The sequence below is a fragment of the Kogia breviceps genome, chromosome 3, assembly GCF_026419965.1.
Source record: "Kogia breviceps isolate mKogBre1 chromosome 3, mKogBre1 haplotype 1, whole genome shotgun sequence".
In the NCBI taxonomy this organism is placed as follows: domain Eukaryota; kingdom Metazoa; phylum Chordata; class Mammalia; order Artiodactyla; family Physeteridae; genus Kogia; species Kogia breviceps.
The window spans coordinates 8,495,598-8,603,234 of record NC_081312.1 but is presented as its reverse complement, the minus strand read 5'-3'; the positions used below and the strand labels follow the sequence as shown (position 1 = coordinate 8,603,234).

At 39.6% G+C, this 107,637-nt stretch overlaps 2 protein-coding genes and 1 non-coding gene across 5 annotated transcripts; 2 read left to right on the top strand and 1 right to left on the bottom strand.

Annotated features, from left to right (window-relative positions):
* Positions 1–12,327: 12,327 nt before the first annotated feature.
* ATG2B (autophagy related 2B) lies at positions 12,328–85,294 on the bottom strand. Of its 3 annotated transcripts, none has more exons than XM_059056089.2 (42): positions 84,658–85,294; positions 78,047–78,209; positions 74,274–74,426; positions 72,977–73,079; positions 71,525–71,687; positions 70,578–70,757; positions 68,347–68,443; positions 67,260–67,445; positions 66,120–66,274; positions 65,925–66,030; positions 64,945–65,206; positions 63,495–63,645; positions 62,416–62,508; positions 62,090–62,278; positions 59,818–60,091; positions 58,278–58,380; positions 55,106–55,301; positions 54,679–54,821; positions 50,111–50,268; positions 49,321–49,493; positions 43,739–43,889; positions 42,550–42,749; positions 42,299–42,379; positions 41,018–41,124; positions 40,762–40,854; positions 39,827–39,897; positions 39,348–39,424; positions 38,898–39,101; positions 37,183–37,324; positions 34,787–34,989; positions 33,827–34,053; positions 32,292–32,400; positions 31,151–31,345; positions 30,234–30,335; positions 24,705–24,783; positions 23,381–23,588; positions 20,865–20,934; positions 20,491–20,573; positions 19,381–19,502; positions 18,984–19,138; positions 18,129–18,278; positions 12,328–13,083 (listed from the first exon to the last, which is right to left on the bottom strand). In XM_059056089.2, the coding sequence occupies exons 1-42, from the start codon at positions 84,817–84,819 to the stop codon at positions 12,853–12,855; spliced, it is 6,270 nt and encodes a 2,089-aa protein (XP_058912072.1). In that variant the 5' UTR covers positions 84,820–85,294; the 3' UTR covers positions 12,328–12,852. The 3 variants fall into 3 exon arrangements, with proteins under 3 accessions (XP_058912072.1, XP_058912073.1, XP_066883912.1); XM_059056090.2 differs by having other exon boundaries at positions 38,898–39,068; XM_067027811.1 differs by having other exon boundaries at positions 38,898–39,068; positions 66,120–66,271; positions 84,658–85,292.
* Positions 85,295–85,383: 89 nt separating this feature from the next.
* Positions 85,384–105,894, top strand: GSKIP (GSK3B interacting protein). The gene is made up of 3 exons (XM_059056097.2): positions 85,384–85,470; positions 101,387–101,645; positions 104,195–105,894. Exons 2-3 carry the CDS (start codon positions 101,388–101,390, stop codon positions 104,354–104,356), a joined length of 420 nt encoding a protein of 139 aa, XP_058912080.1. The 5' UTR covers positions 85,384–85,470; position 101,387; the 3' UTR covers positions 104,357–105,894.
* Positions 86,344–86,470, top strand: LOC131754182 (small nucleolar RNA SNORA27). The gene has a single exon (XR_009335215.1). It is a non-coding gene; the product is annotated as a small nucleolar RNA SNORA27 (small nucleolar RNA).
* Positions 105,895–107,637: the final 1,743 nt, after the last annotated feature.

Here is a 107,637-nt window from a genome sequence, read left to right as displayed (position 1 = left end):
CTTGGTGCTAAGGACCTTTGGGCCCAGATAGCTCTTTGTTGTGAGGGCTGGCCTGGGCATTGTAGGATGTTTAGCGGCATCTCAGGACTCTACCCGCTAGATGCCAGGAGCATCTGCCCTCCCCCAGTGTGACAACCAAAATGTCTCCAGATACGACCAAATGTCCTCTGGGAGCAAATCATCCCCCATCCCCAGCTGAGAACCACATTTTGGCTGATCTGATCCAGTTACTCAACAAAGACCTCTAGGAAAGGCTAGTGATCTGGGGGGACTTCTTGGAGGGGGTAGAATTTCAGCCCTTGAAGAATTGAACTGAGCAAAGGGAAGGGGAGAAGCCATGGCACTAGGAAAGTGTGAGCAAAGGGAGGCTTGGAGGCTGGCACGCTTTGAGATGGGGGGTGGGGAGCAGGGACTGCACAGACACCAGCTGGAATGATTAAATGGCCAAACACAGAGAATCACTCGGCATCGCACATGCAATAAATGTTCGCTAATAGCATCACAGCTGAAGCTCTCCTCCAGTCCAAACAGTGACATCCCTTTAGAGCAACTAGCCAGCATTGATTCTGGCATCATTCCCAGTGTGTAACAATAAATACCCCTCACCTACGCCCTGTGGCTTCTCCCAATGTTATTTCCCCCACATCATACTATAGCCAACCGTGTGATGGGGGTGGAGGGGCGAGTAAGACCGGGAAAGAGGGAGCAAAGGGAAGAATGTGATTCAGTCATTATGAGCAAAATATCACATTTTAAGGAAAGACAGGGTCCGGCAGACCTGGCTGAGACGGAGGCCACTGAGATGAGCATGGAGGTGCATGGGTCATCCTGTCTTTATTTAAAATGTCACTCTTTTTGTTCATCATGGGTGTTTGGCGTTCATTTTGAGTTTTGAAAAACTTTGCATTGAATTATTATCTTGATTACTGCCGTGCTCCTGTACTCACACCCCCTTCCTTAAACTTTGTGCTCAAGGCGAGGGCCTCAGCTGCCACACCCTAGCCCCGGCAGGATTCAGGGCTGGGGCTGCATTCCCAGTAGAGGAATGAATTCGCAGAGAAGCTTAAATAGGCTTCTGTTTCAGACTCACCTTTACAGACCTCCTGCTGGGAAAACACAACAAAAATCTTTATCTGAATATAAAGCACATTTCTATCGTCTCAGGCCCCAAATATTCCCTTATCAACCTGTTGTGAAAACTGCACCAGGGCAACTTTCACAAGCCTTGGGGATTGAGAGAGGGGCTGGCTGTGCTTTACCCCTCAACCCAGTATTTACAGGGAGAAATTAATTGTGAAATCAAATGACATTTTTATTTTAAATTTAAGCCATTTCCTCGACCAGGAGGACGCTGCCACAGACTAGCCTTGTGAAAGGGTAGGGATAGTTAGGATTTTTCCAAAACCTTCCCACTGTGTGCGGGGGTCAGAATTTGCGCAGGCTCAGAGGGGCTGCAGAGGCTTTGTAGGGGGCAAAGGCTAGAAACCAAGTTCCACTCAGGAGGGGAGCGGGCGCGCCCTGCTGGCCTCGAAGGAGGAGTGCTCTTTCCCCAGAAATGTTTCTGCACAAATTTTCAAAGCAAGTCCTTGAATGGGTTACAACAGATCGGTTACAAAGCTTAACAAACGTGAAAAGGCAGCAATTTCTCTTGAGCCCTGTTGGTGGGTATGTCAGTAGGTACAACTTCTATAAGAGGGTAATTGGCAAGAGCCACTCAAATTTTAAATGGGTTGTCACATATCATTGATTCAGTATTTCCCCTGGTAGAGATCCATCCAACAGATAAACTGAGACAGGCTGATCTTGGGTGACCTCGGCCAGCAGCAGCTTGAAGCAGGGTTTCAGTTCCCAGCCAGTGCTTGAGGTCAGGTCGCGGCAGTGAGAGCACCGAATCGTAGCCACTAGACCAGTGGTCAGTGACAAGGCCCCGGCCCTACGGCTTTGCAGAAAAAGAATTCCCACAAAGAAGGAAAGTAGTGAAACAAGTACATTACTTATTAGGGAAAAAAAGTACAGTACATGTGGATAGAAACACAGGCAGTCTCAAAGAGAGAGTCATGCCCTCATAGCAGTTTGAATCACCTTTATGGGGCATTTCTACTGGATTTCCTTTCCAATCATTTTGATTTGCCTGGTTCAAAAAGTCTGTATTTGGTGTATCTCAGGATCTTCCCACATGTGCATGTGCATCTCTTAGCCAAGATGGATTCTACCAAAGAGGACTATGGGTAGATTTAGCCACTTAGCAGCACTTCCCTTTTGACCTCCAAGGAGCCTTTCTGTGCATGCGTAGGTGGGGAGGTCTCCTGACTTTGAGAATGAGGAGGATGTGGTCTCTTACCTTCTATCTGCGCGGGGCCAGCCTCCTCTCTCAATTGTCCCGTTATTCTTGTCTCGAGTGTCGGTCCACAGGACCAAACTCAAACTGTTTGCCCCGGGGGCCCATCTATCTCCTGCCTCGAGGCTGGAACCTGGGACCCTTTGCTGCATATGCTGCAATGCTTGCACCAGGACAAACACCTCCTCAAGCTACATAATACAAAGAATCTATAAGAGACTAAAAAATAACTGCGGGTATGCACAGTTGGGGCTAATTCTGGACAAAAGATACAAAAAGAGCAAAAAACACAACTGCCAGTTCTGAGGAGCTGGGAGCAAATGCAGGGTACTTCCCCTGCACTCAACACCACCAAAGCGGTGGGCAACCCACCTAAGCCACCCTCTAGCCTGACCCTTGGACACACCCCTACCCTCACCCCTACCCTCACCCCATATAAGGAATCAGCTGGCCACCCTCAGGGAGCGAACAAGGGGACCTGTTACTAGTTCTCAATCCCCCCTGTGACCACAGGGGCCCCAATAAGTCTTTTGTCCAAATTTCTTGTCTGGCCTCTAGTCAATTTCTGTTGACTGGGGAAGGCCAAGAACCCTGATTGGTATCAAAACCACTGAGAAACTGAGGTGCAGCTAAGTTCAGTGACTTGCTCAAGGTCAATCCTTGGGGTAGAGAGTCGGCTGAAACCCTAGCTCAGCAAATAAGACATAAAGACTAAGAAGATGGCTTTCAAAATGAAATCTGGTATGAAGGATTAAGGAGGGTTTTGAAGAAAATAATATTTTAAAGAAAATGGGTCTGGGATGAGGGGAAGTAAGTAAAACTTCAGTTTAAACTGAAATGGAGAAGAAAGGGAGGTATTTATTTGGCCTTAGAAGTGCTTCTTGTAAATGAAAAGAGGATTTCTAACTATAGAGCTATGACTTTGATATTGATTTTTAAATAGCGTATTTGGGGGGGTGGGATTGTGCTTAACTTTTACTAAGTGTTAAGTGTTTTTTGAGTTGTAGCCTTGAGGTCTCCATCACTCTAAAATAAATGGGCCTGGGCTTCCCTGGTGGCGCAGTGGTTGAGAATCCGCCTGCCAATGCAGGGGACATGGGTTTGAGCCATGGTCCGGGAAGATCCCACGTGCCGCGGAGCGGCTGGGCCCGTGAGCCATGGCCGCTAGGCCTGCGCATCCGGAGCCTGTGCTCCGCAACGGGAGAGGCCACAACAGTGAGAGGCCCGCGTACCGCAAAAAAATAAATAAATAAATACATTTTAAAAATTTAAAAAAAATAAAAATAAATGGGCCACATCTGGGCTGACAAATGCTCACATTAGGTTTTGGAAGCAACGGTAGTACTTGGCAACAAGCAGTCGTGTTTTCCTTTACACCTCAGTGAAATCTAAATTTAAAAGAATGTTCTACCCTCTTCTGAAAGCCTTAGAAATTCTTACTGTAAGGCTGTGCTAATGCTCATTTTTCTCAGCAAACCCAAAACCCAAAAGACTTTGCCTCCAGCACCCTCCTTGACTTGTATTTCCAGATGCCACCCAAGATGTCCCCTTCAACTCAAATTTCCCTGAAACCAGTCCATCCTGCACATCAGGCTAAAAAGGGAAGCGGCTCCCCCAGTTTTCCCAAGGCTGCACCAGATCTGTGTTTAACGCCAGGGAAGCAGATGTCTGGATGGCAGTGAAAGAGGAGACCAGGTGGTGTCTTCAAAAACCAGGAATTCCATGCCACTCTCTCACTTCGTCACAGCTTACCCTTCCCCCTCCCCATGGACATATATACACTACCAAATGTGAAACAGATAGCTAGCAGGAAGCAGCCACATGGCACAGGGAGGTCAGCTCGGTGCTTTGTGACCACCTAGAGGGGTGGGATAGGGAGGGTGGGAGGGAGGGAGACGCAAGAGGGAGGAGATATAGGGATGTATGTTTATGTATAGCTGATTCACTTTGTTATACAGCAGAAACTAACACACCATTGTAAAGCAATTATACTCCAATAAAGATGTTAAAAAAACAAACAAACAACAACAACAAACCAGGAGTTCCAATTCTAAAACTGCTCTGAGCAGCTTCTGCTCCTTTCTTCGGGTAAAATGCCATTCAATTCCTCAGAAGCAAAACAAATTGATTTCCATTTGTAAGGAACACATGGCTGGAATGATTAGCTGTGTCTGAGCAGTTTTATATTAGAGTTTGATGTATTCCCACCGGGTTCTGAGCTCCCCCAAATCGAGGACCAAATCTTTCATCTCTGGCCCAGGGCATTGCTCATAGTAGGCATTCGGGAAACAGTAACAATATCTAACACTTAGATGGTACTTACTCTGTGTCAGACACTGTTCTGATTAACTCACATAATCCTCATAACAACCCTATTATTAGCTCCATTTTATAGAGGAGGAAACTGAAGCACAGAAGGGTTAAGCAACTTCCCCAAGGCCACACAGCTAACAAGTAATGCAGCCTGGGTTCACACCCAGGCAGTCTGACTCAAAAATATATTTTCTTAGCCACTATACCAGCGGTTCCTCAACTTGTCTGCAATTAGTCACCTAGGGAGCTTCAAAAGTACACCTTCAAAAAGTACATTTAATACATTATATTGTGATTTAATTGGTCTCGGGTGCGGTATGGGTTTTGGAATTTTTAAAAGCTCCTTAGCTGATTCCTCTACATGGACTCATTTTGAGAACCACTACATTATACTGTCCTGCCTCATTACTCAGCAATGTTTGCTGAATTTGATGTGTTTGCTACAGGAGGAACTGCTTTCAGGAATGTAAACAAACAAGGAGGAAGTGTAACTGATTAATTCCAACAGAGTCTGTGCTAAGAGCATGGGTCTGGAGTCAAGACATTCTTGGATTAACATCTCTGCACATAGCAGTGTGTGAGTGGAAAATGTTGCCTGCCACATTACTAAACAAAGGATGTTGCAGCCATCAAGCCGCTCCAGCTGCCCTGATGGTGAGTCCTGAGGGAACTCAGGATGGAGACAAATGACCTGGCTGCCAGCCCTCAGCCATGGCAGCTGCCCCCAGTGGTGCACCCTGAGGGGAATCAGGGTGGGAAAGCACGGGATACTGGCCCCAGATAGCTAAGGTGCACATCAAAGGAATGGTTTCAAGGAGCCCAGGCTCTTGCATCTTCCCATACACAGAAAAGTGCTGAAGTCCTTAACTTGAGATACCTGATTTTCTTTAATTAACAGTAATCTTTTGAAGTCCGACTACCTGGTCTTCGTTGCAAAAACTCCTATGTATCCTGGCTCCTCCCTTACCTCTTCAGAGCAGTCCCTCAGAGCTAACTGAGAGGCTGTCTTCTGGGCTTGAAGTCCTCAGAAAGACTGCCAAATAAAACATAATTCTCACCTTTGAGGTTGTGCTTTTTTTTTTTCCCAGTCGACAAGAGTCTGGCTATGTGCCCACCAGCCCCCATTTCCTTCCTGCCTAGGCACACAGCAAGACTACATTACCCAGTTTCCCTTGAAGCTAAGTGTGATCACATGACAGGATTCTGACCAATAGAATGTGGGCAAAAGTCTCCAGCACTAGGCTGTCCTCTCTTTCCTGTGAGGCAGATTCTGAATGGGGAGGCAGAGCCACAAGATGGAAGGGGCCTGGGATCTTCCAGCACCACTTAGGGGAGAGCTGCCAGATATTCAGGAGCACTGACCGAACTTGATGTAAATGAGAAATAATTTTTTTGTGAAGCTGCTGGGATTCGGGAGTTTATCTGTCATCAGTGAGTAGTGTTCCTTAACTAGTACATTGTGTGGCTTTGGGTAGGTCACTTATCCTAAGCCTCCGTGTTGTCATCTGCAGAATGAAGACAATAGTACAAATACAAATCATGTCTGAGTGCTGGACAGCTTTCATTTGCCCCTCCAGAGCCACTCTCCACCCCTCTCCCCTGCTCTCTGCCAGGGAGGCTGAGCCTGAGACACTGCTGTAAGTTAGGCTCAACCTATGGGAGGCTCCAGCAGGAGATGGGAAAGCAGGAGCCCGAGGGTGGGGATTTAGTGGTCTGGGCCCCTCTGGCTACTTGGCTCCACCTAAGGCCACAGCTGCTATCAGGCAGCCCTCTCCTTCAGCTACAGGTTCTGTGAATCACTCTCTCCTTTTGTCCCCTCAGGCCTGTGATGAGGCTTAGCACTGCTTCAGTCTTCTGATAGACGGGATGGGGGAGGAGGAGCAGCCTCATGTTCCTGTGTCCAAGGACAGCAGGAAAAAGTCAGACACCACCATTGACTTACAGAGCTGAGGCCCGGGGTAGGTCAGCTCCTGAGGTGCCAGCGGATCTCCCTTGCCCCTGCTCACCTATGCTAAATTAAATCCCTTCCTTATACCTCCTTCAGTCGCCCCAGTGGCCATCTGCTTCCTGCCAGGACCCTGGCTGATACGGAATGTGAATGCCATGATGTTGAGGTTTGAACAAAGTAGTAATCACACAGTAAATACTTAACAAATGTTGAATTTAAAACGAGAGAAATGCCACAAAGTTTGCTGAGAAGAGTGTGTGCTATAATGAATAATGAGGTAATAAAGAGGTAAGGGTGGCTGGGCCTGTCTGAGAAGGGTAATCTTTAAGCTAAGGAGGAACCAGGCAGAATATTCCAGAAAGGAATGTGGGGAAGCTCTTAGGCACTGTGCTCGCTCCATGCCACATATGATTTTCACCAGGGGAGCTTTTGGCCCAGTGGTTTACACCACGGGGCTTTTGCCACCCAGGGGACACTTGCCACCCAGGGGACATTTGCCACCCAGGGGACATTTGGCCATGTCTGAAGACATTTTTGGTTTGCACGAGTGGGGATGGGGTGCTACTTGCATGTATTGGGTCCCTTGAAGCTGCTGCTAAACATCCTACAATGCACAGGACAGCCCCACAGCAAAATCTTATCCAGCCCCAAGGGCAAGATTTCTAAAGTGGAGAGAATCTAATTTAGCCCTACTCTCAGACTTAAGGACTGTGGCTGGAGCCCAGCCAGGAGAGGGGAGAGGGGTAGAGATGCAAGATAAGCAAGTTTGTCTGACTAAAGTATTCTAAGAGCCTATAATCTCCATTTTCTAGCAAAATTCCTTTCTTGGTTTCCTAATTAGTGAAGAGTTTTCACTAATTTAGACAACTGTACAAGTTCCTCTTAAATAAAGTCCTAGAATAAGCATGGGCTTTGGGAGTCAAACCATGTGACCTTAAGCAACTTCCTTGACCTCTCTGAACCTCAGTCTCCTCCTCTGGAAAAGAGGGACTATTATAAGCACCCCTCAGAGGGGCTACTGAGGTTATGTAAAGGACCTGGCTCACAGCAAGCACCTCACAAAGGTTCCCTTCCCTCCCTCCCAAGAGTCATGTGTGAAGTGTGTCGTGACTTACGATTTTTCCATGATTGCTCAAAGTGGATGCTCACATAATGACATCTGTCACATCAAAACTTCTTTTACAGTACTGTCTTTAAGAATAAATATTTCTTTTAAATATTCCTTTTATAAACAATAATATGCCTCCAAAAAGAACAGGTTTTTCAAGTATTTATCTAGGTCCCTAAGACCAAAACTATAAGATGTATTTGCTGCACGTCTACATTGTGGAGATAACTAATGCAGTGATTAATATCCCAAAAGGGGGAAGGAGGGGCAAATGCTAACATTATATGCCCTATATATCTCAGAAATCAGCAGCAGGTAGCTACTAGATTTGCTCTTAGAAGTACTTATCAGTACAGGACCACAGGAACACCATTTCACAACAACAGGATCTGACACAGGCCTACCCTCTGCCTCAAAAAGTATTTTATACAGGCTTTTTATATACAGGGGACATTTCTTGGTGAAAAGACAATAGTGTTTAAAGCAAACTCCAAAGAGTAAATATTTTAATTTTCTTCAAGAATATTCTTAAATTCATAATACTTTAGTCACACTAACAAGTTAACATTTCCACAAAAATACTCATATAGCATCAGTATTCTTAAAGTATTCATATCCATAATTACCTCAATTAGGAAACTTAGCAATGACAGTCAACATATACAACATATGCTTTTGACTTCTGGTGAGATCAATTCAATGTCTAAAATAAATCAGGATGGATTAACATAAGAGCTGAATTGGCGTCCCTACCAAATTTTGCAATGAAAAAGTAAACAGTCCTGTGTGACTGGCAAGTTACACAAACAATGTAAGACAAATCCAACTAGAAATTGGAAGCTGCCATTTCATATATACAAAATGCATGTGAAACAGCAAAGTAAACATGTTTCTTAAAGGAGGGGCTGCTAATTTCAACACCCCCAGAGCATTAGAGACGTCACTGAGTCAGCCAACATCACATCTACAATCTCTTGAAATACATCAGATAGCCATCTGGTGCTTTTTATGAAGCGACATGCTTGAAACCAAGGGGTCACCACTGGTTACAGGAAGCAAAAATGTCGAACACCTCTGTTTTTAAAAATCACTGACATTTCAAAATATGAATTGTTGAAACTCAAGTTTCTCATCCCCAAAGAAGCCTATCAAGGTGTGTTAGAATGCCTCCTCTATCTCTGATTTGCAGACACTACAATGAAAGGAAAATACTTCTGATTAAAACTAGCTGACTTGCAACTGTGCACGTAAAGTCCCCACAGGGAGCAGTGCCTAGCATGATCCTGAAACTTTTGAGATAAAAATAAATTGGCACTAAAGCACTCAGTTATTCTCAATGAAAAGACTGACTATACCTTCTGGGACACAGAAATAAGATTTCTTGGTAACGGAAAAAAATTTTTCTTTCCTTCATGATCTGTATACGACCCCAATAACCTTCTTTTTGAACCTAAGACTCACAAATTTATATTAATATTTGAGTTACTCAATTTCGTACCCATGGGTATGTCCAGTTGATGCATTTGCAGATGCAAAGTATCACTTTGCGTCTGCACAGGCCCTTACTTTCACGATGCTTAAAGAACTTTATAGACATTTTCTCTCGTGTCTTAAGCAGGTCAAGAGGATATGAAGGGAAACAGGGAACAGACTGCTCACCACGGGCCACTAGCCCTGCCACACTGCCACAAGGCGGAGGGTTCATTTACACCCCACTCAGGTGTGAGAAAACTGAGGCAGGGCAAAGGTAAATGATTTCTCTTCAGCTGAGTCATGCAGCTTTTTACATATACAAGATCTACATTAATGGTAAGATAATTAATTGTTAATCCTAAAACTACTTAGTGCAAGTGTGGATTCCTCGTTTAAAACTGCTTAACTCGCCTCTGCCCTCTGTCTCTTGTCTCTGGTGAGAGCACACACGGTGCACAGAACCTGAATCAACAGTACCCGTGGGTGGCGAGCAGCCCCCAAGGAGCAGACATAGTTGTTTGGACGGTTTGGGAACTGAACAAAGGCACCAAACCTACAAAACACAGTTTTTAAAGGAGACGGAAGTGACGCATAGCAGGACGCAGGAAATACTGGTTTTTAGTCATTTCCCCATTTCAGGCACGTTGCTATTTGGGAAGATTTCTTTCTTTTTTTTTTTTTTTTTCTTAAAGTGATTTCTGCATTAAAAAAATATTGATGTTCAATATATGTGCTTTAAGTGGGAATCCAAATTGGACCCAAGCTTTACTAAAATGAAAGTCTTCGCTATGATGTCTAGAAAAAAAACACTGCATCCTATCTGTTCTAAAAGGCAAATGCTGAGCGGACATTCTACTTGTAAATAAAAGCAATCTGTGGACAGACAGGAAGGGAAACGGGGGGATCCTAATCAAGAGGAGATGTCACCATGGCCTCTGCTGCCTTTATGACGTAAAGTGGTCTTAACACGTTCCTGCAACACTGCGAGGTTCTGAAACTCACAAACGCATCCTGATCAAGCTCGCTGACCTGGACCCCTCGGGGAGAAACGTACGTGGACTCAATGCAGCAATACGTGGACATGCGCAGTTTACTCCATTCAGAAGTCAGCCTCGAAGGCACCATGGCCGTTCAGAGACACGTTACTCTGAAGAGATCAGAGATCTGAAGGAGCCGTGGCTACCGTGGCTGTGATGTGGCCGGTGCTCTCGTTCGACACCACCACCCGTCCCAGGTGTCAGAGGCCTGGGGCGCTCAACGGAGTGCCACGTCCCACGCCGTCATTCACATGCACACACACGCGCGCTCTACTCATCCGAAAACCTCCGTTGGGCTTTGTCATAGGAAACCCCTTCGTTTAGAGAGAGGGACACAGAGGCACAAAGAAACTCCATGTCTTGGCAAAGGCATCCGCTTGGTAAGTCACAGATCCCGCAACACGAGCATCCTGCGAACACTCTTTGCTGTGCCATGGTGACGTAAAAGTTCGAAAAGACACTGCTGAAAAAATTAAGGATATTTGACAATGCCTAAGTATTCAAATATAGAAAGGACCTCTGTGTAAACATCTCAAGTAAAGAGCATCTTGGTTAAACTGACAGTGACTAGACCCTTGACACTGAATCTTTCTGAGACACAAGGTTTCTGTTCCCAAACACGGATTCTATTAAAAGCAGGTGCAGGAGGGCAGAACAGAGAGCCATGGAAATTATACTATAAAGACATATGTTTAAATGGGACTTATAAACCCAATTCGTCAAAAAAAACAGGTCCATCTGCAACTCAGAGTACAAAGATTTCTCCCTACACTAATTATTTAAGTTCAATTAGATATAGTATGGAAAATATATTTAATAAAGAGATTTTCTATTTTGAAATTTGACCAGGTGTTTTCTAGTTTGATTAATCATCACAGATGTCACACACAGCATGTTCCCTTATAAGGGAAAATACTGGTGTTAATGCGAGGGTGCCTGGAAAGCACCCCGGAAGCAGGCTGAAGCTTCATATAATGAACAGCCATGGCTAGTGTTTACTCAGGACTACATTCTAGGTGGACTCCAACTAACTGGGGCCGAGTAACGAACGGTCCTGTGATGCTTAAACAGGTGGTTTTCTGAGCGCTATCCTTTTAAGTTTCTCAGCAGTAAATAAAAAACAAAATTAAATTAAATACTATTTAACATAATTTTATAAATTTTAAATGTTCAGATTTTTGGTTTACATTTGCTTTCTTGTTTAGAAAGTTTAGAGAATGAAATTGATTCAACCTCATTTTCCAAACCTCAAAGTGAAAGCAGTTCTGAAATCCAAATTCACCTCGATGACATCCCCCCACTCTAGAAAATGAGAATGTACGTCATGCAACTTTAAACGGTGGATGAATACAAAGTCCTATATTTTCTTTCTGCTAGATTAATCTAAAGTTAGAGGCTGAGTTCTTGAGAACAATTTCCCTCTCACTCCTAGGCAACGATTTACTTGATATTAACCAAAATCAATTTTGAGAAAGTGTTCCCAAGGATCTTGGAATAAATTCTAGTATTGCATCTATGAATATGCTCTAAGAGAAGCAAAATATTCATGGAAGCATAAAACAATTTTACCTTTAAATAAAAATACTTTATTCATTCCTGACAGATTATCAAAAGGTACATTGTTAACCAAGTAAAAATGGTACTTTGAAATAGCTGACTAGGGCATATTTGGAGGATTTTTGGTTAATTTCCAAAGAGTAAAAACAACTTTCAATCTCCCTTTCCACAACATTCCTAATAACCTTGCACTATACCTGCTTAAAATTGAATATATAAACAATTAGATGGGCCCCAATCATTATAGAATGCACATTTTCATTTACACTTAGAATGAATGAAAGTTACTACATTTGAGTTACCTTCCTTTGCCAAAAACCTTCAGACTTACCCCTCTTTATATTTTGTGTAGCTCTATAAATTACACGTAGAATATAGCACATGACTTGTTTTAATCTAAGCACACACACACACACACACACACACAATAAAGTGCAACACAACAGAACAAGTCTGCGACATTCACGTTCTCAAACTCCCACAGGAGGCTCTTCTGAGCAAATGGAAATGATGTTGTTCTCGAGCGCGGGAACACTAAAACCAACAGACTAGGTTATTTTTTTCCCCACAGGTATTTATACTGACAATCCTATTTGTTTTACTTTCCCTGTGGCTTCTGTCTCTCATTTTCAATGAAAGTTTCGAAGCTGTGATTCTCTTCAAAGCTGGAGAAAGATCAACTCCGTAGAGCAACATAAATAGTGCTTTCAAAGTGCTCACGTGTTTCTGAGCACTCGGTACTGTAGAAGGAGGTTTCCAATGACAGCTGTGTAACAAGGAAAAGTGCAGTCATTTTAATGAAAGCAAACATTCCACTAACTGGGCAGCAAATGCTTTATGGACTTTTGACACCAGCCACCAAACATTTCTATTCTACAGGCAAGTACCAAACTAGCCCTCAAGTGTCAACAGGTTTTGGTTGCATATTGTTTTGATACTAAATTATTTCACTAAGAAATGGTTTTGTTCCTGAGATGAGCACAATACAATTAAGTGAGCTCCCTCTAAAGCTGCCAGTGGGATACTCTGCTCCTTATTTCCACCCCCATCATCTTCATACAGAACCGCGGCTGAGACGTCAGTCTTCTCCGCGGCGCCATTTCTGAGACTCGTCTTGCCGAACGTCCGGGCTAATTTGGTTTCTCATGCCGCCTAAGACATTCGACGTTGCTTCCGTGGCAACGATCAGAGGCTTCACCACGGCTGGAGGGATCTGGCGCAGGACTTCGCCCACGGCGCCAGTCACCCCTCTGCTCTCGTGTTCCCGGGCTGCCGTTTCGTAAATGGTCTGAGCCGTGTCTGTAATTCCCTGAAGGGGGGGAGGGGAGAGAAGGGGAGTAAATCACTGGTCCGAAAACTCTCTAAATTATCTCGTAATACACACTTTAGTAGAGTTAATCAACAGCGGGTTCGTAACTAGACAAAAAACAAAACAAAACAGAACCTGTACTTTTGAGATAAGCCAGGATAATTATTTTTATGACAATTCTAATTATAAGGGAAAGTAAGATGCAATTATCATGATTTAGCATTTTGTTGTGACAGTTGTGTAAACTACGATTGTAAACTACAATTTCACATGGGGAAGCTTACAGAAATAGTTAATAATCCAAGAGCAGTTTTTCTGGCACTAGTGATCATTCTAGTTAAATCAAACTTAGCAAACAAAGCTTCCTGAATAAATATAATCACTAAATGAATATGGTGATAGCTCCTGTGATTCAACTGTAACAAAAAAAACCTAATTTGACTAAGCTCCAGAAAATAATTTAATTTGTTTTAAATTACTGGCTATGTACTTGAAGAGATAACTGTGGAACATTCAATTAAGATAAAAGGCTAAATAGAACATTTTACTGGATTAAAGAGAGAAAATTCTGAGAACATAAAGCAGGAACATGTTTAATAATTAGAAACAAAGCTTCTGTAGCATTCTTCATCTTTCTTATAACTGTGTAACATTAAAATAATCACGATTGCTGAGCTTGAGAGCTGAATACGTAAATGAGTAGGTCAAGCCAGAGTGGTAAAATGTCACACGTGACTTTCAAATCTCTACCGTTTGTCTAACTCAAAATCCCGTGGGGGCCACGAGGCAATATTCCACTGTGACCATTTCAGTGACGGACACGAGAGGAACTTGGGGCTCTCTGGGGAAATCAAGGAGCTCTGTCCTAGTCCAAAGTCCAGCCCTCCCCTTGACAACCTGATAGGAGTGTCATTTTTACACAGCACAGCAGGCAAAACCCATGGAATACCGTGGCGGGGAGGGGGTTAGAGTAGAACTAAAAAAAAAAAAAAAAGTGCCATTTTTCAAACTATCTACAGAATAACAGCCAGTAAGTAAAACCGTCACTACAACGAAGAAGATGCTTACAATTGATACGTTTGCCCATATCCTGCTCCTGCCTGTGCCCAGCTCTCCCCTCCCTAACCCACAAACAACAGGCGTTAGTGTGTCATAACCACAAGCACGTGTGTCATGACACCACCAAGCAAGTTCAAACCTCAGCTCCACCCTTCAGCTGTGCGACCTTACACAAGCGCTTTAAGCGGGGAATGAACACGATGTAGCGATTGTTAGAGTTCAATGAAATAACGCGCCTAAAGAGCCTGGTACAACTCAGCAGGCACCGAGTGCTCACTGAACAGCTCCTATAGGTAAACTGCTACTTCCCTCACCACTGCTCCCCGACCACCACGAGACCCCTGGCCACGCAGAGCGCGGCTCGGCAAACCGCCCCTGCCAAGGGCCACGTGGTAAGTATTTGCGGGCCACACAGTCTCTGTCATATACTCTTCTTCTTCCTCCTTGTTTTATTCTTTCCACAATCCTTTAAGGCTGTAAAAATCATTCTTACTAGAAGGTCCATATAAAAACAGGCATGGGCCAGATCTGACCTGAGACCTATCATTTGCCAACCGCTTGATCTTGTGAAACACATGGGATGTTTCCTCTTGATCTTTGTGTTACCAACATATAACAGGAAAAGAGATAGTGTTTTTTAAATATAAATTTATTTATTTTATTTATTTATTTTTGGCTGTGTTGGGTCTTTGCTGCTGTGCGCGGGCTTTCTCTAGTTGCCGCGAGTGGGGGCTACTCTTTGTTGCGGTGCGCGGGCTTCTCACTGCAGTGGCTTCTCTTGTTGTGGAGCATGGGCTCTAGGTACGTGGGCTTCAGTAGTTGTGGCTCGCTGGCTCAGTAGTTGTTGCTCGTGGGCTCAGTTGCTGCGCGGCATGTGGGATCTTCCCGGACCGGGGCTTGAACCCGCGCCCCCTGCACTGGCAGGAAGATTCTTAACCACTGCACCACCAGGAGGCCCAAGAGACGGTATTTATCACCACTTAGGAACATCTATTTTTAAAGTTTTCTAATACAGAATCCAGACTCCGTCTAATCAAGCACACCTACCACACCAAATCATGCTCACCTTCCTTCATCCCTTCTTCACACAGATGGTTTTAGAGAACGAAACATTAGACCCAAATACCTGGGTTCCGATCCAGGCTCCACTACCATCTCGCCACAGTACAGTGGGGAAGCCATTCTTGCTGACCCCGTTTCCTCATCTCTAAGTCAGGAAAACCACCTATCTTTTAAGGGTTACTATACTCTTGGCACAGAGTAAGCACACAAATACTTTTATTTAAATGAGCATAGATTAAATTAGGGAAGCATTTTGTGAACTGCAAAGTGCTACATACCCAAGTGCTCTTACATCCTGCTGCAGACCGCCCCTGCTACGCCTCGAAGCCCAGGATCATTTTTACAAACCTGATTTCTAACATGTCTGCTGATTTCTGGCCCAGTCCTGACATCTGTAGGAACAGGTCTGACTGGCAATTAACTCTTTTTTTTTTTTTTTTTTGCGGTACGCGGGCCTCTCCCTGTTGTGGCCTCTCCCGCTGCGGAGCACAGGCTCCGGACGCGCAGGCGCAGCGGCCATGGCTCACGGGCTTAGTTGCTCCGCGGCACGTGGGATCCTCCCGGACCGGGGCACGAACCCGCGTCCCCTGCATCGGCAGGCGGATTCTCAACCACTGCGCCACCAGGGAAGCCCCGCAATTAACTCTTTATTCTCCCGACTAAATCTCTTTTTAAGAGAGGTGACCGTGGTCTTGCCTTCATTTATCCACTAACACATTTCTCGGGAGCCTCACTTCAGTCTTCTTCCCACCACGTGGGACCACATGGGTTTCCTTTGTCACGTAAGACTGTCCTAAGGCACTTCTGCCTGTCAGAGTGTGACAGGGAAAAATACCATTAACGAAATCTTAACACACAAATCATAAGTAAAATGACCTCAAACTTCGTGTCCTATGTCAAAAAAAAAAAAAAGATTAAGACAAGGAATGCTAAAAAAAGGAAAAAAACTAATACTAAACTTTCTTTGGGTTATTTGTATGGAAATATAATTGTTTCAGACATTACATGAAATTCCTAAAAATCTTATATGTTCTGGTATAATGTTATAAGTCATAATTCTAGTTATTATTTTAAAATGTATACCTCAGAAATAACTAAATTTCCTTGTCAATTGCATTATTATGAACTTTCATCAAATCTTTAACTGCGGTCATTTTTTTTTTTTTTTTAACATCTTTATTGGAGTATAATTGTTTTACAATAGTGTGTTAGTTTTTCCTTTACAACAAACTGAATCAGTTATACATATACATATGTTCCCATATCTCTTCCCTCTTGCTAACTGCGGTCATTTTTAAGTCTTTTGTCATTTACATACAGTTCTGGGTGTACTCTGATGCTTTTGCAAAAATGTTCCTATAAAAGGGTTTCATCTTCAAAGAATTCATGGAAAAGATTCTGACAAGTACAGGTTTCTGGTAACTGACTATACTGCTGAACTGAATGAATAAGTATTCTCAGAACTCTAATGGAAAACTGATGAATTCACAAAAGTGCTAACAAAAGATCAAGATGAAAAACAAATTAATTACATGGGACTGAGTAAACTGATGAGGATGATTATAATTTTTGTGACTTTCTGTTTGAATAAGAAAAAAAAAAGACAAGGAATGCGCCTGTCAACACCCATTAAGAACCAGGATTCAGGGGCTTCTCTGGTGGCGCAGTGGTTGAGAGTCTGCCTGCCGATGCAGGGGATACAGGTTCGTGCCCCGGTCCCGGAAGATCCCACATGCCGTGGAGTGGCTAGGCCCGTGAGCCATGGCTGCTGAGCCTGTGCATCCAGAGCCTGTGCTCCGCAACGGGAGAGACCACAACAGTGAGAGGCCCGCGTATGGCAAAAAAAAAAGAACCAGGATTCACTGGTGCAACTAAATTACAATTTGTTAATGCTTAGTAAGTGTCAACATTCAAATAGTTACAAATCACCAATTCCACCCTTAACAACTTCTTGCACATACAAAGAGGCATTTATATGAGCATTCCAATAGCTGTATTTCAGGGAAAAAAAATGGAACCTGGGACTTCCCTGGTGGTGCAGTGGTTAAGAATCCGCCTGCCAATGCAGGGGACATGGGTTTGATCCCTGGTCCAGGAAGATTCCACATGTAATGGAGCAACTAAGCCTGTGTGCCACAACTACTGAGCCCACATGCCTTAACTACTGAAGCCCGCATACCTAGAACCCATGCTCTGCAACAAGTGAAGCCACTGCAGTGAGAAGCCCGCACACCACAACGAAGAGTGGCCCCCACTTGCCACAACTAGAGAAAGCCTGCGCACAGCAACGATGACCCAACGCAGCCAAGAATAAATAAATTAATTTTTTAAAAAAGGAAACTGTCCACCAATAGGAAGATAAATAAATTATGCTATATTCATACAGTGAAATACTATAAAAGTTTAAATTAGATCTACATATATCAACATGGATATATCTTGAAAGACAAAAGTTACAGAATGGTACAGATGATACCATTTATATTTGCTTATGAATACATACTTATATGAAACTATAAAAAATATGTACCATCTTCAGGATAGTGAAGGCATGGGAATGGGGTCAGCATTTGTGATTAACCTGAAATATTTTTTTAAACAAATCTGCGGAAAATACAGCAAACTATAAACATATGTTAACTCCACTGGTGAGTCCATGGCGTGTTTCTACTACTCCTTGTTTGCTTCTGTATGTAAAGAGATCAGTCTTCCCACTAGATCACTACTCTTCTCGTGAGCCTGCAGGTCAGGACACAGCCTCCTCTCTTACCTCACGCAGATATCTGCACTCACCAGTGACAGAACAGTCCCAAATCCACCCCAGGGGTTTCTTTGGAACAAAGCCCAAGCGCCAGTGCTCTTCAGATGAACGTCAGGAAAGCACACAAACTGCTTCTGGCCTGTCCCCTCGGGTGCCCACTCACCTCCTTCACGACACTGTAGGCCTTGGCCACACCTTCCCTCAGGTCCACTGGCTGGTGGGCTAAGCGGTGATGAGGGAACCTTCTGATCTTCTTGGGCTCGATAGAAAGGGTACCAGGAGACACCATGTCATAAGCAGTCTCTGCTGCCGCCTGGATCATTTTACCAGAGAGTGAAAAGTGAATCAGAAAACAAAAAAGTAAATGAGAAGAAAGTCTGGAGGGTTAAGCTCCAACAGTGCACTTCCTACGGGGAGAAAGGAAGAGCAGAGCAGGCTCACACACCCTCAGACCGGCTCCTCTGCAGCATCTGAATTCTTTACAACGAGAATGTACCACTTCGATAACAAGAATGTTCAAGTGTACATTAATAGCTCATATCCGGATTGAGCTGAATTTTTCAGCCCCTCCTCTGCCTTCTGAGAACGCTCTCCGTGTTACCAAGGTTAGACAAGTATGCGTGGTCTGTGAACAGCTGGATAAGGCCAAATGGAGCTTAATACTTAATATAACAAACCTTAATACGACTACTATTAGATCTCTAATGCCTTCTTTACATTCAGCTATGATCTTTTCACATAAATGTGGTGAAATAAATCCTTCGCTAACTCAATAGTTATAATTTACCTGAAAGAGGCAAACAAATTTAACACTGTAGTCCACTGCTTTATTATTTAACTACTTATTTAACACTGGACAGCTAATCAAAAAAAAAAAGTTAATGATATGAAATCATTACAGATAAAATATTCTCAATATTTTATATACTTTCACAGTACAGTCTGAGAACAAAACAACCCAACTGCTTACAACAGCTCTTCCTCTTCGTATAGATCAAGCTGGTCTTTGAAAAGATACCTGTATGGTTTGAACCATTCTGTTCGTGAGTTCTAGAGCAGCCATCGCTGTCGACGTGCCAAAGGAGGCAGCGCCTCTCTGAAACCCTCTGACGATGCGGCCGCCCTTCCGGTACTGCTCAACTGGCAACCAGACCAAGTCCTTCAGGCCTTGCACTAGAACGGCAGCCAACACACAGAAATCAAGGGGCGTGCCGGAGCTTAGATCTCTGCTATCATTCCAACCCTCGGGTTTTTAACTCCTAAAATGGGAGGCAAAATTTTGTACGACTAACATGTAGGTTTTTCTAGAAAGATGATCCTCATGTAGATTCTCAAAGGCATCCATAACCCCCAAAGAGTTAAGAATCACTGATCAGGCAAAATAAATTATCTTCTAATTAAAAAAGAACACTCACCTAATTGCACTAGTGAATGCATAGGCCCAACGCCTCCCAGAATTCCTGGCAGCTGGTTCTTCTTAATGTCAGTAAGCCATTCAGTGATTGCATATGAGAATAATTTGTCAACACCTAGCAAACTAGAGCAAATGACTGTAAGTATATAGGAAGGAAAATGAAATTTGTAGGTTTAGACAAGTTTGGGGATTTTTTTTTTTTTTAATTAAGACAAAAAAAAGAGGGCTTCCCTGGTGGCACAGTGCTTAAGAATCCGCCTGCCAATGCAGGGGACATGGGTTCGAGCCCTGGTCCGGGAAGATCCCACATGCCACGGAGCAACGAAGCCCGTGTGCCACAACTACTGAGCCTGCGCTCTAGGGCCCGCCGAGTCACAACTACTGAGCCCACACGCCTAGAGCCCGTGCTCCACAGCAAGAGAAGCCACTGCAACGAGAAGCCTGCACACAGCAACAAGAGTAGCCCCCGCGCACCGCAGCTAAAGAAAGCCTGTGGTGCAGCAACAAAGACCCAACGCAGCCAAAAATAAATAAATAGTTAAATAAATAAGTTTATTTTTAAAAAAGACAAAAAAAATGTACAAATTATAAGGACAAAATTTTATAGATTTTCAATTTAAGTATATATATACATCTATGTATACACATATATTTAACCCAACTGTAATGCTAATAATTTCTACACAAGGCTTAGGTAGTATATATAAGTGTGCTTTTCCACTGTTCTTATTTCTTCAACATCTAAAGCTTTGGCATAGGGTTAACTCAGTGTCTATAAATTGCCAGACAGTTCTTAGCTACTAAGAACCATTACCTTGTGAACTTCCAGTCTTTTCACAGAATAGGCTAATTTATAACTTTGGTAAATTATTTTAAAAAATCCTAACTATAGCTGTTTTTTGAAAAATACTATTCTCTTCAAACTACTTCTATTCTCTCAGAATAAAAATTAGTCCCTAGCCAGTAAAAATACTCTAAAAATGAGCTCTCTGCAAACAACAGTGTAAAATAATTAAATTATGTATGCTCGCTAAGAAAACTCAATTTTTAGTTTGTTGTAAACCAACTTTAGTAACTACGTCTTAAAGTCTTATGTAATAAATCAACTTACCCATGCCGATAGAAAAGCCTCTTCAGCTTTAGTTCAGAGCAGTTTAACTGGGCCAGACCAATCAAAATCCCAGCTAATGTACCCTTTAAAATTAAAAAAAAAAAAAAAAATCACTATTAAAGGTAAAACACCTAAAATACTCACAGCAAAAAAGTACATGTATTTTATATGACCCAATTTATATCAAATTTTACTCATGGATTCTTAAGTAAAAAGTATACTTAATTTACTTTAAAAACAGAATTAAATTTTAAAATCTTGCACTGCATTTCACATATACAAACTGTAACGGAAAAAAGTTTTTTAAAAATTGAGTCCACTAGAAAAACAAATGAGATAATTTTGTAGAGTATATTTGTGCAAAGTTTCCAGACCTGATCCATTGATACGTGTTTGCCGTGATAATCAAGTCGAATAGGAACTTCTGATGTGAATCTAAATTCTCTGAAGATAAAGAAAGGAGGGGAGTTATTTATATTCAGAATTACTAAGAGCTGAAATTAGACATAAATGAATTTGTTCAATTAGAGAATAGAAACAAAACCACAAAATAAATAATGTGAATATATTAAGGCCTAAATAAAAGAGAATGTCTTTTAGCTCTACCTTTTCTTAAGGCAATGGAACAACTGAACAGATGTTAATCATCTTATAAATCTTATTTATTTCATTATATATTAAATTTCTCACAAAAACCTTTTCCTAGTTTACTAAACAATGTTTATCTTAAGAACATTGATTCTGGCACATATTCAATTCATAGAGAATGAACTAATAAAAACAACTTTCAAGATTAAAACAAATAACATAATCATTACCAAAAAAGGGCTAAGGTGTTCATTTTAGCTCTGTGATGAAGCAGAAAGATCCAGAAGACCTAGACATGAACCCTAGTTTTATCAGTTACACGGGATGCAGTCGAGGCAAGTAATTTAAACTCTCTGAGCCTAAATGTCTTCATAAGTAAATTTTTAAATGCCATCTACGTTGGTGAATTTTAGTGGACAGTCATGAAATTAAGGCTTGCAAATAGGATACTGACAGACAAATATTGGGAATTCTGAATGAGATTATGATTATACATTGATGGTACACATCAAACAAAAGCAGTTGGCTTCCAAAAGCTGGACTGTAAATTGGAAGCTGAAACACATTTTTACTACAGAATTAATGTCGGTGGTTATATACTAAGTCATCCCACAAAAGTCCATTTAACCTACAGTAAAATGGAAATGCCGTGTTTGTATCAATCACTCCAAGAAGTCTGGGTTCCCAGGTCATCCCTCATCTTCCCAACACTCATCTGCACTGGGTTCTCCGGGCGACGGCCCCTCGACACCTGCCTCCCCCATTCTCACTCTTTCCTCCACGGCATGTACGTAATAGGCCAAATCATATATTCTTATTATCTATAAGCTCAATTAAATATGGATTTTTCTCTACTTTGTTCACCTAGAACAAAATCTGACATACATATAATAAATGTTCAATAAATATCTGTGGGATGAATAAATGTTTGCAGGAGAGGGGACTATTATGGCATTACTTGGAAAACGCACGGGATTTGGGATTCAGAAGACCTCTGTTCTAGTCCTGGCTTGGCCACTAACTAACCGTGTGGCCTTGAGCAAGTCACCTCTCCTCTCTGTGCATTAACTTCCTCATCTGTAAAAGTGAGCAATTGGAACTATATCACCAGGTACCACCCCAGGGTCCTAGATCACTAGGAGCTTTTGAGAGTAGAAACAGAAATCCACAAATCTATTTTTAGTCATAGTCTGACTAAAAAGTGTCAGATTTCTGTGCTTTCAGGCCAGAATTATAACAATTCAATTTCTTTTATACTGGTTATCCAGTGTTCACAAAAACCAAATTGGCAGCTTTTATGAAATGAGAATTCAAATTATTCCTTAAGATGCACAACGTTTTCATTAGAAAAAAATTTTTAAATAAAAAAGAAATGTAGGAAAATAATAAAAGAGATTCTTCTTTTATGGTAGAAAAGTTTAGAACCACCAGAGATCCTCTCTCCCAGGATCTTTCCAATTCTCACATTCTATTTTCTAACTATTTTCATCAATATACAAGATATTTAAAACATGAAAATACTTTAAAACAGTTATACTGCCTACTTTGGGCCATATTCTAAACTCAGAACTTAGAAAGACAGAACTTGGGGACCACTGATGTCAACAAGAGAGGACTACAGAAAACCAGGGAAAGAAACTAACTGTCCCTCACAACACAGGTGGTTTCGATCTTCCACCTCTCCCCTTCCAATAGAGCCAAGGCTCCATCCCTACCATCAAGGGCTGGGAAAGCAAGCAGATGGGAAGAATGAATGGATCTCCAAACAAGGATAAACTCCAATGTACATACAGCCAGCCAGTTGTCGGCTATAGTCAACAGGGACACGGGTTTCCTGATGATTCCAACTCAGCCAGTTAGCGGCAGGTCAGGAAGGACACAACAGTGATAGAGAAGGGCAGAGAAAGTAGACAGAAAATCCCCGTAAGGGAAAAGGGAGGAATGCTGAAGGTGAGGTGTTTGAGGGAAAAGGACAGCATCACGTTCAAGGACACACAAACAGGCCATAATAAGTGACTGGAAAGCGAGGGACAGGTGGAGGAAAAAAGAAGGAAGAATCTAAGGGGAAGAGAAAATTCCTGCTACAGAATCAATAGGAGGATGAATCGTGAGCCAGGGTTACTATGTGTAAATGGGAGGTGCAAGTAGGTGGGGCCCACATATAAATAAATACACCAGTTGATGATTTGCCAGTGCACAGAAATGCTGATGCGACCTCATGATTTCTGGTACACAAACACATTAAAGAACAACCTTCATACTCTAAAATAACTTCATTTGTTATCAAAATTAAATGATTTACCTAAAAAACACAGGCTGATCACTAAACGACGCTTCTTCAGCAGAGAAGTCCTTCTCTTCTTCCCCATTGACCACTTGCACTGAATTGGCACTGCCATTTGGGGAAGGCTGTTTTGGCCCAGGGAAGGAAATAACTAGATTTGGCTCCTTTGAGGTGCTTAAATGCCTTGGCAAACTGCAGGTGACATCAGCTCCAGGAGACTTTTTAACTGAAAGTCCACATTTGAAAAATTAGGTATATACTTCTTTAAAGCAACAATTTAAATCAATCTACACTTAACTTGTTTTGCTACATTTAATAAATACAACTACCGCTAGAGAAATCTTTCACCATTTAAATAATTACAGTAGTCCCTCCTTATCTTCAGTTTCACTTTCCAAGATCAACTGTGGTCCAAAAATACGAAATGGAAAATTCCAGAAATAAACAATTCCTAAGTTTTAAACTGCACACCATTCTGAGTAGCATGGTGAACTCTTGCATCATCATACTCTAACCCACTGGTATGTGAACCATCCCTTTGTCCAGCATATCCCACCAGTGAGTCACTGAGCGGCCGTCTCAGTTATCAGGTCGACTGTTGTTGGGGTATTGCAGTGCTTGTGTTAAGCAACCTTTATTTTATTAATAACGGCCCCAAAGTACAAGAACAGCGATGCTGGCAATTCGGATACACCAAAGAGAAGCCGCAGCATGCTTCCTCTAAGTGAAAAGGTGAAAGCTCTTGACTTAATAAGGAAGAAAAAAACCGTATGCTCAGGCTGCCAAGATCTACAGTAAGAACAAATCTGTAAAATTGTGATGAAGGAAAAAGAAATTCACGCTCATTTTGCTGTCGCACCTCAAAGGTTATGGCCACAGTGCATGACAAGTGCTTAGTTAAGATGGAAAAGGCATTAACTTTGTACAAGATATTTTGAGAGAAAGATCATGCTCACCTAACTTTTATTACAGTATATTGTTATAATTATTTTATTTTATTACTAGTTACTGTTGTTAATCTCTTAGTGTGCCTAATTTATACATTAAATTTTATCATAGGCATGTACGTATAGAAAGAAAAAAATTAGTATATTTAGGGTTTGGTACTATGTGCAGTTTCAGGCCGCCACTAGGGGTCTTGGAAGGTACTTCTGGAGGACAAGGGGGGACTCCTGTACTTTTACATAAACTACATTTGTACAACTTAACAAAAATGAGCACAGAACACATTTATATAGATGAGGATAAAGATTTGTAAGTACATTCTCAAAGAGGCCTCATAACAATCAAAATCAATCCAAGTACTTGTTATAGACTTTTTCAACCTCTACATATTTAATACCTTCTGGATCTGGAGCCATGAGAAGCTCTACTTCTGTAGAAACACTTGTGAAGAAATCCTTCAGGAAGAACAAGGCATCCTAAAATTGAGAGATGTAATTATAACTAAAAGGGTTCTAAAACTATGAAACGAAGTATCCTGAAGTCTTATATTTCACTCATTGTTCATACACAGCTATAACTTATTCAGCCCCTACTCTGTACCAAGCATTGTTCCTACTCTCAATCTCTCCCTCTCTCTCCCTCTCTCTCTCTCTCTCTCTCTCTCTCTCTCACACACACACACACACACACACACACACACACACACACACACACACACACACTTCCTTGTTAATTCTCACAACTGAGAAAATTAAATTATAGATACAGAAATTAAGACAGATAAGTTAGAAATTAAACTGCTATTTCTAAATCAAAGTACATTTTGGTTTTCTTAGAAATATAGTAGTCTCATTCTTAATTTGGCATTAGTTCTCACTCTGAATTGGTAGCGGTGATCTTACTAAACAATAACAGCAGCCAGCCAGTACTGGATACTCAGATGTGCCCTAAAAGATCTTAATGTCTTATTTCTGCTGTTACCACTGTGTTATATTGCCTTAAACATTTTCTTCATTAGACATGATATTCAAAATAAAAATTGAAAATAAATAAAATCACCCAATCGGTGTGGTCTTTTCTGAAATTCTAGGGTTTGGACCGTTCTTGGTGCTGTGTGTGCAAAGCCACATTTGCCCGTGATTAGCAGCTTCGTTTAGCCTTACTGAGACTGACAAATCCATTCTGGAGAATATGAAAATTAAATACCTGAGCCTGTCCTTTCTTACTCTTCCCTCCCATTTTAAAAAACTTAAATTAATATAAAACATTACTATTGTACCAAATCGCAATGTGAAAGTGAAATACAGGGTCACAGTAAGTGGCAGCACACCAAGTGCCTGACTGGCAAGTCCAAAGGATCCGCTCTACTACTGATCACACGTGTCCCAAGTATAAATGATGGAAGTTAGAAAGGTATTTTTCCAGACAACATGGCATATGGGAGACTGAGGGCTAGAACTGAAGAACCAACAGGTGGTTTCAACAGTATTAGAAATATTCTGGTTCTGCATTTGGGAAGTAAGTTCATGAATTGTTCATTATATTACTATGCTTTACACATATGTATTTAAGTATATAGTTATATATTATTTACACTACATACATTTATTATAAATCACTATATATGTGTATATTTACATATATCAAATATTACATGTTGACAGTTAATAGTATACAAAATGTTATCCTTTGGCCACCAGATGGCGATATTTTAATACCATGAATGTTTTGCCTCCAAAAAAAAAAACAAAGAAAATTCCAGGTATAAATGTGCTCTTATTTAAAAAAAAAAAAAAAAAAAAAAGGGAAGACTGAAGAGACAGTGGTTTTTACACATTTTTACTACAAACAACAGACAAAGGGATACTAATCATCAGCTTTTCTAAATGTTCTCCAAATGTTTGATTTTGGTATTTACGCTGAACTCTTTACAACTCAATAAGACAAACAACCTAACTCTAAAACTAGAAAGATGGGCTTCCCTGGTGGCGCAGTGGTTGAGAGTCCGCCTGCCGATGCAGAGGACGCGGGTTCGTGCCCCGGTCCGGGAGGATCCCACGTGCCGCGGAGCGGCTGGGCCCGTGAGCCGTGGCCGCTGAGCCTGCGCGTCCGGAGCCTGTGCTCCGCAACGGGAGAGACCCGCGTACGGCCAAAAAAAAAAAAAAAAAAAATGTTAAAACTAGAAAGACACAGGGATCTCTCTGGTGGTGCAGTGGTTAAGAATCTGCCTGCCAATGCAGGGGACATGAGTTGATCCCTGGTGTCCGGGAAGATCCCACGTGCCGCGGAGCAACTAAACCCGTGCACCACAACTACTGAGCCTGAGCTCTAGAGCCCACGAGCCACAAATGCTGAAGCCCACGTGCCTAGAGCCCGTGCTCCGCTGCAAGATAAGCCACCACAATGAGAAGCCCGCGCAGGGCAACAAAGAGTAGCCCCCACTCGCCGCAACTAGAGAGCTCACACGCAGCAACGAAGACCCCAAAGAGCCAAAGATAAATAAATAAATAATAAAATTTTTAAAAATCACTTAAAAAAAAAAAAAACTAGAAAGACACAGACACTTCAAAACAGAAGATACACAAATGTCAAATTAGAGCATGAAAAGATGCTCAGCAGCATTAGTCATCAGGGAAATGCAAATTAAAACCGAAATGAACACCAAGTAAGATAGCTGAAATTAAAAAGACAACACCAAGTTTGGTCAGAGCGTGAAGCAGCTGCTGCTCTCATCTGTTACGGATGGGAACCTACAATGGTACCACCACTGTGCAGAACTATTCGGGAGCTTCTCATGATGGTAAACACACATCCACTCTATGACCCAGACATTCGGTTTGTAATTACCAAAGAAAACTGAAAACTTATGTCCATAAAAGACTTGTGCACAAATTTCACAGCAGCTTTATTCATTAAGAGCCAAAACAAGAAATATTTGTCAAGCTCAAACTGTATACCTAAAATCTCTGCATTTTATTATATGCAAATACACTTCAATAAAATCAATTTTTAAACTTTAAAAAATATCGTTTATTATTTATGTTAAACTTTCACTATACAATAGTTATTTCTAGCTTTAAGGTCCTATGGTAAAGGATATTAACAGTGCGATATGACTTAAGGTGTGGAAAGAAATGCTTTCAATGTCATGCTCAGGTGACGCTGAAAAAAGTCACAAACACGCCAACTGGTACTGCTACATGTTCATCATTTCCAACCTCAGCCAAACACCCGCCCCACCCAACGGCCTCACATTGCATCTCACAACCTGAATTAGGCTCTCAACGCCTTTACAAAAATTCATAATTTTACATTCCTTAAGAACCAGCTTGACTGTCACCTCGTCCAGAAAGCCTTTACTGCTCACCCCTCATCTTCCAAACTCCCAGCCCAGCTTAGGAGCCTCTTCTGGTGGGACACATCTTAATGCTTATCTTCATCACAGGGCATTAAAGTCATTTGTCTTTTTGTCTCCCCACTAAACAGAGATCTCTGAGGACGGGATGTTTCTTCCTCTTTGTATTCCCAGCATCCTACTTCGGACCTGGGACAACGCTGGCATTCAGCAAATGATTTGGAATTAACCTATCTTCCCTACACAGATTTCCAGGCGGTTCAGTGAACACCAGACCAGGAAATCTGGCCCCTTCAGATTTCACATCTCAAATCGCCTAGTTACACCACCTCCATCATCTACTTAGCTCCCTACATGGCAATCACTCCATCCGCCTAGTGTCCTGCCTGCCCTACGGGTACGCTGCGCCCCACAAGCAACTGCACCGGGCTTCAACAGCAATGCAGCTTCTTAGAAACAAGAGAAAACAACACACTGCTTTCATACTTACTGTCTATGATCCAGTGAAGATAAAGTCAGAGATATGCTTGGTAAGAAAAATATTACTCAAAGCATTCTCATGCATCAACTGATATGTTTTCAAAAGAAAAACTAAAGAGCACAAATATTTGGCTTTCTATTCAGATGACCATTTGGTATGGTATGTCAATCTTAGAAGATGCAAACTAGAAAGGACTCTTTTGTATCATAATATTCCTAGTTAAGGCATATATATTTGTAGCATGGCTTTGTTTCCCTCGATCCCGTATCTTGGGGAATTATTTCCCATTCCTCCTCAGTTTAGTCATAACATTTATTTCCCTGATTGTTTTTGCTAAGATTAATATTTCTCCATTGAAAATCATAATGCTTTATAGTTCTGAAGAAGAAATTAAGCTCAGTATTAAAAAGGTCTATTAAAGAAAACTGGGCTTGATAAGTCTGGCAAAGTCATGCCATGAAGATAAATCTCACTCAAATTCTTGTTCACACTGGTGATTTTCACAGATCAAAGTTCCCATAAATACGTCATCATATTCCTACTAAGCCAATATGGATAAATTAAAATATGGGTTTCAGGGCTTCCCTGGTGGCGCAGTGGTTGAGAGTCCGCCTGCCGATGCAGGGGACGCGGGTTCATGCCCCGGTCCGGGAAGATCCCACGTGCTGCGGAGCGACTGGGCCCGTGAGCCGTGGCCGCTGAGCCTGCGCGTCCGGAGCCTGTGCTCCGCAACGGGAGAGGCCGCAGCAGTGAGAGGCCCGCGTACCGGGGGGGGGGGGCGGAATATATATATATATATATATATATATGGGTTTCAAAAGATATTCATCTCATAATGAGAAAACATAAATCTAAAATACTCACTGGCAAGACTGACCCAGCTCAGAAGCTACAAATATTAACATAAAGTTGTGCTAAACTTCTGTACTTCACAATACATGTTCTCTGAGATATTCCTATATTTTGTCTACAATATAAATATTACTTTCGATTATCCCTGATACATCTATTACTTATTTAAATAATGAATCGACATTATTCAATCAATGTTATTTAATCAAACAAATAATACCACCCCACATATACTCTACTTCCAAACCTGAGCTCACACCAATATATAAGGTATAAGGGGAGGGTTTTGTGTTATTTCAAAAGCAGATTATTATAAAAACTCCATTTATTTTCTGTAGTTGTTATATGCTTCAGTTAATAATAATAACAAGCTAATAACACTTCTGATCGTTAACAGTGTGTGCCAGGCACCAAGATAAATGTTTTACATACACCAGTCTCCTTTAATCCTCATTTTAAAAACAATGATGCTACATGTATTATTACTTTTTCCATTTTATCAGTGAAGAAACTGAGGCTTGGGGAAATTAAGTTACCTACCAAAAGCCACACAGTTAGTAAAAGAGAACTGAGATTTAAGCCCAGGTCTGACTCTAAACCCACACTCTTCACTACACTGCACTACTACCAAGTATCACATCTTCATACACCGAACAAAGCTTGTAAAACACCAACTATGCCTTAAACAGCTCTCTGGGAAGGCAAAACCCAGGATCATTTGATGGGGGACTTGCTAGAATATAGAAAGGTGGAGTTCTTTACCTCTTTCTATAAATCTCTGCTTTGTTTGTGACCTGTTCAAGCGCCAATTTACTAATTTGTCACTGTGCCCAGGGCAGAGAGACTCTCTTCCAGACGCTGTGACTACAATCCCCTATATCTTGCAATAGTGTATATCGAGGAGTCCTTTCATCCTCTGAAAACACCTGTATATCTGCATTAGGAGTACGTATGTAAAGATCAGAGAACATGTGAAGCAGGTATCAAGAGCTATGTCATGTAGACAGTGAGGAGGAAACCGGAGGACAAAAATCTAACAACGTTGATTCACTAACAATTCAGATTCCAAACAGCTAATGAATTTGCCCTATTCTTTACCAGCAGAAGTCTGTTTTAATTATGCAACTTCCATAAAAGTTAAATCACAATAAACATAATTCCACTAAATTAAATCTCTCATTCTGAACGTGGGAGGCGTATTGAAACGTAATTCCATGCATTATGCTTGTAATACAAACCTGGTCGATGTTGAGGCGAAGTGGCATCAGTGACACTCTGAGGCAGCATTCCTGCGGTGACCTGCCAGACTCCGGGCGCACGTGTAATGCTTTCACCGTCAGCTACAAGGTGAGACACACACACACGTTTTCTCCCTAGTGATAATATGACCTTGTTTTCATTTAAAAAAAGAAAAGCAAAAAAGAGGGGGAAAAATCCTATATCTAGTCCCTATATCAGAACAAAAAGTGGAACTGTTTACCCTCTTTCCTTAGGATCCTGAATCTAACTTTTTGGGGTCACACACTCTTTCAAGAATCTGAGGAAAGACATGAATTCTCTTTAGAGGAAAAAACGCAAATGATACTGTTGTACTCGCAGTCTCAAAGGAGTCAGCTAAGCCCCAGAAGCGAACCCACAGACCCATACTCCAAAGGCAGCTTCTGTGACATTTTCTTCTGGAAGTCCTGAGCTCATCATTTCTATTCTCATAAAATTTAAAAGTTAGAAATGTGGAATACTGCCAACGGTTTCGTTTAAATATTTTGTGTTAAGTGTTTTGTTTTTTTGGCCACGTTGCGTGGCTTGTGGGATCTTAGCTCCCCAACCAGGGATCGAACCAGGGCCCTCGGCAGTGAGAGCACGGAGCCCTAACCACTGGACCGCCAGGGAATTCCTTGTGTAAGTGTTTTGCGTAGATCACTATGGACTTCTGGTTTTCCTCAGGTTATTGATATACTGGCAATTATAGAAACAACATGCAAAATAATTTTTAAAACATAAAATTTAAGCAGTGTATTTAAAAGGGATTTTCGTATAAAAATGAGAAAAAAAAATCCCATAATTTTCCCTAATCTAAAATAAATCTGCAGTTAGATATAATAAAAATACTTTTCTGAAACGAATACAACAAAATATATGAAGTTTTAAATCTTACCATGTTGGAATGAGCTTTTCGAGGCATTTCTTTACTGCAATACAGGTACAAAAACTTATTCATTTGTGACGTTGCCAGACGATCTCGAATTTCAAGATCCTGCACAATGAACACCTGCCGGGAGACCGGGTGTTCCAAGAGGCTAGAATCGCATTCTGGTTTGCATGGGGGGTAGACCTCATGCTGAAACTTCACCTTTACAGAAGAGAAAGAACACAGAACAATCTCTACATTTTTTTTAAATCAGATCTTCTCTTTAAAATGTAAAACATCACTCATTTTCTTTGAATGCTCAGCTTTCGATTCCACTTTCAGAGAACAGCATAACATTCCTACGTTTGTTCACGTATTTATTTATTAATCCATGTGTACAGGACCATACAAGGAAAAGCCTGACTGACATTTCTTATCTGACCTTGCTAAAATCCCTATCCTTTTCAAGCAAAACACTCAATAGGCGTAAGTCATAAAATTATTATCTTGCATACCTATGAAACTGCTTGGAGGCAAGGTTCAAGTTCCAAAAGGGCGCAAATGTACAATTCGGTATACGGAGCTGTCTTCACTACACTATTTCTATGCTAAGCTCCCTAATGTTCGACCCTTGGCACCATCCCAGACAAGCTGACAGAATTAACTGCATCAGTGGCACTGGCAGCCTGGCCTACTGGTCTCTAGACGCTCACAAAGGACCTGAGACCTGTGTGTTATCCAGTGGCAGGCCTTCCAGAGACATACTCCAGCGCAGTGGTTCCCCAAGCACGGTCCTGGGTAAAGTGGTATCACAGTCACCTGGGAACTCATTAAAAATGCAAATTCATAGGCCCTACCTCAGACCTACTGAATTAAAAACCCTGGGGCCCAGCAACCTGTGTTTTAACAAGCCCTCAAGGGGATTCTGATGCTTGTTCAACTCTGAGAGACACTGCTCTAGGTGTAGCCTAGGAAAACAAAAACAAAAACCCTAAATTTTCTCAGAATATTTGAGAAAAAAAAAAGGGGCAAGAGCTTTTATACAAGACCCCTGCACTTTTCCACTTACACCCCAAGACCACACGGGGGAGGGGACAAGGAGTAACCAAAGAACGCCCACTAATGCTCCTACTTCGGTGGATTTTTCCTTTCAAAAATGTCACATTACCTTGCTTAACTGTATTTCCATTAAAAAGTCATGGTTTCTTCCTTTTCCCCCACATACCACATTACGTCCATGTCTTGCAGGCGTGTGAGAAGGAGAGCTGTGGGGACTACTATAAATGAAAAATAAAACCTTTTGTTAAAAGAAAGGCAATGAATGACACCAGAAAAAGTAACAGGATGAAAAAAGAAAATAGGATTACAGAGCTAGCAAAACACTGCCACAAACTGTACTGCTATAAATCAAAACCGCACCTTTTATCCCTTGGAGACATTGAGAACATATATGTTATTACTGCCGTTACAGCAATCACTTACTTGCTAAATATTTAAAACTATAGAAAACGCTAACTATGATGTTGGTGTGCATATCACAAGATAGACTTAGAGATGAGACCTCCCTGTAGGTTCCTTATTATTTCAGAAACCCCTGAGAGGAGAGGACAAATCCTAGAAATTCCAATTAACATGGAAAAGAATTATAGTGAAGTTGTAAGTTTTTTTTTTTTTTCTTTTTCCTTTTTTTGTGGTACGTGGGCCTCTCGCTGTTGTGGCCTCTCCCGTTGCGGAGCGCAGGCTCCGGACGCGCAGGCTCAGCGGCCACGGCTCACGGGCCCAGCCGCTCCGCGGCACGTGGGATCCTCCCGGACCGGGGCACGAACCCGCATCCCCTGCATCGGCAGGCGGACTCTCAACCACTGCGCCAGCAGGGAAGCCCCGTAAAATTGGTTTTTTAAAAAGCACTTTTAAATAGAAAAAGTCATTACAATGCTGTGGCAAAGGTTCCCAGCCCGTGACGCCTTTCCTGACCTTCCCCACTCCACTGAGAGCGTCTGCCCTAGTCTCTGCCTCATCTTTCCACCCAGTTCCCTTCTAGAACCATGGAACAACACACTCACTAACGGCAGCATTAACGGCAGTACTTCAGCAGCATCCACTCTGTGCTGGGCACCCCGCTGGGTGCTAGAGAATCGGGGGCACGCATGGTCCCCACCTCCTGACGCACACACTTCGCTTCGTTGCCCTCATTGGCTCACGTACCTCTCTCTCCCTTCTGAACTTAGGACAGGGTCTGGGGAGTATTCATTTTAATGAATGTGCCTCTAACACAGGCTCTGGCACATGGTAGGTACCCGAAAAATTTTGCTGAATGGAAATGGCTTAAGTCATCGTATTTTAGGAAAAAAATACAAAGAATGCAAACAAGTTTTCAAATGCAAAAATTTAACATTAAAAGAGTAACATTTAAATTACAGTTTTTCATATTACTTATTAATAATTCTTAAAAGGATAAATTCTATGTATTTTTAGTGAAAAGAATATATTGGCCTGGTGGTCCAGTGGTTAAGAATCTGCCTTCCAATGCAGGGGATGTGGGTTCGATCCCTGGTTGGGGAACTAAGATCCCACATGCTGTGGGGCAACCAAGCCCTCGTGCCACAACTACTGAGCCCACGTGCCACAACTAGAGAAGCCTGTGCGCCGCAACAAAGAGAGTATATTGGTCTGCCAAATAAACTTATGTAGAAATTAACTTACATATAACTTTTAGCTGGAGAAGCAGGAGGGGCTGTTCCAAAATCTTTTCCTCCAAAAAGATGCCAAACAAGGGAGACTTCTTTAACCAGGTACCGAATTACAGGAATAGGAAAGTGTAACGGGGCTTTGCTCGTATCTGTCTTCTTAACAGGCAGACTAAAATAATTATCTCTTATCACAATCGCATCATCAACCATTATTTTTACAACTGGTTCTTCTTCCTTCTCCTAAGACAAAGGAAGAGGTAACACATACTCTCTTATTTAAGTAGAAATCACTGATTATGGTGCGCATCTCAAGGGGCTTTCTTGCTTCTGCATTCTTTCTAATAATTTCAATATATGAAGTGGAATAATAAATACTGACGATAGTCATCACATAAGATACTCTGCTTTATTAACAATAAAATGAACTCTCTCTTCTATGTGAATCACTCCGTAAGAAATTTTTAAAGTCTACGATTTGGCTTTTACTATTTGTTTGACAAGAAAAAGATACAGATTCAACGCTTTACCATTTTGTTTAGTGAACTGTGGATTCATTAAATCCAGACCATGCTTTCTCAATGTGAGCATGACTCTAAAAAGGAAATTATATACATTAAACAAGCATCAGCCTTCTCACAAATCACATCTTATCCTTCCCAATTCTTGTGTTAACAAGTCTGTGCAGAACTGCTCTCTGCCGTCTGATTTCACAGCCCTGAGGAGGCATCTTACTACACACTTCCTCTGTAGTTCAATAAACAATGCGGGAGACTTTGCAAGTAGAGTCTGAGAGATGTTCATAAAAAGAGCAAAGTATAACAAACACTTACAAAGTCTCAAGAGTAAATTACAAAAGGAAGTCATTCTGAATTGTAAAGAGTTAACAAAACCTAAAGAATCTTTTCAGGTGCCCTTTGGTCAATTCAATTTATAACACTATTTTAAGACATTAATCATATCATCAATTTATTACCTGAATGGTTGCTCTTGGTGCAAAAAGAATGCAAAAGTCGTCATTTTCTGTGGGCACGCCTGTCACCGCATCACTCATCAAGTGGTGTGTGAATGAGGCGCAAGTGGGCCCAGGCTCCTGGGACACGTTTCCACTCTCATCAGGAAACAGGAAGAGGTCTGAACAACATGGCCCCTGAATTTGAGATTTTTCATCCAAAACACCTAGGTGAAAAGTTTACGACATTCAATTTTGGCATATTTTAAACATCAACAACAATAACATTTATTAAGCATTTTTGGACTTCCCTCGTGGTGCATTGGTAAATATCCGCCTGCCAATGTAGGGGACACAGGTTCAATCCGTGGTCCGGGAAGATCCCACATGCCATGGAGCAACTAAGCCCGTGCACCACAACTACTGAGTCCCTGCACTGCAACTACTGAAGCCCGTGCGCACTAGGGCCCATGTGCCGCAACTACTGAGCCTGCATGCTGCAACCAAGGAAGCCTGTCCACCTAGAGCTCGTGCTCTGCGATAAGAGAAGCCACCGCGATGAGAAGCCCGCGCACGGCAGCGAAGAGTAGCCTCCGCTCGCCACAACCAGAGAAAGCCTGCGCGCAGCAACGAAGACCCAACGCAGACAAAAATTTTTAAAAAAACAGTATCTCGCTTATTTCTTACAATAACCTTCTGACTACTAATAAAAAGACAAGTAAGTATGAAGTTTTCTAAGAAACAGTAAATGATGGACTCATAAAGTTACGGACAGTCTCCTCTTAGTTATTTAGTGTCAGAGAAGTTCAGGAATTCAACAGCAGCTAGTTAGTGTGGACTGGAGTTCCATTTTAGCCAGAATTTCATATTGACAATTATGTGCTGTAGTTGGAGTTCTGGAAGAAAATCCTTGGACAATATAGCAAGGGGAGGGGAAATAGTTACATCCAGCAGCGTCTCACCTAAAACTATAGGAAATCTCTGCTCGGGGAAGGGGTGGGGGAAACGGTTGCCAAGCATGTCTTAGGCCAGGGAATGATCCCAAGCGATAAAAAGACTCCTTGGGGGCACTGGATACCCAAATGGGACACCAGTTCTCAGGTAGCTCTCACAATATGAAGTTCACAAAAGGCCGCATGTGTGCAAAAATCTGTATGTGAACATATATTTTTTATACATTTATATTATATATTAGATTCACTAATTCTTTTGTTTTTATTTTATTTGTGTGTGGCCGCACCGCATAGTATGCGGGATCTTAGTTCCCCCGACCAGGGATCAAAGCCATGCCCCCCGTGGTGGAAGCATGGAGTCCTAACCACTGGACTGCCAGGGAATTCCATAGATTCACTAATTCTTTCTCCATTCATTCATTCAAGCCAAACCCTGTGACGTGAACTAAGAAGGCTCGCAGACTAGACTTTAAACTCGCCTGCGGCAGCACTTTGAACCCGCGCATCCTGGTAAGTGCTCAATGTCCAGTACAGAGTCTTGTGTGTTGAAGCTGCTCAGTAAATATTCATTAAACATTCCTTCCCACAGGAGTAGGTTAGCTGCTAACACCTATTGCAAATAATGTTAGCACACAGGGAACTACAAGTTCCCATTTGCTTCCTTAGCTCTAATTTATTCCAAATTAGAATGAAAGCAACATTGAATGCTAAACTTCTATAACGCTATGAAATAACTTTTAAAAATTAAGATCTCACACATATAGAAATAGCTATGTTCAGCCAATTAGAAAAAAATATTTTTAGATAGATACTTCAAAATATCTAAATGCTTCCACTTGGCTTTAAAGCTCTCTGTCTGGTTCCTCCCTGCTTCTCTAACATTATGGCCTAATTCTTTTTGACAAGAATGGAACTTTTGTTCCAGTATTAATAGCCTGAGTTACTAGATCATTAAGGCTCACACACGCCTCTGGGCCTCTGCTGATGTTAGTGACCTTGCCAAGACTATCTTCTCTCTCCCCTCTACACGCCTAGGTCCTACACACTTTTTAAAAGCTAACTAATCTCATTTTCACTGAAGTCTAATGAAGGGATTCCAAATCCTTTCCAACCAGTGATTAGAGTGTACACTACATTCTGAGGTGTTTTCTTATATCACCTCTCGATGGTTCTGAGCACTAGCCTCAGTCTGGTTCAGTGCCAGTTTGCTGCACTAGACCATGAGCTCCCAGGGAACATAAGCCTTGTCTTCCATTTTATCTGTCGCCCCCTCCCAACACTCTGGCCAGTATTATTTATCTACTAAACATTCAACAAACACAAGCTGACTGATTAATAAATATCCACCAAAACTCAGACCTGTCTCTTCTTTAGTAACCTACTTATTGAGGACTCTGTAAGAACACAAGCATGTCAGCCTCAACTACAACATCACAGCTCCCAGGAAGAAGTCCTGGTGTGTCTCACCGTTAGACTGTGGTTTTACAGACGCGGCAGCCTCTTGCGTGTCTATCTCCTCCATAGCGTCACTCATCAAATCTCGTAATATTTGTTGATCTGCTTCAGGAAGTACTGGACAACGTGAGGATGACCGACCAGTGCAATCTACCTACAGCCAAAAACCCTAATTAAAATCAACTTGAAAATGCTCTAAAAAGCAAATTACTCAACGTTTATTTTGTCCTAGAAATATACTACATTTCACAAAAACACCAAAAACAGGAACACATTCATTTTTCTATATTCTCTCAGCAGGTGTTATATTTTCATTTTAAGTCTTTAGTATCAGCATTTTCACCCCAACAACTACTGGCAAATAGAAATAAATGTGTTATCATCTCAAAGCCGGCACAGTAAACTGAATCTTGAAGAGGTAATACATTCGAAGAGAAGGAAGGTGAAAAACACTGCAGTGAAGCTGGGGGAGGGGGGGGGGTCTCTCTGTAGAGTCCGATCTGCTCAAACCTGATGGCTGCCATGACCTTCACCCTCTGAGACAAAGCCACTGTAGGTAGAGCCTCATTTCTGGAACCAATAGACACCTAAAGACAGTAGGGGGTATACATGAGAGGGGAAATCTACTGAAAAGTGATTTGTGGAATTCAATTCCAACATTGATGCTTAACCATTTTTGTTAGTGAATTGTGGATTCACTAAATCCAAATCATGCTTTTAAAATGGCAGCATGACTCTAAAATGGAAAGATCTCACTTGAAAGGGATAATTCAAAATAACTTTTAATAAACTGGAGAATAAAAGAGAAGAAACAGTAGAGAGAGAGTATCATAAATCACTTCATTATCAGGGAGAATACAGCAGAAGCACGGAAACAAAAACAGAAGTGTAACACAAAGGAGGTGTAAGATCAGCATGAACGAAAGATAATGCAAGGCCTGTCAGACCCTTACTGAAGGATCTATTGACCTAAGGGGACTGAGAATTCTGTTCACAGAAGAGGCCATGAAGAAGAACAAAAAGACTGAAAAAAAGTAAATGCTAAACAAACTGGACATTGTTCTATCTGGACATATGAGAGGGCAGAGAGGGCAGCTGGGGGTATAAGAAGCCAATGAACTGGGAATCCAAATATCTTCATATTGTTGCTGTGTCTGCTACTAATTAGGGCAAATTACCTAAATTCTCTGGGTCTTAACTTATTCATCTACTAAACAGAGATGATAATCTTTAACCTCTCAACTGCACTGGGTAAGAGGAAATCACATATGAGAAAGTATACTGAAAACTGGATAGAATTATAGATAACAAATATGAACGATAGTATCATAAATAAGTCTCCTGGTAATAATACTAATTCCTGCCATCTACCTTCTCAAAGCATTTTTACATACAACTTGCATATAACAGACTCTCACATGATAAATGTTTTCTTTCTTCCCTGAGGACACATGAAAATAACTTAGGTCTGGGAAAATGTATGTTGGTTGAGAAGATTAGTGTTCTGAAACTGAGAGCATCAAACAGTAGAATGGTTTTCTAAAAAGGTCCATGGAATCACCTTCCTAGACCCCATCACCCTGAAAGTAAGGATAGATGGATGATTATTCAAAGTTTCCTTTCTACCCTATGACTGTCAAGAAGACCTCGCCGATGTACAGGTCACTCGCATGTCTGGAATGAGGTGGGGTTGAGTGAGTTCTGATGAGTGAGGCTGGCGGCTGTACCTTCATCTTCCTTTGCGGGGCTCCGGGCTTCACGTCCGCCTTGTGAGCAGCATGTAAGTCCCCGTAGCTTGCAATGTACTGAATGAGATTCATTAATGCAGCACAAGAGTCTGAGCACGTTCTAATATGGACAACGTCACTCGAACAGTGTAATTCAAAGTGCGGCTCAGTCTGGACAGGACACGGAAAAAAGGATAAAAATGTCTACCAAAACAAGAGAAAAAAATGTTTGCATAGGTTTACATTAAATAAAATATAATATGATAATTTGTCTTGCCACAGGAAACATACATTTATAATAACTCAATCTTAACTTTAAAATATTTTATCTATTTCTGACTAAAATTAGGTAAGTGGAAAAATAATTTTACAGTAAGTTCAGTATGTTTTTAGTCTCTTCTATAAAAAAAAGGACTTAAATAAAAATATCCATTTATTTTCAAAACTTACTTGCTCTCCATCAGAATCAGACTTCACTGCAGTTATGGTTAATTCCAAAAGCCCCATATCCATCACACGAACATAATCTAAAATTTGTTTAAGTAATTAATAAAATATCTGAGTATAACTTTCAAAAATTGCTTATCCAACAAACACCTAATAAAACTAGCATTTCTTTAAAATTCATGGCAGGTAGTACTACAAATACTTATAATGTAATGGAAACATAGTTTCATCCTACAAAAATCCTACAGTTCACTTTATTTTTAGTTAGAAACAAAATTTGCCTTCTATTAAATAAACCAGAGTATATATAATTTGATGCATTTCACCAATGTTATTGATATTACAAACTGGTATTACAATATTCAGACTGATAAGATCCTTAGTTCACTGGCTTTATTCTAGAGTTAAAACGCTTAAAAATATTCAGATGCAAAAAATAAAAGAGGATTCATCTATCCCAGATTTTGTTTTTTAACTCTTACCTCTATTCAGATTTATAGTGACAGTGTTACACTTGTCAGACAGGTGTAAAGCAGCTTCATCCAAGATTATTCTGGGCAAAAAAAAGATAAAATCAAGATCTAAAAAACTAACCTTGAATATATGCTGCATGATCACTATATACTTAGCTGTGCCATTCTTTCTGACATAAATATGATCAAAGTCATATGTAGTTTCTAACTTACAAATGTCACCTAACATTTCTTTATTTTTAAAATATTTATTTCTTTTTTTATCTATCTTTGGCTGTGTTGGGTCTTAGTTGCAGCACACGGGATCTGCAAAATGCGGAGTCCTTCGTTGCAGTGCACGAGCTTCTCTCTAGCTGTGGTGCGCAGGTTCCAGAGCACATGGGCTCTCTCGCTGTGGTGTGGGCTTAGTTGCCCCACAGCACGTAGGATCCTAGTTCCCTGACCAGGGATTGAACCCATGTCCCCTGCATTGGAAGGCAGATTCTTAACCACTGGACCACCAGGGAAGTCCCTAACATTTCTTTAAAACTCACTGTTTATGAGTCTAGAAACATTTAAATGGCATAAATGAGATTAAATCATCTGCTCAAATCAATTTTAAATTTTCAGCAATTTTAACAAATGCCCAAATTCACAAGGTTGAAATTAGGAAAATGAAGTCTCTCAGGTATTATGGGAAGTTTACATATAACTGTTTTAAAAAGTTAACCAACAATCTCAAGAATTAATTTTCTCCCTAAAAATGAAATGCAGTAATGAATTGAAGAGGTGGGACGAATCATCTGAGAAGGAAAAACTGAAAACTTGGATAAAGGAACATGACTAATAGTAAAAGGATGTTGCTTTTAACAAAGACTGAGACTTTAATCAAAGGGTTGAGATAAAGCTCTGTCAGTATGTTTTGAACAGCTGCATTTAGTAAACAGTGAGGCTTAACACGGTACCTGAGAGTAGAAGATGATTTATCCAAGGCAACACTACTTGAAACGCTGAATGTTTCAACAGTAAGAAGAGATCGGATTGGCAAATAAAGAGGCCTATTACCACAAAGAAACAAGAGAACATGAGTCTGCTGCAAAAAAAAGAAACTCCCTTTAAAGAGCATTTTGAACCTTAACTCTACTGAATTACATACTTTTCTCAAAACTTGTTACATATTTTAAAGACTAAAACTTTATTTTGCTCCATTTATGAACTAACCTATAATCAAGTGCACAGCTCCAGAGATGAACGTGAAAGGTTGTAAATGAAGTTGGAGGATTGTATCCCAGAACAGGTTCATCAGCAATATTCAAGAAGTATAAAATCTATAATCACAAAAATATAAAATGCCCTGCTTTAGAAGAAAAAAAAAGTTTTGATATGATATCCTTAATACCAACATGAAATAAAATAGCTCACAAAAAAACCAACCATTTAGTGGAAAATCATAATGTTAAAAGAAAATCATCATTTGAAGGAATTCATTTCAAAAAGTATTTACAAAACTAGAATTTGAAATGAAGAGGCCCATCTAACAATTGCAATGCTACAGAGATACTGGAAAAATCATATCCTATGAAACTAACAAAGTATGTATAATATACTTTCAACATTACTTTGCTTGGGATAATTCTTTTGAAAAAAACCAATTTTGCCAAAGACTGTTTAAAACTCTCCATCTGGTTTTCTATAAAATCCACTGTTGGGAGAAGTTCCTGTTCCTTAATTTATACCCAGATCTGTCTGAAAACCAGTCCTTTTCACCAACATCTTCTCTATATTTCTATCTAGATAAAAAAGTTAGGCTAAATCTCTCCCTTACAGCCAGCCAGTTGACTAACCATCTCTCTACCCCCGCTCTATTTATTCTCTCTCTATATATATTTTATGTTTCAGAATGCTTCTGAAAGCATTCAAGTTTAAAATAATTTATTATTTTCCAAGCACAAAGAAAAGGTTTCTCTTTCTAAGGAAAATGAACAAGAATCATAGTGTGCTAGTTTTCATTCTCATATAAAGAAGAGTTAACTTCTTACTCAAAGTTTCCTTTGAAAAAATGTAATTAACCAAATACAGTTATTACACTGGAAATTAATTACAGAATTCCTTACAAATGCCTCAGTGTATATTGTTGGCCTAGGGGATAATTCTGAAATTATGGCACTTAAAGCATATATACAGTTATTAAGTGCAAGTCAACACTCATTTATTGTCCTCTATGCCAGGCACTCTATAGGTCCCTTCCCTTTAATGACAAAACATAACTTTGTCTTTGAGATGTTTAAGGACCAAACTTTAAGGTAAAAAATCAATTACATTCTGGGGTGGTGATAATGTTCTATTTCCTAACATAAGAGGTGGTATTTATATAGGAGTATTTATTTCATGAAAATTCGATGAGCACTGAATATTTATGATTTGTGAACTTATCAGTATGTGTATTATATATTTACATAAAGTAAAAAATAAATCCGTACATATACATCACAGCTCTCTTACCTGCTCATGCCAGCTAAGCCCGGAAGGAAGCATTCTGTGCTGGAGAGTGGTTCCTTTCAGTCCCACAGCAATGAGAAATTCCTACAGAGCAACACGAAGAACTACATGTATCACCTACATAACCCTCTGGTTCAAAACTTCAAAAAGTTTTTTGAAGAAAAGAAATGTGTTACATTTTTGCAATCATTTTTTTAAACTAGTAATCAAATCAGCAGCAAGTATTTAATGGTATAAAAGTACAAAACACACACCTTTGTATTGGACTCTGCTTTATCAGACAATATTTTAACTGCAACAGAGAGCATATTCAAAGTGTCTCCTCCAACACCATCTAAAGAAGCTCGACTGAGGCCATCTTCTTCAGAGGAATAAATAGTAGGTTCTAACCAATGTGGTCTGGTTGAACTGGGCAGTCGTGTTTCTGTAGAAGGAATCGCTCCATCCACTATGCCTATATCCACAATGAGGTGACAAGATAACAAAATGATTATTTGAAATTAATCTACGAACTTCTATAACTCAAAACAAAAATCCATGTACTTCCATTGAATATAACATACCCTGCAGGCAAAATGACCAAGAATCAGCTTGACGTTAATAATTCATTCTCCTCTACTAATGTTGGTATAAGTGACTATCCAAGTTAAAAAAAAAAAATTTGAGATCTGAAATGCTAGAAAAGTTAAATTTGAATAGGAAAATCTAATAAACATTAAGAATGTGCAAGTGTCTCATTTCTATTCACAAAGTAACACAAGCAATGTGCTTAAAGAAGAGCAAATTCTGTATTTGTTACCAAAAGGAAATACCACTTAAGAGAAAATAAAGAATGTAGAGTCCCATCAACTGATCAATGTAAAATAAGATATGGTATATCCATAAAATGGAATATTCCTTGGCAATAAAAAGGAATAAAACACTGATACATTTGGATTAACCTTGAAAACATCATGCCAAGATGCCAATCACAAAAGACCTTCTATTGTATGATACTATTTATAGGAAACAGCCAGAATATGCAAATCTATAGAGATGGAGAGTAAATCAGTGGTTGCTTGAGGCCAGAGGGGACTGCAGGACTCGGGGTTTATAGCTCAAAGGTACAGACTTCTTCTGGGGGGTTGATGAAAATGCTCTAAAGTTGACTATGATGATGGTTACACAACTCTATGGAATACTAAAAACCATTGAAATGTATATTTTAAATGGGTGAATTACATGGTATGTGAATTATATCTCAATATAAGTTGTTGCAAAAAAAGAACATAAAGTCAACTTCTAATTTACAATAATTATTACTTTGCCAGTGGAATCAGAACACCCTACAGAAAATAATTTATAATGTTAAGAGTTCTGTTCTCAGTAGATTTTCTATATTAAGCAAAATTTAAACATGTCTAACCAGAAGTGAACAAAACACATATTTAACACTTGTCCTACCTTTGTGATAGAGACTGAAACTGCTACAATGAAGGCAGATATAGTGCTTGTCATCAAAACCTTCATATTTTGTCACACAAAATAACGAACCACTGTTGAATTCTAACCAGAATTCACCATGCTTGTTTTCCAACAGATCTCCATTATCTTGCTAATAAGATCAGAAAAAACAGAGAAGTCATTAATTAAATGCAGAAAAGTAAGAATGATCCTTGAGATGCTCCTCCTCGATTCAGGTTAGGAGGATCTCTCACACTGCAGCAAAGTGGTCTTATATTTGAACCATCCAACATGGTGGTATTAAAAACTGAATAATTGGGAGGCTGAGCCGGCCACGGGAGCGACCAGAGGCAGATACATCAGAAATAATCTACACGTGGAACAACTCCTACAGAACACCCACTGAACGCTGGCAGAAGACCTCAGACCTCCCAAAAGGCAAGAAACTCCCCACGTACCTGGGTAGGCTAGAGAAATTAAAACCTTTACCGACAAGCAAAAGCTGAGAGAGTTCAGGACCACCAAACCAGCTTTACAACAAATGCTAAAGAAACTTCTCTAGGCAAGAAATACAAAAGAAGGAAAAGACCTATAATAACAAATGCAAAACAATTAAGAAAATGGGAATAGGAACATACATATTGATAATTACCTTAAATGTAAATGGATTAAATGCTCCCACCAAAAGATACAGACTGGCTGAATGGATACAAAAACAAGACCCATATATATGCTGTCTACAAGAGACCCACTTCAGACCTAGAGACACATACAGGCTGAAAGTGAGGGGATGGAAAAAGATATTCCATGCAAATGGAAATCAAAAGAAAGCTGGAGTAGCAATTCTCATATCAGACAAAATAGACTTTAAAATAAAGATTATTATAAGAGACAAAGAAAGACACTACATAATGATCAAGGGGTCGATCCAAGAAGAAGATATAACAATTGTAAATATTTATGCACCCAACATAGGAGCACCTCAATACATAAGGCAAATACTAACAGCCATAAAAGGGGAAATTGACAGTAACACATTCATAGTAAGGGACTTTAACACCGCACTTTTACCAATGGACAGATCATCCAAAATGGAAATAAATAAGGAAACACAAGCTTTAAATGATACATTAAACAAGATGGAGTTAATTGATATTTATAGGACATTCTATCCAAAAACAACAGATTACACATTTTTCTCAAGTGCTCATGGAACATTCTCCAGGATAGATCATATCTGGGGTCAAAAATCAAGCCTTGGTAAATTTAAGAAAATTGAAATCGTATCAAGTATCTTTTCCGACCACAACGCTATGAGACTTGATATCAATTACAGGAAAAGATCTGTAAAAAATACAAACACATGGAGGCTAAACAATACACTACTTAATAACAAAGTGATCACTGAAGAAATCAAAGAGGAAATCAAAAAATACCTAGAAACAAATGACAATGGAGACACAATGACCCAAAACCTATGTGATGCAGCAAAAGCAGTTCTAAGAGGGAAGTTTATAGCAATACAATCCTACCTTATGAAACAGGAAACATCTCGAATAAACAACCTAACCTTATGCCTAAAGCAATTAGAGAAAGAAGAACAAAAAAACCCCAAAGTTAGCAGAAGGAAAGAAATCATAAAGATCAGATCAGAAATAAATGAAAAAGAAATGAAGGAAACAATAGCAAAGATCAATAAAAGTAAAAGCTGGTTCTTTGAGAAGATAAATAAAATTGATAAACCATTAGCCAGACTCATCAAGAAAAAAAGGGAGAAGACTCAAATCAATAGAATTAGAAGTGAAAAAGGAGATGTAACAACTGACACTGCAGAAATACAAAAGATTATTAGAGATTACTACAAGCAACTGTATGCCAATAAAATGGACAACCTGGAAGAAATGGACAAATTCTTAGAAATGCACAAGCTGCTGAGACTGAACCAGGAAGAAATGGAAAATATGAACAGACCAATCACAAGCACTGAAATTGAAACTGGGATTAAAAATCTTCCAACAAACAAAAGCCCAGGATCAGATGGCTTCACAGGCGAATTCTATCAAACATTTAGAGAAGAGCTAACACCTATCCTTCTCAAACTCTTCCAAAAGATAGCAGAGGGAGGAACACTCCCAAACTCATATGAGGCCACCATCACCCTGATACCAAAACCAAACAAAGACGTCACAAAGAAAGAAAACTACAGGCCAATATCACTGATGAACATAGATGCAAAAATCCTCAACAAAATACTAGCAAACAGAATCCAACAGCACATTAAAAGGATCATACACCATGATCAAGTGGGGTTTATTCCAGGAATGCAAGGATTCTTCAATATATGCAAATCAATCAACGTGATACACCATATCAACAAACTGAAGGAGAAAAACCATATGATCATCTCAACAGATGCAGAAAAAAGCATTTGACAAAATTCAACACCCATTTATGATAAAAACCCTGCAGAAAGTAGGCATAGAGGGAACTTTCCTCAACATAATAAAGGCCATATATGACAAACCCACAGCCAGCATCGTTCTCAATGGTGAAAAACTGAAACCATTTCCACTAAGATCAGGAACAAGACAAGGTTGCCCACTCTCACCACTCTTATTCAACCTAGTTTTGGAAGTACTAGCCACAGCAATCAGAGAAAAAAAAGAAATAAAAGGAATCCAAATAGGAAAAGAAGAAGTAAAGCTGTCACTGTTTGCAGATGATATGATACTATACATAGAGAATCCTAAGGATGCTACCAGAAAACTACTAGAACTAATCAATGAATTTGGTAAAGTAGCAGGATACAAAATTAATGCACAGAAATCTCTGGCATTCTTATACACTAATGATGAAAAATCTGAGAGTGAAATTAAGAAAACACTCCCATTTACCATAACAACAAAAAGAATAAAATATCTAGGAATAAACCTACCTAGGGATACAAAAGACTTGTATGCAGAAAACTATAAGACACTGATGAAAGAAATTTAAGATGATACAAATAGGTGGAGAAATATACCATGTTCTTGGATTGGAAGAATCAACATTGTGAAAATGACTCTATTACCCAAAGCAATCTACAGATTCAATGCAATCCCTATCAAATTACCACTGGCATTTTTTACAGAACTAGAACAAAAAATTTCACAATTTGTATGGAAACACAAAAGACCCTGAATAGCCAAAGCAATCTTGAGAACGAAAAATGGAGCTGGAGGAATCAGGCTCCCTGACTTCAGACTATACTACAAGGCTACAGTAATCAAGACAGTATGGTACTGGCACAAAAACAGAAATATAGATCAATGAAACAGGATAGAAAGCCCAGAGATAAACCCACACACATATGGTCACCTTATCTTTGATAAAGGAGGGAAGGATATACAGAGGAGAAAAGACAGCCTCTTCAATAAGTGGTGCTGGGAAAACTGGACAGCTACCTGTAAAAGTATGAAATTAGAACACTCCCTAACACCACACACAAAAATAAACTCAAAATGGGTTAAAGAGCTAAATGTAAGGCCAGACACTATCAAACTCGTAGAGGAAAACATAGGCAGAACACTCTATGACATAAATCACAGCAAGATCCTTTTTGACCCATCTCTTAGAGAAATGGAAATAAAAACAAAAATAAACAAATGGGATATAATGAAACTTAAAAGCTTTTGCACAGCAAAGGATACCATAAACGAGACCAAAAGACAACCCTCAGAATGGGAGAAAATAGTTGCAAATGAAGCAACTGACAAAGGATTAATCTCCAAAATTTATAAGCAACTCAGGCAGCTCAATAACCAAAAAACAAACAGCCCAATCCAAAAATGGACAGAAGAACTAAACAGACATTTCTCCAAAGAAGATACACAGATTGCCAACAAACACATGAAAGAATGCTCAACATCATTAATCATTAGAGAAATGCTAATCAAAACTACAATGAGATATCACCTCACACTGGTCAGAATGGCCATCATCAAAAACTCTAGAGACAATAAATGCTGGAGAGGGTATGGAGAAAAGGGAACACTCTTGCACTGCTGGTGGGAATGTAAATTGATACAGCCACTATGGAGAACAGTATGGAGGTTCCTTAAAAAACTACAAATAGAACTACCATATGACCCAGCAATCCCACTACTGGGCATATACCCTGAGAAAACCATAATTCAAAAAGAGTCATGGGGCTTCCCTGGTGGTGCAGTGGTTGAGAGTCCACCTGCCGATGCAGGGGACATGGGTTCGTGACCCGGTCCAGGAAGATCCCACATGCCGCGGAGCGGCTGGGCCCGTGAGCCATGGCCACTGAGCCTGCGCGTCCGGAGCCTGTGCTCTGCAATGGGAGAGGCCACAACAGTGAGAGGCCGCGCAACGCAAAAAAAACAAAAAACAAACCAAAAAAAAAAAAAAACCCAAAAAGAGTCATGTACCAAAATGTTCACTGCAGCTCTATTTACAATAGCCAGGGGCTTCCCTGGTGGCGCAGTGGTTGAGAATCCGCCTGCCGATGCAGGGGATACGGGTTCGTGCCCCGGTCCGGGAAGATCCCACATGCCATGGAGCGGCTGGGCCCGTGAGCCATGGCCGCTGAGCCTGCGCGTCCGGAGCCCATGCTCCGCAAAGGGAGAGGCCACAACAGTGAGAGGCCCGCGTACCACAAAAAAAAAAAAAACCAAAAATACAATAGCCAGTAGATGGAAGCAACCTAAGTGTCCATTATCGGATGAATGGATAAAGAAGATGTGGCACATATATACAATGGAATATTACTCAGCCATAAAATGAAACGAAATTGAGTTATTTGTAGTGAGGTGGATGGACCTAGAGTCTGTCATACAGAGTGAAGTCAGTCAGAAAGAGAAAAACAAATACCATATGCTAACACATATATATGGAATCTAAGAGAAAAAAAAAAGGTCATGAAGAACCTAGGGGTAAGACGGGAATGGAGAATGGACTTGAGGATATGGAGAGGGGGAAGGGTAAGCTGGGACAAAGCGAGAGAGTGGCATGGACATATACACACTACCAAACGTAGAATAGATAGCTAGTGGGAAGCAGCCGAATAGCACAGGGAGATCAGCTCAGTGCTTTGTGACCACCTAGAGGGGTGGGATAGGGAGGGTGGGAGGGAGGGAGACGCAAGAGGGAAGAGATATGGGAACATGTGTATATGTATAACTGATTCACTTTGTTATAAAGCAGAAACTAACACACCATTGTAAAGCAATTATACTTCAATAAAGATGTTAAAAAAGAAACCGAATAATTAAACACTAGGCTAAGCCTCTTCTGCCAAATGCACCTCGGTACTTCATCACGCTTTAGAATAGATAAATTATCGTTACCACTTCAGGAGTGGGACCAGTATGTTTTCCAAAAGAAGGTCCATATAATGTTTGTCAGTTGATCTGCAATGAAGCTAAATTTCCAAAGCTGCTGTCATCGTGGTATGCCTCAGAAAACTGACCATCATCATTGAAACAACCTCGAACTACCTCAATTATTGAATGTGTATATCATGCTAGATTTATAATAAGATGCACTTGAAAAATCACTTTGGATTTGTAAATCCTTACCTTTATATCTGTAAACACTGCCATTAATCCATGATTAATGTTCAGATGAACTGAGAGAAAACTCTGTGAGTTCTTGTTCTGAGAGTCTAGTTTTTTCTTCCTACGAGAACGATAATTGGGATCAACAGTGGAAAAATACTGCAAGGTCTCCTCCTCAGATCCACTTTCCTCATCTATGAGAAATAAATTGCACAATTACAGCTGTTCTAACAGCTTATTAACACAAAACAGCATTCAAACTTGAACTTTATCACAAGAATATTTACTTATTTTACAACCTGCTTATTTTTACAAAGAATCTGGTATGACAATAAAAATGTACTGTCTTTCTCTTTACCATTGAACTTCAGACTATGAATATACTATCACTATAAAAATAACACTTGGGGCTTCCCTGGTGGCGCAGTGGTTGAGAATCCACCTGCCGATGCAGGGGACACGGGTTCGTGCCCCGGTCCGGGAAGAACCCACATGCTGCGGAGCGGCTGGGCCCGTGAGCCATGGCCACAGAGCCTGTGCTCCGCAATGGGAGAGGCCACAACAGTGAGAGGCCTGCGTAGCACCAAAAAAAAACAAAAAAAAAACTAACAAAAAAAACCACTTAATAACATTCTTAATAAATAGCTAGAAGTGGGGAAATACTGTAAATTACTATAAAAGATACTATAAAATATAGTTACAAATGGAAAACACCAAAGGAACATTTTAAAATCCATCAATTAAAAAAGTTACTACTTTGTTTATTGATAAACCAGACATTTTAATTCAGAAGAAACTTAAAATATATTACCATAGTGAACTGTAGATTTAAATGGACTAAAACTATCTTTGTTGAAGGTATTAATCAGTTGACTGGCTACTGAAAGCCCAATACCATATGAAATATTTTCAAATGTCTCTACTGGTGAAGGAGCTGTTGGTTCCCATAGCAGCAAATCATTAAAGATCCTATAAAGACAAACGTTGAAAAATAAATACATAACTCCTACTTCAACCGAAAGCAGACTAAAGAATATCCCTTTAAGAAGTCACATGAATAATAAATTTTCCAAATGGTGAAATGGAATTTCTTTCAATGGAAAAATAACTGCTATAGCTATCAGGGCAGTGAGAAAGGAATCTGGACAATTAGATACCTAATTAGATATCCTCCTAGTTTCACCAGCGTTATATGCATCAAATTACATACATCTAAATGCACTTAAAGGAGGAGGTTTATTAAAAATAAAACCCATAAAGAACAGAAGGACTGTTCACATATATGAGAACACTCTATAAACTATAACAGATTATGCACTGTCTCATTTGACTCCCCTCAATCCTCTGGGGCAGCCAAGGCAGAATTATTATTCTCACTTTACACTTGAAGAAACGGCATCGTAAAGGTTAAGTGACCCGCCCAAGGTCACACAGCTAATTAGTGGGAGAAGTGGAACCAGAGCCCAGATTACGTCCAGCTCCCAATTCAGTTCTCTTCCATTACTCACTTTCTCTAGGGATATCTGCTTTTTCTTTCTTCCACAGAAAGCACAGCTTCGCTGGGAAGTTTGCATGAGATGAAGAAGCATACAGAACAGGGAATAAAGAGAGGAAACCCTTCTAACTAACAGAACAGACAAACAGCCAAGTCAATACTGATGACTACTGGGGTGACACATGTCAAGCTAGGCCACCACCGCATCCCATTCTTTCAAAGACATATTTGTCACTTCTCAGATACCTCCACCCCCCCCCACTCACCTCTATGTTGTCATGAAAACTGAGACTTCACAATGTTCTCTACAATGATTTTTGTTAGGCTTGGACCCATAGCATATCCTTCACGTGCATAATGCAATCACTGCACCTATAACACTCTACTCCATTTTCTTGTTTCCCTTTCCTAGACTAAGACTTGTGTCTTAGTCATCTTTATACGTGCCTAGCACAGTGGCTGTCACACAGCAGGCACTGAAGGTTTGAAGAAAGAACCAGTGGATGACTCACACGGAAGGACTGCCAAAAGCACAGACGCGTCATAAAGCCTAGTGTGAATACCAATCAAGGTGCCAAGTGGTGATGTAGCCCTGGCCCCTTCCTGTGAGAAGCCACTTGTCTAGGAATTTCCCGGGCCAATTCCTGAGCTTCTGAGGCCCTAGAAACTATAAACGAGGACTGAGTACTGTCACTCTCAGTAGATTGTAATCCCCACCCAAAAGGTCTCTTTTTGGAAGCATCACTGGATGAAGAATACCAGGGACACAGGGCAGAAGCATGTCTCGCCTCAGACGCACTGACAGTGGTGCCCAGAACTGTGTGCTATTCGTTCGGCTCACTGCCTCTTGGGTGCATCACTCACAGAACAAAGAAACGGGAATCTAGGACTTCCCTGGTGGCGCAGTGGTTAAGAATCCGCCTGCCAATGCAGGGGACAAGTTCAAGCCCTGGTCTGGGAAGATCCCACATGCCGCGGAGCAACTAAGCCCGTGCGCCACAACTACTGAGCCCGCACGCCTAGAGCCCGTGCTCTGCAACAAGAGAAGCCACTGCGATGAGAAGCCCACGCTCCGCAACGAAGAGTAGCCCCCACTCTCGCCGCAACTAGAAAAAGCCCGCGCGCAGCAATGAAGACCCAACACAGCCAAAAATAAATAAATTTATTGAAGAAAAAGAAACAAGAGTCTAAATACAGATCTTAGTCTAAATTCCTATATGAATAAATAGTGAGAGTATAAAATGAAGAATTTTCCCAGGAAATTTTTCTTTACCTTATTCCCTACAACCATTCTCTTATCTTCACAGGTTAAAGAGAAACTACTACTTTAAATAAAACCTGGAGTTCATGGTATATGACCTGCAAATATGTTTCATATGATTTTACTATCTTTCCTTATTTACAGTTTGGTCTAAACACAGTCTTGATACCATAGTACTATAAAACATTGAATGATGTTTCTAATAACAAGAAAAAAAAAACCACTTGAGATGTTTAAGGACACATCACCATGATTCTGTGGCGATGAGCTTGAAACATTATAGAAGCTCAAAAATATCTGATTTAATAAAACCAGGTAGAATATTTTTTATATTCTATTCTAAAGGATTTTTGACATAGAAAAAAAATCTACCTGTACCTGAGACTATCTTTCTAAAAAGAGTCAGCTGATGAAGGAATAAACCAATATTTCAAATGTATGAAGTAAAGGCAGAATTGGTTATAATTCCTGCTAAGAAAGATACTTTAAAATTTTATGTATAATAAAGGGCATTATTAAGACATTTAGCAAAACATGAATGGGGTCTGAGGATTAGATGATAATGTATAATATTAATTTTCTTGTTTTAATGGCTGAATTATGGTTATGTAGAAGAATGTTCCTGTTTGTGAGAAATACACATTCAACTGCTCAAGGCTGAAGGGACATCAAGTCAGCAACTTAACTCTCAAATGGTTCAGGGAAAAAACATTCTTTGTACTGTACCTGCAACTTACCTATAAGTTTGAGAATGTCTGAAAATTAAAAGAAAAAAAAACATATATGTATATATAGACAAAGCCAAACAGAGGGCAAAGAATTCACGTGCTAACTTAGATATCTGATTTATATGATCCACAGCGGGGGAACACTGGTCTAGGGGCCTGAGAGACAGAGAAGTGGGCAGGGTAAAAGAGAACAGAAACTCTCGTGAGCAACACCCCTGACCCAGCCCCCAGATGAGCAGATGCTCTCCGGTTCCCCGATTTAAGCTACCCCGCCTGCCATACCGACTGGTGTCCCCCACACGCTACCTGCCTGCTGCTGGTAGGCAAGTCCCTAGCCCACCTGAGAACTTCTGCTCCCACCCGGTGAATTATACGTTTTGTATAGTCACCACGGGTAAATCGTGCTTGGCCCCAAATCTGCTCATTGCGGCTGCAGGTTATTGTAAGCATAGCTTAATTCAATCTTGTGCTAACTGATGACTTTTAAGTATATACACTGAGGTGAGAAAAAAAATCTTAAAAACCTGAAAGGATTCTGCACTCAGACTGCTTTGACACTATTTTTTCACTCCACTTCAAAGAAACTGAAACTGAGAATTGTAGATAAAGCCTTCTGGGTATATATTAAGCAAAAATTCTAACCGGTGGCTTGTATTCAAAAAAAGGCCTTGTCCTATATTTTAAAAAGAAGTGGTAAATGAACATATATTCATAAATGCGATGTTTAAGGTATGTTTTACTATTCTGATGTTGCAATCTAACCAATAGCCACCTGTTCAATCAATGCGGAAGGAGAAAGAAATGGATGAAGCCCTTCTGACCGCGGGGATGGACCTTGAACTAGCTGTTTCATTTTGCTCAGTCTTGGCCTTGCACATTCATTAGCTCTTGGTAGCTATCCCTCAACTATAAAATAAGGAGAGTAGTCTAGAGATCAGTGGTTTCCAAACGTCAGATCCTGTATAAATCCAAATCCTATTTGGTACCAAGTAAATCTACAGCAGAAACAATGGTCTGCAGTTTCTGAAGATTAACAAAAATTTGGATGACTTGTTTACAAGTGGGACGCTAGCGATAACAGACACTAAGGACGTGTCTTTTTCCAGAAACCCACATGACCACCTTTCAGCTCTGCCAGAGTGGGTGGGAATGACAACATTCTTACTTACTATTCGCCAGGCACTGTTTTCAGAACTTTCCCAACTGTTACATCATTTAATGCTCCAAACAACCCACTGAGGCCTGTACAAGTATCATCTCCAATTTATATGTGAGGAAATGGAGCTCACGGGGACTAGGTAAATTGTCCAAGATCTTCAGAGTCTATGACCTTTCTACTCTAGAATGCCATTTATTTCAACATATTTGCTTGGTACATATGTTTAAGGGTATTTAAATGTAATAACTTTAAGTTTTTATAGACAAGTTTATAAGTTAAGAGTTTCTAATTCTAACAAGATATTTTTTTTAGACTCTGAGAAGGGATGCTCCTTGTACAAAGACTCTAGGACTCTGACTTTACACCAGTATCTCTTGGCCCTCTATACAAGTATAGCCCAACTCTTTTGATGTCATTATAGACAAAGAGATATTTTCTCAGTACTCTGTGGTAAGGTGACAGAGAGCAACCAGCCAACCTAGGATGGAGGGAATACATCTCACACACAAGAAACCCAGTTACCAGACACACTGGTTAGGAAACTGCTATGACAATAGCTCATCATAACGGTAATAGGTCTATAATCAACACCATACAAAGTACACTGAAACAGTTGATAATATTAAAACAAGGAAAGAAAAGGGGGAAGACAGAAAACAAGGAGGTAGGATGGTAGAGAGGCAGTTAGACAGGAAAGTTTGATCCCAAAGATTCAACTAAATGTGTTTAAACTCACCTATTATAAAGCTTCTCATAAAAGCTTTTATTAGGTAGAGTTATATGAATATTGGGTAATGTAAGTTCCAGCACATAGTGAGAATTGCTGATTGCTTTATCTTGAAACTCTGTCATTTCTACAGGGTCTCCTGGCATCACCATCTAAAACATAACAGTTTAGTGCAAAAAAAAGGAAAAAAAAGCATCAAATAACCATTTTATATTTAAAATAGTAGTAGCATCTTCTTACCCGACCCAAACGACTTGTATGTGGGCAAATAAATAAGCATGTAACTTTTAACCAAGGGAAAATAATAGATATTACTCAAACTTGGAGCTAAAAATATGGCAAAAAACAGTATACAAAGTATTTTTTTAAGATAAAGCATTAAAAGCTATCTGATAGATGGTAATTCCTTTGTTGCTTGCTCACACTTTTATTTTACCTGTTCATTTTCAAACATTACTCTACGAGAAGAGAAGGGAGACGGGGCTGGTCTTCTCAGATCGCAAACGTCTTTCAGGGAATGAGCGCCTCCTTCCTCTTCTTCCTGATAGTGGCCATCACTCTCTTCTGCTTCCTCAGCCGCTATTCTCTCCAAAATGGAATGCATGGCTGGTGGGTTTACTTTCAGTACAATTCTGATAGCAAAGACAATTAAAAAAAATCAAGATCTAAGTGTAAACTACAAAACTAACTTGTATACAAACTAGTACAAAGCCCACTGATTAAATCATTACTGATAGGTGTCAACTTCTCTACAAAGTCTAATTATATCTAACGCAACCCACTCCTGAGCATGCTGTAAACTTAAAAGTATGGAATTGATGAAACAAGCAAATAAAAGAAGGGCATTAACATTTTATACTTGGATAACTGGAAAATCTGATCTTTTGAGAACAGAAGGGTTATTTTAAAATTTCATTACCAAACTTCTTTACAAAACAGAAACAGACTCACAGACATAGAGAACAAATTTATGGTTACCAAAGGAATAAGGGGGTGGGGGAGAGATAAGTAAGGAGTAGCAGATACACACTACTATATATAAAGTAGATAAACAACAAGATCCTACTGTATAGCAAAGGCAACTATATTCAATATCCTGTAATAAACCATAATGGAAAAGAATATGATAAAGAATATGTGTGTATGTATAATATATATATATATTACACACACACACACATATATATATCTCTGAATCACTTTGCCGTACACCAGAAACTAACACAGTATTATAAATCAACTATACATCAGTTAAACAAAAATTTTTTTTAAATTTCATTAACAGCTAGCAAATTTTACCTAAGAGTTCTATTTATTATCATTAAACCAAATCCTTCTACATTCCAGCTGTTCGGCTATTATGGAATACTTGCATACCTAAGAAACCTCATGTTACGTAAGTTTTCAAATAGAAGAAGGAGAGTTTGATTAGAGAATATTTTCAGAACTGCAACAACAAAGTAATCTTTTCCTTTAGGAATTTCCATAATAAAAGGCTTGTGTTATTGGTGGTGTTTTGTAGCTACAAACCCCACATATCAAGAGCTAACAGCCTTTGATGACATTGGCTTCTGCCGCAGAGTAATGCCGGTCCTCTCCTAATTCTCTGCAGCATGTATGTCACTAGCTCAAGGCTTTGGAGTCTCCTTTTTGTCCCACCGGTCTGCCGTCATGACGAGGCATGGCACGCTCCAACAAAACGGCTGTGTTGCATCTATAATAGCTTCTTTTTCCCTAAGAAGGTATTGCCAGTTGGTTCTAGTTATAAACGAAAACAACTGTTTCCTAATTTACAGATATCCTAATGTAAACTGTGCTTTCAAATTACCTCACTGAAGTCGATTGGTTTCTTATGATGAAAACTCCTGCTCATGATCAGCTGTGCACTGACAATGCCTGTCCTCGGAGTCTGATAGGTCTGACACACAGGGTACGGGGATGTAAAAGAAGGCAGGTAGGAAAGTGGCACAAGAAAGATCACTTTAATTCTTAAGAGAGGCTTCACGAAATCAGTTTTCAATATAATAAAGGATCATTACTTTGGGTAAACTATGTTCTTTTAAATGTAATCCAAGGGACTTCCCTGATGGCGCAGTGGTTAAGAATTTGTCTGCCAATGCAGGGGACAGGGGTTCACAGCCCTGGTCTGGGAAGATCCCACATGCCGTGAAGCGACTAAGCCCGTGTGCCACAACTACTGAGCCTGTGCTCTGGAACCCGCGAGCCACAACTACTGAGCCCACGCGCCGCAACTACTGAAGCCCGCGCGCCTACAGCCCGTGCTCCTCAAGAGAAGCCACCGCAATGAGAAGCCTGTGCACCGCAACAAAGAGTAGCCCTCGCTCGCCGCAGCTAGAGAAAGCCCACGCGCAGCAACAAAAACCCAACGCAGCCAAAAAAACAAATAAATAAATTTTTTAAAAAAGAAAAAATGTAATCCAAGCCCACTATCAGGCTAATTTAAAGAATGATTTCTCCTGCCTAAGAAATCCTGAAGCAGTGGTTCTCTAAATCCAACTGCACATTGGTATCACCTACTGTAGTTTCATTTTTTTAACTGCAGTATAGTCGATTTACAATGTTGTGTTAATTTACAGCAAAGTGATTCAGTTATACATATATATGTATATATATATTCTTGTTCATATTCTTTTCCACTATGGTTTATCACAGGATATTGAATATAGTTCCCTGTGCTATACAGTAGGACCTTGTTGCTTATTCATTCTATATATAATAGTTTGCATCCGCTAATCCCAAACTCCCATTCCATCCCTCCCCCATCCCACCTCCCCCTTATCAACCACAAGTCTGTTCTCTATGTCTGTGAGTCTGTTTCTGTTTCCTAGTTAAGTTCACTTGTGTCATATTTTAGATTCCATGTATAAATGATATCATATGGTATGTCCTTCTCTTTCTGACTTACTTCACTTAGTATGATAATCTCTAGTTCCATCCATGTTGCTACAAATGGCATTATTTCATTCTTTTTTATGGCTGGGTAGTATTCCATTGTATACACGCACCACATCTTCTTTATCCATTCATCTGTCAATGTACATTGAGGTTGTTTCCATGTCTTGGCTATTGTGAATAGTGCTGCTATGAACATATTACTTGGTGTATTTTTAAACTATACTGATGCCCAGGTTCTATCTCAGAATCTCAACGTGGGGCACAAGAATCAGTGTTTTGTAAAAGCTCCCCAGATTTGAAAATACTTTCCTAAAACAATCACTGACTATAAAATTCATCTGATAATTAACCAAAGGGTGCTGTATGATACCTCTTCTACTAAAGCCCTTTTCAAAAATGAACTATTTTTAGAATGGTTATGATTCTTTTGTCCATCTAATTAGGCTAAGTAACTTGAGGCCAGAGAACACATTTTATGTGTCCATCTCTGTCAGTACCTCACAGGCACCTTTGATAAAGTAGTACATATTTTTAATTTAATTTTTCCATCTTCCTCGGGGTTTTCTCATCAAGGCTGGATATTTTTAGCTTAAATTTAATAGCCAAAATGTCAGTCAAAAAAGCTATAGCTTTTTTGTTTCTGAAAGGAAATTCTCATTAAATGTATGTATCATGTCCATTTGCTTACTCACCGCGGCCAGTCAAAGTCATCTGACGACGCTGTATCTCCATCTCCTCCACTAGTCACGTGGAAAAAATTAATGGATGGCTCTCCTTTATCCTCCTGGAATGACCCTAATAAAACAAGACTGATTCATGGAGATGCATTTCTTCTCAAATACTAAGAGAAAAGATACTTTCTTCCTTCGAGGAGCAAAGATCCTCTAAATCAGGGACATAATGCAGTGTTAAGTTCTACAACATTTATTCATTTATTCCTGCTGCATGTGTACATGTGGGGAGACAGGATGAGCAGATAAATTAAATTAAATGCTGTTTTCTGCTCAAACTCAAATTCTTAAGTATGAATGTTTAACGTGTAAGGTGCATAAATCATAACATATTAAATATAAGGGACTTCCCCGGTGGTCCACTGGTTAAGACTCCACGCTCCCAATGCAGGGGGCAAGGTTCAATCCCTGGTCAGGGAACAAAGATCCCGCGTGGCATGGCCAAAAAAATAAATGAATAAGCATAACATATTAAATACAGTAGTCACCACTTACTGAGCGCCACTCAGTGATTATTCTTCATAAAAGTTTATGCAGAAAAAAAAATACAAAAAAAATTTAAAAAAAGAACAAAAACAAAAAAAGTTTATGCAGTTAGTCTAGGAACAGATTTCCTTTTTAATGTAGTTATTTTAAGAAATAACTACATTTCTTAAATGTCTATTTTGTACCAAGCACTGTAAGAATTACTTCTTCACAATAACCCCATATATGTTTTTTCATTCCATTTTACAAAGAATGACTTTCCACCAGAATGATGAGTTTCTTATCACTAGAGATAAGGGAAGATTCCAGATAACCCCTAAAGGCCTTTCCATGAAATCATAACTGGCAAGTCGATTTTAAATATCTCTAATGATATGTAAAACTCAGAGAAAACAAGGGAAGGAAAACTGCAGCCTACAGAGAAGGAGGCGAGCAGAAAGAGGAGGCGAGGGGAACTTAAAACCGATTTTACAAAGAAAAGTCACTTTAGTATTAGCTTGATAAAGCTCAAGCTCTAGTGTCAGACTTGGCTTTGAATCTTGATTCCGCCATTTATTACTACACTGACCTTGGGAGGCACCTCTTCAGAAGTTGACAGATTCCTCACTTATAAATGATAAAAATAATTGGAAATAATAAGCCTACCGTAACTATGATTAAAGGAAACAAGATAATGTGTGTGAAGTGCTCAGCACACAGCAAACATAGAGTGGCACTCAATAAATTTTGGCTACTATTAGCCCTACAACAAGTAAGTAGTAGGTAGTATTAAAATGTAGGCTAAAGCACTATATTCTCAAAGTGAATAAATCATTATGCATTGTAGTTTCTTTTCAAAAACTGACATATACCACGTTTGTACACAATATTAGAAAAAAGCTGTTACACCTGCTTTCTGACGTATGTTCTTTAATTTTATTGTATTGGGGGGCTGTCATATACTTTTCTTAATGTAAGTTTCAGTAGCAGTTGTTAGTTTCTAGTCTGGCTCTTATATAGGCATGGTCAATCTTACCAACTAGGTCTCTAAAGGTAAGTTCCAATTTAACTTGTTCAGGGGTTGATCCTCCTAGGAATTCAGTCTTAAATTCTAGATCTGTGAATGCTAAATGAAGAATCTCCTTCTGAAGTGACTTCTTAAACCATGGTCCTCTCTCTTGATCTGATCGAAGATCAGGTATTGGGAAGCGAACAGAAAGGTTTAATACTGGCGTGGCAACTTGTACTGATATCCGACAATTTGCAGGATTATGTGAATCATCTAGAAATACTTCAGTGAAAGCTTTGTGCTGAAACACAAAACATCAAAAATATGCCAAAATGTTAAATTAAGCAAATAAACATAAATGACATTCGTATTCAACATTACAATATACATAATCACTATTTCCTCATTCAGGATAATGTATTAACACACGATTCACATTACCTACTATCATATTAATTTAGTGTAATGAAATTTTATAATGCAACAGCTACTGACAAAAGTCAAAACTACTGGCAAAAGTTAAATCCTCACATAAAAAAATTAATTAGGGCTTCCCTGGTGGCGCAGTGGTTGAGAGTCCGCCTGCAGATGCAGGGGTCACGGGTTCGTGTCCCCGTCCGGGAAGATCCCACATGCCGCGGAGCAACTGAGCCCGTGAGCCATGGCCACTAGGCCTGCGCGTCCGGAGCCTGTGCTCCGCAACGGGAGAGGCCACAGCAGTGAGAGGCCCGCGTACCGCAAAAAAACAAACAAACAAACAAACAAACAAACAAAAAATTAATTAAAATAAAAACTGAACCAAAGTGAAGACACAGGTGCTATAGATGTATATGTATCTTACTACAGACTATAAAGAATAATGTGTAAATCAGCTTATCAACAAACTCAATATGGTTAAAAATCACTATAGTACCCAGCATTCAATTTGAAGGATTTATCCACCAATATGCTACTTTAAAGACTTCAGTGTGAAATCTGATGAATTATACCAAATGCAAAGGCCCATCCCTGACTCATCTTTGTATTTCCGGGACTAAGCCCAGGCCTGGCACATCACAGGTTCTAAATAAATATTCCCTAAGTGACTCACTCTGAGCTCCCATCCAACCCAAGGGTATGATGCCATCAAATGACTCTCAGAAACCAAAACACGTATGGACCATTTACTTAAAGCCACATTATAATAAAAGGGTCAAAGAACATGCCCTTCAGATAAAAGTCTATTTCTATTTTTTCTCTAAAATGAATTAAAACTTATGAAGCTTTAGTCCAGAGTACAGGGTAGGTGATAACAACCCTTACTTTCACAGATCAGTCTCTAACCACCTAGATTAGAAAGTTCCATTTTTATGCTAAGACTCGGATCCTATTTTTTCTCTCCCTTATTTGATTTTCTAATACTAACCCCCGCTCTCAGCGAAAACTGCTCAAGAGATAAAATCATCATCCCAGTACATCTATGGCTAACAGCAAATATAAACACTTGCCCCACAGAACTTAAAATAGCAATTGTTGACAATAAAAATTAAAGAATCTTGATTTAATGTGAATACTCACCACTAATTAAGGGAGAGGCAAATATGTAGGAAAGTATCTTTTCCCTTTTCTTTTTAGACAAAGTTGTCTCTGTCTGTGCCTAATCCTAAAATTCCTAACAGACACCTTACAAACCTGACTTGCTTGATTAGCTTAGAAAAGACTCCAGGCACCAGATCTAAGTAAAAGAGACACAATGTGATAAATTATGTTCTCAATTTCAAGAGTATATTCTACATTATATGGGCTGCATTTTACAGGAGATTCAACTGGTTCATTATATGTGTGAATAACGTTTTATCAAGATATTATAGTCCAGTTTATAAAATTCAGATAAACACAGAAAAGGAAATCTAATTTTACTACTCTAACATAATCAATGCTACCAAATGGTATATTTCCATCCAGTCTTTTTCTATACAATTTTATTTACACAGTTGTAATAAAAGTTTATGTGGAATAATATATTCTACTTTTTCACTTCATACTTCTTCATGAGCCTTCTTCATGTTGCTGTACCCTCTTTAGAGCCATCATTTAACGTGGCAGCATAATATTGCACTCAGTACATTAGCACAACTTATTTAGCTAGTCTACTGTCTAGACATTAAAGATGCCTCCTTTTTTCATAATTACAAATAATGCCATTTTAATAACATATGCTATTTAACCTATTAAGAATACTTAAGCTCAGAAATCATCCCAATAAGCCTATTAGCTAGCTACGATCATGATGTGTATTTGCAACTTTTTAAATACTTACCAGACTAATATGCTTATTATATGAAGTATACATGTGCGATGCCATCACCTCTACTGTAGTGAGCTTCTGTGGTTGAAGCAAAGAATTTAATCTGTCCACAATACTGATATCCAGCTCACAAAACACTGGATTTAACTTAACTTGTAATTCTGCCTTCTGAGGAACAGAACTAAGTCTTGCCTGACTACCCTAAAAAAAGAAAATGAAAAAGAAAGCATTAATATGATCACAACGATTCTATAAAATTAAATTAAAACCTTGTGATTGTGATAAAATACACATCAAATGAAAATTACAGGTGCTAATCACACAAAAAGATCTCTTACCTGGGGTCCTTTATTCTCAGAATGCTTATAATGGAGCTGAAGACACACAGGGGGGTGAGAATCAGTTTGTTCTTTGGAATGGAACATTAAAAGCTTAAAAACAGAGATGAAGATAAATGAAATATACAATACTAAGCTATAATTAATCACATGAATTTAACAGAGGAGCTAATATAATATTGGAAAGAGTTTTTTGAAGTCAGAAAGGCTGGTTTAAGCTTTAGTTTTGTCACTTACTAGCAATGTGACTTTTAGACAAATTAGTTAACTTCTGAAATACTTAGTATCACATCTGCAAAATGTATGTGAGGATTCAAATAAAGCGCTTAGAAAATAAAATAAGTCACAAGGGCAAAGTAACAGCAATAAAAATGTCATTTTGATAGCTTTTGAAAAGTTTCTCTAGGACATGCTTTTAGGATAGGAAAAAAATTAGATTAACGATAAATGAGCACAGACATTTCACTTATCTTCAACCGTGCTTAGCACATAGTAGGCATTCAATAACTATTTGTTGAATAATAGAATTCTTCTGAAATTAAGAGTGCTTGGAAAATGAGTGAAAATTAAGTCATTTGTCTCATAACCTGTCTGCTCTAAAACAAGTCAACTCTTAAAATGTAACACACTCTTATAATGGCCTTAAAGGCCACACTTAAAAATCTGTTTCAGGACTTCCCTGGTGGCACAGTGGGTAAGACTCTGCGCTCCCAATGCAGGGGGCCCAGGTTCCATCCCTGGTCAGGGAACTAGATCCCACATGCATGCTGCAACTAAGAGTTCACATGCCACAGCTAAGGAGCCCACCTGTCGCAACTAAGGAACCCACATGCCACAACTAAGGAGCCCTGGAGCCACAACTAAGGAGCCCGCCTGCCACAACTAAAACCTGCTGCAACCAAATAAATAAATATTTTTTAAAGAAATCTGTTTCAACAAAATATAAATGCAAACACCATAAAAAACTTCTTCCTATACAACTTCCTATGCCTTTTTAAAGAAAATCATTGCTGTTCACACAATTCTTAACAAGCAAGACATTTAAAAACTAATCTTAAAGGAAAAGTATCAGCATTTACCTCTGTATAGTGAGGAGGAACAGAATGAAAATCAGTCGGAAACAGGCATTCCAAAAGTTCCATTTGCCCTATGGACATATCAGTACTGAAATATCTAGAAGCTGATCTTTGTCTTTGTTCATAGGACACTCTGATGCCAGTACCTATAAATCTGTTATAAAAAAAATGCATCATTTAAGAGTATCCATATACTTCTAGATTAAACAATGTGTCAAAGAAGAGTACACAACTGTTAATACCTACCTGTTCTGACAAGTTCAAATTGTTAGTAATAACTAATATTCTTAAGGATATTAACCAGAAAAACTGCTTCAAATTCCCCATTCCCTGACATAAGATAAAGAAATCAGATCTGCTGATAAGAAATCACCCAGGACATATTTCCCAACACTGCCCTTCCCTCTTCTACATTTTAAAATTTGCACTGCAGTAGATAAAATCTTTCAAATCTGTAAAATATATGTACATAGTTTCTTAAACTTATCTAGAAGGATCATGAAATATTTTTAAAACTTTAGTCAGTGGAACTCAAATGAAGGTCTACCTCTAGTTTTTGTTGTGTCTATTGTATTTCCTACTGATAGATATTTGAAAAATATCAAAAATAGGAAGAAAAAATGTTTTTGCAGTTTTATTATAAATATTATGGTCCTAACCTGTAGAGTTTCTGTTGCTAGATATAAAAACTACTTTGTATATTAATTTTAATACTTCAAAAAAGTTAGTTAAAATGAAAGCCCAAAGCATTTTCTAAAAATAGTAATGTATGTGCCTAAGCCATTACATAAAACAACATATGAATGGACAATTTATAGGTCACTCTCATGTTAAAATAAATAGTATTTGCACATTAACCATATTATATGTACTTATAAACTTAATTATCTCCTCATCTATTAGGACTCAACCCATAAAAAGATCAGTGGCTATTTGAACAGCTTTGATTTTTTTAAGCAGAAGTTGAAAATGTAGCCTCCAAGCTCAGGATGAGCCTTGGTATCATTTCCCACCCCATGGCCAGCAGCTTATGAATCACTTTCAAGTCCCTTTGCATTAGCCCGTTCTATGCTCACCACCACTGCCATCTCTACTAAACCTGTGACAGTAAGAACCATTTTTATGATCCTAATGGTGTCAGTGGGGAATGAAGGCAAAATGTGGGCAAAGAAACTTGACAAGAGCAGGGCAGGGAGCTAAAGAAAAGATAATTTAGACAACTCCAAATTATACAGATCTTATATCTGAATGTTTCACATGCCAAATAACCTGAGTGAGAGATTCTATGGTAAACACCTTTGCAGCACTGCAAAAAACCACACTCACTCCACTCATTTAAAAATATTTAAAATCTGAATTGGAAAAACAAATGGAGATAAGTAGGTTCTGCAGAGAAATGAAAAGTCCACATCTGGTTCTTTTTCAAGGATCATTAATAAATATAAGAGTTTACCTAAGGTGATCGTGTGAGCAAGCTTCTGCAAATACTGCTCGGAAAGACGTAAAATCTTCTGTGGAAAATCTTGCTGGATCAATCTTTTCTATACAAGTAAAGAAAGCTATGGCCATAGGTGTCAATGGATTAAGGTTCAATGACGTTTCAGGTGGAGATAAAGGATCAATGTGAAGCACAGAGATTGAAAAAGTTCCCACAGCTAGTCTAAAAATAAATTCAGGCCTGGATTCATCCACTGAAACAGATCTAGAGGGGAGAGCTGAAATACATGTGTTAAAATTATATTCATAGAAAAGTTAATACTTAAAACAATCCATTATATCAAAACTATAAAACATTTACTCTTGTGTTAATTTTAAAACTAAACCTGAGGTTTTAGTCTCAAAAAACATGTGATCACACATTTTGAGTGATATTAAACAAGTAAAATAAACTAATCTTTCTGCATTTTATATCCAAGATCCTTGATACTTGAAGTACAAAAAACAAAAATTGTTACAATAGGAAACATACAAACAAAACTTTTGCATTAATAAAACTGTATTGGAAAAAGTCAGAGATTAACCAAAAGCTGCTCTTCAAATTTTCCTTCAAGCCCGTGTCTGTTTCAATCAAATTTTGGAGAAAAGAAACCTGAGGTTCTCTTTCAAGGAAAGTGTAAACGTGAAACAAAAATCAGATAGTTGATTGCAATAATAATATGAAACTTACGGTGTACTTTTTACTAAAAATATTTAAGTATTTAAATACACAAAGAATACAATAAATAGGTACCTATTCTGAAACACTTCATAGTGAATTGTTCAACAATGTTTCACTTTGTTTCTAAATTTTGTTAAATAGCCTAGACCAAAGAAAATTGTATGAAAAAGAAAAGAATCAACAGAATGGCATTTTTAAAAAACAATTTTTTTTTAATTTTTAAGTTTTCAAAAATTCCAGGGGAAACTATCAACAAATGGTTTTTTTTTACTTACCAGTCTTCTGTAAAGATGCTGGGTGAACTAGGTTGGATGGTAATGCTGACCCTCTTACTGGCTGTTCTTTATGATGATCAAGGAAATCTCCCCAAGTTGGCTGAAGCTATAAAATAATTTTTTTTTAAGCACATGAATAAAGTGCAAAATTTTAGAAGCAACTTTTCAAGAATAGAACAAAAATTAATACTTTACCACAGTAGTACTTAACGGAGATCCTGCTGGGGTGTTTGTATATGTACTAGTTAATGATAACTCAAGGTCCATATTTGGGGGTTCCCCAAGGGGTGGAAGAGAAGAGAGACTATGGGACATGTCCATATCAGCCATGGAGAAGAAAACTTCTTCTTCTAGACAGAATTACACTTTGTCAGTTTTATTATAATTCCAATTCACATCTTTAAATAAGTTCATATATATTAATATCACATTCTTCCCTCTGGTTATCTGAGATACAGTGATGTCCTAAATTTTATGTTACTTCAAATGGGGTAATTTCTTTGGAACCAAGATATTAATGTCATAGTAAAATCTCAACTGATATAGATTTTAAAAGGTTAAGCTAGCCCACTGGTGAACTTTTTAAAAATATATATGATAAGCTGTATTACATGGTATAATGTAATGTCATTAACTGTCATATGATTTTAAAATAATCCAGATTTTTAAACAGTATAAATATCTTGCAATCTCTGGTTTCATATGGATACAGCTATTTCTCTAAAAAAAAAAAAGAGTTGAATATTTTATTTAGAATTCTATTTATGTTTTACTTCTTTCTAGAGACTGTTTTACCCTCATGCAAATGAAGTTTCTTATGGCCAAAATTTCTTGAGTAGACTTTAATTTTTTATTTAGTTCAACATTCCATACTTAAATTGATTCTTATTATTCATGGTATTAGTGCTTACACATTCTGAAATGCAAAGTAAACTGGGTAAAGATTATATTTACATTTAATTGATAGAAAGACTAATGGACAAAGGTTTCTATGTAAAGAAAACTACTGTAAATCATTATGTGAGCACATAAGAATTTGACAAAATGAATAATTACCCCCAATTTATCTTCTGTGTAAATCCACATTTTTAATTGACTTTCCTTAGAATAAATCATGATTTACAAAACAAAACTATACAATCAAAAGGGATACTGCAGCACATGTGTGCCAGTGCATCACTGTAAGGCTGTGGTTAGATCAACTTATAAATTTAAACCTTCTTGGATCTTCAGTTTTTTCATTACTAAACTCCATTTTACAGCAGCCAAAATTAAGTTTACCTTGCTCTATGATGACAATGTATGATTCTGAAGTCAACTTTTTGAGTTGCTTACCCCGGCTAGAAGGTGTACGAGCCGTTTCTGTCTCATAAAAGCTTTGCTCTGAGGATACACCCGCAGAGAGGGAATCTTTCCTCAAATAATACCGGTTTAATTCCATTTGAATTCGATATTCATCTTCTTGCTGCATGGGTCGATTTTTTCTGTCTTTATTAGCTAACCCGATTTTGCTTGAATTTTCTACAAGTATGCAAAAGGAAAGTAAAACAGTAATTAAATTTGGAGTTAATGAATCATTTCTCTCCCAACCCACTTAACCAATATCAATGGCAACTTAGTACCAAAGTCAGTGCAAAACCACCACTATTTAATATTAACTGGAGATCTAAGCAATAGCTCTAAGCAGCTAACTAGGAATCAGAAGATCTGATCTCTGATAGATAAGTCATTAAAAATTTTAAGTGCCTGCTATTTAATGTGTTTAAGAATTACACCTTCTCAGTTGTATGAAGTACTACCCCCAACCAAGGAAGTAAGCCAGTCAGTTCTGAAAATGTTATGTATGTGATACAAAGAATCTGAACTCCAATTTGTGCCATGATAATACAATTTGAAAGATCCAATCAAATTTAAATTGAGGTTTCTTATTTACAATACAATACAGCTTTTTTGTTTTTTTTGCTGCATTGCGTCTTCGTTGCCATGCACGGGCTTTCTCTAGTTGCAGCGAGCAGGGGCTACTCTTCATTGCAGTGCGTGGGCTTCTCATTGTGGTGCCTTTTTTTATTGCGGAGCACAGGCTCCAGGCATGCGAGCTTCAATAGTTGCAGCACGCAGGCTCAGTAGTTTCATCATGCAGGCCCTAGAGTGCGTGGGCTTCAGTAGTTGCAGCACGCAGGCTCAGTAGTTGCGGTGCACAGGCTTAGTTGCATGCTTGCGGGATCTTCCCAGACCAGGGATCGAACCCGTGTCCCCTGCATTGGCAGGCGGACTCTTAACCACTGTGCCACCAGGGAAGTCCCTACGATACAGCTTTAAGTTCACACATTTCCTGTATAATAATACAATTTCCTATTTGTATGCTATATATTTTAGCTAAAAAGTTTTAAAGAACTAGAAATAATAACAGAGTTATACTTGCCTGGTCCAGCAATAGCTGCTAACATATCCAAAAGCAAGTGCACCTGCCTTGGCGACAGGAATAGATGTATAGAGTCTATCTGTCCATCAATATCCAACTTGAAAAAAAAAAAGAAAGAAAACTACTCAGGATGAATACTCTTTATAAACTCATCATGACAAATCCCAGTGTATTTTAATGCGCTAAAAGGAATACTGATCATTTAGCCTTGGATTCCTTTACCTAAGATTCTCTCTACTAATCCACACAATCTAAATGAAAAGATATAAGGCCAACAACTGTTGTTTTAAGAGGGAAAATCCTCCTGAGAAATTCCACGTTGGCAAGTCCAATGTCATACTTTGTGTCTCTGAGTTTTCTGAGTATTTAAGGTATTTGAGGAGGCCTTAAGATACAGTCCCCAAGAAAGAATATCTATAGCAGTAACAGAGTAATCATTCCCATCATGATTTCAAAAGACTCAAATCATAATCTTTAAAGCTTGATTCAAACCAAGAGCAAATAAAGTTGGCTTTCATAAGTTTTCCCACAGATCACACTCCTTTGTAGAACATGCAAGGACCTTCTCTATCAACAGTGTGTCCCTGTGAGTGCCCTCTGTGCTCCACAAAGCCCACTCTCCACTGGGCATGGAGCCACAGCAGAAAGAGGGTGCTCATGTGGAACTCCCTTCTCTTTTCCAACTCCCTGTCCATTTTTCCTTCTAGAAATAAAAACCTGATCCCACTCTCACCCTGATTCTTTTGGAGTATACTCTGACAAAAGCAATTACCCTGTTCTCTACATCACGTTCTGGAAAGTTGAATATGCTTGTCTTACTTTTCATTCACCTCCTCTTATTTCTAATGTTAACACGGACTCCTATTATCCTTATGCCATTCTACAATTTAAACATAATTCAATTAAGAAAACACTTATATTTGGGAAATGGCATCTTTCCCAGGCAAAAAACAAATTTCTTCTGATTGTAAGAACAAAAAATAAAATAAATCACATAGTGACTTTGAGAAATTTCCATGATCTAACTAATAAAATAATACATTCTCCAATAATAATAATAATTATTATTATTACCAACTTTTTTTTTGAGTACTGGGGCACTGTGTTAGATGCTTTTATTTCCTCTAATTCTTAGTACTGTTCCTGTCTTACAGATGAGAAAACAGTTCACAAAGATTAAGTGATTTGTGCAAGGCCATCTAACAGATCCAGAGCCAGGATTTTAAGCTAAGCTGACCCGTGGAGTGCTGGTGTCATGGCGCTCCTTACTGACTGCTGACATCCCAGGCCATAAATCAACAAGGAGTTAAGGCTGGGGACAGTGGGAAGATCTCTTTCTGATTATATGCTGAACTTAAAACCTTTCTATGTATGTTCACAGGTACTCAGTGGCTTCCTCTCCCACGTTCCCACAGCCATGTCTATGCCCTTATTTTATCTTTTACTAAGACAAAGATTGCATTCCGTTCATCTCTGCATCTGTCCCAAGAACTTGTATGGGGTCTGGCATACAGTAGTCACTCTCATGTCTAGAGCTCGTTAGATAAGTGAATATACAAATGAATAAACCCTGATATCTTCTCAAACTACATTGTACACAGATTATATGGAAGATTAGTTTTCAGAGTCTGAAAATAGTACCTGACAGACACATTGTTAACTGACTAAATACATGCAAGTTTCCTGATTCTCCAGACTGTTCAATATTGTTCCCTAAGACATGAGTACAGCTGTCTTTACACAGTCTTCAAAAAGCTATGAGACATCATGAAAAAAATCAATCTCTTTTCATAAATATTATAAAAACGGACATTCCATTCAAAATACACATAGGTGGATAGTTTTACATACACGTAATTAAACATCCCCTTCAGTCAACTTGCTTTCTCAATCTCTCCTTCCTTTAACTTTATCATTTGATGATGACAGAGATTCTTTAAGACATTCCTAGTTATCTGAACTAATGAATGTTTCTGAAAGTGGAGGGAAGTAAGCGTAGGAGACAGCTTCAAATCCTGAGCTGCAGCAGATGGGCAGAAAGTCCATCTTCACCCGAACCCTGTCACCTACAGACAGAAGCACCAGCTGAGAGTAAAAACGCTGACTCCAAGACCATGGCCCCCTCGTCACAGGATAATTTACAGCAACCAATCAGTGGGTCCCCGCAAAGAGTAAAGGATGCCTGTGGCTTTCTTCTGTTTTTATCTACAGAAAATAAAACGAATACTTACCTTAGCTCCAGGAAGTACCTCATTCTGTTTCAACGTGAGACTCAACCCCAAGCTACCGACTAGTCCTCCAATCTGCACCGGGTCAGACGGTGCTGCCTCTGGCAAACTCCTAGTTAGCTGTGGATGTGGCTCATAAACAATTCTGGGACTCCAGCTAGGGGACAGCTTTGGCTCGGCTTCCTACAGTAAGGCAATAAGAAAAAACGCAATTCTTTAAAATACCTTAATGTAAATAAATTGAAATGCAAAATACAATTGTCAGTTTAAGAAGAATAAAGTATTTGACATGAAAACTGTATGATGTGACAATGGATAAACCAGTATTATAGAGCTACCATGAAACAGCACAGTACCTTAATAAAGGCAAATCATGGAAAAGAACTTGATGAATAAATTTCGCACAGTCTCTGTTCAAGTTCCATAATAAGAAAATTTAATAGACATTCTATAATTAAGAAAATAAGATTTGTGAAATAAAGTAAAAGATAAATCATGGAGTGACTAATTTATAAAAGGACTCTCCACTCTTAGAAGGGATTAACAGAGTTCCTTAATTATAAAACTGCTTTAAGATATAACTTGTAAGATACATTTTCAGCAATACATTCAGCATGTAAGGTAAATGTGAACATTACTTGATTTCCTGTTTTTACTGTAAAAAGGGTATTAGATGTTAATATATCATTCCCCTCTAAGACATAGAATCCAGTGTTTCTCTATCAAATTAATACAGAGCAAACTGGCAGAAATGGCATTACTTATAAATGTGAGTAGTCTTAAATCTCCAAAATATATGCCCCCATTACTGAATATTTGTGTTAACTCTCACATCAGATGGAAACCTATTAGTACATATTACATATCCTAGGAAATTTTAATAACCCTCATGTAAACCTTTCAAAAATCTATGATCTTGGTTTTTTGTTTTTTTGTTTTGTTTTCCTTACCGCTGGTGCAGTTGAACAAACTGGGGAAGATTTTGCTGATGCAGAAAACTCATCCCAGAAGAGAGACACTCCAGAGAGCTGAAGTAACTTGTGAGCAAAAGCTGTGGGTTGATGTACATTAATTCCTGAGGACTCATCAGCAGTTTCATCACAGTACATGGTTCTGAAAGTTAAAAACAAAAAGAGCATTTGCATAAAACTCCTAGGAAAACCTACTTGCAATTATAAGAAATGCACAAAGCTGTTGAAGTTAAAGGAATTTTTCAAGTGTTAGCTCTTCTTAGAATATACCTAAAAGGTGGGTCAGCATTACCATGCTTTACTACAGTAAATATTTTCATGAAGAGACATTAAGCCCAAGAAGGTAACATTTTGAGGCTCCTAAATTTGGGGGAAAAAATTAATAACTTCCTAAAGTTAGCTTCAAGGAAAACAACTCCTGTGCTCCCTCACAAACATCTCTTGGTTAACAGTGAGACAGCATTTGGCTCCAAGTCACACGTCTGACATGACATTTCTTGAATTCCTGTAACTATTCTATGAGTCCTTACGACTCATCTTCAGCTTAAATAAAATACTGTTGTGCTAAATGCATGAGATGTTAGAAACTTTTAAAATATACCATTTTAAGGTAATGCAACCTAATTTCAAAGATCTGTTAACAGTAACTGTTTCACTAATAGCTATGTTTTGTGAAAGACAGAAACCAGAACTCAATAAAGGCCCCCAACAGATCCACATACAAAGTGTCTTTGGTGCTCGGTGTACATACTTCTTTCTGCTTATCTCTGCTGGCAGCTCATGTGGCATTAAGACACAGGTGAAGAGTTACTACCTCAAAACAACACTCAGTAGTGGGTATGTAAATCAATTCCTGTTTTAGAGCTATTTATAGGCGCTCCAAGTGGGCAAACACAGAAAACAAAAAGTGATGTGCTTATATCTTTTTAAGTAAATCACTATTGTACATATTGACCTTAAAATACCCTCACAGAATCTTCAAAGAAAACAACAGTCTTAGCCTAAAGCAGCATATAGACCAAATAAAGCAAAGCAAAAAAGCCTATCACGTTAATGAGACACATCTAAATAGTACATTGTTCATATGAAAAAACTGAAACTCTCCAACAGGAGTACCTTAAATTTAGTACCACTCAAATAGTCATTATTTTGATTTGATATTAACTAAAAGAGAATTACTTGCTTTGTGAAATCAAATATTCAGAGCATTATATTATATATAATTATACCCCAACTGATACTTTCAGTTTTCTATAATGGGATTAGAACATAACTTGGAGAAAAGCACTTTACTCAGAAATAATATAATATATTAACTTAATACAAGCACCTCTAAATTCCAAAAGCATCCTGAAATCTAAGGAGAGTCAGATTTTATTATTTACAAAGGAAAGAACAGGGTAATTTGCTTTCAGATATAAGAAGTCTTACCTTTCTATTCGAATTTCAAGTGCAGTTCCAGTTTTGGAATTTTCTGGCACATGTTCAATTCTCAAGACAGTGTCTATAAAAGTGACTTTTACTCTTCTTAGTACTAGAGTAAACAGGTAACCGTCAACATGAGACCATGTGTATACTAAATAAAAACTTCTAATGAAAGGAATAAATACTAAATTAGTTTAATAAGAACTTACAAAATAAAAGTTGAATTTCTTTCCTTAAAAAAATCTGCAAATCTTGAGCTTTGTAATAAATATTTTTGCCTTGCTGAGCACTTACCCATGTTACATCTCAACCTGGGGCAATGACTAACACTATCTGTTGAATTCTAATCCCTTCATTATGCAAACATAATAAAATAAACAGAGGAGGGCTTCCCTGGTGGCGCAGTGGTTGAGAGTCCGCCTGCCGATGCAGGGGACACGGGTTCGTGCCCCGGTCCGGGAAGATCCCACACGCCGCAGAGCGGCTGGGCCCATGAGCCACGGCCGCTGAGCCTGCGCGTCCGGAGCCTGTGCTCCGCAACGGGAGAGGCCACAGCAGTGAGAGGCCCACGTACCACAAAAAATAAAATAAAATAAAATAAACAGAGGAGAAACTAGGGTAAAAAAAAACCATGAAATTTAATTGAATACAGTAAGTCCCCTACATATGAACGAATTCCGTTCCGAGAGCGAGTCCAATTTTTTCGCAAGTCCAACAAAGTTAGCCTAGGTACCCAACTAACACAATTGGCTATATAGTACTGTACTGTAATAGGTTTATAATACTTTTCACACAAATAATACATAAAAGAAAACACAAAAAACAAAGAAAACATTTTTAATCTTACAGTACAGTACCTTGAAAAGTACAGTAGTACAGCACAACAGCTGGCATACAGGGGCTGGTAGTAGTACCAGCTACATCACTGCTGTTTTTATGCTTGATTCCCGACATTCTGGGCTTGAAATAAAGATACTATATTACTGTACTCTATATAGTACTGTGCAGTAAAGTACACAAAAGCACAACCACTTGAAGAGGATGCACACACGTGACAATGTACACCAGACACGTGAACTAACATGTGATTGGACATGTGAACACACGTTCACATCTTTGAAAGTTCGCAACTTGAAGGTTTGTATGTGGGGGATTTACTGTACAATTTTTAAAATAACCTCAATTCTAAAGTTCTGAAGTAAGAATAACAATTCTTTTAAAATCACTCAAATGAGTTTTTCTTATACAAGGCTTGCTACTAAGTAAAATCTAAAATTTTTGAAAATACTCAATAATGCCAAACCTGTTTCAATGGTTTCAGCAAACTTTTCAAGTCCTTCAAAAGGCTGGGATCCTTCTCCTTGTTCATCTGTTAGTTTCTGGCTAAGACATTCTTTTGCCAATTGCATACTGCTGGTCATGAAACTTGACCAATACATAGGCTCAGAACCAGTTGCTGCAGAAAATATAGATTAATCCTAAATAACTTCTCACAGTTACAACAAAGCCATTTCTTAATATCACACATTTCAAAAAGATAAATTCCTAATCCTGCAAGAGATATTCAGCATCAAGGTGTCACCCAGGGATACAATAGTCTAGAAATTACTCCTGAGATTTAAACATCACCTTATAATAACTGAGAAGGAAAAAAAAATCACAGAAAAAAGTCCAGAGGCACATGCTCTCATTACATGATATATATCTGACAAATATTAATTCACATATTCATTCAAGTATTTAATGGATATTTTATATGAGTGGTATTGTTCAAAACACTATAGAGCAGGGGTCAACAAAATTCCTACAAAGTATCAGACAGTAATTATTTAGGCTTTGTGGGCCATATGGTCTCTATCACAACTACTCAACTCTCTCACTCTAGTACAAAAGCAGCCAGAGAGAATGAATGAATGATTATGTATATATGGTGATGTTCCAATAAAAATTTATTTACAGAAACAGATGAAAGACCAGATTTGGTGTGCAGGTCATAGTTAGCTGACCCTGCTGTAAAAGAAAGAAAAATAAAATAATTATTAATTCTGCCCTCAAAGAGACTACAAGATACTAGAAGAAATGAGATAAAATCAAGAGGAATTAATAGCCAACTACTGAGTGTCAACAGAAAATATTATGATAGCTAAGAGAAGAGGCTAAATCTTCTAGCTGAGGGAATTCACAGGAAAGTAGAGATAGCAGTTGACCTAGGCTTTAGAAGGTTACTATAAATGTAGGTAAAGCAGAAGAGCATCCTTGGAGAAGGAACACACAAACTGTGAAAAGTCCTTTCCAGATCCTCCCTTATGAGAGAATTCCACCACACTTCCTTATGTTATTCAAAACAAACTGACAGAAATTACTAGAATTAGTGTCTTCTAAAATTAAAAGTCCTTTTAATGAAATATTTTAAAAATAAGGGTAAAATATTTGACTTTCCTTAGTAAAGTATTACTATATCTACTCAGCTTGGTTAAAATATAAAATATTCTTGTTAATTAAATACCAGATTATTAAGAATTTCCACGCATAGATTATCAATTTTAAAAATACAGATACTAAATTTTACTAAGCATAACTTAAACGTTGGTGTTTCAGTCAGCACTTGGGATTATATTTCTTCAAATATATCTTTACAAACATCACTTGTCACTGAAAGAATTTAAGTTCATAATTTAAGATGATTCACCATCATGACTTTACTAGCTTATACATAAACACACACTCTCTGCAGTAGACAATCCAAGACACAACATAGCACAGTGGTTAAGAATAGGGGCTCCTGGATTCCTTGGTGGTGCAGTGGTTGAGAGTCCACCTGCCGATGCAGGAGACACGGGTTCGTGCCCCGTTTCGGGAAGATCCCACATGCGCGGAGCGGCTGGGCCCATGAGCCATGGCCGCTGAGCCTGCGCGTCCGGAGCCTGTGCTCCGCAACGGGAGAGGCCACAACAGTGAGAGGCCCGCGTACCGCAAAATAAATAAATAAATAAATAAAGAATAGGGGCTCCAGAACTAGACTGTCTAGATCCAGATCCCACCTTTTCCAATTAATTAACTATAAGCTTGGACAAGTTATTAAACCTAGTATTTATGCTTCAATTTCCTATTGGACAAAATGGAGACAATTAAAAGTATCTATGTTAAAGAGCTACTTGTGAAGATAGTACTTGTAAACCACCCAGAACAGTATCTGGCATGCAAGAAGCATAGTATACATGTTTGATAAATCAGAAAACATCATATATGTAATTAAAGCTACCACATGCATATATTTGTAAACAATGACTTGCTACTACTTTAAATCTTTTCCTTCCCAAAGTTTTCTTCTGAAAATTTTCAATCCTAAGAAAGAGGTGTACAATGAACACCTGCATACCCTACACCTAGATTCATCAAGATTACATACACACTGAGACTTCTCTGGTGGTCCAGTGGTTAAGAATCCGCCTTCCAATGCAGGGGACATGGGCTCAATCCCTGGTCGGGGAACTAAGATACCATATGCTGTGGGGCAACTAAGCCCACGTGCTACACCTAGAGAGTCCGTACGCTGCAACTACTGAGCCCACATGCCACACCTAGAGAAGTCCGTGCGCCACAACAAAGAGCCCACATACAACGACAAAGACCCAGTGCAGCCAGGGAAAAAATAAAAATAAAAAGATTACATACACACTCTCAAACTTTCACTGAACCATTTGAAGGTAAACTGCAGACATCATAACACTCACTCCTAATGACTTCAGCATGTAACTCCTAAGAACAGGACCAGTCTCCTGCAAAAGCTCAATACCATTAACACACCCAAGCAATGTAACATTGACATAATATCTTACATACATTCAATACCCAAATTTCCCCAGCTGCCTCAATAACACCCTTCATAGGAAAGAAAGAAAGAAAGAGAAAGAAAGAAAGAGAATTCATGTCTTTAGTCTCCTTTGATCTGAACAGTTCCTCTACCTTCATTGTCTTTCATGACACCGACATTTTTTTAACAGTACCAACCAGTTAGTTTATAGAATTTCCCTTATTTTGGATTTGTCTGACTGCTTCCTCGTGATTTGATTCAGATTAAGCACTTTTAGCACGAATAATACATAAGTGATCACGTCTTTCTCAGTCCCTCAGTCAGGACACACATGATGTCAGTTTAACCCATTATTGATGAGGTTAAGCTTAATCACTCAGTTATGGTGGTGACTGTCAATTTTCTGCACTGTAAAAGAAACTTTTTCCCTCTGCAAATAATATGTAAACAGTGGGAGATATTCTGATACTGTCTAAATATCCAGTTTTTCAACAACCCTTCACCGAATGGTGTCAGCGTTCACTGATGATCTTGATACCATTAATTTTTACTATGGTGGCTGAAAACATGGGGATATTCTATCATTTTTTTTTTGTTTATAAGTAGTAGCAATGAAGAGCTTTCCCTTCTTCTTGCCCCCCTTACATACTTATTTACTTATTTGTATTGACATGGCCTTAGGGGGTTTATAATCCATTATTGTCATTATCCTTTTTGATGCCCAAGTTTTCTAGATTTGGCCAATGGGAGCCCCTTCAAGCCCAATCCTGTGTCCTTTTAACATTTCTCCATCAATCTCTGAGCACTTCCTTGCTTTCTGGCACAATACTTTGTATCTTTAAAACATAAGTCACTTTTTATTCAGTATTGTGTAATAATTGATAATGGAAAAGAATTTGAACCATAATATATATACATATAAACATATAAATACATATAACAATCACTTTGCTGTACACCTGAAGCACTGTAAATCAACTACAAGTTAAAAAAAAAAAAAGCATAAGTCACTTTAGATAATTGGTAACAAACAATTAAACCAATCATCTATATACTAAAGTTCCTGTAGGTAAATAGAGACAGAAATAACTCTGAAGATACAATCACACACACCCCACATGGACCACGCCCTAATATTTTATCTACCGAAAACCTCACAAATACAATGCAAAATTAATACTGAATTTAACGCAATTAGGTTACTTTCCCAATCTCTGAAAATTAAAAATAGAAACAAACAGAAACACACAATATACACCTACCTAGGCGAGGTCTAGGTCGGAAGACCAGTTCTAACCCTTTCACTTCCAGTGCACAATTATCCTGCAGCAAGGAGCCCCATGGAACGGACAGAGAAATTGACTGTATGAATCCTTCAGTGACTTCTAAAGGCGCATCTGCTGACTCCAGGATCTCATTGAGACACTAAAGAGAAAAAAAAAAGTGCATTTTGAAATCACAAGAACAAGAACTTAAAATTGTTAACTTATTCAGAGATGCTAAACATGTTCACACATGTGTCAGGCACTAAGGAAAAAGAAAGCAGAGACCAAGATAAAGATGATTCCTGGTCCTCACTAAGCTGACAAAACAGCTCACCACAAAAGACACATTTAACTAAACTGTGATAAGCTGCATGACGGAGGAAATACACTGTACTATTTGAACGTGTAAAAGAAGCTAACCTAGAGATACAAGGCAGGCCACCTGAGGAAGTGCTATTTAAAGCTGAGACCAGAAGGCTGAGGAGTTAATCGGACACAGTGGTCCAGAGAGAGACAATAGCGTGTAGAAGGATTCAAAGAAGGCAGACGTCAGAGTGTACAAGCACACATATTTGAGATACAAGAGTTCTGGGCGGGGTGGGGGGCAGGTGTGGAAAAAGCTGCTTTAGGCTTTCCTGTAGCATGCCAGGGTGATGAGCACGCCAGGGTGACGAGCCAGAGATAAGGCTACACAGATAAGGGCGAATGGGATCCAAAAAGCCTTGTAATTAATGTTAAAGAGCCTGAAATTTATCTCAAGGGCAATGTGAAGCCAGTGAAAGATTCTGAGCACGGGCGCCATGATGAGGACAGAAGTTTAGTGAGCCGCTCCTGCTGTCATGTGTACAGCACGTATTGGAGGAAAGCAAAACTCCAGCAGAAAGGATGTTATAAGTAAGAGACACTAAAGTTTGGTTTGGCAAGGATAGTGACAATGAGGAAAGTTAGAGGAAAATGGATTTTTGTAATATATTAGGAAGTAAAATTAATTGGCATCAGGAGGGGTAAAGACAAGAAGGAATGAAGAATGACTCGCAGGTTGCTGGCTTGGGCAACGGCTTAGATAGGGGTGCCATTTACTGAGACAGGGGAAGGGGAAGACGAAGAATTCAGTTCCAAAGAGTATATCTGAGTATATCAAGGTGGAGATGTCTAGGAGGTCTGGAGCTCAGGAGAGCCATCTGGGCTTATAATACAGAAGGGCTTTATAAACACAAAGGGTAAATGAAGCCACAGGGGTGAGGAGAGACAGCCTTTGGGAACTAATGTAGAGTAAAAAGACAAGAGGCCTAGGACAGAATCCTGATAAACACCAACATTTAAGAAACAAGTTAAGGGCTTCCCTGGTGGCGCAGTGGTTGAGAATCCGCCTGCCGATGCAGGGGATACGGGTTCGTGCCCCGGTCCGGGAAGATCCCACATGCCGCGGAGCGGCTGGGCCCGTGAGCCATGGCCGCTGAGCCTGCGCGTCCGGAGCCTGTGCCCCGCAGCGGGAGAGGCCACGACAGTGAGAGGCCCGCGTACGGCAAAAAAAAAAGAAACAAGTTAAGAAAGAAGAACCTGCAAAGTAAACTGCAAAAAAAAAAAAAAAAAAAAAAGCAAACAGAGAATCAAGAGAGCCTCTTACCCCAGAAAACTGTGGAAAGACAGCATAAAGGGTGGTCAAGTGCAACAAGAACTAACAAGAAGTCAAAGATTTTTAAATGTCCACTGAATTTAGTGACATTTAGGGTATAGGTGATCCCACTGACAGCAATTTCAGGGAAGTTTTAACTACAACAAAAGGAAGACAGATGGATGTAAATACAGTTAGTAGAATAATTAAATGGGTTTTTCTGACAGACAATATACTTTTTAAATTAAAATAACAAAAATGTATTAAATGCCAGCCTACACGTAATGTGCTTCCTGTATGCTATGTTGCATAAGGGTAGTGTTGTAATTCTTTGTCTACAAACCTAACGTTGAACATTGAGATCTAGACTGGCTCACGTTCTATCACTGGAGGTTACTACTTTGATTTTTTTTTTTTTTTTATTTTTTTAGCTGCACCACAGCATGCGGGATCTTAGTTCCCCGACCAGGGACCTGTGCCCCCTGCAGTGGAAGCACACAGTCTTAACCACTGGACCACCAGGGAAATCACTGGAAGTTACTATTTTAATAGGCTTTCTTCACAACAGTGTTTGTGTGATCCTACAGACTTCCTAAAGAATACATGGGCATGGATGGTTTCTTTTTTTTTTTTTTTTTTTTTGCAGTACGCGGGCCTCTCACTGTTGTGACCTCTCCCGTCGCGGAGCACAGGCTCCGGATGCGCAGGCTCAGCGGCCATGGCTCACGGGCCCAGCCGCTCCGCGGCACGTGGGATCTTCCCGGACCGGGGCACGAACCCGTGTCCCCTGCATCGGCAGGCGGATTCTCAACCACTGCGCCGCCAGGGAAGCCCGGGCATGGATGGTTTTAAGGTATAAAATTCCAGATCCCCAACCTCCAAATATATTCTTTCCTAAAATGGACCTTCCTGAGAAGCGTACTTAAAGCAGTGGCATCCTGTTGGGTCTCCTTTCCCATGTTCCCTTGTACAGTCTCCCTTCTCCCACTGAGCCAAAAAAGGCATATCTTTTTCCCTTCCTGAACCCTCCCTTATGCACTGCCTAAGATATAAAAATCTTCAGGCACGACCAGCAGTAAGTTTTCTGGTCTTTCCCCACCTTATACATATTTTTGGCATTGCCATTCAAAGAACTAAGTGATACTGCTACTGCAAAAACCGTATAAGTCTCATCTACTTATTTAGGACATCAGTGTTTCTCAAGCTTATAACTATTTTAAAAATTTAGAGTGAAATTTATGCTGAACCCTATCAAATTCTAGTTGTAAGTATATTCATCTATGGATACATGAACAAATCAGGGAAGAGGGGGAAACACACCCATAACATCAATAAATATATTTCCAATAAGTTTTTATGTTCAGTTATTCAAATATATAATATATTGTTTTGATCAACTGCCCTTAAAATTGTAATATCAAAACAATCCAGGGGAAAAATCACTTAAAACCCAATGATTATGTGAAGAAGATACTGATAAGATCAATATGGTAAGCCCTAGAGCAACCACTAAAAAACTCAAAAAAAAAAGAATCAATAGTGAAGAAATCATTATGGGAATTAAAATGTTACACTAGAAAATATTCACTTAATGCAAAAGAAAGTTGAATTGTGACAAAAATTTTTAGTATGATCGATTTCAATTTAGTTACATGTTTTTATTCTAGAGAAATGACAGCATGATCAATAAAAGACGTAAGCATAAAATATACAAATTACAATAACGTTTTGCAGAGGAAGTTGGACGGGCATATGAGTTCAATGGGAAAACATACAATGTTAAATTTCCAACTATTAATGGTGACCTTGTTCAAGCATGTTTAAATATATAATGGCAGGTACTTAGATCTTATTGGGTAAAAAAACTATATTTTTATTATATCAGTATTTACATTATCCTTACAACTATTTAAACGTATAATGAAAAAATTTTAAAGTCAATTTTAAAATGTAAAAGGAATATGTTAGTGTTTCAAAAATTTTTTAAAGAAAACTGGGCAAACACGTTTGAAGAATAGTCTTCTAAAACATAGTCTTTTAAAACACAGTAGCTCGGTCACTTACTAGCTGGGTGGCTTTGGACAAGTTTTTAACTTGAGTCACAATTTCCTCAGCCATAAAATAGCGATACTACCAGTTTAAGGTTATTGTGAGTGTAAACGAAGTAACGTGTAAAGCTACCAACATGGTTCCTGGTACCAAGTAAACACTCTCTAAATGCTGATTATGGTTCTTTGTCTCCCACAGTGCCTACCTAGTACAATGATGAGCACTGCTAGGGATTCAAGGTGTGCTTGGCAGGATGAAGAAAAGCAGACATTAAGTGATATGCTTCTTTTTGATACCGTGAGACTAACTAGGAAAAGAATACATCCTTATTAGTTTAAGCCCAGGCATAAGAATTCAAATAAAGATAAAACAGATTTAAAAGTTGTACTATAGTTAATGTACAAATGGGCATTTGCACTCTCACTCAGGCCATACATCAGCCTGGAACAAAGAGAAGACTAGCAGTTCCACAGTGGGAAGGGAAATAAACAAATGCTCAGTTACATTAACTGCTCTTTCCTTGGCTTGAAGCCATGTGATTAATAAAGAAATAATAGGCTTAGGCCTTAGACTTGAATTCTCACTATACCACTTGCTAGCTGTGTGACTTGAGGCAAATTATTTAACTCCATCTGTAAAATAGAAATAATAATACCCACCTTATAGGGTTAATGTGAAAAGTCATTAAAGAATAATGCAGGGGCTTCCCTGGTGGCGCAGTGGTTAAAAATCCGCCTGCCAATGCCGGGGACACGGGTTCGAGCCCTGGTCCGGAAGACCCCACATGCCGCGGAGCAACTAAGCCGGTGCGCCACAACTACTGAGCCTGAGTTCTAGAGCCCGCCAGTCACAACTACTAAGCCCGCGTGCCCATGCTCTGCAACAAGAGAAGCCACCACAATGAAAAGCTCACACACCACAACGAAGAGTAGCCCCCGCTGGCCACAACTAGAGAAAGCCCGCGCTCAGCAGCAAAGACCCAATGCAACCAAAAATAAATAAATTAATTTTTAAAAAAGAGAATAATGCATACGCACAACATTGTAAATCAACTACACTTCAATAAATAAATAATAATTTTAAAAGAATAATGCAGCCAAGTCATTCAACCCAAAAAAGACTGTTAATAGATATCCAACCCTCCTCCTTCGAGACAGTCTATTCATAACTGTACCAAAAGGAAAGACTTATGGGTCAATGAATTTTTTTAAAAAATATTATTTATTTATTTATTTATACTGTGTTGGGTCTTCGTTTCTGTGCGAGGGCTCTGTCCAGCCGTGGCAAGCGGGGGCCACTCTTCATCGCGGTGCGCGGGCCTCTCACTATCGCGGCCTCTCTTGTTACGCAGCACAGGCTCCAGACGCGCAGGCTCAGCAGCTGTGGCTCACGGACCCAGCCGCTCTGCGGCATGTGGGATCTTCCCAGACCAGGGCTCGAACCCGTGTCTCCTGCATCGGCAGGCAGATTCTCAACCACTGCGCCACCAGGGAAGCCCTCAATGAATTTTAAAATACCCATCAGAATCCTTATCTTTCGGTAAGAATTACAGCAATGCAGTACCCTGCCCCAGTGCCTGGCGTGGAGTGGATACTCCATTAATGTTTACCGAACTCGGGCGTATTACTATGTCCAATGTCACTTGGCTATCTGTGGCAGCATGGGTTAGCCTGGGGTGGGACTAGGCCCTTCTGCTACTCAAGCCAAGGCTTTTCCCACTATCCTGTATACTCCCCCTAGTTTAGGTCGTCCACTTGCTGATAAAATTGCATGCTTATTTATACCAGTACAAATTACTTTAAGGGTCATGGTAAAGTGTCACCATAATTTGAGTTTTTCAGGTTTCTACGGCTAAAGAAGTCACTACTCTGTTAAAATACTTTTACATAAAAGAAAAACAAAAAGAAAACACAAGTTTTTACACAGATTAAATCAAGAAAAAAATGTTTCCTTTTGTTTTGCCCAGCTACCACAGGAAAGTTACCTACATTGATGATTTCCTAAATGTAAACCGTGTTGGAATGCTTTCAGAATAGTAATACTTTAGAATGGTACAATCAACACAAACTGTAAGCCACAAACTCTAGTGCAACAAATAAAGAGTGGGGGGAAGTGGGAGAGCCACTCCGTTCTTGCCAAACTGAAGGCTGAATACACATGAAGTAAAATACTATGCACTGAAAACATACAGATGCAGGTTTAACTATACATGAAGCACCTCTTAAGACGAGTCAACTCACAACCTCTGGATGACAAGCGGAAAACAGGTTTTTAAATGTCTGAACGCTGCAGCTTCAGTGCTTTTGCAACACCCGCTGTTACGATCTGTCACGTGAAGCGAACAGGCACAACCAGGCAGCACTATTAGAGCCACACTACCGTTCACCTACTGGCCTTCTACACACAGTATCAAGCAAAAGCCGGCAAACGAGCAGAGGAGGCCTTCACCTAACTTTCTTCCAGATGCCAAACGCTGTACGGAAGCCACGGTGTGCAAGTAACCAAACCCAAGTAAATAAATGAATACCCAGGCATTCTGACATCCTCAAAGGTCCTCCTCATCCTTAATCTTTCCAGAGTGTCATCCCATGAAATATGACTTGTTTGCACAGAACCCAAAGAGGGAGCACTGATCACCTCCTTCCGTGGACCCCTTTCAGCCAGATTCACAGACACCCACGCCCGCCCAAACCACTGACTCCGCTGATTCCCACAGCGTAGACTCCATTACCTCCGTTAAGTTTCTGGAACACGTGATTTGGGAGCGCAAACTTGCTAGAAACAGATTACACGACACTTGAACACATTTCTCGGAGTACTGCCCCACCTGGAGCCAAACAATCCCCAGAGAGGGACTGAACGTCACCAATCTTGGATGACACTCGTTCGAATCTTGTTAAAGAGAAGACTGAGTCCCGCCCGGCTGGCCGCCGGCAGCTCTTACCCATTTGTCCAAGGGAACTTGGGCGAGGGACCCGGTGCCCTGGTACAGGTCCAGACTGAGCTGCTCCAGGCTCAGTTTCTCCTGCAGAAAGTGGCCCAGGTACCTCTGCAGGAGGTACCGACAGGCCCTCTTCTTGATGGACTCCGAAAACGGCCAAGGCATGACGAGGGCTGGCAGCTGGGCCGGCGGGGGCTGCGGACGGCTCCGGCCTGGGGGCCCAGGCTCTGGCTCCAGGCCGCTGCTGCGGCTGCGGCGGCGTCTCAGGTCCCGGCCGGCGAGCCCAGGCCGCGGCGAAGCCTAAGCCCGGGGAGGCCCCTCCATGCCCGCTCGGCGCCGGGAATCCCTCAGGGAGACCCCATCACCTGTGCCTCGCCGCTCACGCTAGGCCTGGTGGGGACAAGGCGCGGAGGAGTCCCCGCCACCCCAAGCCCGGGGGCTTCCGAGGGGGTCCTAGTCGGCCCAGAGAAAGGATGCAAGAGATCACGCGTGGAGACGGCAGGGCCTGAGGCCGGGGCTGAGGCGGACACCTCCACCGCCTCTGCGCGACGAATTTGTTGTCATCCACAGGGCGCGCTCCCGACTGCAGGACGCTACCAGCGGAGCGCGTCCGCGAGTCCCGGACTCCAGCGCGCGGCCTGGCAAGGCGGAAGTGACGCCACACTGGGGGCCGAAGGAGGCGGGGAAAAGTGCCCGGAAGGGGGCAGTTCCGGCTCCGAGGGGGCGGGGCGCGGGCGGGGAGGAGAGGGGGCGGCGCCGCAGGTCGCTTCCAGAAGCCTGGGGAGGGAGTAAGAGGAGGACGTGGGGCGTGCGCAGGTGAGCACTCGCGGGGCAGGCGGCGGGAGGCCGGCCGGGGGTCGAGGGGGATTCGAGGGCGAGCTGGGGGCCCTCTGAGCCGGACGTGGCTCTGCAGGCCGGGCCGTGAGGGGCGACGGCAGAAGTGGCCCGGTGCCCGGGCTGAGAGGGGGAGGTGTCTGGGGGCGGATACGGCCTGGGCCGTACTGGGCAGCTTAGACCCCGACCCCGGAAACGGGCGCTCGGACGCCGCCGGCTCTACGGGGAGGGCTGCAGCCCCTCTCGAGCATCCCTGCCCCCCCCCGACGCCCACCCCCCGTACTGGACGGTACCCATAGTCAGCAAGTTATTCGTCGCCCGCCTCATTCAGGTATTGTTTTCCGGAGCTTCAGCTTCGCTACTGTCTGTCTAGAGGCTTGCAGTTTCCAAAGCGCTTTATTCATTCTGCGTGTGCTGCGCCAGCGACCAAGACACTTAAGCTTTCTAGGCATTTGTGGGCAGAACTGCTCTCCCTGATCGATACCAGAACCTTCCGACCCCGCGGAAACCTGGGCAAAGTACTTGTGCGGCTCTGGGAATCTGCGCAGCCGTGTTTCTGCCTTTTAGGAGGCAACTCCTGTAGAGGCGGAGCCGGCTCTTAACTTGGTCCACCCCCGAGAAAGCCGGCGTGCGGGTGTTCCGTGGCCCGGAAGCCGAGGGTCCTGGGTTAGAATCCCGCCCCTGGCGCTCATTCGCCGAGCCCCCTCGCAGCGGCCGCTGCCCTCTCGGAGTCTTCGCCAACTGTGAGCACGTTAGTAATATCTTATCTCCAGATATTGTTAGGAAACTTAAACGGTATCCGTAGAGAACCAGCGGAGTGCCGATACATCCAGTTTAGTCAAGAATAGTGAATTAAACCCGCCTTTCGCTTTACCAGTTGGACTCCTGTCTTTCTTGGTTATTCCGGGGGAGCAAAGAAAATACCCTTTTAAAACTCAGGCACACTGGGTGTTTGTCTTGTAACCTGTAAGAGGAAACAAACTGTAATAAGCTTACTGGGAAATCTTGTGGAGTTTGTCACTAAGCAGTTCTAGTATTCGGAGTGTAAGTTGTAAATTTTATTAGCCGTCCGGTTTTGCTTGAATTATTTGGTATTTCTACCAAAAAACTGAGTCTGTCACATCATTAGAAGAGAGCTTAAAAGTGGGGATGTTTGCCTCAAGGCCCCGTTCAGTAAGATTTAGTAAATGATTTTAAATTTGCCAACACTTTGTTGATTTATCCTATCTGTGGGTAAAAAGGTTCATGGTTAGTTAATAAATGAAACTGTCGAAAGAAAAAAAATAGTGAATTAAGACGACCGGGTTAAGAAGATTTTGTTTGTATGTTGATAACTTTCACCAGTGCCTTAGAAGTACTAACAGAGCCCACAAGTGTTGGCAGGTGGAGAAAGCTCTGGTACCCCTTCCACAGCCACCTTTGCATTTTGGAACCAGGGTGCTTTCCACTGTACGCAGGCGCTGGGGTTGTTGCTACCCCTCATTCTTTGTCGACTTGTCCCAAGCATTCTTGGTAACTTCAGTTCCCTTGCTCTTCATTCATGTTTAAATGTTTGTTAAGGGTCCTTTGAATGAAAGTCTCCACAGTTGGTGATGTGAAAAAGGTAAAGAAGAATTCAAGGAGCTTATGTTCTATAGTGAAGGGGTCACTCCTTTATTCAGTAAATATTTACTGATTGCCTGCTACGTGCCAGGGATTGTTCTAGGTACTGGGGATACAGCAGTGACCAGATTAAGTCCCTGCCCTCATGGAGTGCTTACATTTTATTGAAGGGAGGGGAAACAAAACAGTAATCAAACATGTCATATGCCGGGTGGTGGTAAGTGCTGTAGAAAAAAAATAAAGTAATATAAAGGGAATGGAGAGCAGAGAGATGTGCCACTTTTATATAGGGGATAAAGGAAGGCCTCTCCTGTTTAATAGGTGACATTTTAGCAGAGACTTAGGGAACGCTGAGGAGCAAGGCAAGTGAATACCTGCAAGAGTTTTCTAGGCAGGGGGAACAGCAGAATGCAAGGCCCATGGCAAGAGCATGCTTAGCGAGTTCAAGGAACGTCAGGAAGGGAGGGAAGGAAAGAGAAGCTGGGGGTTTGCGGGGGGAGGGGTCATATAGGGCCTCGTAGGCCACTATAAGGACTTTGCCTTTTTATTCAGTCGGGGAATGGGTTTGAGGAAAGCAGTGCCATAATCTGGCCAAAATTTTTACAGCATCATGCTAACTGTTGTGGTGAGAATAGACTTTTGTGGAGATGAGAGGACCAAAGGTGGAAAAGCAAGACCAGTTAGAAAGATACTGCAGTAATACAGGCAGAGATGACAGTGGCTTGGACTAGAGTGATAGAAGCGAAGATGGGAAACAGCAGTTGGATTCTGGATATATTTGGAAGGTAATAAGCCATGTTTATGAATAATTGTAATGCTTACCATAAAAGGAGTGTGAACAAAGTGGTATGAAACTGGGATCCAATCTGGCAGGGAATTAGACTAGACCTTGGGAGGTTTGAACCAGACTTTTGATGAATGAGTACAGTTGACTTCTTTTCAAGTTGAAATGTTAAGTAAGTGATTTCTTTTGGAATATGGAATTGCATTCAGACTGTCCATAGAATGTGTGAAATTTCAAATATCAGAAAAGGGAAATAAAAATTAGAAGATTTTGTAAAAACAAACATGTTCCCTTCACAGTCTTAAGTGTGTTGCCAGGTGCGTTTTATGCTTTCTAGGAGAAATTCAGCATAAATTGTTAAGGTTTGGGATCTGTCATTATTATTCCTCTAGCTCAAATAGGGTACAGACCCATCCTAACAGCGTTTTGTGTTTTACCAAAGACAAAGTACTATCACAAAATGTTAACAGCTAACATTAATTAAGGGAGGACGATGAAGGTAATTACCAACCAAACATTGTCAACTTCGGAAAAATTCTAGAAAAGATTTGAAATGACAGGTTAGAGGCTATATACCAGAGGCTGAATGGGCCATGTCAAAAAATCATCCATGAAAGAAATCCATGTTAACATGTGAAATAAAAGAAAAGCTGAGATGTTGTTGTCATTTTAAGACTTGTGCCTGAGGTAACAGGAATAAGATAATAGTGTTCCTGCGTCTCGTGCTTCTCAGAGCCGTGAAAGGCCGCAACTGCAGCCACTCCACATACTGTAAAGAGCACGGAACTTGGAGTCAAAGGGCTTAGGTCAGAGGTTAGTCTTTCTTCTTTAAAGATATTTAAATACTCTATTTTTAACAATTAACAGATAATATTTCTTGAGCTTATTGCGTGTCCAGCACCATGCTAAGTGTTTTCCATATATTCACTCATTTAGTTCTCTCGGGATCCCTTTAAGGTAAATGCTGCTGTTGGCTTCATTTTAGGGAGGCAGAATGTGTGACTAGAGGGATTAAGATATCTTGCCTCAAGTCACAGAGTAAGTGGCAGAGCTGAGATTCTAGCCCCGATCAGTCTGTTCAAAAGAGCCCTTTAGGGCTTCCCTGGTGGCGCAGTGGTTGAGAGTCCTGCCGATGCAGGGGACACGGGTTCGGGCCCCAGTCTGGCAAGATCCCACATGCCGCGGAGCGGCTGGGCCACTGAGCCTGCGCGTCCGGAGCCTGTGCTCCGCAACGGGAGAGGCCACAACAGTGAGAGGCCCGCGTACCGGAAAAAAAAAAAAAAAAAAAAAAGAGCCCTTTAACCATCACACCATATGACCACTTCTTGTTCATGTTGAGAGGATTTTCCAGACTGCAATGTATGATACAAATAAAAGTACAGTTGACCCTTGAACAACGCTGGGGTTAAGGACGCCAACCCCCCCAAAAAAAACTGAAAATCCACATACAACTTATAGTCAGCCCTGCATATACGCAGTTCCACATCCGCCAATGCAATCAACATGGATAGTGTAATATTGTAGTATTTACCATTGAAAAAAATCTATGCATAAGTGGACCTGTGCAGTTCAAACCTGTGTTGTTCAAGGGTCAACTGTAATCATCATTAAGATATTACATTCCAGCCCTCAGCTAACTGTTGTAATGGCAACTGAAAAAGTCGAACTTTCTTTCAAAATGTAAATTTGACATTTGTATACTGCTCTTGAAATCGTTCTGGCTCTGTTCTTTTTCCATGCTGTAGACACGCAGAAAGTCGTATGTCTTTCTACGCCCATTCTTTTGTCATCAAGGAGAAATCTAGTCTTTTGCCAGCTCTTTCATGCTGTAAATTTGTGAAACAAAACAAAGTCTACTAAATTAACAAGTAGAGAATAAAGAATTTAGTGAACAATATCTTGATAACTAGTTTCATGAATTCTCCCCAAACCACTAACACATTCCAAAAATTATACCAACAGATGAAGTAAGAGCGGTTCCTAAATAATTTATGGATGATGTTATAAGGAATCATTTGGAAACTTTTTGCAAGGTGATGCAATCTACCAGAATAACTAAAAGCAACCATAAGGTATTCCAATATTTGAAGATGCTGGCAACAAAATATTGCTCAGAGTCTGGTAGAGAGCCAATTTAGAGTTTGAATGGAAAACAAAGAGGTTTTCTATTTCATATCTCTTTAGATATTGATTTATGTTGGTTAGAATGTACCTTATATTAAATATAATACCAAATCCTCTGTATAACCTAGTGGGTTGTATAGAAACAAAAAACTAATTTCTGGAGTTATTTTGGTTTTAGTTCTTAAGCATTCAATATTTTAGTCTTAGAATCTCACTATTTCTGGTTTCAAAGGAAAGGTTGTTTACAGGGTTGTAGTGTTCTTGCCTATTTTTTACAGTTTAAAAGACTTCTAGGAGGAGTACTCTTCTAGTCGCCAGATGGGATTCTGCCCGATTCATGAACTGCCTAATAAAGCCAATTAAATCTTTAAAAAAAAAAAAAAAGACTTCTCAAATGAACATTATATATTTCTTCACCATCACCTTCCTCTTTAACCAGCTGAAGCACAATACAATTCTGGTGGTTTGATTTGTTATTACTAGGTTGTGTATGTGTGTCTTTGTTGAAAGTGGGGTGCAGAGTAATTTTATAAATCAGTGTACAAATGGAAAGATAAGCCCTTTTTATTTGAATTACAAATAATGTATGTTTGTAATGCTGCAAATGATTCTGATTTAAAATTTTTAATTTCAAAATAAGCATCTCAGAGTTGTTGAAAACATTAAATGTTATGTGTTACAGAAAATAAAGTTTAAACTAGCTTTAGTTTTACCTGAATTCTAAATGTTGGGAATTAATCAACTTTATTCATTTTACTTTCAAAACAGTAGTTTGAAATGCAGATAAATTCAAAGCTCTCATTTCATTTGAAACTGAAGCTGCCAGTTACTTTAACTATCTTAGGACTTCCCTGGTGGCGCAGTGGTTAAGAATCTGCCTGCCAGTGCAGGGGATACGGGTTCGATCCCTAGTCTGGGGAGATTCCACATGCCGAGGAGCGACTAAGCCCGTGCGCCACAACTACTGAACCTGCACTGTAGAGCTCAACAAGCCACAGCTGCAGAGCCCGTGTGCCACAACTACTGAAGCCCATGCACCCTAGAGCCCATGTGCCTCAACTACTGAGCCCACGCGCTGCAACTACTGAAGCCCGTGCGCCTAGAGCCCATCCTCCACAACAAGAAGCCCACGCACTGCAACAAAGAGTAGCCCCCACTCACCACAACTAGAGAAAGCCCACACACAGCAACGAAGACCCAACACTAGTAGTCTGGCTTCTCTAAGAAGAAAAATGTTTCTGCTTCCTGCACCTCATACTTTCTAATACATCACATTTTTTAAAGTTTTTTGTCTTATTACAAACATAATACATTTTTCTGCCATAGAAAATTAGAATATAAAAAATTAAGAAATAGAGAATGAAGGACTTAGTAATTAATATCTTGATAACCAGTTTCATGAATCCTCCAAAAACACTAACACAGCCTCCAAATTATACCAACAGAAGTAAGAGCTATCAATAATTACCTTAACTTTTAATAAAGAGCATTATTATAACTGAAGTGGGAAGAGCTATAAAGACTTAGAGAAGGGCCCACCCAGTACTAACATTCCACTCTTCCACCAGCTCCAACCTCTGCCTATTAACTTTATACCCCCAGACCCAGTGCCTGGAATTTTCAGCTTTTTTAGTTAATTCCTTGAGTTAAAGCAGTCCTTCTCTTACTTATTTTTCACTCATGTATTTCAGTCAGAGGCAAAGGAAACCCTAGGGGTGGGGAAACATAACCTAAAGAGGACATGGCTTGAGGCTGCCATTTGCTTTAAAATTGTACGTAATTTTGCATCATACTTCATAACATTGTTACTCTAGCAGTGATGTGTATTTTCCAGGAGTGTCTATCATGTTTATCCTGTAGCTTTGTATGCCCTGTGTCACAGAGCTGAGTACTACAGCTTGAGAAGCAGAAAGTTAGTATTTTTCCTTTGGTTTGTTCACTCAGAAAGTATTCAGTGAAGATCTGCTTTATGCCAGACACTGTGCTGGTGATATGGACACCACAGACCTTCATTTGCAGTGAGGTATGATAAGTACAGTAGTATCAAAACAAATTCTAAGGAAGGAGGATATAGTGATTAACTCTACCTTGAGATCAGATACAGAATCCTGAAACAGATGTGTCCAAACTGAATTTGGAAGGATTCAAAGTCTAAAAGTAGTGTCAAAATATAATTTTTTAAGTTAAAAACATGAGTCTTATATATAAACATTTAGTAATCATGTGTCAAAAATGTATTTAACTCATTAAGGAAAGAACCAACAAGATGATGAAGTTGATTCAAAGTAATATAGGAGAGATCAAAATCAATGAAAGAAAAACTGATGAAATAAGATTCCAAAATTAGCTGAAAACTGTAACCAGCTTTCCACTTCTGGCTAAGATAGAGTAACAGGGACCAGATTTACCCTTTCACCTGAAACAACAAAAAAAAGTGGGCAAAAATACATGCAGCAATGGTTTTAAGACTTTGGATATTAGGCAGTGAAGGACAGTGATCCCTGAGAGACAAGATGCAAACTGTTGCCCCAGATTATTGCCTGGAGAGAATTTCTAGGCATGGCCTTGGGAGAGGAAACCCAGGTAGAACTGGCAGTCTACCTGAATTGAGGGTAAGAAGCTAGGATTCGAGGAAGGCCAAGGCAGCTAGGACAGAGTACCAGAAGGTAGAGAGCTTCGTAGAGCCGTGGATATATACAGAGGATCCCCCTCCAGTCTGCAGCTGAATACTGATTGACACATAGTTGTGAGAAAACTCCCCAGGGCTGGGGCAGAGACTACCCAAAAGAATTGGAGGAATTTTTAGAGCTCAAACAGGACCAGTGACAGTTCCAGTTCCTCTCACCCAGAATGAAAAATCTCATAATTCATAGGCCATCCGGTAGAGTGCTCAGAAAGGTTTTGCCTCTAGGTGGGAAAAAAATTAACCAGAGACCAAATGAGTTTTAATACTGCCTTAAAAAGCCTAAAAGCAAGACCTGAAAGGATCAAGCTTTTCCCAGATAACTACATCCCAGGGCAATACTCAATAATATTTATAGGAATATAAAAATATCAAGCACCATGCAAGGTAAAATCCACTTAGTCTGGCATCCAATCCAAAAATATCAGGCATGCAAAGAAGCAGTATGCAACCCATAACGATTAGAAAAAAATCTATCAATTGAAACTAACCCAGAAATAACAGTGACATTAAAACATTTATTATAATTATTCCATATGTTTAAAAAAATTAGAGAAAAGATTGAGCAAATGAAGTAGAGACTGTGAAAAATATGTTTTTTAAAGAAGAACCCAAGTATAAGAGATTAGATACAGCAAAGAAAAGATTAGAAAAGAACTTTAAATAGCAATAGAAACTATTCAAAGTGTAACACAAAAAGGAAAAGAGTGAAAAAATGAGCATAGGGGTAGGACAACTTCACTTGGACTAATATTCATGAAATTGGACTCCCCAAAGAGAGGAGAGACAAATAAATGTTAGAAGAAATAATGGCCAAAATTTTTCCAAATTTGCTAAAATCTATGAACCCACAGGTGCAAGAGGCTCAGTGAACACCAAGCAAAAGAAACATGAAGAAAAACTACACCAAGAGGAACAAAGATAACAATGACATCAGATTTCTCATGGGAAGCAGTGCGAATAAGATGATGGTAGAGAAACATCTTTGATTTTTTCTTGAAGGAAACATTTTTTCTTGAAAGAAAAAACGTCAGCCTAGGATTCTATACCCAGCAAAAATATCTTTTAAAAATGAAAGTGGGGCTTCCCTGGTGGCACAGTGGTTAAGAATCTGCCTGCCAATGCAGGGGACACGTGTTCGAGCCCTGGTCCGGGAAGATCCCACATGCCATGGAGCAGCTAAGCCCACGAGCCACAACTTCTGAGCCTGCGTCCTACAACTACTGAAGCCCATGCGCCTAGAGCCTGTGCTCTGCAACAAGAGAAGCCACTGCAATGAGAAGCCTGCGCACTGCAGTGAAGAGTAGCCCCTGCTTGTCGCCACTAGAGAAAGCCTGCGCGCAGCAACGAAGACCCAGTGCAGCCAAAAATAAATAAATAAAATAAGTTTATTTTTTAAAAAATGAAAGTGATAGGAAGACTTGTTCAGACATAGAAAGGCTGAAAGAATTCGTCAAAAGCAGACCTACACTACAGGAAATGTTTAAGGAAATCATCAGGCAGAAGAAAAATTATACAGATCATAGATGCAGATGTAGATCAATGCAAAGAAATGAGGAGCATCAGAAATAGTAACCATATGGTTAAATATAAAATGCATTTTTCTTATTACCTAAGTCTCTTTGAAAAGTGACTGGCTATTTAAAGCAAAAATAATGGGAATTCCCTGGTGGCCTAGTGGTTACAATTCCAGGCTTTCACTGCTGTGGCCTGGGTTCAATCCCTGGTCAGGGAACTGAGATCCTGCAAGCCATGATGTGTGGCCAAAAAACAAACAAACACTGTTAAAAACAATAATAATAAAGCAAAAATAACATGTATTATGAAGTTTCTAACATATGTAGAAGTAAAATGTATGACAAAAATAGCTCAAAGACTGTATAATATACTCTTGTATGGTTCTTCTATTATGCATGAAGTGGTATAAGAACACTTGAAGGTGTGATAAATTAAAGATGTATACTATAAACTCTAAAGCAACCACGAAAAACGTTCAACAAAGAGCCAGTAAGCCACCAAAGGATGTAAAAGAATCCTAAAAAATGGTCAGTCTAAAAGTAGGCAGAAAAATAAGGAAAAGGGAATAAAGTACAGATGGGACAAATAGAAAAGAAACAGCAAGATAGTAAACACGTCAATCATAGTAATCATATCAATAATCATAGTAATCATATTAAACACAAATGGTCTAAACACTCCAATTAAAAGGTAGAGATTATCAGATTGGATGAAAACGCAGGACCAAACTATATACTGCCTACAAGGAACCTACTTTAAATATAAAAACATTGCTCTTCCCATTCTCAAGAGCTTAAAGCAGTCTGTTGTATCAAAATCAAATTCTGTTGTCTAGGTATTAGCACCTTGTCACATTGGGCCATTCCTATCTGTTATTCTCTTAGCATTTTCCTTGTAGTGGACTACCTAGTCTAATTTCCTTAAATTTCTGCCACACCCTGGACCTTGTTTATGCATTGTTCCCTCTGAAGACTCCTTCACAACTCTCAAGTCTTCTCTGCTTATCCATAACTTTTCATCTGTATTTATTCAAGCCCAATTTTGACTGACCTGTTCCATGAGTCAAGCCCCATAGTAACTAACAGTTATGTCATAAATCATGGAATGTCAGAGCTCTCAAGAACAGTAAAGAATTTCCCGTTCATTCCCCCTTATTCTATAAGTGAGAAAACCAGTGAGGTTACATGGCCAGCCCAAGTTTATACAAGTGTAGTGGTAAGTTTGTAGTAGGACCAAGACATATTGTTTTCCCTAATTGTACATTTTTTATGTTACGATTCATGTGCATGGCATTAATATTTGTGTACATATTTCATGTGCCTGTCTTATTTCCCAAATTAGGCTGTAAACTACCAGTAAACATACTTAATTAGTATTCTAATGCTTAGAAAAGTGCTGGATATATAAACATAGAGTCTAAATTGAAAAGATTAAAAAATAGAAGTAATTCATTGGTTTTTACCAATGAAACACTGACAGTTAATTTCCCTCCATAGATTAACTAAGATTCAAAATAGATCTTCTAACATACCTATTTCCAAATCTTGGTACTCATATAAAATAAGCTGAATTTAGTACCTTTATATCTATTGATTTTTTTCGACAGTAATATAAACTCTGTTCATTATATTATCCACAAGTATTCACAGAGTCCTGTGCTATGTGATACAGTAGCTACTAGCTTTTTAAATTTAAATGAATGAAAATTAAATAAAATTTCAAATTCAGTTCCTCAGTCACTCTAGCGAAACTTCAAGTGCTTAATAGCCACATGTGCCTAGCAGCTACTGTATTGGACAGCATAGATAAAGAACATTTCCATCATTGCACAGAGTTCTACTGGTCTAGAATTTCTCATACAATGATGAGTTGTTTTGCCTACAGAAGAATCCAGGGATTTTTACAGGAATCACATTGATGAGTCAACCATTCTGGTAACCTGACAGCATCTCTAATGTTTCATTAGTAATTTTAGCAGCTGTCCCATCACCAGCATGGACGTATATGTCCCCATCCTCAATGGTGCAGGCTTCTACAGTTGGGTACACAAGATAATCCATTGAGAAGTAAGAAGAAAATAAGCTTATATTTCATATTTTACCTTCTCTTTAAATTCATATTTATGTATTTTGATATGCTAATTGTGATATTATATGTAAATAAATATACATATGATGAGGTATCTGCTCAAAATATTTTTAGTTACTGGGATGAATAATCAAAGTATAGAAACCACTTCTCTAGTGCCCCATTGGTAAGGCTACCCAGTTGCTCCCTGCTTTGCTTCTGTAGCTGCTTTCATCACACACTGAATTCATGTTTTTTGGCTCTGTGTTCATACTCCTCAAAAGAGGATCTGATTGGATGAGCCAGTCACCATCCAGAATCGGGTAGTTGGACAGAGCTCTTGATTCAAGACAATTCATAAACCCCTTGCCAGCCTCGAAATGGTGACTTTAATTAAAACACCCAAACCCAGTTCATTTCGCTGTATCACGGTGCTGGAGTTACAGAATACAAATCATGAAACCTGTGACTAAGGAGCCTTTCCAAAGAAGGCAGTGAGCTTGACAGGTACACTGGACCTCCTTTTAAAAGTAAATTATGACTGTTCCAAAAAGGAAAGTCAGAAAATGAAGTCTCTGACTACCTTTATACTCCTTTCCCTGCTGATAGGATATAGAGACTGGTAGGCAGAGTAATGACCCCCCCAAAGATGTCCATGTCCTAATCCCCAGAAACTGTGACTATATTATCAATACCTTATATGGCAAAAGGAACTTTGCAGGTTTGTTCAAGTTAAGGACCTTGGATGGGGAAATTATCCTGGAATGTTCAAGTGGGTCCAATATAATCAATCACAAAGGTCCTTATAAAAGGGAGTGCAGGTGCCAAGAGTCAGAAAAAGGAGATAATGTGACCACAGAACCAGAGATTGGAGTGATGTGCTTTTTGAAGGTGGAGGAAGAAGGGACCATGAGCCAAGGAATGCGGGAGACTTCTAGAAGCTAGAGAGGCAAGGAAACAGATTCTCCCCTGAAGGCTTCAAAAGGAATGCAGCCTTGCTAACATCTTGATTTTAGATTTCTCACGTCCAGAATTGTAAGAAAATTAATTCGTGTTGTTTTAAGCCACTAAGTTTGTGGTAATTTGTTACAGCAGCAATAGGAAACTAATACACATGTTGATACTCACATTCTACAAAGCTTTTATTAAGCATTTTCTACATGACAGGCACAAAAATATGGTTCCATTTTTTTTTAAACCTCTTCTATAAAGCTGTTGAAGAGCTAGATTAATGAGTGCTTTTTATTTTGGGTAGACTCCTAATTCAGTATGCTTTCAGTTGCTAGTAAAATAATGAATTTATTGGCTGCAAAAATTGAAAAGTGCAAAGGTTGGGCAGCTCTCAGGGCTCGGGCTTCATTTCTCTGTGAATCTCTCTGCTCTGTTCTTTTCCCATTGTCAGCAACATCCTTGAGTTTCCCTCATCTTGGGATGGCTACCAGGAACAGCCGGGGCTGTGTGCTGTAAACTATTCTGCATTAAAGTGACTAGAAAAGGGACTTCCCTGGTGGTCCTGTGGTAAAGAATCCGCCTTCCAGTGCTGTGGACATGGGTTCGATCCTTAGTCAGGGAACTGAGCTCTCACATGCCACGGGGCAACTAAGCCCACACGCCACAACTACTGAGCTCGCGTGCCTCAATGAGAGAGCCCATGTGCCGTAAACTACAGAGTGCATGCACTCTGGACCCCGCGCACCACAGCTACAGAGCCCATGCGCCCTGGAGCCTGTGTGCCACAACTAGAGAGAGAAAACCCACATGCCACACAACTAGAGAGAAGCCCATGCTGCAACAAAAGATCCTGCATGCCTCAGTGAAGACCACGGGTGCTGCAACTAAAACCTGATGCAGCAAAATAAAAAATTAAATATTTTTAAAAAATAAAATGACTGGGAAGAATTCGGTGTGTTGTTAAAGTTCAGGACAGTCTTCAACTGGGATTGGGGTCAATCTCACGCAAATTGCTTGGTTACTTTACTCAATAGGGGAAGGGGGGACTTCCTGGGCAGTCCAGTGGTTAAGAGTGCCTTCCAATGCAGGAGGCGTGGGTTCAGTCCCTGGTTGGGGAACTAAGATCCCACATGCCATGGGGTGCAGCCAAAAACTTAAAAAAAGAAAAATAGGGGAAGGGGAGGTATTATGATTCCTCTTGGAAAATCTGGGTGCTTTTAGGAAGGGGAAAGGATATTGATAAATAATCAAGAGCTTGTCATACCAATAAAAGATCATTGTAATACCTTAAAATAATGTTAGCTTAACATGTTACCTTGTATAATGCTTCAGTACTAAAATCTATCAATTCTTATGTATCATCAAAGGTTCTGGATGTGTCTCCTATTTAATGCATCATTCAGAAGCATTTCAGAGAAAAATCTGAAAGTTCAGAGTCTCAGGAAAGGTGTCTTTCTCTTTTTTTTGCCCCTTAGTGCTAACTACTACACACAGTTTGATGACCTGCTTTACTGACCTGTGAGGATTTCTTATATTCTAGTATTGGATTCTTAGGCTTATCATATCCCTATGGTCCTAGTTGCAAAGAATTAGGCTCTTTCTTTAAAAGCTTGACTCTTGTCAAGCTTTCTCATATAAACATCTTCTTCATGTAACAGTTATTATTTCTGTCATCTGTAGTTAAGGTATTTGATTACTTGAGCAAAATAGAGATGTTTGGCATTTGGGATGTTAAGAGATTTATGGTAGACAGTCACATTTCAAAATCTTCAAAACTGACTTCGTAAAAAAATAAAACTGTCTCATTTCTTATACATAAAACCAAGTGTAATATTAAGGAATATAATGATTATCTCTAGAGAAAGAAGAAAATCAAATATTTTCACTTTCATATATACTAAGTCAACATTAGACTTCAGTTACCTGACAGATTCCTCCAGCAATAATTGATAAATTTATAATTAACTTGTATTGTTAGTAGTGAGTGACTAATCCTGTAAAGTGCTGTGAGAGACAAGATAAAGGACCCTTAAAACGTATCATTAGTTGAAAGAGGATTGGAGGATTATATTATTTGTACTAGTTTGCTATGTAGTTTTTTGAAAGAGCTTTACATAGTTTATCATAAGTTGCTTTTAGCAAATAGTTTTTTTTTTTTTTTTGCGGTACGTGGGCCTCTCACTGCTGTGGCCTCTCCCGTTGCGGGACACAGGCTCCGGACGCGCAGGCTCAGCGGCCATGGCTCACGGGCCCAGCCGCTCCGCGGCATGTGGGATCTTCCCGGACCGGGGCACGAACCCGCGTCCCCTGCATCGGCAGGCGGATTCTCAACCATTGCGCCACCAGGGAAGCCCCAGCAAATAGTTTTGACTTTTATAATGTGCAGATGACTTGCAGCTATAGGAACTCTAGCACCTTAAGATTTTTGCTAATAATTCAGATCATTGTCTGTACAGTAGAATCACCCACAAACTCTGAAAAAATACCCAGAAAAATCTCCCAGAGGTTTTGATTCAGTTTCTCAGATGGGGTTTGTGGCCACAATTGAGAACCATTAATTTAGAGGATTTTGAACATCACACAGATAGGGCACAAGCTTGTAACTTTAGAAAAAGGGATGGAATTTGTAAGGTCATAGACAAACAGTACAAATAAATGTTCATAACAAGTTGAACAGTCGTCCTACATTTAGGACAGTGGGTGCTTAATCCATATCAGAGAAATGAAATCTTAATTTACTTTTAAAGCCTACAGGTAAAAAGAAAGTATATCTTACTCTGAAAAGCTGTTTTTACATTCCAAAGCAATCTCACATTTATTAACTTTTCTCATCCGTACATTTAGAATTTTGAACAATACTCAACTGCTCCCCCAGTCACAGAAGAGAAGCAAGAACTACATAGCAGACTGGCAGTAATATTGGGTCAAGTTAGCACGAGAAATAATATTTTTCAAAGTATAATATGTGAGCCAGTTCAAGTAAATAGTAAAAAGAGTTATTCAGTAAGTGGTGTTGGGACAATAGGCTATCCCACTTGGAAAATAAAGCTACACAGGATAAATTCCAGACGGATCAAAGAGTTAAATATAGAGATAGAGAATTCAAAAGATAATTTAGAGCGTGTGTGTGTGTGTGTGTGTGTGTGTGTGTGTGTGTGTGTGTGTGGTACGGGGGCCTCTCACTGCTGTGGCCTCTCCCGTTGCGGAGCACAGGCTCCGGACGCGCAGGCTCAGCAGCCATGGCTCACGGGCCCAGCCGCTCCGCGGCATGTGGGATCCTCCCGGACCGGGGCACAAACCCGTGTCCCCTGCATCGGCAGGTGGATTCTCAACCACTGTGCCACCAGGGAAGCCCAGTTTAGAGCATTTTAAATTGTAATCGTGGAATGGGGAAGGTTGCTTCTTAGGCAAAACCCCAAATCGAGAAGTCATAAAAGGAACTATTGAGGGTGTACCTTAGTAGGTAAAGACTTAAACTTTGATTTCAAACAAGTTAGTTCATTTTTATTTGTTTTTTTTTTTAATAGCTGTATGATCTTGGAACTAAAAATATACTATAAATACCCAAAGGTTGTTTAATCAAGGATATACATATTCAATGAGACATCATTCTTTGCCTCTCAAGTTGGCAAATGTTAAAAAGGGTTGGAAAGGGTGTGGTGAAAAAAGAGCACAGTCCTTCCTATTCTGTTGGTGGAGTATCAGTCAGTACAGCCTGTTTTGAAGGGTGACTCAGCAGTATCTATTAAAAGTTAAAATGAGTATATACTCTGACTCAGCAATCTCAGTTCTAAATATCTATCCTAGAAAAATAATAATACATTTAAAAAGAAGTAGGTACTAGGATTTTTACATTGGCATTGTTTGAAATAGATAAAAACTGATATTCTGAATTCGTACCAATATGGGGATTAACCTTTTGAGGAGAAGTGGAGAACAGGAGTTTTATGGTTTTTTGGTTTTTTTTTTTAATCTATAGGTATCTGTAATTTTGCTGTGAAAAACTACTGAAAATGGTTTTAGGCAATATTTTCCCTAAAAGTTGTCAACTCATTAATGTTTTCCAGTAAGTAGCAGTTGTAAGGCATAACTGCTTTCAATCAAACATTAGTGTGTGGAGTGTCTTTCTATAAGCCAGTTTTATATCCATTTATATTCCATTTTTGCAGAATGGAAACAGACTGTAATCCCATGGAGCTGAGCAGTGTGTCAGGATTTGAAGAAGATGCAGAACTTAATGGCTTTGAAGGAACTGATATGAAAGACATGAGACTGGAAGCTGAAGCAGTTGTAAATGATGTTCTCTTTGCTGTTAACACCATGTTTGTCTCAAAAACCCTGCGCTGTGCAGACGACATGGCCTATATCAATGTGGAAACAAGAGAAAGGAATAGATACTGCCTGGAGCTCACTGAAGCCGGGCTCAGGGTAAGTTATTTTCTCTTTAGGAAAAAAAAAAAATTGCATCTTTACCACTTAATCAAAAAGGGCCGGGAGTCACGGAGTGGCAGAGTGTTAGATGAGAAGCTGACACTCAGTAGCTTCTAAGTTTTTTTAGGGAAAGCTTTTTCCCTAGGAATTTTTATTAACACTAAAGTCTTTCAGCCAACATGGGAGAATTGGATTTTTTGAAAAAGAAAAAACATTTGATTTGCAGAGTATTTTGTTGTAACCATCACCCCCCAGATTAACTTATTTCTTATCTCTAGCTAAATATGTTTACCAGAATTATGCATTCTCTGCATTGGATGAGTTTTGCAGCCATTGTGTTGACTATTTTCCCACCTCTTATAAATGTCTCTTCTATTGAAACAACATACTTGAGGGAATTCCCTGGATGTCCAGTGGTTAGAACTCTGTACTTTTCACTGCCAAGGGCCCAGGTTCAACCCCTGGTCAGGGAATTAAGATCCCGCAGGCCGTGTGGCACAGCCAAAATAAATAACCTTCTATCTTGGTCAAAAATCTCTGACTTTTCTGTTTCTATATCTGTTAAGGATAGTTCTCCCAAAGATACGCAGTATCATAAAGTAGAGCACAGGGTTTAAGCAAGTAAAAATGTCATGTGATACATTAAACAAGCACATGAACATCTCTTTATTTCACTAGATTCAATTTACCTAAGATGTATGTGATCGAGTGTTCTGTGTATCCCTTGATAGAGGATCACTTACATGGAAGCCGATTGCAAGGCCAGCATCGTCATTACCCTTAGTTCCCCGACGGCTGAGGCTGGGCTTTGGGAGGCTTTGGGAGTTGTCCCGGAGTTAACTGGTATTTGTGCTCCCCTTCCTAAATTTGTACCAAAAACTTGCAATCTTTAGAAGTGGAAGTTAAATAGAAATAGGCAAATTGAAAGTAGAGATAAATGACCCCAGGTAAATTAATTCTGTCTGACACTGTTTAATTCTAGTGAGGTAGGAAAGGTTCTAATGAGAGTCAGAAGTCTTACATGTGAATTTAAGTGACCTGGGTGAGTCAGTCAACCTGAGTCCCTACTTCTTTATCTGTAAGTTGGAGATTAAAAAAAAAAAAACTGAAAAGGATTTGGGGGATGGTTATGTGAATAAAGTTTGCAGAAAGATCTGGATCAGTTATAAAACCTGGCATGTAAGTACTCAAATATTTATTTTTCAGTCTGATTCAGTTGACATTTATTGAGTAACTATCCTGTGTCAGGAATTAGAAATCAAACCATGCGAATAAGACATGATCCCTGTCCCCAGGTAGACCACAGTCTAGTGGGGATAAGAGAGGGGCAAACAAAATTGTAATATGTTGTAGAAAGTGCTGGGACAGAGCATGGTCCCGAAGTGGTGCAATAACAACAACTCTGCTTCTATTTCTAGCATAAACTTGCATCTCCTGTGGCTTGACTAGATGTCATAAAATGTGGGGTTCATATGGGGAATTCACAAGCTTTAGTGAAGTCAGCTAAACCTAAGTTGATTTTGCCCTGCACTGTGCTGGTGAACCATGATATAGGTCTTATAATCTTGTTGAAGAAAAAAGCTTTAGCTGTGTTTAAAGGGAGAAAACTCACAGAAGCACACAGAATAACATTCCCTTTTATCTCACAAAGTTGAGCAGATAAGTAATGTATTAGTAATGAAAGTGGCATTTCAGATGACTACTTACAAAGCAGAATGAAAACTTTAAATAAATTTTATAATTCTTTATACAAAGTCCAGATCACATAAATTATGATAAAAATATGGGCTAATAATACTGTAGTAATAATAAATATATTTATTATAGTACCTTTATAAAAAGACCCTCAATATATGTGGAATTAAATAGAAGCTTGGGGACCACTGGTGGTCCAGTGGTTAAGACTCCGTGCTTCCAAGGCAGCGGGCACGGGTTCGTTGCCTGGTCAGGGAACTAAGATCCCATATGCCGTGTGGTGCAGCCAAAAAAAAAACCAAAATAAATAGAAGTATGTTTTATTTTATTTATTTATTTATTTTATTTATTTATTTTTTTTTGTGGTACGTGGGCCTCTCACTGCTGTGGCCTCTCCCGTTGCGGAGCACAGGCTCCGGACGCGCAGGCTCAGCGGCCACGGCTCACGGGCCCAGCCGCTCCGCGGCATGTGGGATCTTCCCGGACCGGGGCACGAACCCACGTCCCCTGCACCGTCAGGCGGACCCTCAACCGCTGCGCCACCAGGGAAGCCCTGCATAGCTTTTAAAATTCTTTCTGTATTTTATTTTCCTTCAGGATCAAGAGTAGGTAAAACAGACCTTTTAAATTTTGAGAAAAAAATTATGATGAGAGCATTTTGCTGGTGGTGTTCCTGTACGTTATGAATTGCTTAAATATTACAGGTTGTATTAAAAATATGTGTATTCTGACTATTGATGGAGAAACACATAATGTCAGAGAATGACCCATGTAAAAACTTGGGGGTTTTTTTTGCTTTCTGTACCAAGATGAAATCTGATTATGTATTCACTCCTGCATTTCTCTTGTAGGTGGTAGGTTATGCTTTCGACCAGGTGGATGATCATTTACAGACTCCCTACCATGAAACAGTCTACTCCTTGTTGGATACACTTAGCCCCGCCTACCGGGAAGCCTTTGGAAATGCACTCCTTCAGAGACTGGAAGCGTTGAAAAGGGATGGCCAGTCATGACTAAGCTCCGTCCTGTGAGAGAGGCCACTGCTGGCACAGTGTTGACCGAAAGCTTGCAGTTCTGCCAGATGGTCATAGTAGACAATGCATCTTTGATTTTGTGTCTTTATCACTTTGTGCCTCACATTTAGGCTTTTGATTCAGAACTTGATTGACTAATGAATTGTCTTTCTTAGTTTGTGATCCATTAAGGAAATCCTGAGGCCATTGCTGTGACACCGTCATTAAGACATTCAGATTTCTTCATATAGTATCTCTGGCATTCTGAAAACCTAATCAGTATTTCATTCTCTTATTGCAGGACTTTGATGCTGCCAGCACTCTCTCTTACAGAGGAAATTCTAGAATTGCACAGTAATATAGGAAATAAACTAACTTCAAACTTTGATTCAGCTTACTAATCAGGGGTTTGCTACTAGCTTGGACTGACTTTGTAGTAATTATTTTGCTACTAGCCTTATTGGAAACAAATTATCAACTGGTTTCCACTGCACAAATTTTGAAATTCACTGCTTCATGTAATCTATTTATATTATTAATATGGACTGATAAAGATGAATTCTATATTACGTAGCTAGTATTACATGAAGAACAGGTACTGAAATAGTACTGTATTCCTGTTTGCAACAGCCAGCCAAGTAAGAGGACAAACCGTTAGCAAATGAATGCAACAATTACTTGTTTCCAAGTTATTTAAGCACATAAGCAAATATAGGAACAGGCTCCATTCTTTTCCTAACAAAAAGCATCTTCAGTGTGTGTGATTTAAAAGAAAAAAGACTCTGATTTCCTAGAAAACAGTATTTTGGCCTGTGTTGATTCTTATTATGAATGTTTGTTTACATGATGTACAGTATATATTCAGAAAGTATTTTTGCTTCAACGTTTCCTTTCTATGATGTAGCGCTTTGGTATTCCCACAGCACCCCTCCTTCCCCAACAGATGTACAGTGTTCTGTCTCAATGCTAAATCTGCAGTGTCATATGAGTGCATTGTATGGGTTTGAAACCAAAGGATGAATGAAGCATTCAGAGACTTAATATTTGAAAAATGGAGACTCTGTATTTTATATTTTATTACAGGTACTAATATTTATAAAAATAAACTATACCATGCTGCTACATGTTTTCAAGTACATGTTGAATAATAAGCATTGGGGAGTTGTTTTTTTAATACTCGTCTAAAGCAGCAACTATAGAAATGTTGAACTAAAATTGCACATCTGGACACACGTTCATAATTTGTCATTTGAAGACTTTTAAAAATCATTATTAAATAATAGGTACTTTTAGGCTCTGAAGATCATGTAGACCAGAGCAAGTTAAAGTTTGGTTTGGGTCACTATTCATTGTCAGAGTTTATTGGAATGCTTAAATGATGTTTGATAAATGAACATTCATCCTCAGCTTTATTTTCAGATGCTGAAGTGTTTGGGTAATGAAGTCTAACTTCAGGTTGAACTTTCTCATGCTTAATCTCAGGCTAAATGTAAAGGATATTTGTAAAGTCTGAATAAAATTCTGTTTACTAATTTTGAGTTAAGTATGAAGAAAAGTGATTGCATGTTTAAAAATTGAAAGCGTTCGTTTTGTGATAAACGTTTGATTCCGAGAGATTCCGTTGCCATTTTTGAATTCTGTATTGTTCCATTTCGGTGTGAAGTGATTTGCTCTTTTTATTACTCTGAAAGAGCAACAGAGAGAGAAGACATTAATAATAGAACTACACATATCAAAACCTCCACTAGATATTAAAACCTTCATTTTACCTAGATTTTTAAAAGAATTTAACCAGATAAATGAAGCCTTGATTTCACTTCCAAAAGAAAAAGAGAGAATAAGTAGCTCTTACAAGTCAGTAAGAAAAAAATGAGAATAAGGGGCAAATAATATGATCAACTCAGAAAAATATACAGATGTCCAGTAACCACTTGAAGGGTGTTCGACCAGACCAGTAATTCAAGAAAGGAAAATAGGCTTAGCTGTGTTGAGCCGTTTCACCTAATAATTTCATAGTTTCTCGTATTTAAATATAATATATCAATAACGATTTAGTGAGAGGCATAGTTACACTCTATTGGAAGATATATTGGTGAAACCTTTCTGGAAAATTGTGGTAATAAAGCCTTTACAAAGCTTATAACTTCTGTGCTGGTAACAGCCTAGAAATCTAGCATAGCGACATGATTGAGCAGAAGATATACAACAAGGATGTCATTTTCGCTAATGAAAAATTGAAAAGGCTCTAAAAAGTGGTTAAGTTGTGCCAGATCCTCTTGATGGAAAAAAATGCAGCCATTAAAATTGGAGAAAATCATACTACAGGAAAAAAGGGATTTAAAACTACACTTGAAAAATAATCTTATATGTAACAGAAGGAAAAATGAAATAAACTATCCTACAGTGTTAATATAGTACTCATCACTAGGTGGTAAGATGGGTCATTTTCATTTTCTTTTTCATATTTTCTACATTAGCTTTTATATACTGATTAGAGAAGGGAAATGCAATAGATGACGGTGTTCAAACCAGCTGAAGAACATCCTTTTCTAGCAAAAGCACCAATCAACCTGTGCTGAGCTGTGCTTGTTCTCCCAAGATCCTTGAAGTGGCAGTGTGATTATGAAGAGAGTGCACACCTCATTTCCCACGATGACACTCTTCCCACCGTTCCTCCAGCTCCAGAATCAATCATTATACATCCCACACAGCGAATCAGCAGCTACTGGGGTACTGAGCATTCATTCGCTTCTCCCATCACAACACTGCACTATTCTCTCGCCAGTGTTCAAAAACTCGAAATGTGTGGTTTGATTGTAAAGGGGGAACAGGGTAGGAAAACAGATTCTGATGTGCTACGTTGACTTAAGCACTCTGCCTTTTACCCCTTCATTTTGTGTGAGACATGTCCAGCTGAGACTTGGACAGGTTGTGGCACTTTCTCAGCAGCCCACCTTGTGAGCAGGAGGGTACGGTCAGAACCCATGTCTTCTGACTCCACCAACCGTCCCCATGTGTGTCAATAAAAGTATCCCCTGAACGTTGTGGTTACATGAAAGCTGATTTTGAAAGAGGAACCAGAGGACTATACTCAATATCTCGTAATAACCTATACATGTAACCGAATCACTCTACTGTACACCCGAAACTAACAGCATTGTAAATCAACTGTACTTCAATAAAAACTAAAATATAAAAAAATTTTTTAAAGAGGAAAGGAATAACAGGAGAAGAAAGATCCCTTAGTTGGCATAATAGAATTGATCAATAGAATCTTCTTT

Excerpts from the sequence above, each read along its gene's own strand:
- GSKIP (XM_059056097.2), top strand. The coding sequence starts at position 101,388 with ATGGAAACAGACTGTAATCCCATGGAGCTGAGCAGTGTGTCAGGATTT. Across the intron at positions 101,646-104,194 it reads TCACTGAAGCCGGGCTCAGG|GTGGTAGGTTATGCTTTCGA; the intron begins GTAAGTTATTTT and ends TTTCTCTTGTAG.
- ATG2B (XM_059056089.2), bottom strand. The coding sequence starts at position 84,819 with ATGCCTTGGCCGTTTTCGGAGTCCATCAAGAAGAGGGCCTGTCGGTAC. Across the intron at positions 54,822-55,105 it reads TAATGTTTGAAAATGAACAG|ATGGTGATGCCAGGAGACCC; the intron begins GTAAAATAAAAG and ends GTTATGTTTTAG. Across the intron at positions 32,401-33,826 it reads TCTCCAGCTAAAAGTTATAT|TAGTCCCCACAGCTCTCCTT; the intron begins GTAAGTTAATTT and ends TTTCATTTATAG.